This window comes from Sorex fumeus, unplaced genomic scaffold (genome assembly GCF_029834395.1).
Source record: "Sorex fumeus unplaced genomic scaffold, SorFum_2.1 ptg000036l, whole genome shotgun sequence".
Lineage (NCBI taxonomy): Eukaryota > Metazoa > Chordata > Mammalia > Eulipotyphla > Soricidae > Sorex > Sorex fumeus.
In genome coordinates this window covers 15098455-15213785 of record NW_026606093.1, presented here as the reverse complement: position 1 = coordinate 15213785, position 115331 = coordinate 15098455, and the positions used below count along the sequence as shown (strand labels likewise).

Below are 115331 nucleotides of genomic sequence, written 5' to 3'. Positions count from 1 at the left end.
AATACAGGGGTATAGAACTTGCCTTGCATGCAGCTGCCTCCCGTTCAATCCGTTCAATCCCCAGCACCACATACCAGGATTACTTCTGAATACAGAGCCAGGAGTAAGTCAGGAGCACCATAACGTACAACCCCTGAAACAAAAACAAAGAAAAAATTCTGCGCATATAATCAAAATCCAGGGGAAAATATCAGAATAACATTTCTTTTTGTTGAAAAATATACCCTAACACTAAATATTCTAATAGTTGTCTCCTGAAAATATATCTGCTAAGTTAGTTTTAGATAGTTTGTGGCAAATTCTCCATCTAATATTATATTTAAAAGGAATTGTGATGTTGATGACAAAAGACTTTCTGGAAAGCATAGAAGAAGCTGTTGTCGTTGCTGTTGGCAGCCCAAACATTGCTTTTCATAACAGACCCGGTTCCACTCTACAAGGGTGACCTTCTCTAACTCATCTCTCATCATGTCCTTGTCACAGGGCAAAAGACCTTAATGTCTCATGAGTAGCTTTTCAGTGGAAAATTATTCTAAGTACATTTTGGCTCAAAACTTTATGCAGGAGGAAGGAAGATATATATTTTAAAATAAGGTTTAGATATTTTAAAATGTACTCCATCTAGCCATAAAGCAAACAATAAACTAAATATGCATTTATTATAAAATTTTATTAAAAGTTGAGATTTTTTGCAGAGACACTTTCAAGGTTATGTTTTCCTTTAATAACTCTGTCAACTTTCACAAAGTTTAGGAACTGATAAAAGTGTTCCTAATTCAGAAAAAAAATAACAGAAAATAAAATAACAGAAGAATTTTTTTATATAATACATTATAATGATTTTACATCCAATTTATATGTCTGATTTTAGCCAGTTACAGGTGCAGGGGAAAAATTGCCTATATACCTACATTTTTATTTAATTAACTTACTTATTGGTTTATGAGCCACACAAGTGTGCTCTGTATTAGTCCTGGCTCTGTGCTCAGAAATTGTTCCTGGAGGGGCTCTGGGATTATATGCATGCAGGGTCTCTACTCCAGGTCTAGGTTGGCTGCATGCAAGGTAAACACCCTATCTGCTGTACTATCTCTCCAAATTTAATATTTAAAAAAAAAAGATTAGCACAGCGGTAGGGCATTTGCCTTGTGTGCAACCAGCCTGGCAGAGCTGAGTTCGATTCCTCTGCCCCTCTCAGAGAGCCCAGCAAGCTACCTAGAGTATCTTACCTGCTGGGCAAAGCTACCCATGACATATTCAATATGCCAAACACAGTAACAACAAGTCTCAAAATGGAGACGTTACTGGGCCCTCTGGAGCAAATCGATGAACAACGGGAGGACAGTGTTTGTTTGTTTTTGTTTTTATTTATATTGTAAGTCACTGAAAGTAGCTGTTTTCCATTTCTTTATCCACACCACCATAAATGGAGAGAATAGGAAAAGTAAAGAAAAGGAAGCCAAAAAGAATAGATTCTGAGCCCACTGAGACATTTGAAACATTCCTGATTGAAGCATCAGTTCTATGGCATTATTTATTCAAGATAGGTTCACAGTATGAAGGATGGAATAGAGGCTTAAAATAATACAAAATTTAGTCTGCCAACATAAGGCCTTCAAATCAGTTTTTCTATCCCTTGGCATACTTATCTAGAGTAGGGGAGAATTCCCTGAAGGCTGGGATGTCTAATCAGCATGACTGCTGGGAGATTGAGAGAACAACCTCATTTGACTGGTGTCGCCCACTAGGTACACGTGGCGTGTCCGAAATAACCCGCAGCCATGAGTTCCGACGCGGAGATGGCAGTTTTTGGGGAGGCTGCTCCTTACCTCCGAAAGTCTGAGAAGGAGAGAATCGAAGCCCAGAACAAGCCCTTCGATGCCAAGAACTCTGTCTTCGTGGTAGATGCTAAAGAATCCTATGTGAAAAGCACTGTTCAAAGCAGGGAGTCTGGGAAGGTCACAGTGAAGACTGAAGCTGGGACTGTAAGTCTGGAGAGCGGGAGGAAGCACGGAAGGTAGGCCTAGTCTTTCTCCTGTCACTTAGTTGACGCATACTGGACCCTGTTTTTTCTTGTAGACTGTGACAGTTAAGGAGGATCAAGTATTCTCCATGAACCCTCCGAAATATGACAAGATTGAGGACATGGCCATGATGACTCACTTGCATGAACCCGCTGTGCTGTACAACCTCAAAGAGCGTTATGCAGCCTGGATGATCTACGTGAGTGACCTTTGGCCAATTCTTTTCATTAACTCCATATTCTGTGACAGTTAACACCAATGAGATATAAGTTTCAGATGTTATTATTAAAATTTTTGTGTGTGTGTTTGAGACCACACCTAGCTGTGGTCAATTCTCCTGGATCTATAGATAGGGTCCACCCTGGTGGTGCCTACGGGACCATATATGGTTCCAGAGGTCCAACACTGTTTGGCTGACTGCTGTACACTCCCCTGCCAACTACAATATTATCTTAATGCAAGCAATTTTGTTAGTTGTCTGATATCTTTGAAAATGTGCACGTAGAGTGTTAATTATCTAAAGCTAAAATAATTGGAAAGCAGCAGCAGGTGTCAAAGGGAGATACTAAAAGAACAAAAACATTGAACTTTATGTGAACTAGGATAATATTTAGGTCCCCCTACTAATTGAAAAACCTTGTCATATTTCACAGACCTACTCTGGGCTCTTCTGTGTCACCGTCAACCCCTACAAGTGGCTGCCGGTGTATAACCCCGAGGTGGTGGCTGCCTACAGAGGCAAAAAGCGCCAGGAGGCCCCGCCCCACATCTTCTCCATCTCTGACAATGCCTATCAGTTCATGCTGACTGGTGAGTGAGCCCACAATTAAAATTATGGCCATTTATGAAAAATTTGTTTATCCAGGGATATTACTTTGAGAATAAAAAATTCAACACATAGTAACATAATTAGTAGTTTGATGCAATTAATAGTATAATAATTGAGGAAATATATTTAAAAGTGCAAATATAGGAAATTCTTGAATTTCTTTTTTTTTTTTTTTTTTTTGCTTTTTGGGTGACACCCGGCGATGCTCAGGAGTTACTCCTGGCTCATGCACTCAGGAATTGCTCCTGGCCGTGCTCGGGGGACCATATGGGATGCTGGGAATTGAACCTGTGTTGGCCATGCTGGCTGCATGCAAGGCAAACGCCTACCCGCTGTGCTATTGCTCCAGCCCCAAATTCTTGAATTTTTGTGTTAGAAATATAAATCAATGACATAGCTCAATTAACCAGATTTGAATCTGCATTTTAATTATAATGGCATCTTCCCTTAAAAGTAAGTATTGTGCTCTTATGGTAACAAATTTAACACAGTAAATGGGACAACATTTGAGTTGAACATTGATTCAGAGTATGACAGATTTATAATTATGAACAAGGTTACTAAATGGGTCATTGCTTATTATTTATCTGATATTGATAGACTAATTTCTTGGATAGTAGGGCTGGAGCGATAGCACAGTGGGTAAGGCGTTTGCCTTGCATGCCAACCCAGGTTCGATTCCTCCACCCCTCTCGGAGAATCCAGCAAGCTACCGAGAGTATCTCGCCCTCACGACAAAGCCTGGCAAGCTTTCCGTGATGTATTCAATATGCCAAAAACAGTAACAACAAGTTTCACAATTTGTTGTGAGATGTTACTGGTGCCCGCTTGGGCAAATTGATGAACAATGGGAGGACAGTGCTACAGTGCATGATAAAATAATACATTACATATTTTACCACAGCAAAGATACAAGGATTAGAAATACTAATCTAGTAGCACACCTTTTCCTACTTATTTTAGAAGGATCTTATGAAAGCAATTGATACTTTCATTTTTGTGAATTGGGAATTTTCAAAGACAATTTATTTAATACTATGTTAATCTATGTACTGAGTTTGTTTTTAAATTTATCTTTGGGTTTTCCTTCACAGATCGTGAGAATCAGTCCATTCTGATTACGTACGTAGATTTAAGCTTTTTCTGTTGAATTTTGTAGTGATTATTGGAGCTCCAATTCTGACTTTGTCTTCTCTTTGGATTTGACAGTGGAGAATCTGGTGCAGGAAAGACTGTGAACACCAAGCGTGTCATCCAGTACTTTGCAACAATTGCAGTTACTGGGGAGAAAAAGAAGGAGGAAGCTCCTTCTGGCAAAATGCAGGTGGGCATAATATTCGTTAGCGATAGCACAGCGGTAGGGCGTTTGCCTTGCACGCAGCCAATATGGCCAACCCAAGTTCGATTCCTCCGCCCCTCTTGGAGAGCTCGGCAAGCTACCGAGAGTATCTCGCCCGCACGGCAGAGCCTGGCAAGGTCCCCGTGACGTATTCGATATGCCAGACACAGTAACAACAAAGTCTCCAATGGAGACATTATTGGGCCCGCTCGAGCAAATAATAAATAATCAGCTTTTAAATTTGACTAAGGTTTGTGAGAACCACGACATGAATTGCATGTGATGTCAGAATTTGGAAAGCAACTCTTGAAAGGATTTGAGAGAACAAAATGTACTAGCATATTTAAAAGGCAAAACTTATTATAAACATTTTCTAGGATGCATAACGGCTTGAGAATTTACAAATAAGGCTATTTGACCAGAGTGCCCTCTGCCCCAGCTTTTTCCCTTTCTTACTTTATACAGTATTTCTGTTCTCCTGAAATAAGAGAACACTGGAAGTGGTAGAAAAGGAATAAAGGATGTCAGTTGGAATTGATTTTTAACAAACTGTAACTCAAATTTTTCAGGAGGTTTTTTTTTAATCTATCTTATTTCTTTCTTTTAAGGGGACACTTGAAGATCAAATCATCAGTGCCAACCCCCTACTGGAGGCTTTTGGCAATGCCAAGACTGTGAGGAACGACAACTCCTCTCGTTTTGTAAGTCTCCTATATGAGAATCATAAATGACACATATACATATACTGGAAATATTGTTTTTTTATATTTGGTCCATAGCCTTTTAATAAGTTCCCATTTGCCTTCTTAAGGGTAAATTCATCAGAATTCATTTTGGTGCCACGGGTAAACTGGCTTCTGCAGATATTGAAACATGTAAGTTATCAAATATTGGTGATTAAGAATATTTTCTTTCAATGACGTATGTTGAAAACCTTATTGTTATCTATATGTATGGTTTACTTTTCCATGTGGCCTTTTGTATTTTAAAAGTGTTTTATCTGACTTTCTAGATCTTCTAGAGAAATCCCGAGTTACTTTCCAGCTAAAGGCTGAAAGGAGTTATCATATCTTTTATCAAATCATGTCCAATAAGAAACCAGAGCTTATTGGTAAGAAAAATTTTATTTATTTCTGCCAATAAAGAATAACAGTTTTTTACAGAAGTCTATATGAAAAGCTTTTGGTTACCAAACTAACTCTTTATATATTTGTTCCTTTCTATGTGTACAGAAATGCTTCTGATCACCACCAACCCATATGACTTTGCTTTTGTCAGTCAAGGTGAAATCACAGTTCCTAGCATTGATGATCAGGAAGAGTTGATGGCAACTGATGTAAGTAATAGGTAAAAGCAGAAAGAAGAATATTTATTTTCCTGTATACAATTGGATTAGTAGATAACATTAGCAGAAAGACTAAAAATAGACAATACTTTCCTTCAGCATAAGCTTCTTAGCTTTCCAATGTGAACAAAACTTATAATGTATTTACTATTTATATGACCCTCTAGGGAGGCTGATACATATCTCTTTGTGTTATTATGTGGGAGAAAGGCAGGGAAACAAGAGTTCCTATAATTAAGGGGTAGTCAAACCTCAAGAGGAAAAAAAGTGGGGAGGCTAAACCCGCTGTCTTGGTTATAATTACGACTGGTTAAATTTACCTGTTGCCATAGAGTGCTGTGGACATCCTGGGTTTCAGCTCTGATGAAAAAGTGGCCATTTACAAGCTCACTGGTGCTGTGATGCATTATGGGAACATGAAATTCAAGCAAAAGCAAAGAGAGGAGCAGGCGGAGCCAGATGGCACTGAAGGTACCACTTCTTATTGATATCCTTCCAGTGACAGAACTGATAGCATCAGTTACTGGTAGTTGAAAACTGTGTTTTCAACATGATGATGGACAAAAATAACACAATGCCTGTGTTTTACAGGGAATGTCTGTAGAGATATGATTTTTGTTCATTCTGCTTTTCATTGACATTTTTGTAAGCTATTAGTTAATTTACTTTTTTAGCTTTTTGGGTCACACCGGCAAAGCACAGGGGTTACTCCTGGCTTTGTACTCAGGAATTACTCCTGATGGTGCTCAGGGATGCTGGGAATCAAACCTGGGTCGGCTGCGTGCAAGGCAAACACCCTACCCACTGTACTATTGCTCCAGCCCCTTAATTTAATTTCTAAAAAATTCAGTTGATAGATTGTATACCCTCATACATTGGGGGAAACTATAAATATTTTTATTATTACTACTGCTAGGGTAGGGTTTATTGTGAGTCTAATTTTGCTATATTTCAAGTATTTCACAGGTCACCAATTCCCCCAATTCCAAATTATCATCTCAAACAAAATTTCTAGCTAAGGTGGCAATGTTTCTGATGCCATATAAGAAAGTGAATAAGTTTTGCTACGTATGCACATTTACTTGTTTGAGCAAAATTTTTTCATTCTAATCATTCACACCTGAAATTGTGCCAGCTATAATTGTCTCATTGCTTGTTTCTTGTTTATCCAGTTGCTGACAAAGCTGCCTATCTGACTGGTCTGAACTCTGCTGACCTCCTCAAAGCTCTCTGCTATCCCAGGGTCAAGGTTGGCAATGAGTATGTCACAAAAGGCCAGACTGTACAGCAGGTAAAGATGTCTTTAATGCCCCTTGACCCATTTATTTGAACCGCAGGACCCTGAAGGGTCCAGTATTGCCTCCAATTTTTAAAGATGAACTCTTTCTGTTCTTGAAGGTATACAACTCCGTGGGTGCTCTGGCAAAATCTATCTATGAGAAGATGTTCCTGTGGATGGTCACCCGTATCAACCAGCAGCTGGACACCAAACAGCCCAGGCAGTACTTCATTGGCGTCTTAGACATTGCTGGTTTTGAGATCTTTGATGTGAGTTACAAATTTACCAAAAAAGTGTCAAATACAAATCATGAATCACCACATTCATCTTCTTAGAGCTTTAAAACTTCTCTTTATAAAGAGAGGAAAAGATGAAAAATAAACAGCTAAGTAGGTATTAACAGAAAAAGGTGTTCATTCAAATCTAGAACTCTCAAAGAATGTGAGTGAAAGGTTAAAATAGAATCTATCCTGAGTTTAGTATAAATATATTTTTTAAGGTTCTCCAAAGGAAACATTTGAAATCTTTTTTATTAAATAGAATTTTGCATAATATCCTGGTCTTGAAAGCTAAGATTTTGAGGAGTCAATTCTTTGTTTAGAATTATGTCACTTATTAACAAAATAATCTAAATATATGCAACCACATAAACCAAAACACTTTAAATTCAGGAGAAAATATCAATTGTTTCTGATAGATACAAGTAATTAAATTATGATTAGTTTCTATATTTATCTCTTATAGTTCAACAGCTTAGAGCAGCTGTGCATCAACTTCACCAACGAGAAACTGCAACAGTTTTTCAACCACCACATGTTCGTGCTGGAACAGGAGGAGTACAAGAAGGAAGGCATCGAGTGGGAGTTCATTGACTTTGGCATGGACCTGGCTGCCTGCATTGAGCTCATTGAGAAGGCAAGTATGACTTCCCACCATTAGAAATATATTGTCTTCATTGCCAACTCTAAAAAAGCAGTGATAATTTATGAAGTATGTTTGTACTCTACTTGTTGAGTATGTTTAAATAATGCTATTGATGAATAAAGTTCATTGTAGAAAAAAATGACCACACACAACAAAAATACACAGTGGCACTTTGATTCACACTTGTACCCCTAATAAATTTATTCTCCCTTTTATTTCTGTATGATTTTGTGTGCATGACAGAATTGAAGAATTTACAACTAGTTCTAGTGATGTTTTAATAAGTTCCTATATATTAAATCCATGTTTAAATAGTCAGTTTTATTAGACCCACAACTGTATAATGCATATGTATCATCAAGAATATCAAAGTAGGATGTCTTAAAGGTTGAAAAGCTAGCTCTTTAGTTCTTTAGTCATTACACTATGATAAATACTGAATACAAAAAGCCCTTTTATGGCTCACCTAGAAAAATGTTCCTTGAATTTCTCATAATTTAAAGAATAGATCAATGGATACATCAGTTCCAAGTATGTTAACACTTGCCAATATCAATTATTAAGCACTTCCAAAAGTGTCTTGAGAACTCACTATGTAATACTTCTATTAATAAAGTTTATGGTTATGTGTGAATCCCACCCTTAGAAATCAGAAGGCAAAAATAAATCCACCATCCACTCAGGAAAGCATCGAATATTTAGGTCAAAACTTATAAAAACATGTTAGATAATAGTTTAAGACCAGGTCTAAACAATTTGGAGAAATATATATTTTCACTTGCTAGCATACTATGTTCATAAGAAGTATGTTGTCCTCATGTAAGATACTTTTTTCCTTCTCTAGCATTTAAGTTTCTGAAACATCAAAATAACTTGGTGGACACAATTTGTAACTGAAGCAAAATCAACAATGTTTAATTTTCTATCAGTCTTTCACATCAAGTTTGCCACTGAAGTCAATCTGCTTACAAAGCAAAATCATTATCACTTATCTCCACAGTAGTGAGAAACATAATTTGGAGTACAATTCTAATGATACAAAATTAAGATTAAATATTTTCTTCTAAAAATGGATTAATTTTAATCATTATCCTTGAGTTTTTCTCTTTCCTACTTTTGTCATATCTAACCTCAAACTGAAAGACATTGCAAACAGTAGGAGTGTATTTTAGAAACACTCACTTACAAAAAAAAAATTCAACTTTGTAATAATAGTTTTAGAATTCAATTTATATTCTAAACATAAAGTGTCAAATGGCCTTCCTTGTTCTCCATCAATACTTTCTAGCTTTCCTGGTTCTCATATACCCTCTGTCCATCATTATTTCACATTTCTGTAATTGAAGGAAGGCGATAGAGTAGGATCATGTCATTAGAAGTTTTATAATTATAAGTATTTTTTGAACATTGCATTTTCATATTTTCACCAAGGGCATAATCTATTGACGCATATTTCTGTGAGAGAATCTTTATCATGTATCTTTTTAAATTTCACTTCCAGCCAATGGGCATCTTCTCCATCCTGGAAGAGGAGTGCATGTTCCCCAAGGCCACAGACACCTCCTTCAAGAACAAGCTGTATGAGCAGCACCTGGGCAAGTCCAACAACTTCCAGAAGCCCAAGCCTGCCAAAGGCAAGGCCGAGGCCCACTTCTCCCTGGTGCACTATGCTGGCACAGTGGACTACAACATTGCTGGCTGGCTGGACAAGAACAAGGACCCCCTGAATGAGACTGTGGTCGGGCTGTACCAGAAGTCTGGACTAAAGACTCTGGCTTTCCTTTTCTCTGGGGGACAAGCTGCTGAAGCAGGTAATTTTGAATATTATTTATATATTAATGTGAGTGGAAAAATAGAAATATATTATCGGATATTTTTAAAAACCTAACATGAAAATTCGAGTCAGTATGGAGCTAATGAAAAGAATTAGATCTAATATGCATGGTGTAGTTTTACAAACAATTTTCAAAGTCAGTATTAGCACTTTGGATCATTTTTTCCACAGCATCATTTCATCAAAGAGGACAAAGACTCATAGAGGTTTAAGGATTTATTCAGGATCATAGAACATTATAGTAGTATTGATCTTTCAAAATATCATCTTTAAAATCGTAATAGTATTGGATCTTTCAAAGACCCAGCTGAACCAGAGAAAAGAAAACCCTTTGCTTGAAAAATTGAAATTTTTCTCTCTCTAAGTACTCTCAGATGGGAGAAATGAAACAATAAAGAAAGACAAATAAATAGGTAATAAAAATAAAACGTTCTGGCAAATTACTAGACTCCCTACCAGGAACCTAACATATGACTCTTCACTGGGGAATGTGTGCACTATGTCACAAGGAATTGATTTTGCCAGAGTATAGAACTCCTAATATTTCTGCACTGCTACCTTTTTGTGCACAATTTTTGGTTTTTTCCTGGATGCCTATAAATCAGAGATTTTATGTTTTCAACCTGCAGTTGAAATGAAGAACTGGAAAGAATAATAGAACTGATATAAGTGGAAAAATACAAATTTAAGTACCAAAGGAAATCTTGGCAATCCTAATGAGTATGAAATTATGGGGCTTTTACAAATATTTTTCTATTTTATTTTTCAGAAAGTGGTGGTGGTGGAAAGAAAGGTGCCAAGAAGAAGGGTTCTTCTTTCCAGACGGTGTCTGCTCTGTTCAGGGTATAGCATATTATTAAAGTCTAAATATCATTTTCATAAAAATTAACATAATCTTAAGTTTTTGAAAGAAATCTGTAAATGAAACTGAAAAAAGTAGTGATATAGTTTTTTTAAAACAGGGTCTGAAAAATGCTTTATGAAAAACAACAAAAAAACCTCACAATGTGGTTCTTTAAATCAAGCCTTAAGCCCAAATGACCCGTTTAAGTCCCAAATTTTAAATAATTGATATTGAGCAAGTTTCATATGAAAACAAGCTCTCTCTTAAGAGCAACCGCTATATGCATTATATTTATTTCTTATGAACAAAGTTGTAGTGAAAATTTGCTTTGAATAGCAATGCTTAAAAAACAGATTAACAATTTGCCTATTTTATGTAATCCCTACTTTTCTGTCTTTGCACACATGATTTCTGTTGACCATCATAATTTGTCAAAAATCATCAAAAATCTCACTAAAATATCAAATGAAAGTACATTGCCCATTTAGATCATTGATAAGAGTCTTGCATGTAGATGCAATTATAAACTTTATAAATTTTTTCCATATTGTGTTATAGGAAAATTTAAATAAGCTGATGACCAATTTAAGGAGCACTCACCCTCACTTTGTACGCTGTCTCATTCCCAATGAAACTAAAACTCCTGGTAAGACATGTCTGATATCTAAGACTCCAAGGCCTGAAGTATGGCTCAGTGGTAACTTGCATGCCTTGAATGATATCCCATTGAACAATTACATAGAAAACATGTTTTTAATAGGGGCCATGGAGCATGAACTTGTACTGCACCAGCTGAGGTGTAACGGTGTGCTGGAAGGGATCCGCATCTGCAGGAAGGGATTCCCAAGCAGAATCCTCTATGCAGACTTCAAACAGAGGTTTGTGAACTTACTTTCAATACCAAACCTTTCAGTATTTACAGTTTATATCAATATCATCATAATTCAGATATGTTTAAACTTTACTTAAAGAATAGAAGGCTATATTTCAAAGACTGCATAAAAATGAATGAAAGCTTTGGTTTACATTGCCATGCATATTTCACACCTTGACTAGTTCTACAAAAAGTACTTTTGGATTTCGTAATGGATTTTTTTCTCCAAAACTTAATATATTATTTTTCAGTGAGAGTTACTAACAATTGTGCACCTCTTTTTGCCGTTAAGGAAAACTAATTTATGTATATTTTTATTCTGGTAGGTACAAGGTCTTAAATGCAAGTGCTATTCCAGAGGGTCAGTTCATAGATAGCAAGAAGGCTTCTGAGAAACTTCTGGGGTCTATTGACATTGACCATACTCAATACAAATTTGGCCATACCAAGGTACCTCCAACCTAAGTTTCAATATAGCATAATTTCATCACCTTTTGACTTTGTCACAAATGAAGGTAACATATTGAACTTTTTCTTTGGCAAGGTTTTCTTTAAAGCTGGCCTGTTGGGAACTCTTGAGGAAATGCGAGATGAAAAACTGGCTCAGCTAATCACACGCACCCAGGCAATGTGCAGAGGGTACCTGATGAGGGTGGAGTTTAAGAAAATGATGGAGAGGAGGTGAGAGACTAAGTCCAAGTTATCTTTCTCTCTCTACTTTGTCATACCCTAATCCAATGCAATACTTTTTGTTAAGTCACTTTAAACTTGGTCTTCATTTGAATCCTTTTTACTTCCTACAGAGAGTCCATCTTCTGCATCCAGTACAATGTTCGTGCCTTCATGAATGTGAAGCACTGGCCCTGGATGAAGCTATATTTCAAGATCAAGCCCCTGCTCAAGAGCGCAGAGACAGAGAAGGAGATGGCCAACATGAAGGAAGACTTTGAAAAGGCCAAAGAAGAGTTGGCTAAATCAGAGGCAAAAAGGAAAGAACTTGAAGAGAAAATGGTGGCTCTGATGCAAGAGAAAAATGACCTACAGCTCCAAGTTCAATCTGTGAGCTTTATGCATAATACATATACACAGATTTATCTTATTATCTAACAATGCACTGGGCTGGAGCGATAGCACAGTGGGTAGGGTGTTTGCCTTGCAAGCGGCCAATACAGCCGAGCCGGGTTTGATTCCTCCGCCCCTCTCCGAGAGCCCGGCAAGCTACCGAGAGTATCTCGCCCGCATGGCAAAGCCTGGCAAGCTATCCGTGACGTATTTGATATACCAAACACAGTAACAATTGTCACAATGGAGACATTACTGGGCCCGCTCGAGCAAATCGATGAACAATGGGAGGACAGTGACAGTGACAATATTGCATTATCAATGTATTTTTAATTTAATGTTTATAAGGAAATGGTTCTAAGTCCGTAGAGAGGAGGTTAAGACACATGTCTCACATGCAACTGGCACTAGTTTGATCCCTGGCACTGCGTGGCCCCAGGGACATCCCTGCCCAGAAACCCCCACATACATCCAGGTGTGTTCTCGCTAGCTGGTATCACTTCAGAGACTGAGCAGCACAGACCCTTGGGCTTTCACATTAACCACTAGCCCAACTGACTAAGAATTTCTTGGAGCTCCTGTGCTTTGGAGACGCCCCAATTAAAACTATTTAAAAAGAAAGGTTTTCTAATGTATTAGTTTATTTGCCTTTCAAGAGGGTAATATTGTAGAAGAAACAATATATCTACAGTCACAGATTATGCTAAAACATTCACACGTGCATTTGTAGAACAGATTCAGTTAGCCACCTAGTTAGTAAATCAGAAATAGATCCATAAGGCGCTGTAGTTTCTTTACTGAATCTTTTTCTAAAAAAATAGTTTTGTTAATCACTGTGAGATACACAGTTGCAAAGTGTTCATGATCAGGTTTCAGTCATGCAATGTTCCAACACCCATTCCTCCACCAGTGTACAATTCCAATATCCCTCCCGCCACTTGTCACCCCACTTGTCACCCCACTTGTCACCCCATCTCCACCCCCGCCCCACATCTGTCTCTATGACAGGCACTTTTCTTCTTACTCGCTCTCTATTTGGGGGCATTAAGATTGCATTAGAGATTGAGGTCATCATATTTGGTCCTTTACCTCCTTTCAACACACATCTCCTATCCAGAGTGATCTCTCCAACCATCATTGTCTCATTGTCACAGTGGTCCCTTCTCTATCCCATCTGCCCTCTCCCTCTACCCTTGAGGCAGACTTCCAACAGTGGACCAGTTCTCCTGGCCCTTGTTTCTACTGTCCTTGGGTTTTAGTGAACCTTATTTTTATAGTAGATTGTTCTCTCTTCATTGAGTAATTTTATGCATAATTCAGATGTTTAAAAAAATTAATCTGGGCAGAAATAAAAGTTAAGTTAATCTTCTCTGTGACTAAATGAGTTATGAGTAAACTGAATTTAAGAGAGAAGAAGCCTCTTTTCTTTTTTGAATTTTTATTTATTTCTTTATTTCTTTTTATTGAATCACTGTGAGCTATGGTCACAAAACTTTCATGTTTGAGTTTCAGTCATACAATGATCAAATACCCACCCCTCTACCAGTTTACATTTTCCACCATCAATGTCCCCTGTGTCCCCACCCCTCCCTTTGCCTCTATGGCAGACAACTACCCTCTTTCTTTCTCAAAACCCCTTTTCTAAAGTAACAGAGAGTTTGATTTTGCCCATAAATTTAGTTTTCTGTTTTAACCTTCATTGCATAGATAATTTGAGGGAGAATATCTCCTATTATTATATTTAGAAATTACTATTAGTTTGCCCATTTGACTTTTTTTTTCACGTTGAGAAGTTCAGGGAATGAGATATCAGGGATATTTTCTTTTGTATATGTAAGACACTGGTTCTATCCCCAGCATCACAGAGCCTCCTCCCAGCATTGCTGGATTGGCCATAATGCTTCCCAACATCATAGGCCCTAAGAAGTGCTGAATAACAGACATTGAACCATCTGGCCCAGATAACTGAGTATAGCCAGGAGTGGTATATTTAGAAATACTTAACAGACAACCCCCATTTTTTTCAAGTTTAGAAGTGGGTTTATGTGTTGATCAAACTGATTAAGTAATTTAAATTTATTACTTTTAATATATCGATATGTGTTTTGAGATCCCAAGGGTCAAATTTGTTTGGCCTTTAAAAAAATTAATAAAACACTTGGGCAGTAGCAATAGTAAGGCATTTGCCTTGTCCATGAGTGAACCAGGTTTGATCACCGACATCCCATATGGTTCCCCAAGCACCAGCAGTAGTAATTCCTGAAAACAGAGCCAATAGTAACCCCCAAGTATCACTGGGTGTGAGCCCAAAACCCAAACAACAACAACAAAAAACCACTCAGTTTCCCCTGGAAATAAACAGAAATTACCCCCTAACTGCACTAGAAGTTATTTTCTTTCCCCTACATCATACAAGTAGCTCCCTCGTGGGAGTGGGTGGGTGTGATAGTATTGCTCACTTTGAGAAACTCTGGCTTAGTGAAAAATAAATTTTTTTCTTTCTCCCTATCAGGAAGCAGATGGCTTGGCAGATGCAGAAGAAAGATGTGACCAGCTGATCAAAACCAAAATCCAGCTAGAGGCCAAAATCAAAGAGCTAACTGAGCGAGCTGAGGATGAGGAAGAGATCAATGCTGAACTGACGGCCAAGAAGAGGAAGCTGGAGGATGAATGTTCAGAACTGAAGAAAGACATAGATGACCTTGAGCTGACACTGGCGAAGGTGGAAAAGGAGAAGCATGCGACAGAGAACAAGGTAAAATAATTCTCTATTTTATATTGTTTACGAATGCTACCGTATTACTAAGTAACTTAAAATCTTAATCTTAAAATTATTAAATTTAAAAGAAAAATGGAGTCATAGTCATATCAACACAGTAATTTTCACCATTTCTATATACAATGACATTTATATTCTAGAGGTATGTTTCAGTTTTGAAGATAATGGTTATCTTCTAGTTTCTATTCTCTAGCTCAGGTTGATTTTTACCAAAAGTATTTAATGTTTTTCAAAAATAAAAAGATGTCATTAATATTCCAATAACTGGTAAAATCTAAAGGTGAAAAACCTCACAGAAGAGATGGCGGGTCTAGATGAAAACATTGCAAAGCTGACCAAGGAGAAGAAGGCCCTCCAAGAGGCCCACCAGCAGACCCTGGATGACCTGCAGGCAGAGGAGGACAAGGTCAACACCCTGACCAAAGCTAAAACTAAGCTGGAGCAGCAGGTGGATGATGTGAGTATGAGAGATACAGCATTTTCCTTAAGATGAAATAAACAACTGTGATATAGAATTATCAATAGAGTTCTAATTCTCTAACTTCTGATTTAGAAATAACAGTGTTCTATATTATTTGGTATGCTTAAAATTTACCTGGCAAATTCAGATTGTAGAACATGAATTAAAAATTCCCCTATGTCTTCAAAGATTAGTAACACAAGAATGGCTAAATAAATAAATAAATAAATAAACTATTTGTTATAAAATTAGCTGGAAGGGTCTCTGGAGCAAGAAAAGAAACTCCGCATGGATTTAGAAAGAGCAAAGAGAAAACTGGAAGGAGACCTAAAGTTGGCTCAAGAATCCACAATGGATATAGAAAATGACAAGCAACAACTGGATGAGAAACTTAAAAAGTGAGTATCATTGAATTCAGTTGTAATCTTCTAATTGTACTCAATTCAGATGAAACATATATTTTAAAGGTCTTTAGAAAGCAAGCAATGAGAACAATACATTATTGACATGTAAAGCATGTAATTCATAATCTAAACGCAGTATAACGAGTTATATATAGAAAAGAAGACTAGTAGGAAAACTCATTGGGTTCAAACCATTGCACTTCTGACAGGAAAGAGTTTGAAATGAGCAATCTGCAAAGCAAGATTGAAGACGAGCAGGCCCTTGGGATGCAGCTGCAAAAGAAAATCAAGGAGTTACAGGTATGCTATACTCGTCATCTTTTCTGAGCATTAAAGGAACCAAAAATGCCACGAATTCACATTATCATTGACGTATCACTCTTAGGCCCGCATAGAGGAGCTGGAAGAAGAAATCGAGGCAGAGAGGGCTTCCAGGGCCAAAGCAGAGAAGCAGCGCTCTGACCTCTCCCGGGAACTGGAGGAGATCAGCGAGCGACTGGAAGAGGCTGGAGGGGCCACTTCAGCCCAGATTGAGATGAACAAGAAGCGGGAGGCCGAGTTCCAGAAAATGCGCAGGGACCTGGAGGAGGCCACCCTGCAGCATGAAGCCACCGCTGCAGCACTTCGGAAGAAGCACGCAGACAGTGTGGCCGAGCTTGGGGAGCAGATAGACAACCTGCAGAGGGTCAAGCAGAAGCTGGAGAAGGAGAAGAGTGAGCTGAAGATGGAGATAGACGATCTTGCTAGCAATATGGAGACCGTCTCCAAAGCCAAGGTTTTTATTAATATGTCCCTTTTTTTCTTTTTATGCAGCAATTCAAAAAATTTAATAGATTAAATCATTGTGTCACTGTCCTCCCGTTGTTCATCGATTTGCTGAAATAGGCACCAGTAATGTCTCCATTGTGAGACTTGTTGTTACTGTGTTTGGCATATGGAATATGTCATGGGTAGCTTGCAGGCTTTTGCCATGTGGGCGAGTCACTCTCAGTAGCTTTCTGGGCTCTCTGAGAGGGGCAGAGGAATCGAACCCCCATCAGCCAGGTTAGCTGTGTGGGCCACATGCAAGTCAAATGTGCTATCCACTGTGCTATTGCTCCAGCCCAAATATATATCTAATTGTATAATTTATACAAACTTCTGATGTTATTTCAAATGAATTAGATATGACTGATGCATACCAAATAATTTATTAAAATTATTCCCAAGAGGCATCATTACTTTGAATTGAATCACTTAAGTCTTCATATATTAATTGTATATATGATTTCAAACCTTTTCATTATTATAATGAAAGAATACAATTATAGAAAAATATCTAAAAACCATATTCTATATGATACAGGATTTAAATAATTGTACCTTTTGCCCCCAAACAGTAATATAAATTTTACAATATTTTATTGTTTCTTTTGGACAAAATTATAACCCTCTCTTGTACATGTATCTTGACATTGTACATAGCTTTGAAATAGAGAAAAAAATAATAAAAACTAGACCTTTCTTTCAATAGTTTATATATACAAATCTTGTCTTACACATATTAATGTATCATCTTTTCCAATTTTCACTTTCCACCACAGGGTAACTTAGAAAAAATGTGCCGTACATTAGAAGACCAACTTAGTGAAGTGAAAACAAAGGAAGAGGAGCAACAACGCTTAATAAATGAGTTATCAACCCAGAAGGCACGTCTACATACAGAATCAGGTCAGGAAAATGCACTTGACCATTTTTGGAGAGTTAGAATGTAAAACAAGACTACATCCGGTTTACTCATGTGTCTCTTTCAAGGAGGATAAGTTCTGAGAAATATATCATTGCCAATTTTATGTGGGAACATCATTTATATATTTAAACAACCAACACACCTACAGAGTATAGCCTACTTTCACTTAGACTGCTCTTAAGGATGAGCAATGGGTATATGTTCCATTGTGGTGCTTAACAAAACCTAAAGCATTTCATTTTCTTCTTAAAAAATAAAAAGGATTCAGGTGCCACACTCAGCAGGACTCAAAGGCTATTCAATTGAATATTATTACAATTCTAAGAAAGAACAAAATCATAAAATTTGTAGCAACATGGATAAAACTGATGGGTATCATGTTTAGTGAAGTCAGTCAAAAGGACAAAGATAGAGAATATTCTCTTTCATATATGGAACTTAGAGACACACAGCAAAGTTAAAACAAAGCAATATAATTGATGATTCAAACATCTGTACTGAAGTTGGGGTTTAAGAGGAGGGGGTGTTAGAGTCCTTGGGAGAGTTGGATTCACTGGTCCAACTCAGTTTTTTTCTCAGCATGAGAAAAAATATGAATACTTTTCTAAACCACTGAATGTCAATTAAAAACTCTAATGATAAACCTACTAATCATTTACTTGTTATTTATTTTTCTTTTAGTTTAAGACAGTAATATAATAATAAGCTACAAATGGGAAAAGTATACTTCCTGATCAGTATTTGTGTTTAGAATATCTAGGGAAAAACTCAAATGCAAAAATATCGAAGAAACTTTGTATACTTTTTCATTTATATCTTTTAGTAGTTTTGATAATAGGGGTTGAAAAGGCAGAAAATAGTTTCCCATCAACATTAAAACTCTCAAGTTACTCTATAACATAAAATATTATATTCAAGGTTGTTTTAGTTATAATAATATTTTAATTATCTAATGTTATTTTATTCCTTCAATGATTCTTTACCTAGAGTAGAAACACTCATAATTTGTCTCTTACAGGTGAATATTCACGACAAATAGATGAGAAAGATGCTCTGGTTTCACAGTTATCCCGAGGTAAACAAGCATTTACACAACAGATTGAGGAATTAAAGAGGCAGCTAGAAGAAGAGACCAAGGTAAGTATTCTCCAGTTCATACTTTCCACCATTAAACTTCGTAGCATGACATTTTCACATATAGAATACCAGTGATCAGTACATAAACTCACACTTTTTGGTTGGTCCAGGCCAAGAATGCCCTGGCCCATGCTCTGCAGTCAGCTCGTCACGACTGCGATCTGCTGCGGGAACAGTATGAGGAGGAGCAGGAAGCCAAGGCTGAGCTGCAGAGGGCAATGTCCAAGGCCAACAGTGAGGTTGCCCAGTGGAGGACCAAGTATGAGACAGACGCCATTCAACGCACTGAGGAGCTGGAGGAGGCCAAGTATGGACATTTTGTGAGGGGGCCATAAATAAACATTGAAAATGAAGGAATATGGCTGGGAATGTAGTATGATGGTAGAGTGCATACCTTACATGTGTGAATCCCTAGGTTTAATCGCCAGCACTGCCAAAAACAAATAATATTAAAATAGAGACTACTCTATGTGCAAACATAGCTAAAGAATTTCTTCTTTCCAAAACCCACTGTATAACCATAAGAGAACAGCTCAGGACCAGAGATCTCTCTTCACTCTGCTCTATTACAAAAGCATCTTAATTTCCTTAAGCCAAGATAAATTAATAATTATTAGCATACAATTTGTGAAGTAAGTAGAATTACTTTAAGATAAGAAAAAATAGATGAGGACAGAGAAATAATACAGCAGGTAGGTCACTTGCATTGCATGCTGCTAGCTCTATTTCAATCCCTGGCACCCAATATGGTTCCCTAAACCCTGCTAGTAGTGATCTCTGAGCACAGAGCCAGAAGTAAGCCCTGAGCATCTCTGGGTGTAGCCAAAAACACAAAAAGAAAAGAAAAACAACACTACGTGGTGCATATAATAATTATTTTATGCATATAATAACAAAAATAATTATTTATTATAATTATAAATAATAATTATTTTTGTTATTATTATATGCATAAAATAATTGCATATAATATTGCAATTATTATATGCAATACTTAATTGCATATAATAAATATTGCCATTTTTTGCATTTAATAAATATATTCCTAGAGTACTGGAAGTTCAAAATAGGACCATCACTCTTTGTCACCATTTAACTAAGTGCCAGTATCAATAAATTTATTTACTAATTACTGGAGTGATAGCACAGTGGTAGGGCGTTTGCCTTCGCGTGGCCGGCCGGGCAGAGCCGTGTTCAATTTCCCCACCCCTCTCGGTGAGCCCGGCAAGCTACTGAGAATATCTTGCCCACACGGCAAAGCCTGGCAAGCTACCCATGACATATTCAATATGCCAAACACAGTAACAACAAGTCTCACAATTACTGAGACGTTACTGGGCCCACTCGAGCAAATCGATGAACAATGGTAGGACAGTGCTACAGTGCTACTAATACTATGGAATAAAACTTATGAGAAAATAATTGTGGTATTTCCAGAGAAGAATATTTTCTTAAATTTGACTTACTTTTAGTAGTTGCTAGAATAAAACAGAAAGATATATTTTGGCAAATATTTGTAGGAGGAGCATTTGAGATAAGAGTGTGAGCTAGGGGATGCTGTGAATTGGATTGGGGAGCAACTGGAGGGTATTTGAGCAGTCCACCAATATTATACTTACTATTATGATTTACCAACAAGAGAATTGCTGATTCTTGACATGACCTTAAGCATGTCATACTGGAACACAATTTCCTACTTTATAAGGAGGACCTTATATAGAAAATATTTAAAGATCCGATTCAATTGATGTTCATTGCTAATATGCCTCTTGTTCATGTTTCTATTTTTTCAAATTCGCATTCATACATTCTCTCTTCTTTTCCTTTCTCTTCCTTCTGCTATTCTCCCTCTTTTTTCCCATCTCTATGTCCCCTTCACACACACTAACGTCTATACACCATCACCATCACCACAACATGGACACATATTTGCACACACAGATCACATAAATATGTTTGACTATCCTTGAAATAAATATAACAATTCACTAAAAAAATAGAATTTGGGGTAGATAAAATGTTCACTGAGAAAATATTTTAGAAAATCTTAATAATATAAGGTCAAAGTTTTGGGATAAATATTTTCCTAGTTGAAAGATTTATAACATTGATGGTGATAATGCTGACTCTGCACTTGTTCACTTTCACTGTTCAGAAAGAAACTGGCCCAGCGTCTTCAGGATGCTGAAGAGCACGTAGAGGCTGTGAATTCCAAATGTGCTTCTCTTGAGAAGACCAAACAAAGACTTCAGAATGAAGTGGAGGACCTCATGATTGATGTGGAAAGAACAAACGCAGCTTGTGCAGCCCTAGACAAAAAACAAAGGAACTTTGATAAGGTAGACCCTGGTGATCCACTTCCTAGGCAGGGAATGACATTCTTCTTAGTTACAGAGGCTTACTATCAATGTAATTGCAGGTCCTAGCAGAATGGAAGCAGAAGTATGAAGAAACTCAGGCTGAACTTGAAGCTTCTCAGAAGGAATCTCGTTCTCTCAGCACTGAACTGTTTAAGGTCAAGAATGCCTATGAGGAATCTCTGGACCACCTTGAAACTCTAAAGCGAGAGAATAAGAACTTACAGCGTGAGTCTTTGTAAAATTCTATTTCAAAAATGATAAAGTACCTTTTAAATTAGTTATTTGTCTAAACTGATTTCAATATATTATTATTAAAACTATAGAGGAGATTTCTGACCTTACCGAACAAATTGCTGAAGGAGGAAAGCATATTCATGAATTGGAAAAAATAAAGAAACAAATAGATCAAGAGAAGAGTGAACTGCAGGCTGCCCTAGAGGAAGCAGAGGTACATATTTATTTTGCTTATTTATTCATTATAAGTAAATTGAAAAATTAATAGCAACTGGGAACTATCATCTTGGAAAACTAGGGGATGATTTATTCTCAGATAGAATTAATAGACTAAATTAAAATACATGAAAGTTTATATGTATTTTGTTTTATGCTCTGAGCATCATAATAATATGAAAGAAAAGTTCTTTAGTTAACTTGATGTTCCTTTTTTAAAAGGGATCTCTTGAACATGAAGAAGGCAAGATTCTTCGCATCCAACTTGAGTTAAATCAGGTGAAATCTGAGATTGACCGGAAAATTGCTGAAAAGGATGAAGAAATAGATCAGTTAAAGAGGAACCATCTCAGAGTTGTGGAATCAATGCAAAGCACCCTAGATGCTGAAATTAGGAGCAGGAATGATGCCCTTAGGATCAAGAAAAAGATGGAGGGAGACCTTAATGAAATGGAAATTCAGCTGAACCATGCCAATCGCCAGGCTGCTGAGGCAATAAGGAATCTGAGAAACACACAAGGAATATTGAAGGTAACTTTGTGGATAAAAACTATATAGTGTCACATAGCCGGGGTGTTATTGTATACTTCAAATATTCATGTCTGGAGAGGACTATCCTTTGGTTCATATAAATAATATATTAAGTTGAAAATTTTATGCACATATCTGAAAATTATCTTGTTTCTGGAAAACCAAAGGTAAGGTTTATTTCTTCATTTGCAAAAACAAAGCAGTGAGAGAAAGTCAGGCAAAAAGTGATGAGTTTAACTACAGACTAGCAAATGAATCACTTCATCTAAGTGGACTTTATATATATATATATATATATATATATATATATATATATATGAGAACACTATTGGTTCATTTCTAAATATATATTCCTCATCTAAAATTTTGTATTACTGTTATCCTAGGTTACAAATAATTTGTCATTAGACGAATTTGGACATTTTTCCTTTACAATATAATACTCTGTATATATGATGCTAAAGTGTATTCTTGATTGGAGCATGAGTATGAGCCATTTTCTCTTTCCATGAAGGACACTCAGCTACATTTGGACGATGCCATCAGAGGCCAAGATGACCTTAAGGAACAATTGGCAATGGTGGAGCGCAGAGCTAACCTAATGCAGGCTGAGATTGAAGAGCTAAGGGCATCCCTGGAGCAGACGGAGAGGAGCAGGAAGGTGGCAGAACAAGAGCTTCTAGATGCCAGTGAGCGTGTACAACTCTTACACACCCAGGTGAGGTTTAGTTTCTTCATCCTGAACAGATGAAGAAAATATACAGTCAACAAATGTTATGGAACAATTCAAAAGAATTCATTTTTCATGAATAGTGATATTTCATGATCTGTAAAATACATGGTATCAAAATTTTAATTTTGCCTTGGAAAGTTTAGTGGAATTTTTCAATTCAGAGAAAGACTACAGCATAAACTTGAAATCAACTTAGTTTTTAATCTGAATATTTCTTATACCAGTCATTTAAACCTGAGTACATATGCAAACTATACAATTATAATTAAAATGTGTTTTTTTTTCTTTTTTGTTAATTTGAAACAGAACACCAGCCTGATCAACACCAAAAAGAAGCTGGAGACAGACATTTCTCAAATCCAGGGAGAAATGGAGGACATTGTCCAGGAAGCCCGCAATGCAGAGGAGAAAGCCAAGAAGGCCATCACTGATGTGAGCAAAGGGAAACACAGGCTCATTCAAACTCGGATCTAGATATGCTATCTCCTGTGTCTCATCTGACTTTATTGTTGCTGAATAGGCAGCCATGATGGCTGAGGAGCTGAAGAAGGAGCAGGACACCAGCGCCCACCTGGAGCGGATGAAGAAGAACCTGGAACAGACAGTGAAGGACCTGCAGCACCGTCTGGATGAGGCTGAGCAGCTGGCCCTGAAGGGTGGGAAGAAGCAGATCCAGAAACTGGAGGCCAGGGTGGGTCTCCAACTTTTCATTCCATTCTCAGCCTGTCACACAATCAGTTATGGCCAAAAGTTTAATCCTCTCATTCTCTTCCAGGTACGGGAGCTGGAAAATGAGGTTGATAATGAACAGAAGCGAAATGTGGAGGCTGTCAAGGGGCTTCGCAAACATGAGAGAAGAGTGAAGGAACTCACTTACCAGGTGAGAAGTGCTTCCTTGTTCCCTAGGTCCTAATGCTTCCAATACAATTTTCAATGGAGTTACTTTAAAAAAAAAAATAAAACGATGCTACTGGGATCAAGAGATCATTTAGGAGTTATAGCCTATGGCCCACCCAGCTTTATCTTGACACCACATGCTTCCCCAGTCTTCATGGGAAATGGCGCCCCCTAGCCCCAAACAGTCAGGTGTGGCCTAAAAAAAATTTAAGTATAAACAAATGAAGACACTAACATTTTTGCTCTTTTTTTTATTTATTTATTTTTTTATTTAAGACTGAGGAGGACCGCAAGAATGTTCTCAGGTTGCAGGACTTGGTGGACAAATTACAAGCCAAAGTTAAAGCTTACAAAAGACAAGCTGAAGAGGCTGTGAGTATCTCCTCAGTGAAAGAGAAATGTTTGGGAGCAAAGATAGGCTTTGTGAAACCTAAATTTTATGTAAAAAATTTTATAACAAAGAACACAAATTGGGATTATAGAGAAAATAATGTAGCTCAGTGGTAGGATATAATTCTTTGGGGGTTCCATCCTGGGTACCAGACATGTACATAAAAAATTCTGTATGAAAACAAATACTTATTTAGTATGTGAAAAAAAATTACAACCAACCATGGAGTCTTAGGCATTCATATTTATTTCTTCAACTACCTCTTTAAGCTATTTTTCAGACATACTAGCACATTTATGCTTGTTGGTTACTCATATCGCTCTCTATGTAGAATACCCTACAACTCGTAGTAATTACTACTACTCATATTGGTCTATGCAGAAGACAGCTCTGAAACTAAGTACTATTTAACTTCAGGATAAATCCATCCTCTATATGTCTACCTTTTATCATTTTGCTGCAGTTACCTTTTCCATACTATTAATTTTGAGTTAATTCTAATTCCTTAAATTTCTCAGAAACCAGCACTACTACTGTGCCTAGTTTTAAATATCTGTTTTGTAGAAACAGGTAGATTCAAATTGATTCCTAAATCAAGGTAGGAATGAGTTTTACTACTTTGAACTCCATGTTGTCATGATAACATCTTAAGTTTTCCAGGAAGAGAGTCAAACGAGAGACTGAGTGGGTGGCTGAAAGTTCATTCATTCATAGAGGCAAGAAAGTGAGGTGACCCACCCACAAATAAGTATGTTGCTAAGTAACAGATTCTTTTATTTTCTTATTCATGAAGCAAATCCTATAACCATTTCTAGCAAAGGGAGTAAGGATCAGAAAAATGTCAACTTCTTTTGTTTTCTCAAATGTCCTTAATTTTGCAGGAGGAACAATCCAATGTCAACCTTGCTAAGTTTCGCAAGATCCAGCATGAGCTGGAAGAGGCTGAGGAACGGGCTGACATTGCTGAGTCCCAGGTCAACAAATTGCGGGTGAAGAGCCGAGAGGTTCACACAAAAATCATAAGTGAAGAGTAATTCACCCAGATGAGGAAAAGTGACCAAAGATATGCACAAAATGTGAAGATCGTGGTCACTATCTTATGTCACTGTAATGTCAAGGAAATAAAATTTCTCTGAATTTTGCAGTTTAATATATATATTTACGTGTGTGTCTCTTATTTGTAGGCTTTGTATAGTTGCCTGATTTATTTTTTAACATTTTAAGCTTCTTTAATTGTGTGTAAAAATGTTAACAAGAATAATATGTATCAGTGAACCAGCTTTAATAGAAGACCAATAATATCGAAATACTCTGAAAAGATGTAAAGGTGCTTAGTACACCTTCAAAATTATTATCAATTTTAGTAAGAAGCCAAGTCTTTCATATAGACTACATCATTGAATCCTGGCAATGCAAGACCTGAAAAGCAGTAAATCTTCAGATCCTTGCATTAAATTGTTGACTTGCTTAGCTGAAAATCACCAGGAGGGACCTCCATGTCTTTAAGCACTTCTTGGGATAGTCCAAATTAAATTAATAAATAAACAGGACTAAGATCCTGGGAGGGACTGTGGATATAAAGAGTGATGATCGAGTGCTGATTTTCTGGTGATGGGTGTGGTATAGCTATAGCATATTTCTGAAATATTAATGAAAATTTCAGAGGAAGAAGAAAGAATGAAAAAGGGAAAGAAAGAAAGAAAGAAAGAAAGGAAGAAAGAAAGAAAGAAAGTGAGAGAAAAAAGAAAGAGAAAGAAAGAAAGAAAGGAAGGAAGGAAGGAAGGAAGGAAGGAAGGAAGGAAGGAAGGAAGAAAGAAAAAGAAGGGAGGGATGAAAATATAGAGCTAAAGAGAAATTAAATTGTTTATATTTTCATTTTCTATTAAAGAAGTTTCTTATATTAAGAGACAAAAACAGTTTTATTTATAGCCTGGAATAGTTTTTCTTCCCCCAGAATACTTGGGACCTTGGGGGTTATTTTTTTCCTGTTTATTTTATTTTGTTTATATTTTCAAGTATTTAATGTTTTTCCCCTTTTCTGTTTGTGTTTAAATTCCAATTTCAAAACATTGTGGTCTAAGAGGATAGATAATATGGTTTCAACTTTCTTAATTTTATGGAGATATATTTTGTGACCCAGGAAGTGGTCTATCCTAGAGAATATTTCATGTGCATTGGATAAAAATGTGCACTCAGATTTTGGATGATGAAGGGCAATAATAAGCCCCTTAGGCCCATCTCTTTCATTTCTTCCTTTAAAGCTAGTTTCCTTATTGAATTTTGCCTAGCTGATCTATACAAGAATGACAGAAGAGTGTTAAAGCCTGCCACTACATGTCTATTAGCAGTTGTTTTAAATATTTTGAAGATACATTTTTAAGTGCATAGATATTTGAAGGAGTGAGTTCTTGATACACTAATCCCGTAGCACTGTAGTGCTATCCACCCATTGTTCATTGATTTGCTTGAGCTGGCACCAGTAACGTCTCCATTGTGAGACTTTGTTGTTACTGTTTTTGGCATATCGAATACGCCACTGGAACTTGCCAGGCTCTGCCATGCAGGTGGAATACTCTCAGTGACAGAGGAATTGAACCTGGGTTGATCACGTGCAAGGCAAACGTTCTCCCTGCTGTGCTATCGCTCCATGCCACTGTACTAAGGTAGAAGGCCAAATATGTAATTTCTGGATGTGGGCCTGAGAGACAGCAGAAGTTTTTGTGCATGTAGATTGCAGGGACATAGTAGCTGGAAAGTGAATCTGCTTCTGGTTATAAAAAGGCCCTGGAGAATGCAGGCCAGTTGGTCAACATCAACTTAAGAATGATCATTGTATAACTGAAACCCAAGCACAGAAAATTGCAAGTCTACAACTGTACCTCATGGTGTTTCACTAATAAAAACTTAATAAATAAGTATAAATTAAAAAAGAGGAAAAAATAAATATGTAGAAAACAACAACAACAAAAAGAAATGAATGATACAGTGAGGTGGTTTAGCCACCCCAGATATTCTGGTTAATAATCCTTCTTATCTTTACATAAGTGATTCATAGACCAAAATACTTACAGAAAAATGATAGATAATCTAGAAATGTTTATAATACTTTATATTTTCTTTCATTGGTATTGGAAAAAATTGAGATTTGGAAAATCTTTCTAATCTATCGCAGAATGTAAGAATCCAAACATGTTACAGACAAAGAAAACTCAGTTGTTCTCCAAGAACAATTCTGAATTGGGAATAATGGAGGTAGTTTAAGTCTGATTCTTCCTTGATTTTGATGGAAACGGAGAATAGATTGTGAAGACTAGACTAGATTGTGAAATGTGACAAAGCAAGGAGTCATTGCTCTAGTGGATAAGTCTACTAAAATGTACATATAGGAAACCAGACACAATGACCTTGTATTCGGCCAGAGTTACAGTATAGCACAAAGGGCACTTACCTTCAAACAGCTGACCCAGATTCAATACTCGACACTCTCTATGGTGCCTGAAGCCCAGCCAGTATCAAAAGGTGTGCCCCCTTCCAAAATAAATAAATGGCCATGCCCTAGTGTTTGGGGTCCTTATATTTGGAGTATTCAGTTAGGCAACATGATACTAATAAAAATCTCTTAAGAATCTGAAATAATGTTTGGTTGTTTTCTCCTCTTTGTTCTGCAGATTTAAAGACTCTAGTTATTAATAGTGAAATGTGACCTGATTTCTTCGAATTTTATATATACATATTCAATAAAGAAATGCATAAGAACAGAAAAAAATTCAAAATCCCACTACTCTGAAACATTACTTCCCTTTTATTATGATTTTGGTATCCTCGTGTACTGGAGGGAATTGACTTATCTACTTACCAATCTTTCACTAAGAATACACCAATTTCCTCCAACACCCTAACTAGAAGTATTAACTGCACAACCAAAAGAGTATCTGTAGAGTGACTTTTCTTGAGGTGTACATCGAGAAAGACAATCTGAGGAACAAAGAGGGGAGATAATAAACTGCCTCTGTCAAAGTCATTTGCTTATAACATTGCTGAGAGGACTTAAAAATTAAGATTTAGATTATCAGCCACATGGAAGAAATGTTAAACTCGGCCACATTATTCACCCTATCTGGGCCCAGCAGAGGATCCTGGGAACGTTGTAGCTCAGCACCAAGTTCCCCAGTTCTGATAAGTGAGCACCAATCACCCCTCCCCGTTCCTGGAAGAATTGCACAGCTCAGCTCACCCCGTCTGTCTGTGAGAGCAGCTTACTGTTGCGTGCCACAACTCTGATAAGTGCATGAGAGTGAAAGACTCAGAAACCCTTGTCCCAACCCCATTCACAATGCCCTCTTCCCCTTCACTAAAACCATGCACTGCATAATCTATGGAACATCTATTTTCCACAAACTTCATACCTTTATACAACCATCATAAAACCATGGAGACTTACTGCAAGACCCAGCACACCCTAATGTCTGCTCCCTTTTAGATTGGGACCTCTACATCCCATTGCCTCTTTGTTGTGTCACTTAGCCTGATTCCCTCTGGCCCAACCTCCTCTGGAAACTGTTCTCTTAGAGCCTGCAGGGATAGGACATGTTTCTTTCCCTGAAGCTCCAAAATTACAACTCACAAAAAAGTGAACAATGAAAAATTAGTAAATTTGTTTCTAAGGAACTAGAGCATAAAAGTCTAGAGGTGTCCTCACACTTAACCAAAATCCTTGAAAAGATTTAAGAAAGACCTCAGACCAACAATCTTCATAAAGGTAAATGAAATGAGGGAAGCTCCAGAAGAGAAAATCGATCAAGCCAAATACAAAATGATGTACAGTAGCAAAAGATACATTAAAATTAAATTGAAAGATAAAAAATATAGTACCAAGTCACAGGAAGATAATTCAGAATGTCAAAGACTTTATCAGTAATCTTGAAGACAAAATAAGCTAGCATCACAAAAGAAGCAACAGAAAAGAAACTTTAAAAGTGGAAGAAAATATAAATATTCAATGGATAGCAGCAAGAGGCAAGCCTGGCAAGCTACCTGTGGCGTATTCGATTTGCCAAACACAGTAACAACAAGTCTCACAATGGAGACGTTACTGGGCCCGCTCGAGCAAATCTATGAACAACAGGAGAACAGTGCTACAGTGCTACAGCAGCAAGAGGACAATTTTAGACTCTTAGAAATACCTAATAAGAGGAAATTTAAAAAGTCTAGTGGAAAAGATAATAATTGAAAACATTCCTAGTCATTGGTGTGTGATCTGAAAATAGATTCAAAGAGCACCAAACAAGCTGGAAAATATACACTGGGGAAGGGTTGGGTTTTGGAACATTGTATGACTGAAACCAAATCATGAACAACTTTGTAACTGTGTATCTCATGGTGATTCAATTTAAAAGTGGGGAGGGGGGAGAGGGCCCCAAACAAAATATATACAAGCAGAAAAAGGTGGAGACATTTGAATAAAAATAGTAAAAGTGGCAAAAGAAAAGCAAAATTTAATATAAAGGGCGAAGTTCCCCTTTTTTTCCCTTATACTGCCTCTTCCAGTTTTCCAGTGGTGAAGGTGATGTTGGCTTCTGGAAGCAGTTCTATCTGGTTGGGGTGATGGGACCATCTCCTGATGTGGTATAGGATATTTATTCCTCAACATTTTATCAGTAAACTGATTAACATTCCAGTTACTTCAGGAATTAAGTTTTCAGTGATATTCCAAATTTCCAGGTATATGGGAATTAATTACCCCATTTTTTGTTGATAATAGTTTGCAGATGTAATAAAACAACAAGATTGTCAGTTCCGAAATATTTGGATGGAAAACAATGTGTAAGTGCTTTTTTACTTTATCGCAAGGTAGTGAGTGTTTATAAGGTTTATAGTCATACACACATGTATTAAAGTAAAAAACAGAAAAGTCTAAAACAGATATCAAAGCTTCTTGCTGCAGGCCTAAATACTAAATACTCCTTAACTCAGTGCTTCCAGCTGGGTCACGATTTGCTTATCAAAGGAAGCTTGACTTAACAGCTTCTGGGTAGTGTTTTGTATAAGCTAAGTGAGGATCAAATAGAATGGGGATCAAATGAGATGTACCCAGTAGGAATGCTGGCCTCATGCTGAGAATAAACTTGTTAAACATAATAGCATTGCTAATAATAGTTAAGAATAATGGGTGATAATAGATACCATTGCTAAAAACAGGTGCTCTGCTATAATAGTACCCCCTGATTTTTAAGTATTATTTTTACCTGTTGTCCTGCTCTCTTAAGGTCACCCCAGGTGATGGCAGATGTCCTATTTCTAGTTGCTTTTGGGCCTCAATAGGGATATGACTCCTTGTAGTTGATTCCTTCAGTGTGAGGTTTCTCATTGGTCTTCCCAGGGTGGAGGGAGTCTTGCTCTGGTGCCAGCTCATGGTAGGGTTTTACTCTTCCTGCTGGGAGCCACATGAGTTGTTTACCTGTTGAGACACAAGCATATCTGCACCCCCATGATAATTCTCCTGGCTCTTGCCAGGTATCTTTTAGGGAGAATTTAAAAAGAACTTAGTGCTTTTGTAAATAGTCATTGGCCTATGCTTGTGAATAGTCGTTGGCTTATTGCATGTTTATGTGCAGCCAAGAAGCCTTGAGTCAAAAATTTTAGATTTGAATAAAATGACACAGTATTCAAGGCATAATTATATTTTGGTTTATGGGGGCCAATTTAATATCCTACTTTCTCTTTTTGTTTTTAAGCACAGTTTTTTATAGTTAAGTAGGAGCGATAGCACAGCGGGTAGGGCGTCTGCCTTGCACGCAGCCAACATGGCCGACCCGAATTCGATTCCTCCACCCCTCTCGGAGAGCCCGGCTAGCTACCAAGAGTATTCGATATGCCAGACACAGTAACAACAAAGTCTCCAATGGAGACGTTACTGGGCCCGCTCGAGCAAATCGATGATCAACGGGAGGGCCTCTCTTAGAAGTAGGATATTTCTAATATGGTTTAACCTTGCAGTTGTAGAATATTCCATAGGACAATTTCATGCCTTATCTAGTACAGAATTGGAAAAGTATTTTGAAGTATAAGCTTGAAAGAGGAAGCCTCAGTTTCCCCCTTTCTCATTGTTGCTTAAGATTCCATTTTAGCTGACTTCAGTCTACATCTTAGACATTGCTGAAGATTCTTGGACTCTTTCTGAAACTGGGTGTTTTACACTTTCCAAAGACTAATTCCAGATCTGGGATCACAGGAGATCTGAGATAATAGCATTCAGTGAAATGGTTGAAGAGATAACCTAAAAGTTCCTAAATATGTATAGGGTGTTAGTCTTATCTTAACAATATAGATAGGCCCTAAAGTAACGAGGCATCTTTGAGAAAGAAATGGAAAATTCTCATACTTTTATAAGTAACACAAAGACCCAATTTTCCTATAAAACACACACACACACACACACAATAAGTCAAACTTAGTCCTAGATTAATTTCTTCCCCTTCTGGGGAGATTCTTTCTTTCCTACATACTTTTTTTCATTTTTTAGTTTTCTTTCTATTTTCCACTTTTCATTTTCTACTTTCTATTTCCTGAGTTTGAGCATCTTACTAAATATTTTCTTCAATTGAAACTACTGGAAAACTGTGGACATAACACAGAGACCCACCTTCATAGCTCTTACATCAAGCTGGGCCATTATCAGTTTTTAATTTCAAAGGTTTTCCTCATGTAACAAACACTAATAACAATGTGCTATAACAGCCATGGTGTTGTCTCTACAATGGGTTGCAGCATGGATAACATTAGAATAAGCATCTAGAGATTGATGATATATTGGTGCTGCCAATGGGGTGACTTATGTGAATGGGGAGGAGAGAAGCGGCTATCTCAAGATGGGGATCTGCCACTTTCTCCCAATACACTTCTGTCACCCTGGGAATGGCTAGGAAATATAGGACTGATAAAGTCTGAGATGAGATACTACACAGTATAAACCTCACTTTCTGCCAGTCCCATAGAGCAACCATCAAGACACACCTGATTTCCACTTCTTCTGCATCGCATGGGAGTTAATCCCTACCATTTGATATTCCGGGGAATGGTGGACTCAGGCTAGAGTGAGGAATTACCCTTTGCAGGAAAGAAAAATCATTTCTCAACCTTATCCAGGCCTTTGGGTCCTTTGTTTTTCTCTCAGAAAAGTGTTTCAGGAAAGTTGAGTGGTGAAGTAAAAACAGATTTTATTTGTAAGTTTTGAGGAAGACAAGGAAGGAGAGAAAGAGAGTAACACACTCCAGAGAGAAAATGGGCTTTTTCCTAAAGTGGAGGGAGTCCTAGAACACATCCTAGCATTAAAGCATGAATATAAGAAAGCACACATCACAAGAGGGAAGATGTAGGCAACATGCTCTTGAGCACCACATGTGTTCAGCAGCAGCACATGGAAACAGGCAGCACATGGAAGGATTCCAAAACTGACTTTGATAGAATTTCTCCCAAGCTGCCTTACATGGGATTTTCTACCTTAGTAAGAGTTCTTTGCTAGGGTTGTTGCCCAGGGGAAGAGTTGGGAGCAATTGATGGCCTTCTTTGATATTCCTTCCCTGGTCTTTGTTCCTGTGAGAGCTTATTTCAGAGGGGGGGCGGGGGTGGAGTCCAGCCTTCTCTGGTCTGTGCTGGTGCCAGGAAGGTCTTCTCAGGCCTTAGTTCCTGTTCCCTCTAAGTGGATTTTCTAGCAGTCTTTGGGCTAGTTGACTTTATTAATTCCCCAGAACTCATTGCCCTGAAGATGGGGTGGGGTTCCTTTTCTTGCCTGCTTGCTTCACTCTGATAAGAACCCTTTCATTCATCCACTAAATCATTAAGGGACTGAACTACTTTGGAACAGAGAGGAAAACAATGAGTCATTTCTCTAGTCTTTCTGGCCTTTTGCAAGCATTTTTTCATAAGTGCTTTGAACATAGCAGGGTGGAAGAAGTAAAGTCACATGGTAGAATTACTGTAAACTAAAAGCTGAGTGCACATGGGATATTCTCCAAGATAGACCACATGCTGGGTCACAAAACTTACCTCCATAAAATTAAGAGGAAAAAAATTATATCAACTATCTTTTCAGACCAGGATGCCTAAAAGTAGATATGAATCACACACAGAAACAGAGAATCATCCTGGATTCATTAAAAATTAAACAGCTCACTCGGAAAAACCAGTGAGTTAGAGATAAAAAAAAAAAAAGGAGGAAATCAAAAGATTCCTGGCAACAAATGAGAATGAGAACACAAGCTGCCATAACTTATGGGACATGACAAAAACAGTGTTAAGGGGAAACTTTATAGCTCTACAAGCATTCCTCAGAAAGGAAGAGAGGGCACCCACAAATAACTTAACCTCACAGCTTAAGATGTTGGAATACAACCAACAAAGGAAGTCCAACCGGGCAGAAGGAAGGAAATAATAAAACTTAAAGCAGAAATCAATGAGTTGGAATCCCAAAACACAATACAAAATATCAACAAAACCAAGAGCTGGTTCAGATCAAATAAAAAATGTAAAGGGGAATATTACAACAGAAACTACAGAAATCCATAGGATCATCAGAGATTACTTTGAAAATCTTTGTGCATGAAACAAGAGAACCTTGAAAAATGGATAAATTCCTGGATTTCTATAACCTCCCAAGACTGAACCAAGAATTTTTGGGATATCCACCATTAAAGAAATTCAAATGATAATCAAAAGTCTTCCCCAAAACAAAAGCACAGGCCCAGATGGTTTCACTAGTGAATTCCTTCAAACTTTAAAGAGGATCTACTGCCAATCCTTTTCAAGCTTTTTCAGAAAATTGAAGAAACTGAAACACTAACAGTTTCTATGAGGAAAATATCACCCTGCCATACAAAGAAGACAGAAAAAGAATAGCAATTAAGATAATAGCAATTATTATCTTAAAAAGGTTAATTCCATCTCTAATTTTTTTTTATCATGAATTGATATTTGTCAAAAGCTTGCTGTGTATTGATTGATATGATCATATGATTTCTGTCTTTCCTTTTATTGATCTGGTATTTTATGTTACTTGATTTGAGAATTTCACACTTGTAGATAAATCTTTCTTAAGATCAAGACTAGGGTCGATCCTGATGACAAAGTTCCATATCTGATTTTCCTCCTTCCTCTTGAAGATTTTCACTGCCTTTTATAGTCTCCACTTAATGATGCTGGTGGGTGTTTCCAGTATGACTTACTTATAGTGGCAAGGACAGGGCAGTAGCCTCAAGAAAGGAATATCCCTCTTTCTCTCTATCCACCTCTGCCTATCTGGGAACAACTGAGGAAACCTAGAACTATTAATAAGAATCAGCTCTGTCTAAATGCGCTTCATAAGATTATAAAAAGGGAGCAACAAACAAATTCCAAAATTGGTAGAAGAAAGGATAATAATTAAAAATTTTAGCAGAAATCAATGAAATAGAAATCAAGCAATAAATAAAAAGAGTCAATGAAACAAGGAGATGGTTCACTGAAGAAATAAAGAAAATAGAAAAACATTTGTCAAGACTCATGAAGAAAAAAATAGAAAATACCCAAATAAATTACGGTTAGAGAGGAAAGAGAAGAAATTACTACACTACAGAATCTTCAGAAATGCAAGATGTCTTTTTTAAATTTAACATTTTTTTAATTGAAGCGCCATGAGATTACAAAGTTGTTCTTGGTTGAATCTCAGTCATGCAATATTCTAACACCTGTTCCTTCACCAGTGCACATTTCTCACCATCAATGTCTCCAGTTTTTCCCGCCCTCCTCCTGCCACCCACCCCTGCAGCCTGCCTCTCTCTCTCTCTCTCTCTCTCTCTCTCTCACACACACACACACAAAACATATACACAAAAGCTGTGGTTTGCAATACTGTTACTGAAAGGATATCGTGCATATCACATTACCTCCTTACAGAACTCAGTTTTTATGGAGAGTGATCATTTCCAACTATCATTGTCACAATGGTCCCCTATGTGTCATAACTGCTTCCCTTCCCCTCCCTCAGTCTTGGTGGCATGCTTCCTACCATGGACCAGTCCTCCTGACCCTTGTTTCCACTTATTTGGGTATTATTAATATATATGTTGCTATCATTTTACATACCACAAATGAGTGCAATAATTCTGTTTGTCGCTCTTCCTCTGACTGATTTCACTCAGCATGATACTCTGCATGTCTATCCATGTATAAGCAAATTTTATGACTTCAACTCTTCTAACATCTGTATAGTATTCCATTGTGTAGAAGTACCATAGTTTCTTTATCTATTCATCTGTTCTCGGCCACTTGGGTTGTTTCTAGATTCTGACTATTGTGAACAGATAGATGGCCTTTCTGCTTTGTGTTTTTGGTCATTAAGGTATATTCCTAGGAGCAGTATTGCTGGGAAGTATGGAAGTTCAATCTCTAGTTTTTTGAGAAATGTTCATGATGTTTTCCAAAAAGGCTGCCCATCAGCATTACCTCTAGCAGTGAATGAGAGTCCCTTTCTTTCCTCATCCATCCCCGCACTGGTTCTTCTTTTGAATGTGTGCCAGTATTTGTGGCACAAGATGACATCTCATTGTTGTTTTAATATGTATCTCCCAGACAAATACTGATATAGAACACTTTTCATGTGCCTTTGGTCATTTGTATTTCTTCTTTGAGGAAGTTTCTGTAACTCTCTTCTTCAATTCTTTGAATGGGTTGTATGTTTCATTCTTGTAATGTTCTACCACTTTCATATATCTTAGATACTAACTCCTTATCACATGATTGTTGGGGAAATAATTTTTCCCATTCCATGTGCTGTCTTTGTATTTGGGCCATCATTTCCTTTGAACGGAACAAGCTTCATTTAATGTGGTCCCTTTGTTTATATTTGCTTCTACTGCTTGGCCATGGTGTTACATCCTTAATGATGATTTTACCTTCAATATCATGAAGAGTTCTGCCTATATTTTCCTCTATTTGCCTTATGGATTAAAGCCTGAAATGAAGGTCTTTAATCCATTTTTATTATATTTTTGTGCATGACTTTAGAAAGAAGTCTGAGTTTATTTATTTATGCATTTTTTTGCAAAATACATAATACAATAAATTTTTGTAGCTGACCAATTTTCCCAACACTAACTGATGAAATGTCTCAGAATATTCAAATGTATTCCATTGATCTGATTGTCTGTCTTTATTCCAAAACCATGCTGTTTCAAATGCAACTGCTTTGTAGTACGGTTTGAAACTGAAAAAGTGATGCCTCCCATCTTCTTTTTTCCCAGGGCGGCTTTACCTATCTAAGGGGAGAAGGGAGGGGGTTATTGCTCCATGTGAATTTTAGGAGTGTTTGGTCTATTTCTTTTTTTTAAAAAATGGCATAGGTATCTTTATAGGGATTATATTGAATCTGTACAATGCTTTGAAAATTATGACCATTTTAAGATATTAGTTGTCCAAATCTATGATCAGGGGATGTATTTCAAATCTCTTCATGTCCTCTTCTATTTCTTGATTTAGTGTTTTGTAATTTTACTTGTATAGGTTTACTACCTCTTTAGTTAAGCTGATTCCAAAGTACTTGATTTTCTGAGAGACAATCATGAACAGAATTATGTTTTTAATATCTCTTCCTTCTATTTCATTTTTGGCATATTGGAAAGATTTTGTGATTTAATTCTGTAGCTTGCCTCTTAACTATACAAAGCTATTGTTTCTAGGAGATTTTTTCATAGTCTTTAGGAATTTCTAAATGTAATATCATGTTATCTGCAGATAGTGAGAGCTTGACTTCTTTCTTTCCTATCTGGATGCACTTGGTATCTTTTTTCTTCCTAATTGCTATGGCAAGTACTTCCAGTAATATATTGAATAGAAGTGGTGAGAGTGAGCAACCTTCTCTTGTGACTGATTTTAGAGGGAAAGCTTTTCGTTTTTCCCCATTGCAAACAATGTTTACTGTGGACTTGTGTTAGGTGGCTTGGAGTATATTGAGGAAAGTTCCTTCAATACCCATTTTGTTGAAAGTTTTTGTCATGAATATGTGATGGATTTTTTTCAAATGATTACTTTGCATCTATTAATATGATCATATGTTTATCTTTTATTGATTTGATATGTTTTGTTGACTGACTTGCAAATGTTAAACCATCTTTGCATCCAGGGATGAATCCTACTTGGTCATGGTGTGTGATTTATTTAATGAATTGTTGAATTATATTTGTTAGTATTTTGTTAAGGATCTCTGAATCTGTGTTCTTCAGGGATATTGGCCTATAATTCTTATTTTTGTGGCATCTCTGCCTTCTTTGGGTATCAGGGTGATGTTTGCTCATAGAAACTATTTAGGAATAATTTTGTTTCCTCAATGTATTGAAAGAGTCTAAAAAAGATTGTCAGTAGGTCCTCTTTAAAGGTTTTAAATAATTCATTGATAAATCTATCTGGTCCTGGGCTTTTGCTTTCCTGAAGAGTTTTGATTACTATTTCAATTTCCTCAATAGTGATATGTCTGTTTAGATATTCCAAATCATCTTGGTTCAACCTTGGTTCAACTATACAATAATATAGATGTATAAATCTCTTATACAACTAGATTTATACAAAAAAATTTATATATCTCTTCTAGGTTATCTTGTTTTGTGATATCATGATTCTCAAAATAATCACTGATGATCCTTTGAATTTCTGTGGTTTCTGCTGTTCCCCCCTTCCATTTCAGATTAGGTTTATTAGGGTTAAAATTCTCTCTCTCTTTGTGAACAATCTTGTTCATTTTCTCATATAACCAGATTTTGGTTTCACTGATCTTTTGAATTATTTTACTGGGATTTCAGTTCATTAATTTCTGCTCTGAGTTTTATTGTTTCCTTCCTTCTGCCTGGTTTGGGCTCCTTATGTTGGTAATTTTTTAAAGTTCTCCATTCAAGTAACTTGTGTGGGGCCTTTCTTCATGTCTGATGAATGTTTAGTGCAAGATATTTTGAGAGATCTTAGAATGATAAAAGATTCCAAAACAGGAGGAGCGAGAAAAGCTGAACAGTCCAATCACAAGCAGGGAAATCCAAGAAATAATTAAAAATTTCCTCAAGAACAAAGACCATGGTCTAGATGAGTTCAGTGGTGAATCTATTCAACCTTCAAAAACAATTTTTTACCTTTACTACTCGGGGTGCTCCAAAATATCGAAGAAACAGGATTTCTAACAGCCTCTATGAAGTCAAAATTACACTATTACAAAAATAATATGGATACTACTAAAAAAGAAAATTCCATACCTATTTCCCCAATGATTATTCATACACAATAAACTCAACAAAATCTTAGCTTACTGAAACCCAGTACATATAAGAAGGTTATACATCCACCCCAATCAATTGGCAGCATTCCCAGGCATACAAAGATGGTTCAATACATGCAAAGACATTAACACAATGCACCACATCAATATCAATTCATGACAAAAGCCCTCAACAAAAAAGTGACAGAGGAATCATCCCCCCAGTCATTAATGGCCATCTATAACAAAATCACAGTCACTATTCTTCTTGATGGTGAAAAACTCAAAGCATTCTCCATCGCAGCATAAAACAAGGATATTCATTATCTTTATGGTTATTCAACATAGCACTAAAAGTCTTAGTAACAGCAATAAGTCAAAAAAATAAATAAAAAAGATCCAAATTAAAAAAAAAATAAAAAAAGAAATCAAGGGGAGAAGAAGAGAATGAGAAAGTAATGGGTGAGCAGATATCACTGAAACTTTTTAATGTGCCTGTCAAGTTACGGGGTGGGGGGGAGTGAGGGGAGTGGGGAGGGAATCTGGGAACACAAGTGGATGGAACAATGGAGGAGGGATTGGTGTTGAATTATTGTATACCTAAAACTCAATTATTGCAACTTAGTAAATCATGGATTTTTTAAACAATTAAAAATAATTTTAAAAAAGAAAATAAAAGTTCAGGAGAAAAAAAGAAATTGAGGGGGCAAGTAAGAAAAGATCAATGGGAGGTAATTGGTTCAAGACCTTGGGCACATCTGTGGTGCAGAGGTGTGATATATGCAAATATCTAGACAGTCAACACCACAGCACTCTAGACATAAGGCTCAAATGATGATTTAAAAATCTACATGTTAAGGATCCAGGCTGAGGTTTGAAAGGGACCCTAGGGACACTGATGGAAGGAAGCTGTCATTGGTGATAGGATTTCTGTTAGAACATTGTATGCATGAAACTTCTGTTAGAACATTGTATGCGTGAAACTCTATTATAAACAAATTTGTAAATCATGGAATTTAATAAAATTAAATTTTAAACCATTTAGATAATAATTTCTCCTGAATCTAGGGATTCTGTCAACATAAGTCGTTTTCAGATAATATAAATCTCTAAATTAGTAGTTCTACATGTTTCATAATCACGTGGAGTTTTATAAAATAGATGATTTGGTCCTCTCCCCAAAATTTCAAATACAGTTGGTCTGGCTTGGTCCTTAAGTATGCATTTTTTTATGATTTTAAAATTATACCTGAACATCTTGACAGTAGTTTTATTTTTTATTAATTAATTTATTTATTTTGAATACCCATCCCTCCACCAGTGACCATTTCCCACCACCACGGATCCCAGTATACTTCCTACGCCCCCCTCCATCCCATCCTGCCTCTGTGGCAGGGCATTCCCTTTTGTTCTCTCTCTCCTATTGGGTGTTGTGGTTTGTATAAGAGTTAAGCCTGATTTTCAGGGAGAAACGTTGATGATTTACTTTCCATTGATCACTTTGTATATAGGGAGATGTCGCACGGCCGCATAAGCGGCCGCGAGCACATTGGAGTAAAGGTCCTGGTTCCCGCATACTAGAGCTATGCTTGTAGAGGCTCATGGTCACTGGGGTTCCATCTGGAGGAGGCGGGATGCGGAACCTACCCCATCTGGGACTTCCCGGTCATCTCAGCTCTTTTTGGGACCTAGTGCATTCTCTGGGAGCTGTGGAGCCACCCAGTGGCCTTCTCTGAGACTGCATGCTGTAAAGATGGCGCTGGGGGCGGGTTGTGGGCATGACTTCCGGAATCAGAGGTTACCTGGGAGCCGGGGCGGTCCTGGCGGTTTGGAGTAAAAGTCCAAGACCTTTGACAGTAGTTTTAATGTTTATTATCTGATGTATGTAGTTATCATGCCTCACCACCAATATTCATTTCTAGTACATTTATAGACTCATTTATAGTCTATTTATAGTCCACTTCATCATTCCAACTTTCCTATCCTTTTGGTCTTATCATTGTTTAATGTCATTTGTTCTCATGGTTTATTTGAAATTATCCTTTATTTGTACTTCTCCTTCTGAATTGTTTTTTCTTTTACATAATAATTTTCTGCAAGTTAGATCCAGTTCCACCTAACTTGCAGTAAATTATTTTACTTTTCTTATAGCTTCTTAGTATTTTATTATGCATATATATATAACCATTTCTTCTTCCATTAATCTCTTGATATTTGGATTATTTTCGCTTCTTACCTGTTGCACTCTTTCAATGGACATATATATGCAAATATATTATTTAAACTAAGATTTTTATATACTAACAAAGATGACACTCTACTGACCAACCACGTGTCAAAGATGACACGCCACTGGCCAAGCAAGTGGAAACAGAAATAAACAAATGGGACTATCTTAAACTAAGAAGCTTCTGCACCTCAAAAGAAACAGTGACCAGAATACAAAGACAATCTGCAGAACGGGAAAGGATATTCACCCAATACCCATCTGATAAGGGGTTGATATCAAGGATATACAAGACACTGGTTGAACTCTAAAAGAAGAAAACATCCAACCCCATCAAGAAAATGAACATAAACTTTCTCAAAGAAGAAATCCAAATGGCCAAAAGGCACATTAAAAAATGCTCTTCATCACTAACCAGGAGAGAGATGCAGATCAAAAGAACAATGAGATATCATCTCACACCACAGAGACTGGCCCACATCCAAAAGAACTAAAGCAACCAGTGTTGGTGCCAATGTATGGAGAAAGGGACTCTCCCTCACTGCTGGTGGGAATGCAGACTTGTTCAACCTCTTTGGAAAACAGTATGGACGCTTCTCAAAAAATTAGAAATCGAGTTCCCATTTGACCCAGCAATATCACTTCTGGGAATATAACTTGGAGACTCAAAGAAGTGTAGTAGGAATGATATCTGCACTTGTATGTTCATTGCTGCACTGTTTATATTAGGCAAAATCTGGAAAAAGCCCAAGTGTCCAGGAACAGATGACTGATTAAAGAAACTTTGGTACATCTACACAATGGAATACTATGCAGCTGTTAGAAAAGATGAAATCAAGAAATTTGCCTATAAGTGGATCAACATGGAAAGCATCATGTTAAATGAAATCAGTCAGAAAGAGAGGGACAGACATAGAAATATTGCACTAATTTGTGGAATATTAAATAAGAGAATGGAGACTAATACCCAAAAGTAGTAGAGAAAAGGACCAGGAAGTTTGCTTCATGACTTAGAAACTGGCCTCACATACTGGGGAGAAAAAGCATCAGATAGAGAAGGGACCACCAAGTAAGGGGGGGTTGGAGGGTCCTCTAGGAATGGGAGATACCTGCCAAAAGTAGACAATATTGCAAACCATAATGCCCAAAAGTAGAGAAAGAATATGGGGAATATTGTCTGCCATGGAGGCAGTGAGAGGGTGGGACAGGGGGGTGTATACCTGGGATATTAGTGGTGGAAAATGTGCACTGGTGGAGGGTTGGGTGTTTGATCATTGTGTGATTATAACCCAAACATGAAAACTTGTAACTATCTCACGGTGATTCAATAAAATTTTTTAAAAAGTAGACTATAAACCAAACATGATGGCCATTCAATATTTATATTGCAAACCACAACACCCTAAAGGAGAGAGAGAGTGAACGGGAATGTGCCTGCCACGGTGGGAACGGGAGGGGGCGGGGCGGGATGGGGAGGACGGGAGGGATACTGGGAACATTGGTGGTGGAGAACAGGCACTGGTGGAGGGGTGGGTACTATAACATTGTATGACTGAAACGTAAGCATGAAAGTTTTTAAGTCTGTTACTGTACCTCATGGTGATTCATTAAAAAATAAAAAAGATACATACATCTATACATACATCTATATATTGTTATCATTTTTATCACATTTATTGAAAACAAACATTTTCTCTTATGCAGTAAAGACAATCTTCTTTCACAATTTTTTGTATGCAACATCTTTAAATTTGATTTAATCAATGTTTTTGTGTTTATCAAATAATGGAAACAGCTCTCAAGTATATATCCTAGAGTTCTGGTTATGATTTCCTCTTGTAGATTATAGATTCTGGTTTAAACTTAATCTATATCTACTTTGAATTAACTTCTTTGTACAGTGTGAAATACGGATCTAGTAATTGTTTTTGCATGTGACTATCCAGGTTTATCAGAGTGGTTGATTGGAAAGGATGTCTTCCTCCACCTTATGTGTCCTGCTTCTTTGTCATTGATTAAATTAACTGTTCATAAATCTGGAAGTTTGTTTATTAGCTCTCAGTTTTATTTTATTTGTTTTGCCTGTAAAACCAGCTGTTCTCAGTGCTTACTCCTAATTCTGTGCTCAGGGATCAATATTAACAGGATCAGGGAACCAAATAAGGTGTTGAGGATTGAATCTGGATGAGCCATGTGCAAGATAAGTACCTTACACACTGCACTATCTTTTCAACTTCATAGACTCTGAGTTCTATTCCATTGAACTTTATTTCGGTATCAAATAATTTTTAATTTCTGTGCTTTTCTAGTAAAATTTAAAGTCAGGGAATGCAATACCTTCAATCTTTTTTTTGGTCAGAATAACTGTTTAACACATTCTATGATTTAATATGATTGATAGCACAGTGGGTAGGGGTTTGCCTTGTACGCGGCTGACCCGGGTTCGATTCCTCCACTCCACTCGGAGAACCCAGCAAGCTACCAAGAGTATCCCACCCACACGTCAGAGTATGGAAAGCTCCTCGTTGTATATTCCATAGGCTAAAAACAGTAACAAGTCTCACAATGGAGATGTCACTGGTGCCTGCTGGAGCAAATTGATAAACAACAGGAGGACAGTGCTACAGTGCTATATGAATTTCAAGTTTGTTCTCAATTCCTGAAGAACTTTTATGGGAATTGTACTGAATTTTTATTAATGCCTTGAATAGAATGGTTATTTTCTTCTTTCTTGGGACCCCAACTGTGCTCAGGGCTTGCTCCTGGCTTTGCACTTAGAAACTATTCCTAGTTGTGTTGGAGTATCGTATGGACTGCTCAGGATCTGTGCTGTGTGTGTGTGGTCAACTCCAGTCCAAGTCCTGGTACCACATTAAACCTGTCCAAAAACTTCCAGGAAGGATTGATGCCTGAGTACAGCATCAGGAATAAACATGAACACAGCAAACAATAAAGGAAGGAAAAGTGGAGTATCAAATGGTAAAAGAAAACTCACTATTAAAAATTAGGTTAAATAGGTTTTTTTTTCTTCCTTAGTTTTCTAATGTTTGTCGAATGAAGCTAATATAATAACATTGTGTGGTGTATTTAAGATATTTATAATGTAACTGGAGTGAATAAGAGGACTCATTATTTCTATTTTTACTTGAACTGGTAACATAGCAACAAAGAACACTTAAAAGTTTTATAGAACTACTACATACATAAAGCTACTACCAATAATAACACCTAGAAACACATACACGAGAAGATCAACTTCTGACATGACAATGTGAAGAACTCCTCTAGGAAAATTGATATAAATTATTTTAAAATATTCAAAGTTTCTGGAAATTTTAATTTATTTTCTCACTTTATTTAAACACCATGTTTTACAAAGTTGTTCATAATAATGGAATGCATAAAATAAATAATAATGAAATAAATAAAAATAAACACAATAAAAAGTAATAATCGAATAAAAAACACTACGACCAGAAACCAAAAGTGAAATAAAAGATATAGCACTAGAAACCAAAAGATAAAATAAAAGTCTATAGCACTGTCCTCCCATTGTTCATCGATTTGCTCGAGCTAGCACCAGTAACGTCTCCATTGTGGGACTTCTTGTTACTGTTTTTGTCATATCTAATATACCCCGGGTAGCTTGCCAGGCTTTGCCTTGCAGGTGGAATACTCTTGGTAGCTTGCCAGGCTCTCCGAGAGGGACAAAAGAATTGAACCTGGGTCAGCTACATGCAAGGCAAACCTCCTACCAGCTTTGTTATTGCTCTGGCCCTAAAAATAAAAAGATATAATCCAACTATATCAATAACAGCATTAAATACAAATGCCCAACCACAGATAAAGATTGGATAAAAATCTTAGTTGTGCTTCCAACTATGTTATCTACAGATGTTCCACTTTGTGATTAAAAGAAATTGAAACTAGAAGAGAAAAAATTAAAATGATAAGTGAAATATAAGAAATATTTTATACCATAAAATAAAACTTATTTTAAGACAAAAATACCTTTTTGAGATTAGAAGTCTTTATAATGGATATAACTGCACTGTAACACTTAAATAAAAATTTAAATCTAATAATAGAGCACTTTAATAAAGTGAAAATTTACAAAAATTAACAAATAAAAGATAGGTTAATAATTATTGCAGTGTTTTCATTTTCAAACCTTCCATCATGTATAACATGATACAAAATATTGGAATTCAGTAGGAAAATTTGCAAAATTCATAAAAATAAAAATTGAGCTGTGTACTCCTAATAATTAATAAGAGAAAAAAGTCAAAGGAGAAAACATACTTTGAAATGAATAAAATTGAAGCCAAAATAAACCTGCATTTGTGGGATAAAGGCAATCTAGAATTTGTAAGAAAATTTATAGCTGTAAATTTCCATATTTATAAAACACAAAATTTTCAGTTCAAATACCCCAGAGTTATTGGGTAAAAAAAAGAGTAAACAAAATTAAAAGTGAGAAGAAAGGGATATAATAAAAAAATCATATTAATGAAATGGAGAGTAGAAATGTGATACAAAAATTATACTTCAATGTGTTTTATGAATATTGAAATTGTTCATTGGCAAAAAATGATTTAATACTATATTTTACCACATAATAATCACCACTGCTTAATCATCAAAAAGTGTTTTAAGGGGCTGGAGTAATAGCACAGCGGGTAGGGCATTTGCCTTGCATGCAGCTGACCAGGGTTCAATTCCCAGCATTCCATACAGTCCCCTGAGCACCGCCAGGGGGAAATTCCTGAGTGCAGAGCCAGGAGTAACCCCTGTTCATCGCCGGGTGTGACCCAAAAGGAAAAAAATAAACAACAACTTTTAAAAACAAAACCAGCAAACATTTTCTAAATCTTCATATTATGGTTATATCCACATTCTTACAAAATAAAAGTGGCATAAATCTATGGCAGTAATGTAGTAAAATGTGGTAATTAACAATATAGAAAATAAAATAATGATAATAAATCATAAACAGTAACTCAATACAATTTGGTTTAGTATTTAAAAAGTATGATTTTGCATATTCACAGAATCAAAGTGAAAATTATACTATTATCTCAAGTTTAGTGAAAGTATTTGAACATATCAAGTATCCACTCAATAGTTAATGTATATTTTATGGTTTAGTTAACTTTCCAAAATGGTGTTAAAGGTAATGGTATTGATGTGCAAACTTCATGATTTTAAAATGAATTCTCATAAAACTAGTAACAAAGTAAAGTTTCTCAGTCTATAAAGTGTCTCCTACCAAAATACTCACAAAATATTAAAATATTATGTTTAATGATGAAAACTGGACACCTGTTACTCAATTTCTGGACTGAAAATAGGCTTTACCCTTTTCATCACTTCTATATAGCTACACTGTGAGTTCTAGCTAAGGAAATAAGACAAAACAAATTGAGATTTAAAATTAGACCACTAGCAGATAACAATAGAAAGAATATTTAAGCCTACAAAATTATTTAATCCAAAAATATACAGAGTATCTCTTAAATTATAAAGCCATTTCAAACAGCTGATTATATTGTGATCTTAGGACACAAGAATTAGGAAATGAATTTTTAAAAATCAACAACTTTTGCAATAGAATCATAAAATGTGCTAGGAATAAAATTAACAAAAATCTCCAAAATAGCCTTCACTTCGCAGAACAACTATATATCATTGCTGAAAGACCCAAATAAAGTCATATAGACACATATGTATGATTTTGTATATTGGAGAGACAGCACAGTGGGTAGGGTGTTTGCCTTGCATGCTGCCAGCCCAGGTTCGATCCCTCCACCCCTTTCAGAGAGTTCGGCAAGCTACCGAGAGTATCTCGCCCATATGGCAAAGCCTGGCAAGCCACCCATGATGTATACAATATGCCAAAAACAGTAACAACAAATTGTGACATGTTACTGGTGCCTGCTGGAGCAAATCGATGAACAATGGGAGGACAGTGCTACAGTGCTAGAGTGATTGCAATCTTGAATAGGAAGGCTCAGTATATATAATTATTATAGTATATATATGTAGATTAAAATATCATAAAGTGCTCCCCAAATCAAGTCTTTTCTATTAAATTTACAAGCTTACATTAAAAAAAAGTATGATAGTGTAAAGAAGTAAAAATAACCAAAGCTATCTTGTAAAAGCACAAACTTTGAAGAATGTACTCAATAGATTTTAAAACAGTATAGAACTACAGTAAATAATACAGAGAGCTATTAATATATGGTAGAAAAAATATATAAAAAGCAGAATAGAGGTAATAAAAAATTTAGATACTATCTATATTCACAATGTATATCACCAAACATATATAATTGAATGAATAAATGGTCAATTCAAACCATTATAGAAGGGAACATTGCACAAATGATGTTGGGTCACTTAGAAAACAGTATGAAAAAAATTCATACCATTTACAATAAATAAGTTAGTTTCAGTAATAGTCTTAAATGTAAATACTAAAATTAGAAAACATCTAGAAGAAAATGAATAGAATACCTTTTTATCTTGGGTATTTTTTCTTAAACAATAATAACAATAAAATAAGCACTAAATATAAAAGATAAAAGTGTCTTCTTTAGAATTAAAATATTGCTCAGTTTAAATATTGTTAGAAATATAAAACATAAGCAATAGGAAGGGGAAATTTATGTAAAATATAGATGCAGCAAATTACTTTCAGTGTATATAAATAACATGTATAGTATAATAAGAGAGTAAGCAAGTAAAAGAGACAAATGAATTATTTGGAGGTATTTATCAGTCCCTCAGCTGAAAACTCAGCAGTGGTCTTGGAACGGTGGGTAGAGTCATGGTCCAAGTTTGTCGAAGTCCTGGCAGCAGCCCCCACACCCTCACAGCTGCTGCTCTGCCAACAGCCCAATTGAGCTACCTCACAATTAATCTCTGCAGAAACACCAAACTGACGAAAATCCTAGGTACACTAGGCTTCAGGCTGAGAATTCTGCCTGATTTAGATTGGGGACGGACAGTCCCCACTTCTGTGCTCTGGTAGCTTGGCAGTCACATTCATATCCCACAATCACTGCCATGTAAACTTATGTCTCAGTTAAATATCCTGGAGTTCCTGGAGCATGCAGCCATATTTGACTATGCAATACTTCCAAGTTCTACAATTCTGGCATCACACTAGGAGCATATCAAATTGGATGGAAAAGTAACATAGAAGTCCACTAAGTCTAATACACAACAACAACAAAAAATTAAAAAGAATGTTAACTAGCAATAAACAGCTTAGTAAACCCCTCAGACAAGGACTGAATGACCCCATGGTGGGATATAACAATTTTCACAAATCTTTCACTGGTGTATTTTTGGATAATTCTATTAGCCATTTAGTTGTAACAAGCAATATAAAATAAAACATTTTGCACCTGCTAAGGGGGCAGGTTTGTGGGGGGGGGGGACAATGAATGGGAAAATGAGGTCACCATGGAGGGAATGTAACACTGTTGGTTTGATTGGTGTTGGAATACTGAATGCCTGTAACAAATGTATCATAAACTACTTTTCAAATCACAGTGCTTAAAAAATAGGAAAAAGAAAATATGCTCAGCATCTCCAAGTTAGAAAATATATACTAAAACCAATGGGAAAGGTTCCACTGCACATTTATAAGAACGACTGAAAATTAAGTCTACTATGACAAATAGTAGAGAGGATGCTTGGCAGCTACCTCTATAATATATTATTAATGAGAAAACAAAGTGGTCAGTTATTTCTCAAGAAACACTTTGATCAACTATTATATACTAAATGAACTTTTACATCTATTGATGTAGCAACTCTAGTCCCTGTAAATTATCCCCCTCTCAGATTAAAGTTGTGTCCCTACAAAACAACAAGAATATCCACTAGCGGGAAAATAAATGAACAATATAAGTTGTGTCCCCACAATACTATATACCACACAAGCCATGAACTTCATGCAACATCTTAGATGAACTTAAATAGCATTCCACTTTGACTTGAAAATTACTAAATATGAGTTTAAGATGAGATGATTATTGCATTTTATATTCAAAAGGGCTGGAGCGATAGCACAGCGTGTAGGGCGTTTGCCTTGCTTGCGGCCGACCTGGCCAACCTCAGTTCGATTCCTCTGCCCCTCTCGGAGAACCTGGCAAGCTACCTCGCCTGCACGGCTAAGCCTGGCAAGCTACGCGTGACGTATTCAATATGCCAAACACAGTAACAAGTCTCACAATGGAGACGTTACTGGGCCCGCTCAAGTAAATTGATGAACAACAGGAGGACAGTGCTAGTGCTATATTCAAAAGGGTTCACAAAATGCCTTCAGTGGCCTGATTTCCTTTTTTTCTCATCAGTGAGAAATAGAGCAATTACCAGGACAAAGGGAATCTTAGGAATTGCAAGCTGACCTTTGGCAGAGACTCTTAGAGCAGAAGGATCATTAGATATGGTAACGTGATGCTTACCCTGGGCTTAATTGTAAACAGATCTTAGCAAGAAGATCAAGGACAAGAAGGGATTTAAGTAAGCAATCCCTTTGGAAGAACTTTGATACTCAGTTAAAAGAAATGAGTCCTCACACAAGAATTGTGTGAGAGATATTATCTGCACATTGGGAAAAGTTTGAGATATACTAATAAATAGGTTTCTGAAAAATACATGTCAAAATGTGCTTTTTTTAAAAAAATAAGACTATCCATGTTCAGGGTCATATTTCAAAGAAACCAAGTGGGAAAAACATACCTTGATCCAAATATCAGATTGATGTGTCTCAAGTTTCAACCACTGACCACCGTGGTTAACAGGTGTCTACTTAATTAAATCACACACAAAGTAACTGAATGCGCATTCAAAGTTCTTTCCAAAAGTTTTTTGTTTAGAGGAAATGTTAAATGTGCAACTTGGCATACTGTCTTTCTGTTTCCTGCCCTTTTGTAAAATCAAGAGTAAAAAAGAATAATACTGTAGTTTTAAATGACAAGGATGCAATAAATTTCCCTGGAACTTTAACGATCACAGGATAAGGCATGTACTCCTTTTTCCTTACCATGTGTTGCTATCATTTATCTTTTGTCAACTGGATGGGTAAAATATATCTAGCAGTAATATGATCTTGTACTTCCAGAAGATGACTATGTTTTAAAGTTTACTTTTTGTACTGACTCCCCTAAGAACTATTTCTATCTTTTATCTATCAGTTTTTATCTCTAGATATACTTGAATATAATGGAATATATATTTGAAGCATATGAATTATGCATGTATAATTTTATGTATGCATAATTTTATATATATTCATAATGTAACTTTGTTTCCAATTCATGCTACAAATAGTGTTTCCCAGTATTCCACTATCTCAAATGGTATATGGAGTTTTTTAATGGAGTTTTGAAAAATAATTAGGAAATTTGAAGATTTAGAGTAGTTAGTTTTATAAAATTATGAGTTTTTTCCTTTAATATATATCACTCTCTACTCCTGGGACAAAGCATATTTTTCTCTATCTTTTATAGTTACTTTTCAAGTTTAGATATAATATTTACTACATTAATTTATCTAGAACTTTTATAAAATGTAATTTTTGTAAACTATAAATGGTCATAAATAATGTTGGCCAAGGAACCATAGTCTTTTTATTTTTGTTCTTTGGGCTGGAGTGATAGCACAGCGGTAGGGCGTTTGCCTTGCACGCAGCCAACATGGCCGACCCGAGTTCGATTCCTCCGCCCCTCTCGGAGAGCCCGGCAAACTACCGAGAGTATCTCGCCTGCACGGCAAAGCCTGGCAAGCTCCCCGTGATGTATTCGATATGCCAAACACAGTAACAACAAAGTCTCCAATGGAGACGTTACTGGACCCGCTCGAGCAAATCGATGATCAACGGGAGGGCCTTTACAGCCTGTCTTGGGGATGTTCCTTGGCATTGCTTAGAAATCACTTCTGGCTGTGCTGGGGTGGGTGCCATACGGAGTGGCAGGGATCAAATTTGGGTTGGCTACCTACATGCCAAGCACCTTATGCACTCTGATATCTCACCAGTCCCTGGAACTAAAGTCTTTAAAAAAATCTTCACAGCTGGCCCAAGAATATAGGGAGTAGCAATAAGAAATTGAGGGTCTGGGGATAGAAGAGACAGATAGAAAGTAAGGGTAGCAGTGACTGTGTACATCAGTGATATAGGGGAACAGTATAGACAAATATCCAAACCACAGAGTCAATAACACTGAAATCGTGAAATATAGACCTTAACATAAATATTTAAAAGGTGCCTGTCAGGATGTAGGCTGGAAGTGGGGTGGGGGTTTGGGGGAAGGATCCTGGGACTACTGGTAGAGGAAAGCTGACACTAATTGTGGGATGGATATTAAAACATTGTATGTCCCAAATTCACATATGGATAACTTTGCAAATCACAGGGCTTTAATCACTTGATCACTTGATCCCCCGTTATTCATCAAATTACTCGAGCGGGTGCCAGTAACGTCTCCACTCATCCCTGTTGCATGCTAGCGTAGCCCAATGGCATCTGTTCGTTCTAGGAACATGCAGAGCCTCAAACCGATCATTCAGGGTCTTGACGAAGAAATCTGACCATCTTGTAGGTGGGCGTCCATGCGATCTTTTGACATCCCGTAGAATCCAGTCAGTAATGGCACTAGTCCAGCGGTTGTCTGTAAACGTCATTACGCGTCCAGCCCATCTGATTTTTGATGCCTGGGCAAATGAGACAGCGTCCCTGATTCTTGAGTGTTGATGGAGATCAGAACTCCGGATTCTATCTCTCATTTGAGTGAAGCATGATATTCCAAGCATAGCTCTTTCGATTGCTCTTTGAGAGACCCGAATAGCGTTCTCATCCTGTTTGCATAGGGCCCAGGTCTCTGAGGCATATGTTAATGCAGGAAGAACAGTGGAATCGAAGACATGTGCTCATAGCTGGAGGTTCTTTGTCCTCTTAGTTATTTCTTCAATGCTCTTGAAGGCATTCCAAGCTGCTCTCTTCCTTCTGTGCAACTCAGGTGCCAGGTCATTCATCATGTTGATTTCTCGACCTAGGTATATATAGCTGTTGCATTTGGAGATGGTGGTTCCGTTGAGAGCAAATGGAGCATCAGGAACGAGGCTGTTTCTCATAAACATTGTCTTCGTAAGATTCAGCTGTAGTCCGACCTTTCCACACTCATGGTCGAAGTCGGTCAGCATTTGTGCCGCTTGGCTGATGTTTGGTGTTATTAGAACGATGTCATCAGCAAAGCGGAGGTGGTGTAGTTGCCGAACATCTATCTTGACTCCCATTCTTTCCCATTCCAGTCATCGCATGATGTTCTCGAGGATGGCACTGAAGAGTTTTGGTGAAATGATATCACCCTGCCGAAAATCTCTCTTGACATGGATGATTACTTCTTTGTAGAATGGTGAGATCCTGGTAGTGAATCCATAATAGAGCTCACAAAGGGTCCTGATGTATTGACTTTGTACACCCTGATTGGCTAGGGCTTCTATGACGGCTTCCATCTCAACAGAATCAAAAGTCTTCTTTAAATCAATGAATGTTAGACAGAGCAGCATCTTGAACTCCTGAGAAACCTCAATGAGCTTAGTAATCGTGTGGATATGGTCGATGGTACTGAATCCTTTTCGGAATCCAGCTTGTTCACATGGTTGTTCTTCATCTAGTGAAGGCAGATGGGCGAATGTTGCCAACGTCGTGGATGTCTCCCTTCTTGTACAGTAGTACAGGACTTTAATACACTTTTAATTTTGTTTTTTAATTTTTTATTATTTTATTATTATTTTTATTGAATCACCATGAGAGACAGTACAAACCTTTCATGATTGAGTTTCAGTCATACAATGATGGAACACCCATTAAACTGAATATGTAAAAAAACCTAAGTTTTCTCTGATTCCTTTTATTAAATACCCGTTTATTTTCCTCTCTAGTGATTTTTCCATGCCACATTTGCCATATATAAATTTCAGAAGGATACGGCCCAATTTAAATAACATATACAGTAATTTGACACTTTATTGCATGCCTGGAAGTATTCAGAGCTTATTCCTGGCTCCATACTCAGGGATCACTCCTAGTGTACTCATGGGTGCCAGGCAGCAAATCCGTGTCAGTTGCATGCAAAGCAAATGTCCTACCCTCTATACTATCTCTCCTGTCCCGACACTATTTTTAACATCATGCTTCTAAAATACAGTTTGCTAGCTTAGCTTGTTGATGACTTGTTTCACTTTTAAAGTTTATAATTGTGGAAACTTGTATTCTTTTTACTACAAATACAATTATTTTATTCTACACCAAGTTATGTTTTATCCTTTGTCCATTGCCTACAAGTCTTCTCCCTTTACTTGAAAAATATTCCCAACTCAGGGAATAGTTTTATTAATTAAAATAGCCTATCTTTATCTCTACTGGATTCAACAAATTTAAAGATATTTCTTAATATTTGAAATTAATTCTATTTTACAAGCAACAAGCATTGGCAAGTCCACAATCTTGATTTCCCCCACCTTGATTTCACCTTCCTTGTTTCTTTTTCAGTCCTCCAATCCATTTTTCATGCCACTGCTACAATGCTGCTTAAAATGTAATACTTATGATGTCAGTTCTTTGTATAAAACATCCATGATAGTTCATGACTCATAGTAACATCATCATATCTTTGTAATTCAGAGTCCAGAGTCAAGCCCTCACTTATGTGGATAGTTAATTTAGGAGCAAGAGCATAAAATAGAGAAAAGAAAAACATCAAAAATTATTGAAGTTTTCTACTTAAGAATGAAATTGCATACCAGTTACAAAATTTAACTCAAAATAGATTAAAGATTTAGATAGATTAAAGACAGTCTACAAAAAGTATTGAAGTAAACATAAGCAAAACACTACATGATATTGGCTTCCCTGTTCAGTAATTCAACTTCATGATTAAGGAAAACAAAAATAAACTGATCTTTATCTAACAAAAAGGTATATATAACACTTGCAAAATTCACCAATTAAAAATCAACATAAAACTCCATCAAAAATGGGGAGAGGAGCTGAACAAAGACTAAAAAAAATTTACAGATGGTGAACAGACTTATAGTAAAAATGATTCATCATCATTATCAGGGAAATGCAAATCAAAATGACAATGAGATATTTGTTTATATATAAACAAATATATATATAAATAATAATAAATAACCTCACACTAGTGACAATGACCTATATTCAGAAGGCCAAGAAAAACAACGAGAAATAGTGGGAATGTGGAGTAAAAGGAACCCTCATTCACCTTCATGAGAATATAACCTTTTTAACCTCTATGAATATTTTTCAAAAAATGAAAAATTACCTGAGGCCAGAGCAGTAGTAGGGCGGTAAGGCATATGCCTTGCATGTGTTGACCAAGGTTCAATCCCAACATCCTATATCATTCCCTGATCCCTCCAGGAGTGGTTCCTAAGCACTGCTGGGTGTGGCTTCTTCAAAAAACAAAACAAAACAAAAACAGAACTACCATTTATGTGCAATTGACTCCTTCTCATCTACTGACAAAAATCACTATGCCAAAAATATATATACACACTTATTTTTATTGATGTTTACAATAGACAGTATCTGGATTTACCCAAGTACCCAACAACTGGTAAATGGATAAAAATAAAAAATGTGGTATTTTTAACATTCAAATCATAAGAAAAGATGGAAACTTGCCTTTTTTTTTTTTTTTTGCTACTCTCTGGATGGAACTAGAAAGTGTCATGCAAAGCAAAATAAGTTAAAAAATGCCAAATGCACCACATGAAGCACTCTGAGAGTATGTTATTCATGTGAAATATAACGAAGTAAAGCAAAGGTGAAAATAAACCATTAGTTTCTGGTAAAGGTAAAGGTAAAAGGTAAAGGCCCTCCCGTTGATCGTCGATTTGCTCGAGCGGGCCCAGTAACGTCTCCATTGGAGACTTTGTTGTTACTGTGTCTGGCATATCGAATACTCTCGGTAGCTTGCTGGGCTCTCCGAGAGGGGCGGAGGAATCGACCTCGGGTCGGCCATGTTGGCTGCTTGTAAGGCGAACGCCCTACCCGCTGTGCTATCGCTCCAGCCATTTCTGGTAACAGAACTGAATTATCAAAAGAAGCAAGAGTGGCAGGAAAGGCTCCCTATGGATGAAGGATCTTTGGCATTTTGGTGAGTATGGTATGGTAACAGTGTACCCAAAAAACATAAATAAATGTCTTATTAAGGAATGTTATCTCAGTAAACTAAAATATAAGTATATAAAGTCAGGTTCCCTGAATCTGTCAGGAGTGATCTCTAAGCGCAAATCCAGGAGTCAAGTTGGCTAACATTTTAGATACATGCTTCAATGAGATACGTTATCAGTGAATAACAATATATGTAATATGAAAGATAATAAAATTATTACCCATCAAAAATATAAATTAAAATCTATACTCACTAAGATGGGCTGGAGTGATAGCATAGCGGCTAGAGAATTTGACTTGCACATGGCCAACCAGGCCGACCCGGGTTCAATTTCTCTGCTCCTCTTAGAGAGCCCGGCAAGCTACTGAGAGTATCTCACCCTCACAGCAAAGCCTGGCAAGCTCCCCATGGTGTATGACAAACACAGTAACAAGCCTCACAATGTCATTGGGACCGCTCCAGCAAATCAATGAGCAACAGGAGGACAGTGTTGTGCTACTCACTAAGATGTCTATATAATATTTTAAAGACCATGCAACCATATGTGAGAATGTGAAGAAACTAGATCCTCATATATTTTTGTGGAAATGTAAATGATATAGTCACTCTGAAAAAGAATTCTGTAAATTTAAAAAAATTAAACATCTGTTCTTCACCTTTCTTTTTTCTTTTTAAAATTCAGTATGTTAATTTATTTTTATTATTTTATTATTTTTATTATTTTTTAATCACCATGAGATACAAAGAAACTGTGAGAAAGTTACAAAGCTTTCCTTTTTGAATTTCAGTCATACAATGATTGATCACCCAACTCTTCACCTGTGCACATCTTCCACCACCACGGTTTCCAGTATCCGCCCCCCTCCCCCATCCCACCCTGCCTTTATGGCATACAATCTCCTCACCCTCTTTTTTGTGTTGCTTGTTGTGAATAGCATAAGATGTTTTGTGGCCGTGAGAGCAATAGCGTGCTCCTGGAATTCTAAAATTTTAGATAATTAGTGTCTGTAGAAATCTCTGCAGCAAGCTGCTCAGTTCAGAGATTCTTTTGTGTGTCTCTGGATCATGACCGTTAAGGAGTTTAAGTAGCAGCTGGGGGCAGTTTGTGGGTGTGACCTCCAGGGTCCCTTGGGGATGGGGGATGAGAGGGACTGCCCCATTCCCTATCCCTTGAGGCCTAGAGTTTGCTTTCACTGAACCTGCATACGTGAACTTCTCATTGGGTTCTGGAAATTGGTGGCTGCCGGGGGTTTTAGGGGACAGGTGAAGGGATGATGACTGCCCCCATCTGAGGCACCAGGGTGAAGTTGGCCTGGATTAAAGTACTGAGGTATCTCTGCAGGGAGCTGCTCAGGTTCAGAGATTCTTTTGTGTGTCTCTGGATCATGGCAATTAAGGAGCTTAAGCAGCAGTGTAGGTAGGGAGGGCAGTTTGTGGGCATGACCTGTAGTGTCCCATGGGGATGGGGGTATGAGAGGATGCTCTTCATCTTTCTTGGCTTCCTTTTAAGTGCATCAGAAAGACACCTGATCCCACCAGAAAGAAGAGGAAGAAGAGGAGTAAGAAGAAGAGCGAGAGGAGGGAGAAGAGGGAGAAGAAGGAGAAGGAGAAGAAGGAGAAGGAGAAGGGGAAGGAGGAGGAGGAGGAGGAGGATGAGGAGGAGACGAAGAAGAAGAAGAAGAAGAAGAAGAAGAAGAAGAAGAAGAAGAAGAAGAAGAAGAATATATATATAAAATAGTAGAAAATGTAAGCTATTTAATATATTAAATTATAGGAATACCAGAAGGAGAAGAAAAATAATAAAATAAAGAATAACGGAAGAGAGAGAAAAAGCTCAGAATTTCTCCAGTCTCAAGGAGGGAGAAATGTGCACCGATTCAAAGGCCCAAAGAGAACCAAACCAAAATAGACTCAAGAAAAACAATACCTGCAGGCTATAAAATCAATACCCAAAATTCCATGGCTTTCCTATACACAAACAGTGAGAGAGAAGAAAGTGACATCGAAAAAAAATCCCGTTCACAATTATGTCCTAGAAAATCAAGTACATAGGAGTCAGTTTAATTAAGTAAGTAAAAGACCTGAACAAGAAAACTACAAAACGCTACTTCAGGAAATAAAAGAGGACAAGAGGAAATGGAAAGATATCCCCTGCTCATGGATCGGGAGAATTAACATTGTCAAAATGGCAATACTTCCCAAAGCATTGTATAAATTTAATACGATCTCTATAACAATACCCATAACACTCTTCAATGAAATGGAGCAAACACTCCAGAAATTCATATGGAACAATAAGTTCCCAAGAATAGCTAAAGCAATTCTTGGGGAAAAGAAAATGGGAGGAATCAACCTCCCGAACTTCAAACTCTACTACAAAGCAGTAATAATTAAAACAGCATGGAACTGGAACAAAGGCAGAGCTGCAGACCAATGGAACAAGGTCGAACATACTGACATCTCCCCTCAAACATATGATCATCTAATCTTTGATAAAGGGGCAAGAAATGTGCAATGGAGCAAAGAAAGCCTCTTTAACAAATTGTGCTGGTAAAATTGGAAGGCTACATGCAAAAAAAAAAAATGGTTCAGATCTCTTCCTAACACAGTGTACAAAAGCATGATCAAAATGGATTAAAGACCTCAGCATCAGACCGGAATCCATAAGGTACATTGAAGACAAAGTTGACAAAACCCTCCATGACATTGAAGCTAATGGTATCTTCAAAGATGTCACGCCACTGGCCAAGCAAGTGAAAACAGAGATAGACAAATGAAACTATCTTAAACTAAGGAGCTTCTGCACCTCAAGTGACCAAAATACAAAGACAGTCTACAGAATGGGAAAGGATATTCACCAAATACACATCTGACAATGGGTTGATATCAAGGATATACAAAGTACTGGTTGAACTCCACAAGAAAAAAACATCTAACCCCATCAAAAATGAAGCGATGAAATGAACAGAAACTTTCTCAAAGAAGAAATCTGAATGGCAAAAAAGCACATGAGAAAATGCTCTACATCATTAATCATCAGGGAGATGCAGATCAAAACCACAATGAGATATCATCTCACACCACAGAGACCAGCCCACATCCAAAAGAACAAACGCAACCAGTGCTGGTGCGGATGTGGTGAGAAAGGGATCCTCCTTCAATGTTGGTGGGAATGCCGACTGGTTCAGCCCTTTTGGAAAACAGTAGGGACGATTCTCAAAAAATTAGAATTTGAGCTCCCATTTGACCCAGCAATACCACTCATGGGAATATATCCAGACACACTGTAATAAAAGTAACAAGAATTACAGAAACTGAATACTTAAAGCAGCAAAAGAGAAAGAACATAAATCTTATAACAGATCTCTCATGAAAACACACAAGCAAAAAGAAATTTGACTGACATATTCAAAATGGTGAATTAAAAATAAAAATTGCAACCTAGAGTCTACTACTCTGTAAAGTCATAATTTCAGATCAAGGGAAGAATAAAAATCTTTCTCAAAAAAAAATCTACTGACATGTGCTATATCCAAAACAATCCTGCAAGAATTATGAAAGACTTTCTGTAAAAAGCAAACTTTAAATTGTGAAATTAACAAATTCCCACATAGAAAAATGGAAACACATTCCTTCGTATTAATAACTTCTCTGAACAATAATGTACAGAACTCTTCCATTAAAAAATTGCATAGAGGGGGTATGGTGCCGCCCACAGGTCAATCTGTACCTATGAGGCGAGTGTATCAGCAGCCTGATGGAGGCTTCCGACTTCCAGATATCCCAAAATTGTTGCTGTGCCTTTGGACAGACCCCAAAAACTTGGGGCTAAGTTTACTAAGAAAGTAAATGACCAAAAGTTAGGTATGTGGAAGACATACCTACAAAACACCTCCAGCTCAGCTATATAATTGGAGGCATGGCCTCTCTGGTTCCTGATCTAACTGCTTAATGGCTATGATCCCAGAGACTCAGAGGCAAATCTTGGAACCCAGTGGCTTTTGGCAGGGATGCAACCGGTCCCCGCATTAGGTTACTGGTTCTGGAACACCCAGGGGGGAAAGGGTGCTGTCCCTCCACCTGCTCCCCCTTGGTGGCTTGGTGGCCACCATCTTCCAGAGGCCATTGGAGAGTCAGGTTTAGGCCCTCCTTGATGAGATATGTGGGGCCTCAAGGGATGGGGATGAAGCTGGCCTTTTCCTCCCCACCCCAACGAGACCCCGAGTTGCCGCCAATGAATGGTCTCTCTGGCTCCTGATCAAGCTGCTTAATGGCCATGATCCCAGAGACTCAGAAACAGATCTTGGAACCCAGAAGCTTTTGGCAGAAATGCGTCCAGTTCCAGCAGTAGGTTACCAGTGCCAGACCACCCCAGGTGGGAATAGGTTTCATGCCTTCACCTGTTCCCCTAGCAGCCCAGTGGCCGCCATCCTCCATTGGCCACTGGACTGTCAGGTTTGGGCGTGCAGTGACAAGACAAGTGAGGCCTCATGGGATGGGGGTGGAGCTGTCCCTTTCCTTCCAACCCCAACGAGACCCTGATTCGCCACCGATGAATAGTCTCTCTGGCTTGTGATCAAGCTGCTTAACTGTCATGATCCAAGAGACTCAGAAACAAATCTCAGAAGCCAGCAGATTTTGGCAGAAATCCCTCCAGATTTAATTGTTAAAATTTCTAAATTCCAAAACCGTGCAGCCACTACTGTAGCCACGCAACATCACATGTTATTCATAACCAGCAATAGATAACAAATTGTGTACAGTTGCCTTTTCAGCAGATCTGAGTATTGGAGTAAAATCCCAAATAATAATGATGGGCCTGGTGTCAAAATATCGAATGTCATCAAAGTAGACAGAGAGTAATGTGGAAATCATCTGCCCCACAGGTAGGGGGAGAGTGTGGATGGGATTATACTGGGGTTCTTGGTGGTAGAAAAAAGGGCACTGGTAAAGGTACAGGTATTTGATTGTATGACCGAAACTTAAATCTGAAAGCTTTGTAACTGCTCCCATTGTGATTCAATAAATAAAATTATTAAAAAGAAAAAATAGTAAGATGGAGTTCACACCCAATTCAATCAGCCTAATCAATGGCTGAATTAATAGAAATACTTCTACTGTAGCACTGTCCTCCCAATGTTCATCGATTTGCTTGAGTGGGTCCAGGAACATCTCCATTGTGAGACTTTGTTGCTACTGTGTTTGGCCTATCGAATATGTCACAGTTAGCTTGCCAGGCTTTGCCGTGCGGGCTTGATACTCTTGGTAGCTTGCCAGGCTCTCCGAGAGGGGGGGAGGAATCGAACTCGGGTCGGCTGGGTCAGTCTCATGCAAGGCAAATGCCCTACCCTCTGTGCTATCGCTCCAGAAAAAATTCATAGAGTGAAGAAACAAATAAGAAAACAAAACCCAACTTAAGACTGCTTATAGAAAGCACACTTGAATTTGGGATGTAAACACAAGTTCAGAATGAAAGGATGAAAAACAATTATAAAAGCTAATGGTAAAAGAGCGATAGCACAGCAGGTAAGGTGTTTGCCTTGCACGCAGTCAACCTGATCGGTCCAGGTTCAATTCCTCCACCCCTCTTGGAGAGTCCAGCAAGCTACCAAGAGTATCTCACCTGCATGGCAAAGCCTGCCAAGCTACCCGTTGTATTCGATATGCCAAACACAGTAACAACAAGTCTCACAATGGAGACGTTACTGGGCCCACTCAAGCAAATTGATGAAAAATGGGAGGACAGTGCTACAGTAATACAATGGTAAAAGAATAAAATCATGGGAAGCTAAGCTTATATCAAATGGCATTTGAGCTAAAATAAAAATAAGGAAGATTTAGGTAAGTTCAATATGCTCTGGTTAAGGAGTTAATAAATCAAGAGGCCCCAACACTTATCAGTACATATGGATTAAAGAAGGAGGAGCAGTTTATAATGATATTGACCAGAAAAAGGCACATTAAAGGAAACAAAGTAAGTGGAATGTTGGGGCTGGACTGAACATTCAGGATGGGCCCATGTAGACTGTACTGTACAACAGGCAGGAACACAGAGAACCATGAAAATGGGCATGATTTCTAGTGTGTCCTGACTGATTTGGATGAGGCTGAACATCTCTTCCCCTTCAAACTGCTTTCAGTAAATGTAGCACTGTCATCCCATTGTTCATCAATTTGCTCAAGAAGGCACCAGTAATGTCTCCATTGTGAGACTTGTTGTTACTGTTTTTGGCAGATAGAATATGCCATGGGGAGCTTGCGAGGCTCTGCCATGTGGGAGGAATACTCTCAGTAGCATGCCAGGTTCCCCGAGAGGGGTGGAGGAATCGAACCCGGGTTGGCCACGTGCAAGGCAAACGCCCTACCCATGTGCTATGCTATCCCTACAAAAAACACAAAACATATCAATACATAACATTTATATTTTTATTCCAAGATTTATTTTGTAAGTTGCTCAATAAAATTACAGGACTCAGTTTTTATTCAAATTATTCAGTAAATAAATTTCAGTATATTGAAAGGGGCAATTTTTCTTTTTTCACAGAAGCTTGCTGATATATATATATATATATATATATATATATATATAGCGATGCATAGGGGTTACTCCTGGCTCTGCACTCAGGAATTACTACTTGGCAGTGCTCAGGGGACCATATGGGATGCTGGGAATTGAACTCTGGTAGGCTGCAGGCTGTATGCAAAGCAAACGTCCTACCTGCTATGCTATTGCTCCAGCTCCCTCCATCTCCCCCCTCCCTCTCCCTTCCCCTGACACACACACACAGACACACACACACACACACACACACACACACACACACACTCTTGGCTTATCTTTGACCTGCATATCTCAGGTGCTAGGCAGGCCTGATCTTTGATATGTAGATTCTGGGCTCTGGCCCAGTCTGGTCTTCAGGATACAGATTTCAGGTGCCAGCCCAGTTTGTCTTTGGGATATAGCTTTCTGGTGGAGACCCAGCCTTGTCTTTGGGATCAAATCCAAGTGCTTGTAGCCCAAGAAAGGTTTCAGTTTTGGTTTTGTATCTTCTTTCCAGAGGCCAAAATTCCTGGCCTGCAGATGCAAGGAAACAATGTATGTTTTGCTTCCTCAGTGTTCTTTCTGTAACTTCTTTTGATGACATCACTGTATTACGCCCATTAGATGTGCTATAATCAATAAAAGGAGATTTGGGGGGCTCCCTACCTTTGTCACAGGTGTGAGAGAACCTGGGCCCTCAGTGACATGAATTTCTTTCACGTTCCTTTTCTCAGTGCCTCGAACTGAACAAATGTTCACCCAACAGTGCTTCCACAGTGCTTCTACTTTCAGGTTCCATTTTCACCACTGGACAGATCAACCAGACAGATCAACTAGACAGAATGCAGTAAAGAAGCAAGAGTCCTTTAATGCAGAACCCGGCAGCTTGGAGCAGAAAAGCGAACGGACTATGCGTTAATCCAGGCCATCATGTCTGTCCGGAGGGGAAAGGGTGTTGCCCCATTCACCCTCTCCTCTCTGGAAAGAAAGATGGCGGCCGCATGGGAGCCTTGTGGACAGCAGGTATGAGCCGGGGGTGTGGGGGCGACTAAAACCTCATGGGAAGGGGGGCGTTCCAGTCCGTCCTTCACGCCCTACCGAGGCCACCAGTTGCCCCCCACTAGCGGCTCTCCAGCACGGCCACGACTCCAGAGCACAGAAACCAATTTCTTAACTATCTGACTTTCAGTAGAAATACTTCCAGGGTCAATAAGTAAAATAGCAGAAATCCAAAACCAACATTTAATTCTTGAACCCAGCTGTAGAAAGCAAATCACTTCACAATGCTTTTTCAGCATGTCTGATTTGGGGGGGGGAGGTAAACTCTAAATAATAGTGGTGAATCTTTTATTGAAACAATGAATCTAATCAAAGCAGATAGAGTGTTAACTAGAATTCATCTGCCTCACAGGGACTGGGAGGGGTGGGGGGTGGGGTTTTATTGGAGTTCTTCATGGTAAAAAATAAGTATTGGTAAAGGGAAATGTGTTTGATATTTGCATGACTGAGACCTAAACCTGAAAGCTTTGTAACCTTTCCCACAGTGATTCAATAAATAAATAAATAAATAAATAAATAAATAAAAAGAAGCAAGAGTCCTAAATAAGGAACTGGAAGGGTTGGAATTAAAAAAACTGAATGCACATTCTTCTTTAGTATCAATGGATCATTCTACAGGATTGAATAAATATTAGAACATAATGCAGACATACATAAAGTCATAAAATTAGGGGCTGGAGTGATGGTACAATGGGTAGGGCATTTGCCTTGCACCAGCCAACCTGGGATCAATCCCTGGCATCCCATATGGTCCCCTGAGAACCTCCAGGAGCAATTCCTGAGTACAGCACCAGGCATAACCCCTGAGCATCACTAGGTGTGACCCCAAAAGAAAAAAAATAAAGTCATAAAATTAGAACACATATTGAAGATCTTCTCAGACCACAGTACTGCGAAAGTTGAAATCAACCAAATATCCAAGACTAGGAAAAGCTACAACACTTGGAAATGAAATAAATTACTGCTATATAACAGCTGTATTATGGCAAATTTAAAAATATGTAAACTTAAAACATCAGAGTGTTAAAGTAGTGTGTAAATATATATTTGATTTTCTGAATTCCAAATGTCAAAAGATGAATTCATTGCATTAACAAATTAGAGAACAAAATAGTAATTTCAATAGCTGCAGAAAAAAGGAAACAGAATCGAATGCTTTTTCCTCTTTAAATTCACCATATGAATGTATAATTCAGCACTTTTGGTTGATTCACGATTATTCCAACCACAATTCTTTAAAATCCAGAGCATTTTCATTGCCTCAGAAAACAAAACAAAACAAAACAAAAAACAAAATTCACTTCCAATTCTCCCCTCTCCAGACCGTCAATCAGAAAATAGTAATCTAATTTCTGCTTATATTGATTTGCCAATTTTGTTACTATATAAATGGGGTCATATTGGTATCTTGTGTCTAGCTTATTTCACTTAACATAAAGTCAATTCATGTTGTATTGCACATCAGTACTTTATCCTCTTTTTATTAGTGAAGAATATTCCATTTTGTTGTTGGATATTTATTTTCACTTTTCAACTATTATGAACAAAGCTATTATCAATATTTGTATACAAGTTTTTTCATGTAAAACTTGTATGTACTTTCAACTCTCTCATTCATAAATGAATTTATTTTATGATCAAAATTGTTGTCAAAATAGACATAAAGCATATAGCAAATAAAGTACTTGAATAAACATCAAATGCAAATCAAATTAAAATAAGGAACATGATAATGATCACATATCTCATAAAGTATGTAAGTATCTCATATCTCATGTAAATATCCTAGATTTAGTGTTGCAGGAGACTCCAACCTAGAACCCAAAATGGACTTTTATCTAAAAGTCCTCACAAAAAGAAGAGACTTGACTGGGAAAAGGTACTGGAGAAAAGGAGAGGGACAAATATAGAATGATTGCACTTATTTGTGGGATTTATATATATATATATATACATACATACACACGTACACATATATGATATTATTCACAACATAATATATGCATAATACCCAAAGACATACAAACAGGGACCAGGAAGACGGTCCATGGTGGAAGCATGCCACAAACTGGAGGGGGAACGCAGTTAGGACAGAGAAGGGACCACTATGACAATGATAGTTGGAAATTATTATTCTGGACAAAAACTGAGTGCTGAAAGAATGTAAAGTGATATGCATGATATCCTTTCAGTAACAGTATTACAAACCACAATGCCTAAAGGGAAAATAACAGAGAGATAGGGAAGGAAACCCAAAAGAAGTCTACTCTGCCCCAAGGTCAGCATGCTTGACTGGGATAGGGTGCTGGGTTTATTAGGAAGTTCTGTTTTCTTATTTATCACAGTTCATTCAGTTTGATGGTCTCTGTGCTTGTTCTGGTCTATGTGGCACACACATCGCTCAGTCAGGCAGAAGGATCTATTATTGGATATTGCATCCTTCTTATTTGAGCCTCAGTTAAGTTTTTCCTCATTGTTTTTGGGGGACACCTATTAGCAGCAAGGTTAACAACAAAAATCATGACATTAGGGAGCTTGATGTTAGAGCATTTGCCTTGCACACAGTTGACCTGAGTCTGATCCCTGGAATTCAATATGGTCCCCTGAGCACCACAGGGTTATTTCCTAAATGTAGAGTCAGCAGTAACACTTGAGCATTGCTTGATATGGCACAAAAAACATAAGATTATTCAGGAAAGAGGTTATTTTCTGCATGTTAAAGAAGGGTGCTTTCACTCCTGGGAATATATCCCAGAGAGGCAAAAAGGTATAGTCAAAGTGACATCTGCAATTGTTTGTTCATTGCAGCACTCTTTACAATAGCCAGAATCTGGAAAAAAACTGAGTGCCCAAGAACAGATGACTGGTTAAAGAAACTTTGGTACATTTACACAATGGAGTACTATGTAGCTGTTAGAAAAGATGAAGTTATGAAATTTACATACAAGTGGTACTACATGGAAAGTATCATGTTAAGCGAAATGAGTCAGAAAGAGCGGGATAGACACAGAAAGATTGCATTCATCTGGGGAACATAAAGCAACAAAAAGGGAGATTAACACCCAGGAATGGCTGAGATTAGTACCAGGAATTTTGCTCCATGAATGGAAGGCCAGCCACAGGCTCTAGGTGAAAAGGAAACTCAGATAGAGAAGAGAGTACCAAATGAAGGGTGTTGTGAGGGCCCTCCCAGGATGGGAGAAGCATGCTGAAAGTAGTCTATAGACCAAACATGATTGCCACTCAAAGCCTCTCTTGCAAAACACAGTACCCAAAAGAAGAGAGAGAGAACAAGGGGGAATACCCTGCCACAGAGGCAGGATGGGACGGGGGGGGGGGGGAGGATGAGGGGTGGGGGGAGGATGCTGGGACCCATGGGGATGGATGACGGGCACTGGTGGAGGGATGGGCATTTGATCATTGTATAACTGAAACCCAAGCACAAAATTTGTAAGCCTATAACTGTACCTCATGGTTTTTCACTAATAAAAAAAGAAAATAAAAAAAGAAGGGTGCTTTCAGACAGTGGTTCTCCAATATTATTAACATTAAAATACTTCTATTTGGTATGGGCCTAAATGACCAAGGCAATTCAATAGAAGACAACTAGAAACAGATTACAAAAGAAACATAAAAGTTACTAATAAAATAGTGATTACTTGCACATGGCAAATTAAAAAGAGAAAATATTATTTTAAAATTTATTGGTAATTTGATAATTTGGTTTTTAACAGTGATTAAAAATTAATGCTGAGCCAGAAGTAAACAAATCCTGAACACTGCTGGTGTGACCCCTAAACAATACAAAAGTGATAAGAAAGTTAAACAATAAAACCAAATAGAAAATAACAAAAAAAATCAATAATTTTCTGAAATATAAATTAGAAACTGAGTATATACATCACAAAAACCTGAGTGAACAATGCCAATGAGTAAATAGTGCCTTATAAATATTCCTGGTTTAATTTTTTCTTCACACAGTAAAATTTGACTCCCAAATGTTAAGACTGTCTCTGACATACTTTTCGTCTTTCTTTCAAAACTGTAGATACAGCTATTATTCTGTGTTAAGTACAGCTATTATACTGTGTTCTAAACAGGAACAGAATGAGTTAAAGTGAAAGTATCAGAAGAGTCTATTGCCTTTTATTTGACAACTTTTTCTGAAAATTCTACCCAATAACTATTCTTTGAAATTTATTGGCCAAAACAGTGTCATGGGATTACTTTGTGCAGTAAAGGAGTCTGTGAAGTGAAATATTGCAGGATGTAGTACTACCTGAAACAAAACAAAGGTTCTGAATAGTAATAAATCGTTTGAGTAGGTATGCCAGAAGTAGCACTGCACTGTAGCACTGTCCTCCCATTGTTCATTGATTTGCTCGAGTGGGCCCAGTAACGTCTCCATTGTGAGACTTGTTGTTACTGTGATTGGCTTATCGAATACATCATGGGTAGCTTTCTAGGCTTTGCCGTGCGGGCTCGATACTCTCGGTAGCTTGCTGGGCTCTCTGAGAGGGGTGGAGGAATTGAACCCAGGTCAGTCGGGTCGGCGGCGTGCAAGGCAAATTCCCTATATAACAAGAAAAATAGTCCCATTCGTTAGCAACAACTAGAAAGTTACTTAGAATAAATCTAGTAAAAAATAAAAGTGAACATTTTTTAAAACTAGAAACAAACCTCGGGCCAGAGAGATAGCTCAATGAACTGAAAATATACTTCGCACTTCGATTAGGTTAGATTTCAGGAGCCACTTAATCTCCCAAGCACCAGCAGGAGTAACTCCATAGCATCAACATGGGGATAACCACTAGTGCTGATGTCTCAGCTGCCAGTCCCGCAAAATAGAAAATGTGAGTGATTAATGTCTATTAAGATATTGAGCAAAAAGAAAGAAAACTACATCATACTTGTGCCTTGAAAGACTAAGTGTGAAAATTCTCATTAAATTAATTTATTGATTGAATTGAATTTAAAAGGCTGAATAATAACTAAAACAACTGTTTTTGGAGGTCATAACTAGCAGTGCTCAAGGATAACTTCCAGCTCTGTTCCAGAGGATCACTGAATGTATGCTCATGAGAACATGTTTCTTCCTAAATTGACTTGAAGGCAAAACCGCTATTGAGCTGTCACAAAGCAACTTTCCCCCACATTCCACATTTTATTTTATGAAGGCACTGTGATTGACAAAGTTACTCATAGTTTGGTTTTAGACCTACAATGTTCTATCACTGATTCTGCCGCCAGTTTCATTTTCCCTCCACTAGTCTTCCCAGCCTTCCTTTTCCCCACCTCACCCCTGCCTGCCACCTCTACAGGGACACTTGTTTATTTAAGTTTGGATCTCAGCATTCCAGTGTTGTTGACTCTGTGATTTGGATGTTTAGCACTGTCGCTCCTTAACACTACTTATGTATTTTGACTCTTGCCTCTTGCTACTTCTTATCTGTCTATTCTCCCCTCCCCACCCCACCTAGTGCCACCTCTACTTGTCGTTGCTTCCCTATGCTCTGAGACCAACGTGACCTAGTATTCCTTCTTTAAACCATTGCATTTCATCATCTAGTTACTCGAAATATCTCATATATTTTTAATATTCTGTGTTTTTCCTTTTTTTGTCTATTTAACACATCTTCCAGTTCCGTTCATGTTGCAGTTCCATTCATGTTGCAGTGAATTGCATGATCTCATCATTCCTTACGACTATATGTACCTGGTTGTGTAGATATGACCCACTGATCTGTGGTCTGACATGTAGGCTGATTCCATATCTTAGCTATTATACTAAATACTCCAATGAATAATGGCTGTGCATACATCCTTTTGAATGAATATTTTTCTGTACTAAGGGTAAATGCCCAAAACTGGAACTGCTGATCATGTGGTAGCTCAAATTTCAGTTTACTGAGAACCCTCCATACTGTTTTCCATAAGGTTTGTACCACACAACATTCCGACCAGCAGTGCATGTGAGTTCCATTTTCACCATATCCTTGCCAACTCAGATCACTCTCATTATTTTTGATATGTGCCATCTGGTATGAGATGATATCTTACTATTGTGATTCAGATTTCCCTGATAGTAAATGACGATGAGCACTTTTTCATGTGCCTGTTGGCAATCTGTTGGTATTCCTCAGAGAAGTCCTGCTCATTTTCATTCCCCATTCTTGGATGGAGTTTTTGGACTTTTTGTGGTTGACGTTTTTTATTTATTTTATTGAATCGCCGTGAGATAGGGCATTACAAAATTGTTCATGATTGCGTTTCAGTCATACAATGCTCCAACACCCATCCATCCATCATTGTAGTTTTCCAGTACCAGTGTCCCTAGTTTCCCTCCCACTCCTTGAAACCAGTCCCCCACCCCAGTTTGCCTCTATGGCAGGCACCTCTCCTCTCTCTCTCTTTCTCTCTCTCTCTCTTTGTCATTTTAGGCATTATGGTTGCAATACAGATGCTGAAAAGTTACCATGTATATCCCTTTACCTGCTTTCAACACTGAGTTCTAGTCCAAAGTGATCATTTCCAACTAATATTGTCATAATGAATCCTCCTCTATCTTAACTACCCTCCATCGCCCATACCATTGACCAATGGTTGACCTTTGTGAGTGCTTTACATATCCTTAATATCAACATTTATTGAGTACTTTATATATCCTAGATATCCCCCTTTATCTGATGTGTTGACCACAAATATTTTCTCCCATTTAGTTAGCTGTCTTTTATTTTGCATTTTTGCCATCCAGAAATTTTAATTTGATATAGCACATTTTTAAATTTTTTAAATTCTGTTGCCTTTACCAGTATCACGGAAGATGCTTTTGAAGTCAGATCTTGAAGTGTTATGCCTATATTTTCACCAATGTATTTCATAGATTTTGGTCTGATCTCAAGGTCTTTGATTCTCTTTAAACTGACTTTTGTATAAGGTCTGAAAAATAAATCCAATTTTAAATTTTTATACATGGTTATTCAGTTTTTCCAGCACCATTTGTTTAAGAGGTTTCTTTATTCCAGTTCACACTCTCAACACCTTTGTCAAATATTAGCTGACAAAGGAATTTTTCCTTGGATATCCTATTCTGATCCATTAGTTAGAGAGTCTGTCTTTATTCAAATACAATGCTGTTTTGATCACTAAGGCTTTATAATATAGTTTCAAGTTATGTAATGAGATACCCCCCAGCTTCTTAGTTTTCAGTATGCTTTTAGCTATTCAGTATCTTTTATGGTTCCATATAAAATTTGTTATAGATTATTCTAAGTCTTTGTAAAAAGTTGTCTGAATTTGGTTAGGAATTGCATTGACCCTATATAGCAGGTTAGGTAGCATGGTCATTTTGACAATATTGGTTCTTCCCATCCAAGAGCATATAACATTTTTTCATTTCCTAAGGTCTTCTATTTCTAAGCATTTTGGAGCGATAGCACAGCGGGTAGCGCGTTCGCCTTACACGCGGCCAACATGGCCGACCCGAGTTCGATTCCTCCGCCCCTCTTGGAGAGCCCGGCAAGCTACCGAGAGTATTCGATATGCCAGACACAGTAACAACAAAGTCTCCAATGGAGACGTTACTGGGCCCGCTCGAGCAAATCGACGATCAACGGGAGGGCCTTTTTTTTGAATTTTTTATGGTAAAGATCTCCTACTTCCTTTGCTAATTCCTAGGTTCTTTGTGTTTTTGGACACTGTTTTGAATGGGATAGCTTATTTGATTTCCTTCTCCTCTGATTTATTTTTTGTAAAGAATTTGACCAATTTTGTACATTTAGTTTGTATCCAGTTACTTTTATGTATTGGTTTATTGTTTCCATAAGTTTTTTTGTGGTCATCTATGTGTAAGATCATGTTGTCTGCAATAGAGTTAATTTGACTTCTTCTTTTCTAATTTGATTCCCTTTGATTTCATTTTCTTTTCTGATTGGTAACAACACAATGTTTAAGTAAATAAATAATTAGAGAAAGTCTTCTGTATTTTATATTAGAATATGTGCACTAATGACACAGAAATATGGTTAAAATAAGGAATAGAAATATTAGTCACAAACATAAATAAAGTTAAATTACAATCTTTTTTTAAAAATATTACATTAAAATATATAAGGATGCATCTGTGACTTTTAGTCTTTGAGTTAGAGAAGTTTACATTTTACAAGACACACAGAAAAGCAAAATCATAAAGAAAGAGTTTATATATAGCTGAGTAAATAAATTCTAATAATTATAGAAGATTGAGATAACAAAGTTCAGAAAACTTTAAAACTTGTATTAAAAAGACAATGATTACAATCCAGAAATACAGAATTCTATTTGGAAAATGTTCTTATAACAATATAATAGTAGTATAGAGTGAGGGAATAGGTAGTGGTACAGATATAATATCATTGAGTATGAACTAATAATTATTAATCAGTGGATTAATTATACCACTTTCTCTACTTTTGTATAGAAGTGAAAATCTCCAATATTATTTTTTGGAGAATCATACATGCTAGTTCTCAAGGCATAGGCATAGCTCTGTATCCAGAGATTACTTCTGATGAGCTCATGAAACCATAAGTGGTGTTAGGGGTCAAACCCAGGTCAGAATCATGCAAGGCAAACACCTTACTCGCTGTTCTATCTCTCAAACCCTTTTCTTCATTCCTTATATACTAACACAAAAACTAATCTATGATTCTATCTATACTATAGTATATTTTTCTATGGGCCAATTTTCTTAGACCAGTTTTGGTAATTTGCATTTTCTAAATATAAAATTAAAAAATATCCAGAAATTACAAACAAAAGTGTCATCTGTGGTTCTCTCTAGAGAAAATATAGAGACCTGTATTATTAGTATTCATCAAAAGATCAGTTTTGCCTCATGTATAATGCTTTCACTTTTCATAAATTTATAATATGAAAGGTTACATGACTGATATATTTATCAAGATTTATAAAAGTGGAATTATTCTGCATATGGCAATGTTTATTAAATTAATATGTGTATAAAAGTAATGTATACACATAAAATCTCATAGAACTATAGAACCAATGAAGTGCACTTCCTTGCAAAGTTTAAAATTTATTTAACTAAGCAGCAAGAAACTTCATACAAATGTCACCTACATGGGTGACTTTTTTACCACCTATGTTTTACCCCACTATTCATGATCTAAAAATTTTAATTTCTAAAATAATGATAATTAATATTGAAGGACTAAAGTTGCAAAAGCAGTCATGATTAAAATCAGTTTATGAGACATATGAGATATACAATATATCATATCCTCATGGCTTTATGTTATTTTGACTCCATTTATTGAGAAAAGACATTTTTATCTTTGCAACAATGAATTAATGTTATTTTATAATACATTTTTTTCTATGTTAAGTGGGTGGGCTCTGCTCAGTGGTGGAGACTCTATAATCTCCTCACATGATAGCTGTCCTCCTGAGACCAGTATCTAATGGTGAGCTTTGGCAGTAATTCAAGGCAATTAAAGAGAGGGTTCCTATGGTAGCAAATAAAGAATTGTGGTTAGGGCCCTGACAGCAGTTTGTTGCCTAGTATCTGATCTTTGGGCTACCAAAAGCATGCATAAGAAAGTTTGCCAAATCAAATATAGCTCTTAGGAACTTGCTCTGAGGACCCATGAAACACTGTCAAAAATTACCTTCCCAGCATACTAGAAAGCATTCTCTGTCGGCAGATTGGTCCTCGCTGAATTATTTATAGGAGATTGGTTCACATACTCAAAATGATATGAATACTTCTAATTATATCCAAACATGCCAAATGTCAGTAGGAATTATGCTGAGAGTTCATGTTGCCAAATGTCTTGCCCTAACAAAGAGGAGATAGCTGCAGCATCAGCACATTTAGTTCCTATATAAGCAAGACAGATCTCCCTTGCATTATCTCCACCAAGAACTTGAGGTAAGTGATGTGAGCCTTGGGACTTAAAGAACCTCTGGGATAGAAAGAGCTGACCCTGTGGACCATCTCTGAGCATGAGATTTCTCAATTTAGACTTTAATTTTCCTAGAGTCAAACTAAGTAACAGGAAAATTTTAATTCTTTAAGCAATGTACTGATTTCAGAACCTCATTAATAACAAACATTGTTTTACAGTGTCAGACTCCTCGAAATCTGCATTTTAATCTGGGTCCTGAGGTAAGTCTCAATTTTATTCACTTAGTGATGAAAGACGGGATTTCATCTGGTGAAGTTGAGGGAACAGCTCATAACTGTACATCATTTCCATGGTTTTATTTTTTCCTGTTTTGCAAATAGTGCTCCCAATGCATGCTTAGAATTTCTGGAAATTGCTTATTAAAGTATCTATTGCCTTGCTCTCAGAAACATTTGAGTCTCTGAAGGAAGTTTTTAGGGCAGAATGAGTTTTGACAACTGCTCTCAGTTGAAGAAAACTCAAGTTTTCTCAACAACTCTGCACTTAGAACTATCCAGAAGGAATAGACATTCATTGCCAACCTCCAAGCAATGAACACATTCGTTTTATACTTTCTAAACATTATAGAGAAATTCTTATAACAGAATTTTGTTTTTGTAGATTCATGGTTCTTTATTGAATTATAGAGATATTCTGTAAACAAAATCATGTTTAAGTTATCTTTTAATGATTATTGTTTTTATTTTTTATTTGGAGAGGGTGGGCCACACACAGCGGTGCTTAGGCTCTTCTGGCTCTATGCTTAAGAGTCACTCCTGCCAGAGTTCAGGGAACTGTACTTCACAGTGCTAAATATTATATATAATTTAGGAGAACTCATGATCCTTCCTCTAAATAATTACCTTAATGTGAGCAAAAGATCTGATCAACAAATTAATAAATCAATGTAGAAAAGCATATTGGTAAATGAGAGGACAATGACTTAATGCACATAGTGAAGGCATAGATTTTGTCTCTTCATTTTCCAGATGAAAATATAAATTCTGTAGAATTTATGGAAGAAGAAGGAACATCTTACTATGAAACTTTATTCTCTAATAGTTAGAATTGTTTGTCAGTTGAACTCTCTCTCTCAAATGGAGAGTGTCAAGAAGGGATTATAGAATTAAAACTCTGATACGTGTCTTGTTAGCAAGAAAAACAAAATATCTTGAACACTAAGAATTTATCATGACAACATGCTCAGAGGAATAACACCAAATATCAACATTAAGTAGATAATGTCACAAATATTAATTTAGCTTATAAAATATTTAACAAAGATGGTTTTGACAGTTTTGAAAATATTTGTAGAAGACAAATTTTTCTTTATAACTAAATGTTTGTCATAAAATATAGCAAAATTAAAGATTAAACAGAAGGGGGAAAGCAGGAATTAAGAATTTCATGGACTATTAAAACAATAAATCAAAAGTTTTAACAATAGTGTTATAATTTAAAAATCAAAACATGCCAAGATTTGTCTGCCATTCAGTTCCAGGAACCCCAGTCTTGGGGATTAAGATTTTCCTTCTGGAAAAGAAATTTGTGAAGTCCTAAAATGAAGCCTCGAATGGTAATTTAATTCCAAACTAATCCTTTTTGGTCATACTAGAACACCATATACAACAGCTTGAGTACAAATGATGTATGTGAAAATTTTCTTTAACTTTAAATCCTAGCTCACATATGGAATCTCTGATTTCTGTTTCTCCTTTTCCCCATCTTTTTCCAAGACAGAGTCCTCACTTAAAAACTCGCAGCCATGAGTTCGAGTTCGGACGCTGAGATGGCTGTTTTTGGTGAAGCTGCTCCCTACCTTCGAAAATCGGAGAAGGAGCGAATTGAGGCCCAAAACAAGCCCTTTGATGCAAAAACGTCAGTGTTTGTGGCAGAACCCAAGGAATCATACGTGAAAAGCACATTACAGAGCAGGGAAGGAGGGAAAGTAACTGTAAAGACAGAAGGTGGAGCTGTAAGTAGAAGCATAAAAAAAAAGTACTTTTTCTCTTTCTTTCCTTTCTTCCTTCTCCTTCCTTCCTTCCTTCCTTCCTTCCTTCCTTCCTTCCTTCCTTCCTTCCTTCCTTCCTTCCTCCCTCCCTCCCTCCCTCTCTTCCTTCCTTCCTTCCTCCCTTCCTTTTTTTTCTTTCTTTCTGAAAAATAGAAGATGGGTTAAGAAATTTGCTTAACTTGTGATCAACTCCCTTTAGATCCCTTGCACTGCTGGTCATCGAAACACAGAACCAGGGGCAGCCCAAGGGCACCAGGGAGCTATTCTCATACTCACTACTCTGGCCAAAAAACCCCAAACATCTTGATTTGAAACCTTACTTGCTTGTGTGACTGCAAACACCCTTCCAGTCCATTTATGGACATTAAATTTGGAAGGCAAAAGGAATCCCAGCTGCAACCACCAAAGAACTTTAACTGACTAGCATTTCTCTTCAGTTCTCTACTTCCTAGTATAAATTCCTCCAAAATAAAATAAAAACTAGATTTTCCTAAGGAATTATTATCATTTACTTTTAAAATAATGCATTATAATCTCCATTCCTCCTTCCAAATTGAAGTTTCTTGTAATTGAATCAAGGAAAATACAAAAATTTTATAATTAAATGTAAAAAATATAAACTGAAAATTAATCCTGGGAGGGAAATGTGAGAAGAAAAAAAAACCTTTATAAAAGTAATTCATGACAGAAAGCAGGTATTCTTTGCATTAGAATCTAAAAATAACATTTTGTCACATCTTTATTTAAAAGGATATTGAACAATGTGATTGAAAGTACTTACAAACAAATCCTACTTCCAACCATTAATAGAATCTGATCTCTTATTTCATTTGCCAGACCCTAACTGTCAGGGAAGACCAAGTGTTCCCCATGAACCCTCCGAAATATGACAAGATTGAGGACATGGCCATGATGACTCACTTGCATGAGCCTGGAGTGCTGTACAACCTCAAAGAGCGTTATGCAGCCTGGATGATCTATGTAAGTGCATTGCCACATATCTTTACTTCATTTTGCTCTCCCAATTAACATAAGATCCACATGTTTTGTTTTCTGATTTTCTCAGACCTACTCGGGCCTCTTCTGTGTCACCGTCAACCCCTACAAGTGGCTGCCGGTGTATAACCCTGAGGTGGTGGCTGCCTACAGAGGCAAAAAGCGCCAGGAGGCCCCACCCCACATCTTCTCCATCTCTGACAACGCTTATCAGTTCATGCTGACTGGTGAGTAAGAGAATTATCATTTACAGAAATGTGGTAATAAAGTCTTCAATGAACAGACAGACTTGGGGACCTTGATTATAATACATTTCTTTCAAAAAAACTTACAGAGTTGTGATATCATGTGTTTTTGCCAGCAATCATCTTCATTTTATGATTGAATAAAGTGAGGCTAATTGAAGACATTTACCACCCAAACTAATGCAGTTAGCATCAGGATGCCTAGTTGAAACTGTTTCCAGTGAATCCTTAAAAAGGAGTTTCAGAGCAAGAGAAAATAGTCATAAGAAAATAGCCATAGAGAGATGCTAAGAGCTCAGTGCTACAGCCCTCTTTCCTGACCTTCCAAGATGCTGCTGAAGATGTGAGTTCAGGGACGTCAAGACTCACAAAAGTCTTCATGAGTTCTTGTACAGTTCAGGTTTAAAAGTCTTGCCAGCCTGACTAAAGATGTCAAAGTCTGTCTGGGACCCATTTGATCTATGCAGTGTGGGGGCTGGTCCCTATCACCCACATTTTCAGGGAGTCATATTTTTTAAGCTGCAGTGTGGTTATGTTCTTCACATAAAAAGGAAATTAATCTTAAACTGCACACAAGTTTTGTGTTTTATCTCAGGGTTCAAAAAGGAATTTCAGAGGATAAACTAGTAAAGTAGGGATTTTTTTTTAAATAAATGAGGAAATAGAAACACATCTAAGGAAAAAGGTGAGCTTCAGAGAGGAAGAAGCTTTTGCCTTAACAAACAATTTTAGTATGCATTCACACAAATCACAAATCATCCTGTTAATCGTCAATTGCCTCGAGCAGGCCCCAGTAACGTCTCCTTCATCCTAGCCCTGAGATTTTTTTAAAATGTGCCATTTTCAAGGTTCTTTCAAAGTTAGGAGAATGAGACCCATCATTGTTACTGGTATTTGGCATATTGGGTACACCACGGAGAGTTTGCCAGACTCTGCCATGTGGGCAGGCTACATTCGGTAGCCTGCCAGTTTGTCCAAGGTAGGAATGAGATAATAAGATGTCATAATAGTATGCATTATCAGCCCAAATATAGCATTAAAACTGTTTATATTCACACAGCAAATGCATTGCCTTTGGAAATATAAATTCCCCAAGTTTTCTATTGTTCCATGGGATTTGGGGGATCTTCAGGGTTTTATTTTCCTTTCTGTTTTTTAATGACTTTTTGTGGCACTTGACTCAAATTGTCTTTTCAAGAAGAGATGGGAATAAAATAGAACTCTTCCATTACAAATTGGCCAGTAGTCCTACAAGGCTTTCATATCACTAGAATGTTCTTTGCTTGTCAATAGAAGACAAAAACATTATAGAAATTATCCAACTGTTGACTCATTTCAGAAGTTCAATACTTGGCAGCTGCATTTACACTACCTTGAACACCACCTCATGACCAAATCCCCATTTAGCAAGCTTTTGGCCTATTTTAATTTCAAGAATACTACAGCTACCAGACAAGATTTTCATATGAAGTATTTCCAAACCATTGCATTAGATCTGGTTAAGTTTACTTTGACAGGAGACTATAACATACTTCTCTCATTCTCACAATATACAAAATCTTTTATAACTTTTCTATTGAAAAAATATGAAAACATTTTAAGAAATCTGTTTCACTTCCACAGATTAAGCTTTGAAGTTCTCAAATGTATACATTTGAATAGAATATGGATTTTAATTTGTTCCTCAGAAAATTTTTAAATTTGAGAATATACTAAAATCTACAATCAATGAACAATTAAAGATTGATTAGAAATCAGAAAGCTGCAAAAATTAAGCATCTAATAATAAAAGAAGTTACTTTTTGTGTAAATATATTAAGTATATAGGAAAATTAAAATAGAAACATTAATGCATTTATAATTTCAGGATTTTTTATATTTATTTTTGATAAAATAATTACCTTTTTGTCAAATAATCAGTCTAATTAGTGGTATTAGTAGTTTGGAGAAAGCAAGGTAACAGAAAATTTAATTAATTGGAGTCAAATACCCTAATATCTTTCACTCTAATAATTCATATAACTAAAGACAGGTCTAAACAATTTCTGAGATTTCTTATGAATTTAAAGTCCTAGATTCTTAGGTATTACAGATGAAACTACAGTTTCTTTGCTGTTAAAAAAATAATTTAAAGGAAACTATAGGCTGACAGAAAATATTCACATGTCATACAATAGACAAAGGATATTGTGTACAATCTATAAGTACTACAAAACTCAGCAGCAAAAACAAACCCAACAAAAAATAGGAAATGAACAGAATTCTTCTAAAAAAAAACATAAAATGGCCAAAAAGCATAAGAAAAGGTATTCAACACCACTGATTATTAAAGAAATTCAATGAAATATCACCACACACTACTGAAAATTTTTTTTTTCAAAAAGTCCAGAAACAATTGTCAGGGATGTGTGGAAAAAATTTTTTTATTGACTGGTATTTGGACTGTTCTTAGGGTTTGTCTTTTTGAAAACTAGCTTGGAAACTTCTCAAAAAACCTATAAACAGAATTTTCATATTACCTCTCTTCTTGGGCATCTACTCCAAGAACAAAAAAATAGTGATTCAAGATAATATAAGCACACTTACTCTAATCACAGCTTTATAATCATAGCCAAGACTGGAAACAACCAAAGTATCCAACGACAGATGAATGGATAAAGAAAATGTGATATAATATATTATTCGTCTATGAGAAAAAAATTAAATTTTGAATTTGTTTATGATATATATGCAATTGAAGGAAGTCATTATAAGTGAAGTGAGTCAGAATTAAAAATACAAATGCTCAGCTATCTCACTCACTCATATGCAGAGTTTAAAGAAACAAAGCCAGAGATTAGACAATCCCCAGTGGGAACAAATTCTGAGACATGGCCAATAGAACTGTGAATTGAGGAAGGTAAAGCAGGTCTGGGCTGAAGGGTGGCGGCAAACCTTTGTGACACGCATCTCAAAACTCTGATGATTGGTAAGGTTACTGTAAATTTACAATAAGAATATAGATATAAACAATACATAAATAAAAACAGAGGTAGAGAAACTTAAAGGTCCAGAGAGGTAGTATAAGGGGTAAGTTCCCTTGCATAAAGCCTACCTTTCATCTCTGTCACGTATATGTACATGATTCCTGAGCACAGAATCAAAAGAAAGTCCTGGACAGAGCTGGATGTAGCCCAAAGTCCAAAAAATATTTCAAAGAAATAAAAATTAAACAAGAGAGAAATTATATGATGCCTGGAATTTTTTATTTAAAAGAATCCAGTACAATTGGTATTGGGTATAAATTATATCAAATGAGTCAAGTGATATCAATTAAAACTGTATAATTGGTACATGGTAAATCTTTGTATTACTGTTCATTTTTATATTTGAAATCTCTCATAACAAATGTTTTAAAATTAATAACAAATAAATTAAATAATGAAAATCAATACATACAAAATAGTACATTCTGCTTGAGATTGAATTTTTGTTCAGGCAATTCCTGTTTCAACTCTGACAAGTTCTCCTGCTCAACATTTCATGTTTCACAGGGGAAAAGTACTAATCACTACCCCACACATTATGATGATTAAAAATTAATTCTTATTTGTAAAGAGCTGAAGGGTGATACTACCTACCACAAAGTATTATTTATTTAAAAAATAATAAATATTTCCATTTATCTACTGATAACCAAATTCAAAATATTTTAAAAGATGATTCTTTGCCTCTTAGTTTCACAAATTTTACTACAAAAGATGAACACTATTTGGGGAATGAACACAAAATGAAAATCAGAGGTGAAACATTCAAAATATTTTTTAAAAGACTGTTTTATCTGACTAGATTCAATTATGTTCCTACTGATTGCACTTGCACTTTTAAAAACTTATTGTCATGATTTTTCTTCCACAGATCGCGAGAACCAGTCCATCTTGATCACGTATGAATTTTTTTTCTTCTTCTCTTGTTTGTGGAGATTGTCATCTTAGCTGCTAACAGTGAACTGTCGTTCTGATTATTTTTCTGCTTTCTCTGCTCAGTGGAGAATCTGGTGCAGGGAAGACTGTGAACACCAAGCGTGTCATCCAGTACTTTGCAACAATTGCAGTTACTGGGGAGAAGAAGAAGGAGGAGGCTACTTCTGGCAAAATGCAGGTGGGTCTTATAGCCCAAGACAGAATAGACTATGTGGGTTTTCTGGGAACTCCAGATGTGAAGGCTGGTCTTGCTTTGCAGGGGACTCTGGAAGATCAAATCATCAGTGCCAACCCTCTCCTGGAGGCTTTTGGTAATGCCAAGACTGTGAGAAATGACAACTCCTCTCGCTTTGTAAGTTGTTTGGGCACGACCTTTTGTATTTAAGTGCCAGAATGGCCATATCTGAATTACCAAATGAATACATTGTCTTTCTGTGTGTTTTATAACATTTTAATAATAATAACATATGTTTTCAAGGGTAAATTCATCAGAATCCACTTCGGTACTACAGGAAAGCTGGCTTCTGCGGATATTGAAACATGTACGTAATGGGATAATTAAAATTTAAAACAGATAAACAAGTGATTTCAATTATAGGGAACATATTTGTGGCATTTCGTATGCATTAGATTAGATTTTGAGCAAATGCCAATTCGCAATAATCCACAGAGACAGATGGCTTTGTAGCACATTTTGGAATTCATGCTTCAGAGGTAACTGTGACATCCCATGAAAATACTAGAACTCTTTTTGTGTTCATATAAATCACCTGTAGGTTTATAATATATTTACATGATTTCATCTTGATCTGAGATTTGGTAGGTTTTCTAAGGTTTTCACTACAACCTGAGAAAAGGGATATTAAAGATCAATTAGAATACAGTGATCATGGATCCCTCATATAAAAGGCCTATTTTTACTAAAGTATGTATGCCTCTTTATATTCTTTTTTTCTTTTTTTTGTGTGTGTTTGAAGAATTTTTTTTTAATTTTTATTAGTGAGACACCATGAGGTACAGCTATAGACTTAAAAATTTTGTGCTTGGGTTTCAGTTATACAATCAATGATCAAATACCCATCCCTCCACCAGTGCCCATTTCCCACCACCACGGATCCCAGTATCCCTCCCACCCCCCATCCCCCCATCCCACCTTGCCTCTGTGGCAGGGCATTTCCCTTTGTTTCTCTCTCTCCTTTTGGGTGTTGTGGTTTGCAAAAGAGGCACTGAGTGGCAATCATGTTTGGTCTATAGTCTACTTTCAGCATGCTTCTCCCATCCTGGGAGGATCCTCCCAACACCTTTTATTTGGTGCTCCCTTCTCTATCTGAGCTGCCTTTTCCCCTAGCATGTGTTGCTGGCCTCCAAGCCATGAAGCAAATATTCTTAGATGGTTATGATCTTGGTAAATTAGTTTATGTATTTGGAATTGTTATATGTAACATCAAGAGTTGCCCTACTTGAAATCTCAATGGCGAAAAATTTAATATCCCAATTTTAGCACTTATATTCCAGCAGCATTGTTTTTTTCCAATTCAATATTTATTTTTCTTTTTTCCCAGATCTTCTAGAAAAATCTAGAGTTACTTTCCAATTAAAGGCAGAAAGAAGCTACCATATTTTTTATCAGATCACTTCCAATAAGAAACCAGATCTGATTGGTAAGAGAAAAGTTAAATTCATGGACACAGATGAACTTTAAAATAATAATATTCTTATTATAGTAAAAATATTACTAACATCTGATCATTTAAAACACACATTCTGATTTCTGTGTTTTCAGAGATGCTCCTGATCACCACCAACCCTTACGACTATGCCTTTGTCAGTCAAGGGGAAATTACAGTCCCCAGTATTGATGACCAAGAAGAGTTAATGGCTACTGATGTAAGTCTTTCTCTTCCCCGCCTTCCTCCTCCTCTCCCTCTCACATACACATATGCTTCTTTTAAAGAATCAACTTTGTATGGCAATGAAAATAACAGTATACTATAGGTGTGATTACTTTAGGTTTTTATGTTCTCTTTAATATATTCACAAGTTCATAAGCCCTAACTTATGTACCACCATCATTCCCCCCGCCCCCAAGAGTGCCATCGACATCCTGGGATTTTCTCCAGAAGAAAAAGTGTCCATCTATAAGCTCACAGGGGCTGTGATGCACTATGGAAACATGAAATTCAAGCAGAAGCAGCGTGAGGAGCAGGCAGAGCCAGATGGCACCGAAGGTACCAGATAAAGCTATATATGGGTATAAACTAGAAAATAAGACAAGACAAAGGTCCAAATATCTGTACCAAAACTTACACCTTCTTTGTAGTTTAACTTCTGAAGGCACACTATATACTTTCCTCATCCCCTTTTTCTCAGATTCATGTTTATTATTTCTACCCAACCCAAATAGGTTAAAAGGAACTCTAATAGTCACTTACTAGGATATACCTAAAAGCAAAGTTCAGCACTAGATGATTAGAGAATGATTATGAAACAGTACCTCTGCTTTGTTTTGGCAATGGTAGGTAAATAAAAGAACATGAAGGTATCTTTATCCTATCGTTCAACTACGCTTGCAGTGTCTGAAGAGTAGAATCTAAGACTCTTGGCTTACACGAACTATTTCCGTAAACATTTATTTTTACAAATTTCTTAAATGCTATAAGTAAATTGCTAAAATCCAGCATAACTGAAAACAAGTTGAAAGTAAGGGAACTACTAGGATAGAGAGGACATTCACCATTAGATGAAAATCCTTTTTTTGGTTTTGTTTTTGCTTTTTTTAAATTTGTTTTGTTTTAGGGCTGGGACTTCTCCCATTGTGCTGCCCCAGCAGTACTCAGTGTTCAGAGCACAGAATTGATTGAACCTGGACCTTGTGCTTTACAGATACAAGCTCTGAGCCCTTTCTAGTTATCTTTTTATCTAGTTATCTAGTTATCCTTCCAATCCTTAACAGTGTTTCTTAAATTGTGTCTCTGCAGTTGCTGACAAGGCTGCCTATCTCCAGAACTTAAATTCTGCTGACCTGCTCAAAGCCCTTTGCTATCCTAGGGTCAAAGTTGGCAATGAGTATGTCACCAAAGGTCAGACTGTGCAACAAGTAAGTGCATGAACTCAGTGAGTCCAACATATTCAGTGTTTTCATGACATCAGATATACACCTATTTCAATAATGTCCTTACTAATACCATCAAACCTTACCCTGTCCATAAAGGTGTACAATGCAGTAGGTGCTCTGGCCAAAGCTGTTTATGAGAAGATGTTCCTGTGGATGGTCACCCGCATCAACCAGCAGCTGGACACCAAGCAGCCCAGGCAGTACTTCATCGGGGTCCTGGACATTGCAGGTTTTGAGATCTTTGATGTGAGTTCATATTATATTCATATTCAGATTATAAGAAGTAAGAGGTAGGCACTTTGGGCTTTATGTGCTGAGTATAGTTATTATTAATTTCTGTAGTGTCGATTTTGTTTTCTCCAGCAGCAATGCACTGAGAATAAGAACTACCTAAATATATCTAAGAGATAATAGAATTGAATCACAAAATAGCAACATCTATTAATAAATTAATATATTTCCGGCCCTATGCTAAGTACTTGGGCTGGAGCGATAGCACAGCAGGTAGGGCGTTTGACTTGCACGTGACCGACACAGCCTACCCCAGTTCGATTCCTCCACCCCTCTAGGGGAGCCTGGCAAGCTACCAAGAGTATCTTGCCCTCACGGCAAAGCCTGGCAAGCTACCTGTGATGTATTCGACATGCCAAACACAGTAACAACAAGTCTCACAATGAAGACGTTACTCGAGCAAATCGTTGAACAATGGGAGGACAGTGCTACAGTTTTATGCTACGTACTTCAAAATTCTATCCCATTTTATCTCCAAAACAACTCGTGAATACTAATTCTAATTACATGTGGCAAGGGAGAGGTTCAGAAATCAAAATACTTGCTAAAAATCTTATAGCATATATGACAAAATCAAGATAGTGCTTAGTCTTAAGCTTAACCATTTAAGTGGTTCATAACCAAGATTATGGTTCTTGGTTATACATAAGGCTATTCATAAGAAGAGAAAGTACCTAAACATATAGGCATATACATATATAAAGAGAGATTGTTCCTAGCCATTATCTTACCAGGGTCATCTGATATATATAATTTTCTCCTCTGTGACTTCAGCTTCACTGTCTATAAGATGAGGCTGCAATTTATAAGAACTTTCAAGTCTTTTTTTTGCTATATCAGGTTCTGGTTTTCACAAATCTTACTTGGGGGATTTACCAAATGTTTTATGTAAATAAATAAGAAATTAGCTTATCAATTTTATTTTGTAAATAAACTAAAGTCTTAAGATAATCTTTCCTAAATGTATCAGCTGGTAGGAAATGTTTCTCTGTTAGGGAAAAAAATCTTGAGTAGGGGACTCGGAGTGGTAAAAGAAGTGAGACTCACCAAAAACTACTTTCACAATTAAACCTGAACTATACAATTCATAGGGCCATCAGTATAGTTTTACAGCATACATTGCCCAGGCAATCATAGGGTATAAAGAACTAGTCTACAAGAACCATTGTTATATAAGTAATTTTGGTTCCTTACATAATGCCAAGGATTTCTGGGAAAAGCACATAACAGAAATCATTTCTCCCCGGGATATTTTTGTTTTATTTTCCAAGCTACATCCAGTGGTACTCTCGGCTACTCAGAACTACTCTCTGCTTAGTACTCCAGGATCACACCCAGTTCTGCTGGGACCACACAGTGTGGGAATTGAGCCCAGGATTCCTGCATGCAAATCATGTGCTCAACCCATTGAACTAACTTCCTGGCCCTCCCCTGAGATTTTTTTTAAAGGAGAAACAATTGTTTTTAAAGTTGTATATAATTGCAATCTCACCTGAATTATCAATAAAATAATTTTCAGTAATGAGGTTTGCATGTTTTTTCTATAAAATAATTTTCAGTGATGAGTTTAACCAGTATAAAAATGCAGTGTTGTAAATTTGCTTTGCGCAGTTTAACAGCCTGGAGCAGCTTTGCATCAACTTCACCAATGAGAAACTGCAACAGTTTTTCAACCACCACATGTTCGTGCTGGAGCAGGAGGAGTACAAGAAGGAAGGCATCGAGTGGGAGTTCATTGACTTTGGCATGGACTTGGCTGCCTGCATTGAGCTTATTGAGAAGGTTGGTTTGATTTTTAAACAAATATTGAACTATAAGGATAACTTGCCCAAGTGTCTACAACAACTCTAGAAATTGCTACTTTCTTAATTAGATTTATATCAGAACAAAATTAAAAATCACTGTTTAGGAATAATTTTCTATTTTTAGACTTTATGTAAGAAGCATCAGAGGATATTATGTTGCATTTTGTTCTAAACAGTTTTGTCACATGGATTCAAGTCCAATACTAAAAAAAACTATTACTATTATTATAATTTTTATTATTATTATTTGAGGTCATACCTGGTAGTACTTTGGGTAATTTCTGGCTGTTTTCTCAGGATTGACTCCTGGTGGTACTTGGGGAACATCTGTGGTCCTGGCAATCAAACCTGGGCTAGCTTCGTACAAAACAAATGCCTTAAACTCTGTGCTATTTCTCCAGTCCTCAAGTCCAATTTTAAAGCAACAGTGAAAGCTCTATTGATACACTTCACTGGTTCTAAATCTCTCCATTGTGATCTAAGATATCAATGGAAATAAGTCTTTTTCTAAATAAATCTAACACATCTAACACGTTCATGGTTTGTATAAAAAGTAATCTCTTCAGAAGTTAAGAATTCAAATTATCTGTGCTTCTTAATAGTCTTTAAGAAACTATATGCCCCAAAGATCTCAGTAAAATTTGGACAATCTATACTGTCTAGTTATTGTATCTAAATAAACATTATTCTATGTCAGTGAGTCCTTTTCATAGTAAAATAAAACTTAAACCAAGATATTAATTCAGTTTGTATAAAAATAAAACTGTGGCACAATACAGAGCATTTTAATAAATTCCCCTCACATATTGTGTTGATGCCTGGAGTTTGTATTCAAATATATATATATATATATATATATTAGCTTTTTTGGGTCACACCTGGCAATGCACAGGTGTTACTCCTGGCTTTGCACTCAGAAATTACTTCTGGTGGTGCTCAGGGAACCATGTGGGATGCTGGTAATTGAACCCGGGTCTTCCATGTGCAAGGCAAATGGAAGACCTGCTGTACTATCGCTCCAGCCCCTCAAATATTCTTTTAACTGAATATGATACTATGGGATTGAATGTGATAATGGTAGAAACATCATTCTAGTGATAACAAAAGAACTTTTTGAATGCTGATTCAAGTTTACTTTATAAATGTTTTTGAATCAATGTTTTCGTGAATCAATAAAATGATGGTCTTGATGTCTATATTTCTTGAGATAAGATAAGTTGTCACCTATAATTACTCTTCTGGTTTCAGCCACTGGGCATCTTCTCCATCCTGGAAGAGGAGTGTATGTTCCCCAAGGCCACAGACACCTCTTTCAAGAACAAGCTGTATGACCAGCACCTGGGCAAGTCCAACAACTTCCAGAAGCCCAAGCCTGCCAAAGGCAAGGCTGAGGCCCACTTCTCCCTGGTGCACTATGCTGGCACAGTGGACTACAACATTGCTGGCTGGCTGGACAAGAACAAGGACCCGCTCAATGACACAGTTGTGGGACTGTACCAGAAGTCTGCAATGAAGACTTTGGCTAGTCTCTTTTCCACATACGCTAGTGCTGAAGCAGGTACCACCTCTGTCCTTAATCTAAATAGTACAAATTTCCTGAGAATTTCCACAGAATTATACTTATTTTCACATAACATTCTGGTCTGAGGTATTTTACTTTATGGATTTTCTTTTCAACTCAGATGGTGCAAAGAAAGGTGCAAAGAAGAAAGGCTCTTCATTTCAGACTGTATCAGCACTTTTTAGGGTAAAGTATAAATTTAACTTGAAAGATCTATTCCATTTCAATGAATCTCCACATTATAATATTGATTTGACATGCATTAGGAGAAATTGAAATGTTAATAAGGATCACTTCAAATATTTACCCTTGTCAGGTACAACCAAAGTAATATTTTATGATTGAATGTTTTACTTGTTAATTCTTGTTATGATTATTTAATCAATTTAGGCATGTCAAAATATCCTTGGGGGCTGAAGTGATAGTACAGCACGTAGGACATTTGCCTTGCATGTGGCCAACCCCAGATTCGATCCCTAGCATCCCAAATTGTCCCCTGAGCACTGTCAGGAGTAAGTAATTCCTGAGTGCAGAGTCAGTAGTAACCCCTGAGCATCATTGTGACCCAGAAAAGTCCCTCCCCCCCAAAAAAATAAGAAAGGAAAAAATTCAAGGTAAAATATCCTTAAAACTTTTTTTTTTAATTTTTGTTAGTGAGACATCATGAGGTACAGTTGTAGACTTACAAATTTTTGTGCTTGGGTTTCAATTATACAACGATCAAATACCCATCCCTCCACCAATGCCCATTTCACACCACCATGAATCCCAGTATCCCTCCCACCCCCACCCACTATCCCATAATATAAAGCTGGTTTTTTTTAAAGGTGTATAGATGTTTCTGTAAAAGGAGTATTATTATTCAATTAATGCTGTCCTTGAAGAATGTTCCTGAGGGGCCGGAGCAACAGCACAGAGGTCTGCCTTGAATGCAGCCAACCTGGGTTCAATTCCCAGCATCCTATATGGTTCCCTGAGCACTGTCAGGAGTAATTCCTGTGTTAATTAGCCAGGAGTAACCCCTGAGCATCACTGTATGTGACCCAAAAAGAAAAGAAAAGAATGTCCCTGAATTCTTTGAAAATTAACCCGACACAAATTCTTTAGGGCATAAGTCCACAAAACATGTTTTTACCTTTTGTAATAGCTAAAAATCATCTAAAACTTAGCATTTAGATTCACAATTATGCTAGAATATAACTTGTGAGGGAGATGTAGAGATAATACAGTAGGTAGGGTATTTTCCTTACATGCCACCAACCTGTGTTTAATCCCTGGTACTCCATAAGGTTCCCTGAGTCCTTCAGGAGTGACCACTGAGTGCAGAGCCAGGAATGAGCCCTGAGCACTGCTTAGTGTGACCCCAAAACCAAAATAATAATCTAACCCTTGAGCTTAAAACAAAATGAATAATTTTATTATTTATCATGTAGTTTTTTAGGTAGTTTTAAAATGAACTGTTTAAAGAATAGTGAGTATATATAAATGCTTGGGATAATTGTTAGTTGATCAGTCCAATTCCTTTTAAAATTAAACACAGATCCTGGGACATTTTGCCCCAGCACCACAAAAAAAAAAAAAAAACCTACCTCATTAACCTGACATTCATGTATGACCTTAGCATGGTCTTCCCGTTGTTCATTGATTTGCTCTAGTGGGCCCAGTAACGTCTCCATTGTGAGACTTGTTGTTACTGTGTTTGGCATATTGAATAGGGCTGGAGCAATAGCACAGCAGTAGAGCATTTGCCTTGCATGCAGCCGACCCAGCCCATCAGAGTTCAATTCCTCCTCCCCTCTTGGAGATTCCAGCAAGCTACTGAGAGCATCTCACCCGCAGGGCAAAGCCTGGCAAGATTCCCATGACGTATCCGATACGCCAAACACAGTAACAACAAAGTCTCACAATGGAGACGTTACTGGACCCCCTTGAGCAAATCGATGAACAACAGGAGGACAGTGCTACAGACCTATAACCTAAATTGGAAATTTTCTAATTTCCCTTTAGTTATTCGATTTTTTCATTACCAGTTTTTATTCTTTCACATAATGGATTATTCATCAACTCATACTTGTGTAAGCATTCAACGTTTGAAAGTTATATTGCTTCTTAATGTCTTATTTCTTGGTTTCCACTATTTAACTGATAGGAAAACAAAACCATTTCCTTCTCAAGGGGTACACTTAAATATATTTTTAAATATTCATACATGAATTTTCTAGGTTGATAAAACATTGTATGAAATAATTACTTTATTTCTTTTTCTTTCTGTTCTGTGGCAAGGAGGGGGATCTGGGCCATACCTGGTGGCTTCCTCCAGGCTCTATGTTTAGAAATCAGTCCTGGTGGTACTCAGAGGACCATATGCGGTACCAGAATTTGAGTCTGGATCAGGCATAAGCAAGGCTAGAGTCTTACTCTTTAACCTCTATTACTTTATTTAAGCATCATTCCTCCATCTGTTGCAGAGATCACTCCCAGATACTGATCTACCACACTAGCTATATTGTCTTGTGATTGCTGATTTTTCAAAACCAAAAAACAAAATAAGGCATCATAGGCCCTAAAAATAATAAATTTAGAAAAAATACTAAAAGTTGAGTCAATTCTTAACTTGGGTTACCACTGTGAATTTCTTTTTTTTTTTCTGTTTTTTGTTTCTCCACCAAATTTTTGAAATATGTATCACCATGAATTTCTGTTGTGAATCAATTCTGAGAGTCAAGAAATTGATAATATAGAAAATATCAACTATTTTCAGGTGAGACCTTGTGAGATGAAGGAGGTTTTTTTTTGAAAGTTATTTTTTTCTTTTTATTAGTGAAACACCATGAGGTACAATTGTAGATTTACAATTTTTTGTGCTTAGGTTTCGATTATACAATGATCAAATACCCATCTCTCCATCAGTGCCCATTTTCCACCACCATGGATAATATCCCTCCCACCCACCCACCCCCATCCCACCCTGCCTCTGTGGCAGGGCATTCCTTTGTGTTCTCTCTCTCCTTTTGGGTGTTGTGGTCTGCAAAAGAGGCATTGAGTGGCAAACATGTTCAGTCCATAGTCTACTTTCAACATGCATCTCCCCTCCTGAGAGGATCCTCCCAACACCCTTTATTTGGTGCTCCCTTCTCTATCTGAGCTGCCCTTTCCCCTAGAATGCCCGGCTGGCCTCTAAGCTATAGAGTAATCCTCCTGGTGCTGATCTCAGCTATTTTTGGGTATTAATCTCATATTTTGTTACTTTATATCCCCCAGATGAATGCAATCTTTCTATGTCTATCCCTCTCTTTCTGACTCATTTCGCTTAGCATGATACTTTCCATGTTGTACCACTTGTATGTAAATTTCATGACTTCATCTTTCCTAACAGCTACATAGTAAGGAGTTTTTTTTAATAGAAAGAACTAAAGAAGCTCATTAAGTAGCATAGTGAGACCATAGACAGTTTTGTATCTTCTAATGCTTGGTAAAACATACTTCCTATTCACCAAGTTTACTGAATTTTTGGTTTATTTATAAAATAGATCTTGCATGGTATACATAAATTTCTTGGATAACTGTGTTTATTCCCAGAATTTTGGCCATCTAGTTACTTGACAGTACATAACTCTTGAGACTTTGGAATTATATGCATGAGAAACCATTACTAATAGTATTGTAAACCACAGAATCTTAATAAATTATTTTTAATTATAACTAAATTACAGAGCAAGTAAAGCCATATAGGCTTGTTCCTAGCTATACTTTTTTTGTTTGGGAACAATACTTGGTGGTGTTCAGTGCTTACTCCTGGCTCTGTGCTCAAGGATAACTTCTGGTGAGGTAAGGGGACAATATGTGATGCCAGGAATTGAACCCCAGTCTACTATGTACAAGGCCAAACCCTATCCATAATAATATCAGTGCAGCCCATGTACCTAATTATGAAAAGAGGTCCCTAGTTCGTCATATATAATTACCAAAATACCATATGAAGTAGAACTTTCTCATAAAATTCTTTCTATCTGGTTTACTAGGAAAACTTAAATAAACTGATGACGAACCTGAGGAGCACACACCCTCATTTTGTACGGTGTATCATTCCCAATGAAACAAAAACTCCTGGTAAGATTAAATATAGGAGCATTACACAGTCAAGTATAATTCTGAAAATGCAGTGCCACTAATAACACTATGGTTTATTTGTAGGGGCCATGGAGCATGAACTTGTCCTGCACCAGCTGAGGTGTAACGGTGTTCTGGAAGGGATCCGCATCTGCAGGAAGGGGTTCCCAAGCAGAATCTTATATGGGGATTTTAAACAAAGGCAAGTCTCTCTTGATATAGTTTGCTGCATCTTAATTTTCGCTTTCTGTTAATTAAATGATATGCATCCTGCTTTGTAAATATTATGAAATTAATAACTCAGATAACACAGTAGAATCAAGTAATAGATCAGGAATGGTGGCATTTCTTAAAATCGAAAGGAATATGTTAGACCACAAAAGATTACTATAACTATACTGTCTGGATGTAAAGAACAGTGAATTTTTTACTTACAATTTTTCTGTTTGTTTCTTTTGGTTTAAAATTCTTATAACACTTTCATACTGATTCTTTGAGCAGATACAAAGTTTTAAATGCAAGTGCTATTCCAGAGGGACAATTTATAGATAGCAAGAAGGCTTCTGAGAAACTTCTTGGCTCCATTGAGATTGATCACACTCAATATAAATTTGGGCATACCAAGGTACAGTTGTTACTTATTTATACCTGACCCTAGTACCTTCTGCCATTTAAGTGCCTCACTTAAAATAAGAGTGATTTGTGATTCTTTTCTCCAGGTTTTCTTCAAAGCTGGCCTTCTGGGTCTTCTAGAAGAAATGAGAGATGAAAAATTGGCTCAGATTATAACAAGAACTCAAGCTGTCTGTAGGGGATTCTTAATGAGGGTAGAATATCAGAAGATGTTGCAAAGGAGGTAATAACTTATCAGGATTTTAAGGTTTCATAAGGACTAGTCATCCCCATTCATTATCTTTCGTTTTGTGTCTGAAATGTGGTTTTCATACAGCTCAGAACTCATTCCTATAGCATCAACCTTTACTTAACTCCTGGCACTGGGAACTCAATCAAATATTTCCTCTAGTTTATCCTTTTATCCATTTACATATAGATGCCACAAAAATTGACTGTAAGCACTGTTTCCTTAATGCTGTATCTCATTTTGTAGTCTCCTGTGATCATTTTGTTGTTTCCTCTGTCCAATCCATGTTGCCTGGTGTGACTGTCAAGAGCCTCTTTATCCCCCATTTAATCTATCAGTTCCAGTAGCATTAGCTTTTCCAGCCAAGCTAAAAAACGTTTGTAACCCCTAATTTTGTTTTTTTTTCAAGTCTTTTTACTTCATTTTAATGTATTTATTCATGCTAATTTCCCACCCTCTTTTAAAGAAATTTTAGCCATCTATATCTACCCAGCACAGTCCTTATCCATATTTTCTATTCACTTAGCCTGTCTAGGCCAATTTTGTCATGCCCTCAAGTCTTCTCCATGTATCTTAACAATAGTGTGTGCTATGAAATAGGGTTCCTCAGAGTTTCATTTCTTACAAATTAGACATATAAAACAATATTCTGTTTTAATATACTTTGTGAGTCATAATATGAGACAAGATGGTAAAAAAAATTCACAAATAGGAACAGCACAAAGTGAAGAAACAATTGAGCTGGAGTGACAACACAGCAGGTAGGGTGTTTGCCTTGCGAGTGGCCAACCCAGGTTTGATAGGTTTGATTTCCAGCATCCCACTTGGTTCCTCGAGCACAGGCCAGGGGTAATTCCTTAATGCAGAACCAGGAGTATCCCCTGAGTATTGCCAGGCATAACTCAAAGAGCAAAAAAAAAAAAAAAGATGAAGAAACAATTGTCACTCATTTAGGGAAAAATGAAAAAAATAAAAGAGGGGCCCAGAGTTATAATATGGTATATAGGTAGGATGCTTGTCTTGCTTAAAGACCATCCAAGTTCAATCTCTGAAACTCCATATGGTCCCCTGTGCCCACCAGGACAGACCCCTAAGTACAGTGACAAGAGAAAGCTCTGAGCACAGTCAGGTGTGGCCCAAAAACAATCAGAAGTTTTGAGCCTATACAGATCCCAAACAATACCTTACAAAACCATACAAATGTATATAAAACTTAGAATAGCCCTTACAAAATAGGATTGCTATGACAAATAATAGCCCACATATAATAGTTCCCCAAAAGGAAGGATCTGGTAGAAGCAAGTTCCATAGATTTAGCTGCACGTTGCCTCTGGAAAGACTACTATAAAACAAACACTGATGCTATTTTTGCTTGTTGTCTATAGATGTAAATACAGAACTCTTCCATAGATTTCATTAGACTTCTCTCAGTTTGGTAAAAACCAGATATTCATTTTTCTTTAAAGTAAAGTGTAAAAAGGCCCTCCCATTGATCATCGATTTGCTCGAGCGGGTCCAGTAACGTCTCCATTGGAGACTTTGTTGTTACTGTATCTGGCATATCGAATACTCTCGGTAGCTTGCCAGGCTCTCCGAGAAGGGCGGAGGAATCAAACTCGGGTCGGCCACGTTGGCTGCGTGCAAGGCAAACGCCCTACTGCTGTGCTATCGCTCCAGCCCAAAGTAAAGTGTAGCAACATGAATTTTTAAAAAGAAGAAAGTATCATAATTTTTTCAAATAAGCCAAATACTGAAGCCCAGTATATTCTAAATGACCCATGAATATCAACAATCTAATTGAGCACCTCAGAATGAATCATTTGAAAGAATTTTAGAAAAACTGATCAAGTAAAAGATTAGAAAATGATATGAACTTCATGTATTTAAAAAATTAGTTAGGGGGTTTGTGTGCCACATTCAGCACTGTTAATGAGGGATGGGGGTTCTGGACTCTGTGTTCAGGAGTGACCCCTGGCAGTGATCAGAGAACCATATGTGGTGCTGGAATTCAAACATGGCATCTACAACAAGCCAATGGTTCCACCTTTCATACTATCTTTCAAGGCCCTTTACATGTACAGAATTTAAATCCTGCATCTAACATCCATTAAATCATATTTATATATAATAGTTATGTGGGTCTTTAAATATGGAGTTTGTATATAAAAATAATGATAATAGCACTACTTCTAATGAATCAATCATCACTGATACCTCAATGTCATTTTAGAGAGGCCCTTTTCTGCATCCAGTACAATGTCCGTGCCTTTATGAATGTCAAGCATTGGCCCTGGATGAAGCTATTTTTCAAGATCAAGCCCCTTCTCAAGAGTGCAGAGACTGAGAAAGAAATGGCCACCATGAAGGAAGAGTTCCAGAAAACCAAAGATGAACTCCTCAAGGCTGAGGCTAAAAGGAAAGAGCTGGAGGAGAAACTGGTCACTCTCTTAAAGGAAAAAAATGACCTGCAACTTCAAGTTCAATCCGTGAGTACTCTGTATTGTGAATTCAACAAGTTACCGAAACTGTTTTGGAATTTTTATATATAGTAGCTTAAAACAATCTCAATAGTATTTTACTAGTTTTCATATTTGTGTGAAGAAAGTAAGCCACAAGTACCTCTAAATTACAAATAGAAGGGTGAATTTTAAAGAATTTTCAAAAATCAAAAATTTAATAGTCATAAAGAAAGCAATTTCTGTTGTTGCTGTTGTTTTGGGATCACAGCCAGTGGTGGTCAGGGCTTACTCTGACTCTGAACTCAGGGATCATTCCTGGTAGGATTGGGGACCATATGAAGTGTTGGAGATTCAACCCAGATTGTCCACATGCAAGGTGAACAACCAAACCTCTATATTATCAGTTTGACCCCTGAAATAAGTAATTCAAAGGCAAGCTCTAACTATTAGTCAAATGTGAGTTCACAAAGTGTTAGTGGCCTGGCCACTTCCCATCCTCCCCAGGCCTCCCCAGAAGAGAGACAAAGAGACATGGAACCACAGACTGGTGATGAAAATGTTCCATTTAACACAGAACTGCTAGCATACTTATAGAACATCTGAAGGGGTCAGTTATAGGACTGCATGTCTGTGTGATTTACAGAGGTAAAATATTCCAGCAGAGGCAACTCTCTGGGGGAGATAAACTCAAGGAGATGCTCTGTCTCCAAGGATATCTTTATTGCTTTTCTCTTTCTTTCTAGTCATATATATATGTATATATCACTGCCACTGTCACTGTCCTCCCGTTGTTCATAGATTTGCTCAAGAGGGCCCAGTAATGTCTCCACTGTGACAATTGTTACTGTGTTTGGCATATCGAATACATCACGGGGAGCTTGCCAGGTTTTGCCATGCTGGCGAGATACTCTCGGTAGCTTGCTGGGCTCTCCAAGGGGGGTGGAGGAATCGAACTTGGGTCAGCCATGTTGGCCGCTTGCAAGGCAAACGCCCTACCGCTGTGGTATCGCTCCACCCCATATATATATATATGGTCTTGGCAGGGGTTCCTGTCACTTAAATCATAACAGCTTGCACCAATACCATGAATTTATGCTTTCTAGACTGTCCCATTTGATGCTGTGGTAGCTTTGCCACTCACCCTGGGTCCATCCCAGTCCCTCAGTGGGACTTCCCTACTGGCGTGTTAGGAATTACAGCAACTGAAACCTGAGTCAAGCAATTACGATGGATGCCCAGGAGTATATATATTTCAGAGTCAATCAATTCCCAAGTATTGGGAACATAGCATTAAGATCTTTCTGTGTTTAAGCAAAGAATATTGCTCTATAGTACAATAAGAAAAGGCTATAGGGGAAATAGAAAAATCAAATAATTCACTACAAATCCACAATCTCAAATTACCAGAAATTTTTGGCTTATAAGTAACCAAGACTGACTTGAGGAACTGTGACAATGAGAGGTAAAACACAAAGGAAAGGTTAAAGGTAAATTTTGCCTAAATTTGGGATACTAGCAAGAGCACAGTGAGCTTCTCTGGGAGGAGAGAAAGGGGCAGTTCAGTGATGAAACCTAAAACACTTAGACTAATAGCCAACAGTCAAACACTTTGCACATTTCCCTTACTTGCTTTATTTTTAAAAATGTTTTTATTTTATAAAGAAGTTCACAATATTTGATTACATTTAATACTTAAACACCAATCCCACCACCACAACACCTTCCCACCACCATATTTCAGATGTTTCCATTCCAAGCCCCAATCCCTCCCCCAAATAGAAACCAAAATAATATATTTTTGTTATGAAATGTATTGTTTGTTATGAAAAACCACTGAAAATGTTGTAAAAAAGTATTTTTAGAGGAAAGAGTGTGAAGTTTGTTGTATTTCACCCAGGGGCCATTAAGCCCTTCTATAAGAGATCACTAACATGTTGTTAAAGATTGAGCCTTGTGTGCATATATATATATATATATATATATATATATATTTGCCTGGTTGCCTCCTACTTTGAACCCCATCAGATGTGGGGTGGTACTCTTGGAGTATGGGTAGGGTGAGTCACGTCTGAGGCTGAGTGGTCCAGGAATAGATTCCCTCATGGGTGAGACTCAGCCTGAGCATGTGGAGAGCGGCCATGAGCATGGCGGCTGTTGAGTTCTGGAGGTTTTCGGCTGCTGTGGCTGGGTCCCTTGGGGTGGAGAGGGGTCCTATCCACTCCCCTCCAGGGCACCCCGAGTGAAACTGCCAGGCTCAGGGTCCACAGCATAGTTATGGTGAGTGTCATGTTATGCTTCCTTCCAGGAAAGAAGGACATGCAATCTGGTGGTGGCTTTACTTGCTTTAATAGTCTTAAATGGGTAATCCGATTTTCTGGATACAAGTCTATGCAATTGTATCACAGATTACTTCTTAGAATTATCTTTTCTGAAATTCATTTAAGACCAATAGATAATTTTTAAATGGAAATTTTGAGCACATACAGCTGTTTTGGTTCTACCATTCTTATATCTACTACAGGTTTGGTTTTGTGTGTGGTGTTAGATATAAAACTCAGGACCTCAAATATAAAACGCATGTTCTCTTTCAATGAACCATATCCACAGTCCACAACCTATATGTTAAAATAATTTCTAGGCCAGAACAATAGCTCAGTGGACAGAGGAACTTGTTTTCCAAGCAGTGCTGGGAGTAACCTTTGAACAAAGAGCTAGAAGGAGCAGTTGAACACAGTTGGGTGTGACTAAAACCTAAAATAGTCCTTTGCTTTAATATATTCATCTTTAGACTACTTTGTCTCCAGTTAACATGTTTTAAAACATATTGTTAAAAATAACATAATGTTTAACATATTTTGTCTCTATTGTCTCACTTTTAATTAGTTTCATTTCTCCAGACCATGTAATAATGTTCAAGTACAATTTATATTCATACTAAAAATTAATCAGAATTAGTAACACTACCATTTTGCTTAAGGTGCAAATTAAAACTAATAACAAACTGTCTAAATATCTTAACAAATCTCTACAGGAAGCTGATGCTTTGGCTGATGCAGAGGAAAGGTGTGAACAACTAATTAAAAACAAAATCCAACTTGAGGCCAAAATCAAAGAGGTGACAGAGAGAGCTGAGGATGAGGAAGAGATCAATGCTGAACTGACGGCCAAGAAGAGGAAGCTGGAGGATGAATGTTCAGAACTGAAGAAAGACATAGATGACCTTGAGCTGACACTGGCCAAGGTGGAAAAGGAGAAGCATGCCACAGAGAACAAGGTATAAATCATATCCAACTAAATAACACAGAGGCTCTAACCATCTAATAAGATGTTCTATATTAAGTATTACTTTAAAAAATTTAAGGTGAAGAACCTCACAGAAGAGATGGCAGGCTTGGATGAGACTATTGCAAAGCTGACCAAGGAGAAGAAAGCCCTCCAAGAGGCCCACCAGCAGACCTTGGATGACCTGCAGGCAGAGGAGGACAAAGTCAACACCCTGACCAAAGCTAAAACCAAGCTGGAGCAACAAGTGGATGATGTGAGGTTTTCACTTGTTTGTTTGTTTCATCAGATTGATTTTCAATGTTTAACATATTTTAATTTCTGATTAGCTTGAAGGGTCTCTTGAACAAGAAAAGAAACTTCGCATGGACTTAGAAAGAGCCAAGAGGAAACTGGAAGGAGACCTAAAATTGGCCCAAGAATCCACAATGGATATAGAAAATGACAAACAACAACTGGATGAGAAACTTAAAAAGTAGGAACTCCATAAAAGATAATTCTATGTGATAACATTTTTCAATTATTATGAGTACTAATATGTATCTTTCTTCTATTCAAAGGAAAGAATTTGAAATCAGTAATCTAATAAGCAAAATTGAGGATGAACAGGCAGTAGAAATTCAGCTACAGAAAAAGATTAAAGAATTACAGGTGAATCATTTTGTTACCATTTTTCTTCATTTCACGCACCCCAAAAAATCTTATATTGAGATATGTGCTGGTGTCACTTAGGCACGCACGGAAGAGCTGGAGGAGGAAATTGAGGCAGAGAGAGCTTCCAGGGCCAAAGCAGAGAAGCAGCGCTCTGACCTCTCCCGGGAACTGGAGGAGATCAGCGAGCGACTGGAAGAGGCAGGAGGGGCCACTTCAGCCCAGGTTGAGATGAACAAGAAGCGGGAGGCCGAGTTCCAGAAACTTCGCAGAGACTTGGAGGAGGCCACCCTGCAGCATGAAGCCACGGCAGCCACCCTGAGGAAGAAGCACGCAGACAGTGTAGCTGAGCTCGGGGAGCAGATAGACAACCTGCAGAGGGTCAAGCAGAAGCTGGAGAAGGAGAAGAGTGAGCTGAAAATGGAGATTGATGACCTTAGCAGTAACTCTGAGGCCATTTCCAAAGCCAAGGTACCCAACACAGTCTTTAAATGGGAATGATCAATAATGCTAAGACCACTCACTATTATTTGCCATAAAACTTTTTTCACATAGCACCAACCTGGTACTTTTCATTCTAATATATTTTATGCTGTTTCATATTAACTGCTGATGATGGCCCACTAGGATTATATAAATTTATTTACTCTAAAATATTTCAAAATTTAATTTTTTTCTTAACTGCATTGAATGTCTCATATTTCAATGTTGTATATCCCATAGGGGAACCTTGAGAAGATGTGCCGTACCCTAGAAGATCAAGTGAGTGAACTTAAGACCAAGGAAGAGGAGCAGCAGAGGCTGATCAATGACCTGACAGCCCAGAGAACGCGCCTGCAGACAGAATCAGGTAAAGACTTTCTTTACTATGTACTAGACAAAGGAGATGTTGAATAAACAGAAACACTCTTGTTTTGAAAAGGGAAAAAGCAAGAATCAGACATCTAATCTACCTGGGGACATTGGTGGTGGGAAATGTACACTGGTGAAGGGGCAGGTGTTGGAACATTTTATGACTGAAACCCAATAATGAACAACTTTGTAACTCTGTATCTCATGGTGATTCATTTAAAAAAATTAACTTTAAAAATTAAAAAAGAAGACTGGTTTACTTGGTAGTCTTATGTCAAGTCTGCCTTTTAATTTTCATTCTTAGTAGTTTTTTAGGCAATACTTAGAATATATAATTCATAAACATACATATTTCTTACATATATACACATTTGAGACGAATTTTTTATATCATTAACAATATTTTTTACTTCTATTCTCCTTAGGTGAATATTCCCGACAACTAGATGAGAAAGATGCTTTGGTTTCCCAGCTTTCCAGGAGCAAGCAAGCATCTACTCAGCAAATTGAGGAGCTGAAACGTCAGCTAGAAGAAGAAACTAAAGTGAGTTTTGCCAAGATCCTGGCTAATAAATAAAAAGCCTAAATTAGGCCCTATTTAAAGCATTAAATTAAATACTGCTGAAAAAAGATGAATGTATGTCTCTGTGATGGTGTTTCCACAGGCCAAGAACGCTCTGGCACACGCCCTGCAGTCTTCCCGTCACGACTGTGACCTGCTTCGGGAACAGTATGAGGAGGAACAGGAAGCCAAGGCTGAGCTGCAGAGGGCAATGTCCAAGGCCAACGGTGAGGTAGCCCAGTGGAGGACCAAGTATGAGACGGATGCCATCCAGCGCACAGAGGAGCTGGAGGAGGCCAAGTATGTACTGTGAACTCTGGGTATGGGAGAAATGACATGGTTTTGTAGCTAGATGCCCAACTCAGCAACTTAAAAAGCAGCTGTGATGATTTTGCTCATTATAATATGACAATAACAGCTACTTCAGTATTGCTACCACATGTCAAGTGATAGATATATATTCATTTCATTTTTATAGTAAACACTTTTGGTATTAGTAGTCCTATCCATATCATACAGATGAGGTCATCAGAGCTGTGCATGATTCATGAACTAATTTAGAAGCATATGTGGTACAGCTGAAATATAAACCAGATAGCCTAGTTACAGAACCAAACTTTTAAAATAATACAATAGAAACTCACATATACTAAAAGTTATATTGGATGCCATCAAAATGTATATAATATCCAGTTTTCATAAAAACAGTTTAATTCCTTAATCTGTAAAGACCAAAGCACACTCAATCAGATATTCTTGGCCATTAGGACCAAGGGTTTTTCTATAATTTATGATAAAACTTATGAATGTTGAGTTAGAATACAATAGGGAATGAAAAGAACAAGAATGTAGACAATTCTTAGGGGGAAAGAAAGCCTATCAATTTCTTTACCTGCTTATATTGTAACAATACATATGTGTAGAAGAAACTGGTTATTATTTTTCCAGTGGAAATATATTAAAAATAGTTCCCCCAACATAAACAAACATGCTCAATATATTCTTGCAAATTAAATATCTAGTTATCCAAATCATTTTTGGAATGAAATACATAAACTAATAAGTAAATTTTTTCTAGTCTCTCATTGTCAAAAAGAATCATAATCATAGTCAAAGATCCTAAAAATTCTGAATAATATATAAAGACATATACAATGAACATTAATAATAAAAATTCAACTACTTATCAAGATCTTCAAACCACTTTAAGCATTTTTATACCATTTATCAAATAAAAGACCAGAACTAGCCACCATATTTCTTGGTCATGATTTTTATTTTAAAACTATGTTATTGCTCTGATTAACAAAAGTGACAAGGAGATTAGCACTTTCCCCATTTCTTGACACTTCCTCCTTAACTGCCTGGTTAATCTTTTAGGAAAAAGTTGGCTCAGCGTCTGCAGGATGCTGAAGAACATGTAGAAGCTGTAAATGCCAAATGTGCTTCCCTTGAAAAGACCAAGCAGCGACTCCAGAATGAAGTGGAGGACCTCATGCTGGATGTGGAGAGATCTAATGCTGCCTGTGCAGCTCTGGACAAAAAGCAAAGAAACTTTGACAAGGTGATCATTCTTGAATAATCTTTAACCAGTGCATTTCACTTGATCTCTCTTGCTTGGCTTGGTGGTTACTTTCTTCTTAACTGATTTGCAGGTCCTATCAGAATGGAAACAGAAATATGAGGAAACTCAGGCTGACCTTGAGGCCTCTCAAAAGGAGTCCCGATCTCTTAGCACTGAGCTTTTTAAGGTCAAGAATGCCTATGAGGAATCCCTAGATCAACTTGAAACACTCAAGAGAGAGAATAAGAACTTGCAGCGTGAGTCCTCTTGAACTTTCATATCCATGGCAGGACCTTTCCATGCTGGATTAGTCTGAACCTTCTCTCTTGTCTACTCACCCACAGAGGAGATTTCTGACCTCACCGAGCAGATTGCAGAAGGAGGAAAGCAAATTCATGAATTGGAGAAGATAAAGAAACAAGTAGAACAAGAGAAATGTGACATTCAGGCTGCCTTAGAGGAAGCAGAGGTAATTATTATTATATTGTATAGGGGAAAAATCCAAGGGAAAAATAAAACTAAATATTTGACATGTGCAATGGATATTATGGAGTTGTTGGGAATTGAATTCATACAAACTTTTAAGGGGAAATTTATTATAAAATAATAGTTTAGGGGGTATGGTGCCACCAGCACGTCAATCTGTACCTGTGAGGTGAGTGCATCAGCAGCCTGATGGCACCTTCAGACTTCCAGATACCCCAAAATTGCTGCTGTGCCTTTGGCCAGACCCCAAAAACTTGGGGCAAGGTTTACCAAGAAAGTAAATGGCCAAAAGTTAGGTATGTGGGAGACACACCCACAAACCACCTCTGGCTCAGCTATATAATTGGAGACAAGGCCTCTCTGGTTCCTGATCGGGATGACCATGATCCCAGAGACTCAGAAACATATCTCAGAACCCAGTGGTGCAGAAATGTGTCCACTCCCTGCAGAAGGTTAGCAGTGCTGCGCAACCCCAGGTGGGAATAGGTTTCGTGCCTTGGCCTGTTCCCCCTGGCGGATCAGTGGCTGCCATCCTACAGACGCCACTGGATGGTCAGGTTTGGGCCCGCAGTGACGAGACACACGGGTCCTCGTGGGATGGGGGTGGAGTCAGCCCTTCCTCCCTGCCCCAACGAGACCCCAAGTCTTCACCCATGAACAACCTCTCTGGCTCCTGATCAAGCTGCTTAATGGCCACGATCCAAGAGAATCAGGAACAAATCTTGGAACCCAGCAGGTTTTGGCAGAAATCCCTCCAGATTTAATTGTTAAAATTTCAAAATTCCACAGTCATGCAGCCACAACTACAACCGTGCAACATCATATGTTATTCATAACCAGCAATAGAAAACAAATTGTCTACTGCTGCCTTTTCGGCAGATCTGAGTGTTGGGGTAAAATCCCAAATAATAATTGTGGGTCTGGTGTCAAAATATTGAACGTAATCAAAGTAGAGAGTAACGTGAAAATCATCTGGTCCACAGGTAGGGGGAGGGTGTGGGACGGGGGTATACTGGGGTTTTTGGTGGTGTAAAATGGGCACTGGTGAAGGGACGGGTATTTCATTGTATGACCGAGACTTAAACCTGAAAGCTTTGTAACTGCTCTCATGGTAATTCAATAAATAAAATTATACAAAAGAAAATAATTAAATAAATAAAATAATAGTTTAAATAATCTTAAATGGAAATAAAGATGCACAATGATGCATAAAAAGTTCACAATCCAAGGGGTAAAAGTCTTTTAAATGATTATTATCTGAAAGAGAGGGATTTTTTTCTTTGTTAGATAAACATTTTAAATTATAAAATAGATTGCAAGTTCATGCTTACAACACATGATAGTAGCCATATAACTTTTGTTGGTACTCCTATGTTAGTACTCCTGTATTTGTATAGAAGTTTATACTTTACAAAGATCTTTATTATAGATCTAATCTATTTAATCCATAACTGAATAAACTAAAAAAAATTTACCCAGAAGGTTCCATGAAATATTGTATTATACTCTCTAAAATTAAGCTAATTAGTATTTATAATTTAACTTAAGTTAAGGGAATTAATACTGAATATTCTAATTGCTTTTAATTTTTAATCGACCGTTGTTTTGTCAAGGCATCTCTTGAACATGAAGAAGGAAAGATCCTACGCATCCAATTAGAATTAAACCAAGTCAAATCTGAAGTGGATAGGAAAATTGCCGAAAAAGATGAGGAAATTGATCAGCTAAAGAGAAATCACACTAGAGTTGTGGAGACAATGCAAAGCACTCTTGATGCTGAGATCAGGAGTCGGAATGATGCTCTCAGAGTCAAGAAGAAGATGGAGGGAGACCTGAACGAAATGGAAATACAGCTGAACCATGCCAACCGCTTAGCTGCAGAAAGCTTGAGAAATTACAGAAATACTCAAGGCATCCTGAAGGTATGTCAGATAACATTCACCTCAGATATTAGTGAACTTAATTCTCATTTTCTTTCATCACTAAAGCACTTTCCCAATAACCACCCAATTTTATTTTTTAAAAAATTTATGAAGCTCCATAATATGGATAAAGCTAAATTAAGTAATGTAGAATACAATAACTTAAAAAAAAATTTATGAAAAAGTGAAAACAAACTCAGAGTCCTAAAAACAGTGAGGGTCATAAAAATAGTGCAATAATTGTTACTTATTATTTCCCTAATTTTCGGCAAGTAAACTCAAAACTCTGAATTGAGTGCTTGGAATTTAATAAACTCTTTCAAACTGCTTCTTTTACAAAATAAAAATAAAACCACCTTATAGGTCTCTTTTGAGTTCAAATAAAATAGCATATATCAAGTACTGTTTAGATCATGTGGAAAATGTTCTGTAATGATACTTCAGTGCCTTTCAGGTGATAAAAATTAACTAGTTTATGACATAAATAGAACAAGACACTGTCTCTAATGAATCTTTTTCATTGATCCAGTTAGTTCATGCTGTCACCAGTATTTTCTTCCAGTTCATAACTCGATTTGGAGATTTATTGTTTGTTTTGTTGTACGTCACTAAACAGGACACCCAACTGCACCTGGATGACGCTCTTCGTGGCCAGGAGGACCTGAAGGAGCAGCTGGCCATTGTGGAGCGCAGAGCCAACCTGCTGCAGGCTGAGGTGGAGGAGCTTCGGGCCTTTCTGGAACAAACAGAAAGGAGCCGGAAAATTGCAGAACAAGAGCTCCTGGATGCCTCTGAACGCGTCCAGCTCCTGCACACTCAGGTTAGCTTCATTCTGTATTGGTCTATAGTATTTTGTAGACCACTGTATTGTACTTTGTAGTATTTTTGTAGGTATTTTGTAGGTCAATTAGAATCACTGAATCCCCCCATATTAAATATAACAACATCCTTTATTACACTTGATTATCAAAAATATTTCCTAACATACATGGAGGCATCATATTGCTTTTCCTTAAGAGCAAAGGAATATAGAACTAAAGGTCAAGACATGTGGCCCACCCTGGTTCAGTATATACCACTGCAAGGGTCCCTGAGTATCAGTGGGTCAGCTATTAGAGGGCCATGAGAAATACTTGGGAAGCCCAAACTCAACATTCAAGGGATATCAAGATGTCTTGGACACTGTTTGGAAGACCCTATAAATAGGGTCTCTTAGGGTAAATAATTTTTTTATTGTTACTATAATTTATAATACAATTATAGTTTATAATACCATTAAAGATAGTTTCAACTCCACACCAAAACTTGTAGAGTCTATAGGTTTTACTAATTATTATCATGTAATCTGAAAATAAAGAGTTTGACTTCTTCTGAAACCTGGATCCCTATATCTGGCCTAATTTCTATAGTCAGGACTTCCAATACTATACTGATTGTCAAGATGGGCAAACTGGTTATGTGAATAATCTTAGAGGGAAGGTTTTCAATTCTTCTCCATTGAGTATGGCATTAGCGTGAGTTTTGGTAAGTGGCTTTAACTATATTGAGAAAGGTTCCTTCTAGCCCCATTTTATTGAGAGTTTTTCATCATAAATGGGTATTGGATCTTAGCAAAGGATTTCTCTACATCTCTTGATATGATCGCATAATTCTTATTTTTCCTTCTATTGTCATGCTATAACAAATTGACAGGCATAGTTAAATCATCTTTGCATCTCTAATATAAATCTTACTTGATCATGGTGTATAATACTTTTAGTGTATTGTTGGATTTTATCTACAAAGATCCCTGTAAGTAATTGAGAATAAATAATAGTTACCAAAACATATGGGATACAGAAAAAAAGCACTACTATTAAGAAGTAATTTCATAATACTTGCCAAAAAAAGACATATAAATGGCTGACAAGCATTTTTATAATTTAAAAGAGTGCTGATTGTAACTCATGATTAAGGAAATTCAAAAAAGTGATAATGATATATTATCTCATACCAGTGAAAATGGCACACGTCCCAAAGTATCAAACAGCACTGTAGGTGGGGTTGTGATAAGAAAGGAACCTTCACCTACTGTTGGTGGAAATGATGCCTGTTTCAGCCTTTATGAAAATCTTTGGAAAGTTATAAAAATATAGAACGATAACACAGTCCAGTGATACAACTTCTTGGTATTTATCCCCAAACACAAAAAAATTAATTTGAAAGGATGTATGCACACCTAGGATCTTTGCCACACTTAGTACAACAGTACAACAGCCAATATATAGAAACAATCCAAACGCTCAATTACAAATAATGGATCATGGAATTATAGTGTACATACACAATGGAATACTATGAAGGTTTAAGAAAGAACAAAAGTATACAATTTTCATCAAGATGGATGGATCTAGAGGATATGGTACTGAATAAAATCTGTCAGAAGGAAAGGAATAGATACAGAATGACCTCTCCCATGTGGGATGGAAAGAGAGACAACAGGTAGAAACAAATGCCCAAGGGCAACAGGATGGAATTCTCACAATCAGATTGGGATGGCCTTGAGAGGAAGGGATCTTGAGGTTCTTGGGAGAAGGAGTGGGCATACTGGTAATGAGTGTGGTGGTATAATTATGTGCATGAGAAACCACTACTAATAGTATTGTAAGCCAGATAGCCTCAATTAAAATAATTCCTCCCCAAAAGGAATCTTATAGAAATGCATGTATAATTAAGAACAGAACCAATAAATAATCTAACTGAACAAAAATTCCGACAAAAGAATCTAAAGTAAGCAGAAAGAGGTAACTAATGAAGCTTAAAGTGGAAATCAATAAAATGAAAGAAAACTAAAAAGCAATCCAAAAGATTAATGAAATCAAAAGGTTATTTAAAATATAAACAACTTTACAAACTGTTAAATAGACTCACAAAGAGAGAAAAATGAAATAAAATTCTAATAAACTTAATAAGAAATGAAAGAGACATTACAAAAAAGATACCATACCAGTTGCTCAAAGGATCATCAGAAAAAGTTTATGAAAAAATTTATGCCACTAAATTGAAGAACCTAGAATAAATGACTAAATTCCTATATTCTTATAATTTATAAAGACTAAATGAAGAAAAAAGAGAAAATGAGAACACTTCCATTACTAGCAAGAAAATTGACATAGTATTTTCTTCACAAAAAATTGACAAACATATTTCCCTAAATAAAATCCCAGAACCCATATGGGTTTATTAGTGGAGTCTTCCAAAGCTTCAAAGATTTATTTCTAATCCTTTTAAAGATCTTCCAGAAAGTCAAGAAATAGAAATTCTCCCCCAAAAGTTTCTGGGATACAGGCATCACGTTGATACCAAAGAAGACAGAAACTTGACAAAAAAATAGACCTATTTTACTGATAAACATATATGCAAATATCTATTTAAAAAATTTTATTAGTGAAACACCATGAGGTACAGTTGTAGACTTACAAGTTTTTGTGCTTGGGTTTCAGTTATACAATAATCGAGTACCCATCCCTCCACCAGTGCTCATTCTCCACCTCCAATTCTCCCAGCATCCCTCCCACCCCCCACCCCCCATCCCACCCCACCCCTATGGTAGGGCATTTCCTCTTGATCTCTCTCTCCTTTTGGGTGCTGAGGTGTGCAAAAGAGGCATTGAGTGGCAATCATGTTCGGTCTATAGTCTACTTTCAGTATGCATCTCCCATCCTGGGAGGATCCTCCCAACACCCTTTACTTGGTGTTCCCTTCACTATCTGAGCTGCCTTTTCCCCTAACATGAACAGCTGGCCTTCAAATCATGGAGTGAACCTCCTGGTACTTATCTTGACTATTTATGGGTGTTAGTCTCCTATTTTGTTACTTTATATTCCCCAGATGAATGCAATATTTCTATGTCTGTCCTTCTCTGACTCATTTCACTTAGCATGATACTTTCCATGTAGTACCACTTGTATGTAAATTTCATGATTTCATCTTTTCTAACAGCTGCATAGTACTCCATTGTGTAAATGTATCAAAGTTTCTTTAAACAGTCATCTGTTCTCAGGCACTCAGGTTTTTTTCCAGATCTTGGCTATTGTGAACAGTGTAGCAATGAACATAGAAGTGCAGATGTCATTTCAACTATACTTTTTTGCCTCTTCGGGATATATTCCCAGGAGTGGCATTGCTGGGTCAAATGGGAGCTCAAATTCTAAGTTTTTGAAAATTGTCCATACTGTTTTCCAAAAGTGCTGAACCAGTCGGCATTCCCACCATCAGTGAAGGTGGGTCCCTTTCTCGCCACATCCGTGTCAACACCAGTTGCTTTTGTTTTTTTGGATGTGGACCAGTCTCTGTGGTATGAGATGATATCTCATTGTTGTTTTGATCTGTATCTTCCTGATGATTAGTGATGTAGAGCATTTTCTCATGTGCCTTTTTGCCATTTGGATTTCTTCTTTGAGAAAGTTTCTGTTCATTTCACCACCCCATTTTTTATGGGGTTGGATGTTTTCTTCTTGTGGAGTTCGACCTGTGCTTTGTATATCCTTGATATCAACCCCTTATCAGATGGGTATTGGGTGAATATTCTTTCTCATTCTGTAGACTGTCTTTGTATTTTGGTCACTGTTTCTTTTGGGCTGGAGTGATAGCACAGCGGGTAGGGCGTTTGTCTTGCAAATGGCCAACATGGCCGACCTGTGTTCAATTCCTCTACCCCTCTCAGAGAGCCTGGCAAGCTACTGAGATTATCTAGCCTTCACGGCAAAGCCTGGCAAGCTTCCCATGACATATTCGATATACCAAACACAATAACAATGGAGACATTACTGGGCCTGTTGGAGCAACTCGATGAACAACGGGAGAACAGTGTTGCTAGCAATGTCCTCCTTAAAATCTGTTATCAGTTGTTTTAAATATTTAACTGATCCTTCATTAGGTATGTATACACTTAAGAGTGTAATTTCTTCCTGTTGTATGTATCCCTTGATAAATACAAAATGGCCTTTGCTGTCCCTTCTAATCTTTTTCAACATGAAATCTATGTTTTCGGATACTAATATGGCCACCTCATCTTTTTTGAGGAAGCTGTTTGCTTGCAAGATTGTTTTCCATCCTTTAACTGTGAGTCTGTGTTTGCTCTGACTGTTCAGATGAGTTTCTTGTAGACAGCAGAATTTTGGTTTCAGTTTCTGGATCCATTTTGCCACTCTTTTTCTCTTGATTGGTGCATTTAGACCATTGATATTGAGAGAGATTATTGTCATGGGGTTTTGTGCCATCTTTCTGTAGGGTTTGGTTGTGCTTATAAATGTTTTCCATATTGCAGGAGCCCCTTTAATCCTTCTTTTAGATTTGGTTTTGAGTCTATGAAGTTACTGAGCTGTTGTTTATCTATAAAATGGTGTATTGTTCCATCCAGTTTGAGTGAGAATTTAGCTGGATAAAGTATTCTTATTGAGGCATTCATTTCATTGAGTTTTTTTTCACTATATCCCACCATTGTCTTGGGCTTGGAGGGTTTCCTCTGATAGGTCTGCTGTAAATCTAAGGGGTGCTCCTTTGTATGTGATTTTCTTCTTTGATCTTGCTGCTTGCTGAATTGTGTCTTTATCCATGCCATTCATCATTCTGACTATGATATGCCTTGGAACGTTTTTATTTGGTTCTCTTTTAGCTAGCATCCTTCTGGCTCCTTGGATCTGGATGTCTGCATTCTTTAACTCTGGGAACTTTTCAGCAATGATTTCTTTCACTGTTACTTTTTCACTGGGGTTACCTCTCTGTCCTTCTGGTACTCCAATGATTCTTATGTTGTTCCTCTTGGCATCATCTCTTAGGTCTCTGATTATCCTTAGAGCTATTTTGAGTTCTTTTTCCATTGTTTGTTGTTCCCTATGCGATTTCTGTTGCTCATCTTCAAGCTCACTCATCCTGTCTTCAGCTGTATCTACTGCCGAGAGCACCCAATGAGTTTTTAATTTCATCTACTGAATCCTTTATTTGTGACACTTCTTTTTGTAGCTTTTTTATTTCTGCTCTTGTTTTTCCCTGTATTTTCTCAACTATCTGTTCCACTGTTTCTTTCATTTCTTCTTTTAATTTTCTGGATTTCTCCTTCATTGATCCTCTGAGTAGTTCCTTGAACATCCTCATCATTTCATCTCGGAATTCTTTATTGGAGACAGCATATTTGTGGGTAACCCCTGTTGAGGATTTGGGACGCTTTTCTTCGTCTTCTCCTTGTAGTGGAGATTAGTGCTGTTTCTTCATGCTGTTTGGTTGTCTAGAGGTAAAACCTTGGAATTCACTAGCACTGTTCCCTCTTATACGTGGGAAAGGATTCTGAATAAGGTCAGTCGATGGTGGTCACCCTTCTCCCTTTCCAAAATCTGTTCTTCCTCTCAGGCATTATTCTGTGGCCTATGACGGGTATCTAGTGAAGCGTTGAAGAGGTGCTCTTTTACATTGGGTTTATACAGCTTCTTGAATACTGGTCTTTTGTTGGAATTGGTGTAGGTCAGTGGATTATTGTTGTATTGTAGTTGAGGCGGCCAGGACTTTTCCCACAGAATTGGGTGATAAAGGCTGGAATGTGAGTTGAGAATGCTGCGAGTGGGAAATATAACTGTGGCCAAGAGAGCGGCAGCCCGCCTCAGAGAAGGCCACGCCCACTTTGAGGAGGCCACGCCCCCTACTCTGAGGCCATGCCCCCAGACGGTCCCAGGCATGGGCTGACCTAGGAACCTGCAGAGGAGGACTGTGCCTCAGCAAGGTGGGCTGGCAGTGTGGTGGAACTCAGGCAAGTGTTTCCCAAAGTCTCCTCTGGCTGCCCAGAGGTGGGGGCCCGGTGCAGGGAAAGGGGCACGCACATGGGGTGCAGGAAAGGAACATTTTCCCCAGCTCCCCGACGAATCTTCCTATGTAAATATCCTTAACAATATATTGGTGAATCTAGTCTAACAATACATTAAAAGGGGTGGATATTTTAATAAAATGGTTTTATAAGACTAGCATTCTCCAAGGATACTAAGATAGTAATAGGGAATAGATTCTCACTGAGAAATTCCTGTATCAGGTTATCACAATAAACATATACTTTTCTAATATTTCCAAATATTTAAGGATTGAATACTAATGATTGAATGTAATTGAAAGTAATTAATATCACCATTCTTTTTTTTTATTAGTGAAACACCATATAGACTTACAAATTTTTGTGCTTGGGTTTCAGTTATACAATGATCAAGTACCCATCACTCCACCAGCGCCCATCCTCCACCACCACGGGTCCCAGAATCCCTCCCACCCCCTTTTCCCCCATCCCACCCTGCCTCTGTGGCAGGGAATTCCCTTTTGTTCTCTATCTCTCCTTTTGGGTCCTGTGGTTTGCAAGAGAGGTATTGAGTGGCAATCATGTTTGGTCTATAGTCTACTTTCAGCATGCTTCTCCCATCTTGGGAGGATCCTCCCAACACCTTTATTTGGTGCTCCCTTCTCTATCTGAGCTTCCTTTTCCCCTAGCACGTGTGGCTGGCCTCCACGTCATGGAGCAAAATTCCTGCTACTAATCTCGGCCACTCCTGGGTGTTAGTCTCCCATTTTGTTACTTTATGTTCCCCAGTAATATCACCATTCTTAAGTCTCAGAAATTTTTATGTATAATCATATGGAAATTATACTAGTAGGGACCTTCGGGTATGGTATGCCAATCTGGCAAATGATTAATATTTTGCACTGGATTCATACTAAAGTTTGGTAAAATGTTTTTTATCAACTCCATTTTATAAATCAGATATATAAAACTGAAAAAGGACAAATTTTAAGTCATGACATTTCCACTTTCTTTTCAACAGAATACAAGCCTGATCAATACCAAAAAGAAATTAGAAAATGATGTTTCACAACTCCAGAGTGAAGTGGAAGAAGTAATTCAAGAATCACGCAATGCAGAAGAGAAGGCAAAGAAGGCCATTACTGATGTGAGCAAGATGAGAACCTTTCTTATGAACATCCATGGGGGCCGAAGCAATAGTCCAATGGGGGAGGGGGGCAATTGTCTTGCATGTGGCTAAGGTTGAATCCTTGGCATCCCATATAGTCCCCCAAGAACTGCCAGGAGTAATTCCTGAGTGCAAAGCCAAAAGTAACCCTTGAGCTTCACCAGGTGTGTCCAAAAAAAGAAAAAAGAAGAGAAAAGAAAGAGGTTACTGATAACCATATATTTCTTCCCTTTACCTATTTTCTTGATTTATTTAATAATTAGGCAGCTATGATGGCAGAGGAGCTGAAGAAGGAGCAGGACACCAGTGCCCATTTGGAACGGATGAAGAAGAACCTGGAACAGACAGTGAAGGACCTGCAGCACCGTTTGGATGAGGCTGAGCAGCTGGCCCTGAAGGGTGGAAAGAAGCAGATCCAGAAACTGGAGGCCAGAGTGAGTGTCTCAGTTTCACTAAATCTGAAGTTCTTACATGTTAACTCTTATCCCTGTTCCTCCCCACACCACACACCAACACCCACCCCCACACACACATCTTCATCAGATCCTGGGCTATTACTATCCCCCAAGACTACGAGTATCTCTTTTTAACATTATTTAATTATTTTTAATGAATCACTGTGAGGTACAGTTACAGACTTACAAACTTTCGTGCTTATGTTTCAGTCATACAATTATCGAGTACCCATCCCTCCACTAGGGCCCATTCTCCATCACCAATGTTCTCAGTATCTCCCCCCGCCCCCCCCCCCCCCGTCACCTCCACCCCTCCCTTCCCCTCCCTCTGTGGCAGGTACATTCCCTTTACTCTCTATTTCCTTTTGGGTTTATGGTTTGCAATACAGGTAGTAAGTGGTCATCATGTTTGGTCTATAGTCTACTAGTATCCTTTTTGGTTACAGGTACGTGAGCTGGAAGGAGAGGTTGAAAATGAACAGAAACGCAATGCTGAAGCTGTTAAAGGTTTGCGCAAACATGAGAGAAAAGTAAAGGAACTCACTTACCAGGTAAAAGGATTGCTTTCTAGAATATCTGAATTACTTGCATAGCAGGAAATTGAGAAACTGGTGATAATCTAACATCATAAATATAGATACGTCCACCTGGTACATCAAGAAGGCTTATGATAGTTTCCTATTATGAACCTAAACTAAGGTTGGGAAGTATAGGGGTCTTAGAAAACATTCTATGAGAGGAAATAACACAGGTTTCAAGGTCATATAAACTGTGGATTAGTCCTTTGTTGGACTCTCTTGTTCCTTTTTAAGAATATACTTTAGGTAATATGGTTACAAGTGTTTAAGTTTATAATAATGATGATTGAAACTATTTCACACCAAACCAACAAGGTATCTGTGTACTTCAGCCCTATCCTAATGTTACCTCTGGTCTGGTATTCTTTGTTACACCCTTATCTCCACTGTTGATTGATAATTATGGTTTTGCTGCATACTGTTACCTCACTTTACACAAAAATATACCTTAGATCTTCCCACCTGTGTTTTGTCTAATGCACCTTATCTCATCTCTCCCATCTCCCCTTTACCCAACCTGATATTCTCAATACTGTAATCCTAAATCAAGGGCTTATTATCAGTTGATATTGTCCATGCCCTTGATTTGATTGTCTATCTACAGAGATGAGTTATATTAGATTTAGTTTTCCTTCCTACCTCTGCTTAATTAACTCAACATTTAAGCAATTGACTCCAGTTATATCCCAGTCTCTAAAAACATCATGATTTAATTTTTCTTGTGGCTGCATAATATTCACATTTGTGTGTGTATATATATACATGTGATATAGAAATTTATTTTTCTGTTGCTGAATATCTTAGTAATTGATATTTAACTAAGGTTGCTTCCATATATTATTGTACAAAGTGGTACAATGAATGGAGATGTATATACATCTTTTCAAATTAATGCTTCTATATTTTGGGAGTAGCTTCACCTGAATATGACATGGCTGGTTAGTATGGGAGCTCTGTTCTTATGGTCTTTAGAAATCTCCATACTATTTTTCAAAGAGGTTAAACCAACTACAGATCACTTAACATTCTAAGCCTTTTCTTATTACCTATAAAATACAATGATAGCATCTACTTTCTAGGGAAGGGTGGAAAAGATAAAAGAAGTATATAATCTCCATAGAGTGTCTTCACATAGTGAGCATTAAATAAGACTTGCTACTCTTAACACGAAGAAGGAAGCCTCATACTGACCAAATTTGAGAAAATACTAAGCATATTTACATGGGCTAAAAGCAGAATGTTTTCTAACTTTCAGACTGAAGAAGACCGTAAGAATGTTCTCAGGCTGCAGGACTTGGTGGATAAATTACAGGCAAAAGTGAAATCATACAAGAGACAAGCTGAAGAGGCGGTAACTATCTTCATGAATTTTTTTTGGGGGGGGAACTTCTTTTGGGTATAAAGTGTGCTAATGTGTTGTGTTAAACAGGAGTCAAGGAAAAGCTATGCCATCCATATTTTAAGAAATGATTTAAAAATAAGAAGTTATCCCCAAATTCTAATTATAGAATGAGGCAAAGGGTTTTTTTAAAAGTAATTTGTAAGAGCTAGAGGAAAAAGAAAGTTCAAACAGTCCTCCTTACTTGATATTGTAAAAACAATACCTTAGAAACACCCCTCTCCCTCCAGGAGAGTGAAAAATAAAATTTTCTCAAAATCTAAATATGTCTCTACCACCTGACTCATTCATTCCCAGCACCAGGATCAGTGAGGGTCTTTTCTCTTCATTTGCAAATAAAGTCACATAGGAGAATCTTTCCCTTCACCTTTCTTATTTATTCTCTGTTCTCCCATATACAGTATGGGATGTGAGAAAAGGATGGAAGAAAGGAGAGGAAAAATGATGATAAGTAAAATAAATAGACCCTACTTTCTTCTTCTAGCCAAATATTGCCCTTGTCTACAGACCTGACTTAAAATATAATGCAAAATAGGAGCTCTCTGTCTCCGAATCATTATGAAAATCCTATCTGCTTTGCCTTTATAGTACTTAAAGATAGATCTAGAATTTATCTAGGCATCATCTCTCAAAGTTATATGTATGTTCTAAATTACTTACCAATTATTAGTTATCATTTGAGTTCACATTTATTTACAAACTCAGTAAATGCACATGAGTATCTCATTTCCATCAAGCCATCATAAATAAATTTAGCATTTTGTAGTCTTGACTACAAGTTCTTGCTTTCCATTTGAATGCTCTTTCATCTTTCATTATTTAAAGCATATATTGTCTAATGTACCCTTTCATAAAATAAAAACTACTCAACACTACACTGAAAATTACACCAAAGGGTACAACCAATCCCCTGGATTATTTCAGTGCTCTCTGGGGCATCATCCACTTTAGGAAATAGGGCTTCAAAGTAAAAAATTATGACAAGTTAAAAAACTTGTCTAGGTTGGAAGTCATATATAATATAGCCATAAGATGTATATCTGAGCTGAGAAAATAATCCTGTGTGATGACAATTGCAATGAAAACTACAAAATTTAATTCTCACCATTTTCTCTTTACTCAGGAGGAACAATCCAATGCCAATCTTGCCAAATTCCGAAAGCTACAACATGAGCTGGAGGAGGCTGAGGAACGGGCTGACATTGCTGAATCCCAGGTCAATAAGCTGCGGATGAAGAGCCGGGAGGTTCACACAAAAGTCATAAGTGAAGAGTAATTCACGGAGATGGTGAAGTGGACCCCAAAAATTAAAAATATAATATTGGGGGCTCATTTGCTTGTTCTTCCTTTAATGCTGGTTAAATAAAAACTAGCATAAGCATAAATTAAGCTTTTTGTTTTGTTTTGTTTTATTAGTGAAACACCATGAGGTACAGTTGTGGAGTTGTAACTTACAAGTTTTTGTGCTTGGGTTTTAGTTATACAATGATCGAGTACCTATCCCTCCACCAGTGCTCATTCTCCACAACCAATGATCCCAGTATCACTCCCACCCTCCCGCATCCCATCCCACCTCTGTGGCAGGGCATTCCCCTTTGTTCTCTTTCTCTTTTTGGGTGCTCGGTTTACAAAAGAGGCATTGAGTGACAATCATGTTTGGTCTATAGTCCACTTTCAGCATGTATCTCCCATAA

The 115331-nt window shown here is 37.3% G+C and overlaps 2 protein-coding genes across 3 annotated transcripts; both read left to right on the top strand.

Moving 5' to 3' along the window:
• Positions 1 to 1781: 1781 nt before the first annotated feature.
• Positions 1782 to 25371, top strand: LOC130027259 (myosin-4). Its single transcript, XM_056117933.1, has 38 exons — positions 1782 to 1985; positions 2080 to 2223; positions 2678 to 2834; positions 3948 to 3975; positions 4063 to 4177; positions 4801 to 4893; positions 5004 to 5067; positions 5205 to 5303; positions 5425 to 5528; positions 5870 to 6008; positions 6710 to 6828; positions 6936 to 7085; positions 7561 to 7731; positions 9242 to 9551; positions 10344 to 10417; positions 10977 to 11064; positions 11179 to 11296; positions 11619 to 11742; positions 11837 to 11973; positions 12096 to 12351; positions 14867 to 15109; positions 15414 to 15590; positions 15846 to 15991; positions 16207 to 16297; positions 16383 to 16772; positions 17581 to 17707; positions 18745 to 18863; positions 18974 to 19170; positions 21019 to 21202; positions 21283 to 21448; positions 21547 to 21671; positions 21896 to 22204; positions 22719 to 22922; positions 23244 to 23369; positions 23458 to 23628; positions 23713 to 23817; positions 24111 to 24206; positions 25107 to 25371. Exons 1-38 carry the CDS (start codon positions 1782 to 1784, stop codon positions 25257 to 25259), a joined length of 5823 nt encoding a protein of 1940 aa, XP_055973908.1. The 3' UTR covers positions 25260 to 25371.
• Positions 25372 to 74252: 48881 nt separating this feature from the next.
• On the top strand, positions 74253 to 114913 carry LOC130027256 (myosin-8). 2 transcript variants are annotated; one of them, XM_056117929.1, is made up of 38 exons: positions 74253 to 74462; positions 75336 to 75479; positions 75565 to 75721; positions 79637 to 79664; positions 79765 to 79879; positions 79961 to 80053; positions 80180 to 80243; positions 81264 to 81362; positions 81485 to 81588; positions 81791 to 81929; positions 82680 to 82798; positions 82913 to 83062; positions 84719 to 84889; positions 86161 to 86470; positions 86595 to 86659; positions 90496 to 90583; positions 90668 to 90785; positions 91085 to 91208; positions 91303 to 91439; positions 93676 to 93931; positions 96936 to 97178; positions 97266 to 97442; positions 97516 to 97661; positions 97747 to 97837; positions 97919 to 98308; positions 98561 to 98687; positions 99115 to 99233; positions 99355 to 99551; positions 100632 to 100815; positions 100907 to 101072; positions 101160 to 101284; positions 102915 to 103223; positions 103840 to 104043; positions 111059 to 111184; positions 111469 to 111639; positions 112107 to 112211; positions 113494 to 113589; positions 114761 to 114913. In XM_056117929.1, exons 1-38 carry the CDS (start codon positions 74253 to 74255, stop codon positions 114911 to 114913), a joined length of 5820 nt encoding a protein of 1939 aa, XP_055973904.1. The 2 variants fall into 2 exon arrangements, with proteins under 2 accessions (XP_055973904.1, XP_055973905.1); XM_056117930.1 differs by having other exon boundaries at positions 86161 to 86481; positions 86606 to 86659.
• Positions 114914 to 115331: the final 418 nt, after the last annotated feature.

Excerpts from the sequence above, each read along its gene's own strand:
- LOC130027259 (XM_056117933.1), top strand. The coding sequence starts at position 1,782 with ATGAGTTCCGACGCGGAGATGGCAGTTTTTGGGGAGGCTGCTCCTTAC. Across the intron at positions 11,297-11,618 it reads TATGCAGACTTCAAACAGAG|GTACAAGGTCTTAAATGCAA; the intron begins GTTTGTGAACTT and ends TTATTCTGGTAG. Across the intron at positions 22,205-22,718 it reads ACACACAAGGAATATTGAAG|GACACTCAGCTACATTTGGA; the intron begins GTAACTTTGTGG and ends CTTTCCATGAAG.
- LOC130027256 (XM_056117929.1), top strand. The coding sequence starts at position 74,253 with ATGAGTTCGAGTTCGGACGCTGAGATGGCTGTTTTTGGTGAAGCTGCT. Across the intron at positions 75,722-79,636 it reads TTATCAGTTCATGCTGACTG|ATCGCGAGAACCAGTCCATC; the intron begins GTGAGTAAGAGA and ends TTTCTTCCACAG. Across the intron at positions 104,044-111,058 it reads TCCAGCTCCTGCACACTCAG|AATACAAGCCTGATCAATAC; the intron begins GTTAGCTTCATT and ends TCTTTTCAACAG.